Source organism: Hippichthys cyanospilos, chromosome 8 (genome assembly GCF_059441005.1).
Source record: "Hippichthys cyanospilos isolate Australia breed blue-spotted pipefish chromosome 8, RoL_Hcya_1.0, whole genome shotgun sequence".
In the NCBI taxonomy this organism is placed as follows: domain Eukaryota; kingdom Metazoa; phylum Chordata; class Actinopteri; order Syngnathiformes; family Syngnathidae; genus Hippichthys; species Hippichthys cyanospilos.
This window is the reverse complement of record NC_142376.1, coordinates 22,068,341-22,212,519: the sequence shown is the minus strand read 5'-3', so window position 1 is coordinate 22,212,519 and position 144,179 is coordinate 22,068,341. Positions and strand designations below refer to the sequence as shown.

General features: G+C 41.0%; 3 protein-coding genes and 2 pseudogenes across 3 annotated transcripts; all 5 read right to left on the bottom strand.

Annotated features, from left to right (window-relative positions):
* Nucleotides 1-36,502: 36,502 nt before the first annotated feature.
* On the bottom strand, nt 36,503-51,308 carry LOC148420538 (galactose-specific lectin nattectin-like). Its single transcript, XM_088422016.1, has 5 exons — nt 51,257-51,308; nt 43,721-43,806; nt 43,495-43,629; nt 41,400-41,508; nt 36,503-36,576 (listed from the first exon to the last, which is right to left on the bottom strand). Exons 1-5 carry the CDS (start codon nt 51,306-51,308, stop codon nt 36,503-36,505), a joined length of 456 nt encoding a protein of 151 aa, XP_088278142.1.
* A 13,665-nt stretch (nt 51,309-64,973) lies between these two features.
* On the bottom strand, nt 64,974-70,935 carry LOC148420537 (galactose-specific lectin nattectin-like). Its single transcript, XM_088421830.1, has 7 exons — nt 70,924-70,935; nt 70,706-70,768; nt 70,497-70,518; nt 69,939-70,024; nt 69,703-69,837; nt 65,331-65,439; nt 64,974-65,073 (listed from the first exon to the last, which is right to left on the bottom strand). Exons 2-7 carry the CDS (start codon nt 70,766-70,768, stop codon nt 65,003-65,005), a joined length of 486 nt encoding a protein of 161 aa, XP_088277956.1. The 5' UTR covers nt 70,924-70,935; the 3' UTR covers nt 64,974-65,002.
* Nucleotides 70,936-75,103: 4,168 nt separating this feature from the next.
* Nucleotides 75,104-76,619, bottom strand: LOC148420536 (uncharacterized; annotated as a pseudogene).
* Nucleotides 76,436-119,859, bottom strand: slc2a15a (solute carrier family 2 member 15a). The gene is made up of 12 exons (XM_088421829.1): nt 119,435-119,859; nt 118,601-118,699; nt 113,837-113,997; nt 113,057-113,181; nt 106,932-107,077; nt 105,127-105,259; nt 101,472-101,659; nt 95,196-95,306; nt 95,021-95,122; nt 93,458-93,533; nt 88,170-88,297; nt 76,436-77,378 (listed from the first exon to the last, which is right to left on the bottom strand). Exons 1-12 carry the CDS (start codon nt 119,477-119,479, stop codon nt 77,124-77,126), a joined length of 1,569 nt encoding a protein of 522 aa, XP_088277955.1. The 5' UTR covers nt 119,480-119,859; the 3' UTR covers nt 76,436-77,123.
* Nucleotides 119,860-142,880: 23,021 nt separating this feature from the next.
* On the bottom strand, nt 142,881-143,719 carry LOC148420534 (uncharacterized; annotated as a pseudogene).
* Between the last annotated feature and the right edge of the window lie 460 nt (nt 143,720-144,179).

The following is a 144,179-nucleotide window of genomic DNA, read 5'->3' as shown; positions in this document are numbered from 1 at the left end:
AGAAACTAGGTTTAAATACATTCACAAACTAATCAAACTAACACACGGCAGCTGGGCAGGGACAACAGGCAAAGGGAGCGGATTGGAGGACACGAGGGGCAGGTAACAGACAGGTGGACTAAATCAAAACTAACGCAGGGAGACACGAGAGGAGCAGGAGCAGAACCATATATGAAAACAGAAAAGAACATAACCCCTCAAAATAACCCCACAACCAAAAATCCAACAACCCATGACAGATATGCTCACTGCCAACTGATGTTAAATTAAAAAAAGATTCTGTATCATGTCTTTAAACATTTACAGTACAATACAGATCAAATGATTTGTACTGTGTTTAGGCCAGGGGTGTCAAACTAATTTTTACTATGGGCCACATTGTAGTTCTAGTTTCTGTCAGAGGGCTGGTATGACTGTGAAGTCAAATCTTTTTTAAATGCTTTTGTAAAACACGCACCAAGTTTTGAAATCAGAGGCCGGCAAAAGCTGATTGTGAATTAAAAAATGCTTGTATTTTCTCCACATATTTTTAAAAGTTAAAGACAACTTGCAAATTTGCTATTTTAGCCAGAAACTTGGAAGTCAAATCAGCATTTAGCGGGCCATAAAAAAATGATGTGGAGGGCCGGATCTGGCCCCCGGGCCTTGAGTTTGACACCTGTGGTTTAGGCTGAAGCCAACCTTCCACTGGATGTGTAATGAGCTATATTTTGGAAAGCCAATCCATATTTCCAGTTATGTGGGTGAGAGTAATACAAAATTAATGTAATAGTAGTGTAATGCATTACTTTTCAAATGCAGTAATATCGTAATTTACCTAATCACTTTGAAATGACTGTATTGAGTTGAAACTAAGGAGCTGGAATTCAAAATAGTGCCACTACCATAAAGCCTACGTCTCCCAGAATCCACCAACAAAATGGCTGCTCATTCGAGCACCTGGGCAGGAAAGGTGGCTCAACCTGCAGCAGCAAAATCGGCAAAAGAGTTACACCCAAGTGTCTCCTAGGAGTTTTGCCCAGAAGACACCAATGGTTGGTGAACGTTCTTCGTTTTATGTTGCTTAATTTAGTGAAGTTAGTCCCTGCACGGCTTTCTTTTGTTGAATTAGCACTATACTGAATTCTGAGTTTGGTAGGTTTAAAGGTTTGTTTAAAAAACCAAGAAAAAGGGCTGCTTTAGGCGACTGATTTGTTTGTTACATTTGTTATCTTGAAATATTTGATTTGTTTGATGCGGGCATTTCCTGTGAATGAGTCATTCTTTGATTTAATGATTGATTGAATTCATTTAATTTAAAATGGTTTATTCATTGATTTTATTCCTAGAAACTGTTTGAAATGTGAAATGTATTTGCTTCCTGTGCTTTAAAGGTTATCAGCCTAATGATGATCCATGTGAAGCCAACAAATTTGTAAATTGAAAATAAAAGTTGGAAAAGTGGACTCCCCCTGTATCTCTTCAGAGTGAAATTAGGGTGGAACTTCACAGACAGTAATATGTATGTCAGCATGTATATGCATTACCGTTTTGAAGCAACTTGCACAACAACTACCAATCATGCGCTCACATGTACGCATTACTGGGCTGCACAGGTTATTTTCCGGAGCACTTAAACCTCAATAAACCTGCATCAGCCATCAAAACTAGTCATTATGCTGTCAAAACGAAAAAATATTAATAATTTAAAATAAATATTGCTGAAATTTTATGACGTTCAAATGACAAGTCACTGTTTAATACAAGAACATCATTTTATTTCTTTTCTATTAATTGAATATGAACAAAATAAAATAACACAAACATATTAAAAATGAAATAATAAATTAAGAAAAGGCTTGCACTCACCAATATTTTCAATATCTCATGATTTTTCTTGACCTTTTCATGATCAACCTTTCTCTTTGCACTGAGATATATACAGTCGGTCCCCGGTTTACGAACACCCTCTTTTACGAACATTTCGACTTACAAGCGCGGACCGCGGAGTTTTTTGTCCCCCACTTACGAACTAACCTTTCGTCTTACGAACAATCCGACATGCCGATCATTGTGTATGTAAATATATTTTCGCTTAGCTGGGTCAATAAAATCAGTAGTTGACGCTTGACACGGCAACGTGAACGCTATTGCTCTTACAACGTCACAGTCACTGTCTCAGTCACGGTGTCAGTCACGGAGTCAGTCACGGAGATGCCAATATGCTATTGGTCGATTAAGGTCACCCGGTCTCACTCACGGAGATGCTATTGGCCAGCGTCACGTCAATCACAGAAATGCCGATATGCTATTGGCCGAACGCTTTTATCTAGCTTGATGGCACAGCTGGTCGGGATGGAAGGAAGGAGAGAAAATGAGTGAAAAACGGAAGGAAGGAATGTTGTGAAGACTTTGCAAACTTTATCTGTTAGACATAGTTTCTAAAATTGCTAGTAGCGGTAAAGGAAGAAGTAAGAGGATGATGACAATAGAAACGAAGCAGGAGATAATAAAAAAAAAAGAGGGAGGCACACGCATAGTTAACCTTGCTCGTGACTATGGACGGAACCGCTCGGCAATCTTCTAAGGGCAAGACTTTCCTTGCCGGGGGACGGACCTCGCTCGACAACAAAATGGAGAGGCTTCTTCTATTATGGATTAAAGAGAAGGAAATCGCCGGTGATATGTTTTAGTTTGAGAAAAGTTCTTGTTTAAGTAAATAAATAAATAAATTCTGCGGATTGGTCTCTGCTCACCTCCGTCTCCACTCAGCTCAAGTCACGTCGCCCCAGAGGAAAATGTCATTTATCCTTTGTATATCCATGTTAATTAATTTAACTGTACAGTTGAATATGGTATTAAGTTTTAATATGTGTGTAATTTCGTGATGGTTTTAACTGAGATTTCACGACGCCTTGCCAGTCGAAGTGTACGTACAATTGATCTAGCTTTGGTACATCAACAATACCATCTGCTCACGCATAACACAGTTACGCTGATATGCTATTGCTCTTACAATGTCACAGTCACTGTTTCAGTCACGGTGTCAGTCATGGAGATGCCGATATACTATTGGTTGAACGCCTTCATCTAGCTTGATGGCACAGCTGGTCGGGACGGAAGGAAGGAGAGAAAATGAGTCAAAAACGGAAGGAAGGAAGGAATGTTGTTAAGACTTTGCAAACTTTATCTGTTAGACATGGCTTCTAAAATTGCTCGTGGCGGTAAAGGAAGAAATAAGAGGATGATGACAATAGAAACGAAGCAGGAGATAATAAAAAAATACGAAGGAGGCGCATGCATGATTAACCTTGCTCGTGAGTATGGCCGTAACCGCTCGGCAATCTTCTAAGGGCAAGACTTTCCTTGCCGGGGGACGGACCTCGATCGACAACAAAATGGAGAGGCTTCTTCTATTATGGATTAAAGAGAAGGAAATCGCCGGTGATATGTTCTAGTTTGAGAAAAGTTCCCGTTTAAGAAAATAAATAAATAAATTCTGCGGGTTGGTCTCTGCTCCCCTCCACCTCCACCCAGCTCAAGTCACGTCGCCCCAAAGGTAAATGTCATTTTTCCTTAGTATATTTATGTTATTTAATTTAACTGTACAGTAGGTTATGTTCCTCATTTTTATTATGTGTATAAAGTCGTGATGTTTTTACCTAAGGTTTTTGCACGCGTTGCACGCATTCACTAATTAACATAGGTTTGGATTGCCCGTCGTACGAGCAGTTAGAGTTACGAGCGTAGCCGCTGAACGGATTAAGTTCGTAACTCGGGGGCCCACTGTATATACAGTGTTTCCACTTGGGTGGTCCCAAAAGCTTTTTATAAACACTGTAGCGCATAGAGAAGCTCTCTTTACCTTCGAACTGAGATGTACATTACGGCATATCCACTCGGGTGTCCCCATAAGATTTAAAAAAGCACAGTGTGCATGTCTAGTCGTGCTTTGGTTTATCATTGCTGTCATGGTTAAAAAATTGAAGTTTGCAAATCCAGTGTAGCTCCAAACACCAAATCGATCCTTTGCAAACAAAAGGCATTCCCAGCAGAACTATTTGCCAGAATTAGCTCATGCCCTTCTAGCCCAGTCAGAAATATGGCCAAGTCAGGACAGGTTAGCTAATAGCTATGCTACGCCTGTAAAGCAATCAGGCGAAGCCAACACCACGTAGCTTGCTAGTTGAGCATTGCACCGCCTTCCTGCAGTGAGCGTTCACTCACGTCACGTTCAACATGAAGCTGTCTACTAAGTTACAACTGTCTATTAAGTTATACGGGCTGCTCACATATCATCTGCGCTTGCATAGAAGCCCGCAACTGTTGACGCAAATGCCCTACCACCTCTGGGAGTAGGCAGTTAGCTGAATTCTAATTGTCTAAAAAGTCCAACTTAAAACTACAACACTAGCAGGAGTGTAACCAAATAGCTATAACATCAATCAATCAATCAATCAAATTTTATTTGTATATTCCGAAATCAACAAAGTCTCAAAGGGCTTCACAGATGAAAAGAGGTCATGTCGAGACTTCTTTCGAAAAAAGAAGTCATACAGAGACATCTTTTCAGTGTAAGGTACACAACAGCATCCCCTGTCAAAGCTGAGGAAAAACTCAAAAACCTCAATTTGGGGAAAATCAGAAACCTTCTGAAGGGACCACAGGTGGGAGGAGCCCCCTTCCAGGCTCACAGGTTGAAGTGGATGCTGCATGTACCAAATACAGACAAAGTACTTTGTGTAACTAGTTACACATAGTACTCCAAAGTACTCAATTTCCCATGAGACCATCGGGCGGCCATTTTGGACATTTGACTACACAGTCCGAAGACTCTAGTCCTCGAGGGCCGGTATCCTGCATGTTTTCCGATTTTCTGATCCCAACACATCTTATTCGAATGATTAGTTCATTAACAGGAGCTTGAAAATGATCCTGATCACTTGAATCAGGTGTGATTGCGAGAGAGAGGATTAAAAAAAACATGCAGGATACCGGCCCTCGAGGACTGGAGTTCGACACCTATGATTTAGTTACACAAAGTACTCCATTTCTCATGAGGCCATCGGGCGGCCATCTTGGACATTTGACTACACAGTCTGAACACTCCTGTCCTCGAACGCCGATATCCTGCATGTTTTTCAGTTTTCTCACCCCAACACACCTCATACAAATGATTTGTTTATTAACAGGAGCTTGAAAATGATCCTGATCACTTGAATAAAGTGTGTTTGAGAGAGAGGATTCAAAAACATGCAGGATACCGGCCCTCGAGGACTGGAGTTTGAACAAACATACTGATGGCAGAACAAGCATACTAAGTGATTGCATAACAAATATGGGATAACGAAAGTTATGTATGTATAACAGCGGTTCTATGAGCCTCGGATGACCACCAGAGGCGGTACTAAAAGCACGGAATAAGTCTTCGCGCAAGTGCAAGACGAGAATGCATACCATCAAAAATGTCATGTATAGTCTGTCCCTCAGAATCTACTTGTGGGAACAACGCAGAGACAAGGATTCCGAGTAACAAGTAATTCTGGCAGTCATCTGGGGCTCAAAGAACCGCTGTTACATACGTAACTGTTGTTCTATTTTACCCCTTCAGACCGCCAGAGGTGGTGCTAAAAGCACAGAATGACGAATAGCAGCGAGGTCATAAGGAGACCATGGTACTCACCTTAACCTAACATAGACACCCCCGAGGAGCATAGAACCACAGACAGCGAACAGGGCGCAGCAACATCCACACAGTAGAACCTTGCAAAAGTGCCAGGCAACAACCATGAAGCAGCAGCACAAACATCCTCCAAGAGAACCCCTTTCAGGACAGCCCAAGAAGTTGCGACATTCCTAGTAGAATGGACGCGGACTCCCGAAGGCAAGTGATGTTCCAAATCCACGCAAGTATGCGTTATTACGTTAGCAACCCAATGAGACAAACGTTGTTTGGAAAGTGGGGAGCCCTTGGAAGGACCCCCATACAAAACGGAAAGCTGAGATGACTTACGAAACGACGACGTAGCATCCACATAAAAATGCAGTGCCCGCACAGGGCACAAGAGGTCGGCAGAGGTCCCAGCGTCCCCAGGCGGGGGCACAATTTGAGCGATGCGCAAAGGTTTGTTGACATAGGAAGAGGATCGCACCTTCGGAATGAAAGTGGCATTCGGCCGCAGAGTGACCGCGCCTCCATCAGGGTGCCACTTGGTGCAGGAAGGGCTGACAGACAGGGCATATTCCCCAACTCGTTTGGCCGAGACAACGGCGAGCAAAAACGCAGTCTTCAGAGAAAACCACTTGAGAGACACCTCACACGAGTTCAAAAGGAGGCCGGCACAAGGAGTCAAGCACCACATGGAGGTCCCAGGCAGGGGTACATGGCGCACTGTAGGGTCTGAGAAGCCGGGCCCCTTTCATGAACGAAGAAACAAGTGGGTGGCGCCCTAACGAGTCGCCATTAAACGCCGCGTGGCGGGCCGCAATGGCAGTGACATCAACCTTCAGTGTGGAAAGAGACCCTTATCCAGGAGAGACTGCAGAAATTCCAAGACAACAGGAACAGGGCAAGCCACTGGGTCCAAGGCAAGCGTCGTGCACCATGACACAAACAACTTCCACCTTTTGTTATACAACAACGGCGTGGAAAGAGCCCTGACGTTGACAATAGTGCACCTGACTGAATCAGAGCAGCAGCTCAGCAATGGTTCGGGCCCCTCAGAGGCCATGCACACAGGCAAATCCGATGAGGGTGGGGATGCCACACGCTTCCCTCCTGCTGGGATAACAGATCCGACCGGGCTGGAAGATGCCAAGGGTCGGCAAAGAGGTCGACGTCTGACTGAAACGAGCCCATGTAGCAAGCACAATCTCCGGGTGCAGATGCCACACCCCTGGCACTGGAACCCAGAGACAACGATTCCGCTACCTAATTCAGGACACCCAGAAGGTAAGGTGCCCGCAGACTGGCTAGGTGGGTGGAAGCCCATTGAAGAAGGGCTTGAGCAACTTGAGCAGCCTAATCGATCAGGTACCCCTCCTGATGATTGATGTGGAAAACTGTTGAGGTATTGTCCGACCGCACAAGGATGTGCCAACCTCGAAGGAATGGCAGTAAGTGGATGAGTGTCAGATACACAGCCCAAAGTTCCAGGACATTGATGTGGTCTGCGGCGTTCGACGACGACCAATGCCCCTGAACGAACCTGTGCTGTCAAATGGCACCTCAGCTGGAGAGACTGCCATCTGTGGATACTACTTCCCGGCAAGACGGCACCACTCCCAGCCGAACGGCCCGCGGCCACAAAAGCACATCGGCGGCACTGGGCCAGTGCGAGAACAGAGCGACGAGACGCCCGTAGGCATCGGTGACGATGTCTCTTGGCATCCAAGTGTAAGCCGTTCAACCACATCTGTAGGGGACGAAGGTGTAGGAGCCACTGCGGTGAGAGAAGTCAACTTGCCCAGCAGGCATAAAACATTTCTGAAAGGGAGGTGCCTGTTTAGGTGAAAACTCCCCGCGACACGCAAAACGTCATCCACTCGCTGAACTGAAGGACGGGCCAGCATGGCAGTCCTGCGACACCCCAACAAAGGTGGTCTGTTGTGAAGGAACCAGAGACGACTTTGCCAAGTTCACCCTGATCCCCAACTGAGACACGTAACGAAGCAGCACGGTAGTATCCTTGACCACCTGAGCACTGAGACTGTGCGCAGATCTGCCAGTCATCCAGGTACAGGAGAACTCTCATGCCTCTCGCCTGAAGGGGAGCAAGGGCCGCCTTCACGAAATGCTTGAACACCCTTGGTGAGAGTAAGAGGCCGAACAGAAGCACCTGGAACTGGCAGTGGGCGCCTCTCTAAGCAAAGCTCAGAAAATGCTTGTGATGAGGAGCAATGGGGACATGAAAGTAAGCGTTAAGTCATTTCGACTGACATGACCCATTCGCAGAGACTGACTGACCACAATACGTCGGACAAGGAAATAAGGGGGATAAAAATCCCTGGTGAGGCTTGGAAGTGTAGCACTTGATATGCTGCAATATGAATAATAATTTTGGTATTGAATAATGACTAGGCTAGTGCAGAAGATCTTGATTCGGCTAGGAGGAAAGTGAGGTGCTCAATGATAAAAGCGAAATGCATATAGTTCAGAGATGTGTTATTGTGTTCAATGAAAACAAACAAAACAATGGAGTATATACAATATATATAACGTGCACAGGTCGGTAGTTGATTGGCTCACTCATTCAGTGAATCTAGAACAGTATGCAGTCCACAGTGTCCATATGATGTGCGACTGTGAACCGGCATAAGTGTGTGCGTGATTGGGTGCAGCATTCCTACCACACCGGCAGGTGAATGAACTCTGGTTTGTTAGCTCGTGGGGTTAGCTCGCCATCAACAGGAACCTGGCCTGTATAAAACAGGACCAGCATTATGAAATATAATAATCTAACATTGCACGTAAATCACTGTGTAAAATAGTATTTCATAATATCACTTTGATAAATCATTATCATCATCATTATCATCATGTACATTCCATAAAATCCTAGGGTTTTCAATAGCAGTGGTCACACAGTTGGCTGCGCTGCACAGGAGTACTCCATGTTAAATATTCAAGCTATTCGGATACATAGGACAGACACAATATCATTAGCACAATAGCATTAGCACAATTGCATTAGCACAATAGTGACAGACAGCATGTTGACTCACCAGTCCCTTTTTTGCAACAACTTATGGCATACACAATTGCTCATCAGAAAAGCGGAACATCTGCAATGGTGGCAGCACAACAGTTACCGTTGGTGCTTGAAAACGATCATCGCGGATTTAAATCGGCTAAGTGCGTACCTGTGTCTGATATGGTCCATCCCGCACCCAACTCACGAGGGAATGCTGGGCGCGGCCATGTTTAAAAAGACCTGCGCACGACGTCTCGCAGTCATTTCATGAACAATCTCGCGAGTTCAATTCGATGATGCAATTGAATGAAAACGATATCAAAGAAAATAGGCTAGATACCGAATGATAGCGAATAAAATAGGCTAGATAATAGCATTGTTCCAGAAGGAAAACAGGCTTGATGGCCCCTTTAGCCAGGAGCGTAGTAAGCTCCTGATCGAGGGCCAAGGCCTTTGCCGGGTCAGCGATGAAGGTCTCCTGGACCCAACTTTGTATGGGGGCTGGCGCCGGAACTGCAATCTGTACCCCTGGGACAGGGTGGAAAGCACCCAGAGGTCTGACCCCAAAGCAGGCCACAGCCTAGGCTTCTGAGGGGAAAAACACCAGACGGCCATCCCCAACACCTCAGTCCGGTGAGCCGTGGTGTTGCGGGGCCTTGGGGGACGAGGCAGAGGGGCAACCGCCCAGGATCTAGCGTTAGGCACCCAAAGACCAGAGCGAAATCCACCAGTGGGGTGAACGCTACTCACAGCAGGCACGCGCGCCGAAGACCAAATGTCCTTCTGGGGAGACGCAGGGAACTGGCGAGCCCATACATTTGGCTACACAATGGAACACGGTAACGAGGCACAGGGGCGGGAAACCAAGGAGGACCAGAAATTTCGTTTTTAGTTTTATTTATTAGTTTAGCACCACAAGGCAAAGTAGATCTAACATACTGCACAAGAATATAGTGTTTAGGATTGTCTTGTCTTGCGCACCTGCACTTTATTATTGTACATGTAAAACGCAGAGGATAGTGAGAAACGCAAGTTTGATTCCTTTGTATGTTAAGCACATGTGAAGAAATTGACAATAAACTTGACTTTGAAAAATGGCTGAAGCTCTGTCATGGTCGGAGAGCTGCACACGGGGCTCACAGACCCTGAGCGACCGTTCCAGTGTCTCCACTGCACCAGAACTGAAAAATGTCCCAGGGACAACAGGAAAGTCCCGCAGAGTACGCTTGAAGGACTCGGTCAAGGAGGATTGAGACAACCACAGGTGGTGCGAACGCACCAAGTAGGACATTGCCCGCGCGAGGACCCTTGTCATAAGGACAAAAGCATGTAGACATGCCTCGCCAAACGACAAAACCAACTCAGTATCTCCTTTCCACATCACAGCGAACAACAGGTGCGAGACAGAGTTGCAGAGCGCGCATAAGCATTATACTGTAGGCCCTTGTAATGAGGTCTTCCGCCATGCGACATTGTACTTTAGGACAACGCCGCGTTGGCCAAGCGAGCTCATCTGGGCAGGCAAAAGCACTCCTATCTATCCAACAGGACTGCAACAAATCTAAATAATGCCCACACTGTGGGACAATGAAGGCAGCAGATGGGCAGCCACGCCAGAAAAGGGGATTTCTCCGGCGAGACTGGGAAGAAGGAACGTCCACCTGAAGCTCCCGTAAAGCAGTAAAGCACCACGCAACAGTGCAGACATCCCTTCCAATATGGAACGCAAAAAGGCAACCTCATCCTCTAACCCAGAGGCCCATTGCTGGCCAGAATTGTAAACTAGATTGGCAGAGCGCGTTTCACACCTCGTCTGTGAATGGGCCGCAAGGAGTCTGATAACTCAACAGGACGAGAAACGGATTTAACCTTGTTGGACTCCAAATTGTTGGACTCCAAATAACCAGTCACATTATCCATGGCCACACTCACCTGCGGTAAAGAAGCCACGTGTCAGAGAAATCTCTTAAAGAAGACTAGGACAAGCCTAGCTGCTTAAACAGCAAAAAAAGTAATTCAGACCAGCCAAGATTGACTTTTCTATGCCGGGCATAGGGAAAAACCTTGGGCAAATGAACTCGTGGGTTTTCCAACGCTAATTCAACTGTCCAGCCGTCCCCTCCTGGCTTTTATTGAGCAGAAGCATAGCAGATTACAAGACACAACAAAAGAGCCAGCTGGGCGCCACCGGCAGCTGGGCCAAGGTCCCGGCTCACACTTTCGTGCGTCAACAGCTCTATCTAAGGACAGGGTCAAAATGAACATTTTGAGTATAAAAGGTGAATCCATATACAACTGATCATACATATTCCCCCCTGTTGACACATGGCAAAGCTCATGTGTCAACTTTGCTGCTCATTCAAATCAAAATTTTAGTAAACATGGTTTTCTAACTGGCAATCTAATTTCTTCTTCAACATCTTGTTATGCTCCTTTATTTAGCCATTTTTGCTGCTCCAGTTTAGGAGCTGATGTCTTTCTTAATATCAAGATGGTCTGTGTGTCTTGTTCATCATGTAGTGTGTCAACGCGGCTGTCTTGTGCTTTGGCAACTGTGGGCACACCTATGACTGTTTCTTTGGCTGCTTTGTTTGCCTAATCGGTTTCCTGCTGTAATTTGGTCATTTCTTTTCTTATTGTGGTTTTGAAGCCGCGGTTAGCCCAAAGTTGATAAAACACATGCCATACTCGCTGTCCGTCCATATTGTAACATCTTTGCTTTCAAAAATTTCACACGCTTTGATTAGCACGGCCAATTCATCTGCTTGCAATGAACATGTCAATTTTAATGTTCCTTGAAACAAAATTTTCATATATATATAGTAACTACATATCCCACCCTTTTGTGGCCGTCTTCCCCTTTGCCAGCTGAACCGTCAAAAAAAACAACTTCTCCAGTCGGGAGAGAGGTGTCATTCAGGTCAGGTCTTGGTTTGGTGGAAATTTGGGCGTGGCTTCCACAGTCGTGTGGGGTGCAGTCTACAGGTGTGGGCAAAGGTGTCGCTGGGTTTGATGCTCCATCTAACAATTATAATGTGTCCCTGTGATACAAGTAATAAAATTTGACTGGCCTCAGTTTTCCGTCATGCTTCTGAAACAAAACTGAAGTCATGAATTCCTGTTTAGCGGTCACTCTTTGCTCAAATGGTTTGCTGTAATCCGGTAGTGTCAATACGGATGAATTAATCAATTCCAATTTCACACTCAAATGCATCGTCAGCTTTTTTCATAACTGATATCAAACAGTGGCCTAGTCAATTCAAAACAATTTTTGGAATCCATGTTACAATAATTATTCAGCCTCAAAAATGACATCATTTGTCTTTTGGTCTGTGTTTTTGGGCTTTCGCAATGGCCTCCTTTTGACTGTCAATAACCATTCTGCCATCCTTATCTCATTAGTTCTGCCAACCTTCTTCCATTTGTTTCCACTTGCCCAAAATCTTTCTTGCCACAACTCCAAAATTCTTATGCATTCAATTTTTGTCTTTCAACTCTCGCTTACATCCTTCTTTTCCTCTACCACAATTCCTGTTTCCAACACAATGCACTTCCTCTTCTCCATCACACCAGAATGTCTGTTTTCTTCCCTACATTCTTCTACTTTTCTTCTACTGCTCCACTCTCAGCTGAATAGTCAATTTATCTAATCTCTGAGTGTTGGATGTCACTCACGTCTACATTTTTGTTTGTAGTATAATTCCATTTAGCCTTGCATTTTTCAGCTGCTGTCAATGTGTTCAGCCTGTTTATCAATTATCTACCATAATGCGATTTGTTTTTAGAAAACTCTTGCAAACTATACTATATCAAACAATTAACATATCAACTGGTTCATCCTCCTTTTGCACAGTTGAATCTATTTTACTATAAGATCTGATCCTATCATGCCAATCTCTCCAAACAGTTATTACATATAAGGCATCGATCTTCTACCTTTTAGATTCATATTTTGTAAGGTGCCAGGCTTTCCTCCGCTTTTGCGTACTTGTTTTTTGAGCAGGGCCAGTATACAAAAATAATTCTGCCCTTTCTGCCTCCTTTTGTCTTAACATGCAGGGTTTGCTACTTGGATCATGAAATATATCTCCCTATCACGGATCTATGCAATTTCTTATACAGGTGTGGTTGGCAGAGAAGGGTCACATTTCTGTTTTCAGAAAGTGGAGGATAAATTACAAAATAAGTCGCAGTTGCGGTAAAAAAAAAAAAAAAAAAAAAAAAAAAGGTAGGCAGAGGCCTCTGATTGCCACCCCTGCTCTCCGCGCCCCTGCTTTGTCCCCTTATCTGCAATTCTTGCAAGCAGCTTTGTTTGGTGTCTACTTGGCTGTTTTATTTTCTCTACAGGTCATTTAGTGGCTGCTGCTATTTCCAGATTGAACTTTTTCTCTTTTATCGATTTTGCTATTTGAAATTTTCCTTCAGCTGTATTCTACCAAATTCAGTGGTCTCTATCAATTTGCCAATTTCAAATATTTTCCACTTTGAAGAACAACAACAGCAACAACAACAAAATCAACTTTAGCAATAACGACAATTCTCACAACTATGACAACAACAATAACAGCAACACATGCAGCAAACAAATTTCAACAGAGCAAGCTTCACAGGCTTACCCTCACAATCACTTCTCATTTTCATACCACAGTCTTCTAAGCTGGCTATCATACAACAACATGCCTACATGTTATTAAGCTATGAAAACACAACATTTACAATTAATTAAACGTCATCTGGCTATCCACCCCTGGCATAGCCTCACATATAACACAACAACCTTGTGTATTTTATTTGTGTTTCAACCACTACTTATTCATTGCCAGTCAATCTAGCATTTGAAAACATCCTAATTCTTAATTTAGTCTCAACTGATCCCATAATACATTTTTCCATTTTTCTCATTTCACCTTTGTGCTGAGAATTAACCCTGTGAATGGACCAGTTTCTGCCCACAAACCTCAGGTTTGAAACCATCTAAAATTTGTCATTTTAACTTTTAACCATGCAGACTAGATCAAGCCTGATCTAACGATGTCTTTTAGCCAAATTTCAACAAATATCATTGTTTATTTCTAACATTCTAACATACGAACAGGTAACACACCAATAGTTACACACCAGCAAACTGACACACACGCAGATCCACATCACATAACATGCAGTTTACAACGTATATGCGGACTTTATTAAGCACGTACAAGACACATTTTTTGCACACACCATTTCAAATGGCATCACCCCTTTGGCTTCATGTCAACCCTCAGTACTCAGATGTGGAGCTGAGACCCAGTCCTGAAAAGGGTCTTACTGCCGTGGCCACGGTCTTGCCTGGTTGTCAACTCCGCCTCTGAAAACCTCAGGTGTCTGGGTTTAAGAATATGGTGGTAAACTCAGGTACAAATTGTTGGTGTCTGTTTTCCACTGTTAATTTGAGTTTCCTGTCTAGCTGTGTTAGTTGCCGACAGGTTAGTGGCAGCGGTCAAATCATCATCTGCTTTCCATTTTTTCTCAGCCACTTTCCATACTCGTTTCGGTTTGGCTCTATCAACTAAAGCCTTGCATTTAAACCACTGTTAATCATCACTGTTTTCACTCTTTTCTCTGTCCTTCAATGACAACTTTCGCAACACTTTCTCCGATCCACCACAATCATCTACATCTCCTGAAAAACCGTATTGGATTTTCCATTTTTCCACATACTTAGTACTTTCTACTTCTGCCAAACTTACATTTTCTTTCAATTCCTCTACAGTGTGACAACATTCCTTTTCCCATTCCGCCTCCTTGGGCAGAGTTGCGACCTCGGAGGACTTATTTTTGTTCCTCATGATTGACTATGTTTCCTTTGTTACGGGAAAAATGCTAATTGCCTGGTTTCGTGTCGGATACCGAGCTTCTACCTCGAAAGGCGGATATCCCCAGGTGTTTGTACTCACGACCGTTTCACCAGTTTTAGATTTCCCGTCACTCAGGGCATTCACTCCACATTCATTCCACACTCATACATCACAGAAATGATCAGTAACTGTGCACCGGATGTTCAACTTTCTCTTTTTTAAGTCAGGCCGTTTGTTTAAAGTCCAATTGACTGTACGTTTAAGGTCCAATGGACCATTCGTTTAAGGTCCGATGGACCGTGCCGTTTAAAGTCCAATCAACTGTTCAGACTGGACTTGCCAGACTCGTTAGGCTGACCACTACTGTACGTTTAAGGTCCAATGGACCGCACGTTTAAGGTCCAATGGACCGCTCGTTTAAGGTCCGATGAACCGCACGTTTAAGGTCCGATGGACCGCTCGTTTAAGGTCCAATGGACCGCACGTTTAAGGACCGATGGACCGCTCGTTTAAGGTCTGATGGACCACTCGTTTAAGGTCTGATGGACCGCTCGTTTAAGGTCCGATGGACCGCACGTTTAAGGTCCGATGGACCGCACATTTAAGGTCCGATGGACCGCTCGTTTAACGTCCGGTGGACCATTCAGACTCGTCAGACTGACCTTTGTTCTTGCAATCTCTCCGCTGGTCGAGTCACTCTGGTTCTTTGGATGGTGTTTGCGTTCCTCCGGTGAGCGGTGTCCGACGTCTGGCCTCGTGGAAAGGAAGGCTTCCAGAATCCAACGGATTCCGACGGTATACCGATTGGTTCAGCTGTCGTCGATCGTCCACCAAAGAGAAGGCTTCTTAACCATCCGGCTCGAACGGACCATGTTAGAATGTCAGAGAAATCTCTTAAAGAGGACTAGGACATGCATTGCTGCTTAAACAGCAAAAAGAGTAATTCAGCCCAGCCAAGACTGACTTTTCTATGCCGGGCATAGGGAAAAAGCTTGAGCAAATGAACTCGTGGGTTTTCCAACGCTAATTCAACTGTCCAGCCGTCCCCCCCTGGCTTTTATTGAGCAGAAGCATAGCAGATTACAAGACACAACAAAAGAGCCAGCCGGGCACCACCGGCAGCTGGGCCAAGGTCCTGGCTCACACTTTCGTGCGTCTACAGCTCTATCTAAGGACAGGGTCAAAATGAACTAGGATTGCATGAATGGGTAACAATGGAATGGGTAACAATGAAATAACCACATAATGATAACAACCTAATATATGATTCCCTTCACACCATGTCAATGTGCTCCGAGTCACAGCAACGCAAACAGCAGCCACCCCGTGAGCCTGCCAGCACAACACCACAACTGGAGCACAGCACAGAGCTCTCCATATGACCAAGCAAAGTGCAACAAAAACTGTCAAAGCAAGAGCTAGTGCGGGACGCAATCGCTGTGAGTCGGAGACAGGCAAGAGACATGTAGCTGAGAGCGGAAACTAAGCGCCGCCGATCGGCGAGAGGATCACGCCGCAAAAACCGAAACAAGTGTGTAACGCAGCCGGTACAGGGGAAAATGGACCAGCTGAGATCGAATGGCAACCAGCTGAGATCGAATGTGAAGCACAAGTGACGCGGCACAGGCGGGAATGGGGTGAGGACAGATAACAGACGCAGCCGCGACACCAAAAGCTGGCAGGTGAGCAGGCAACACAATTAACCGCGGAGACTTCACAGACTCAAGTCGCCGGGCTCAACTCTTCTGGCACTCCGGGCGCCCACCTGACTTGCCCCGCAGGGTTTGCCTCGTCTGGCGTCCCGGATGCCCTCCTGACCCGGCCCACGGGGCCGACCTGCTCAGGTGCTCCGGACAGCCATGTGTACCTGCTGTCTTGTCATTAGTTTGGAATGGCCTGTGTTCTCATTACCAGTAAGTAACCATTGTGTAATTAAGGACGTGTGAAGAAAGAAGCGATGGCCCTCCTCTTAATCTGCAAAGCGCTTTGAGTACCCAAGGTAGAAAAGCACTATATAAGTAAGTGAAAGTCGATTTACCAGTCTAAGAGGCTGAAACATTCCTGCAAACAAACACCCAGCACTGAGCTATTCAAAACCTTTGTCACGTCCACCACTTGCCTACTGATTTTTAGCCAGGATGTGACTTTATGCCAACCTGCATTGTATAAACAAACAAAACAAGGATCAAAATACATAACATGAAAAGGAAAAATAATTCAACGTTAAAATGTTCATTGCTAGGGTATAACCACTTATGTCATTGGTATTTGTCATTCGGTCCCATGTGGTGTATGTATCAAATAGCTTATATGGTCCATCAACAGCCTCCACTTTGCCTTGAACGTTTGCAGCCCACAACATTTTAACTGAAAAACAACAACAAACACATAATGCATATAACAGCAAACACATTAAATGTAAGAGAAACCATTTTACCATCCTTACCTCTCTGGGTGGTGCGAATTTAATTACTGTAGGCCACTCAGGGATCATATGTGATTCCTCAATGAGGACCGGGGAATCTGGGCCACAGGGAAAAAAAAACAATCACACCGAATGCAGGTTAAGTTCTCTCCTTTGTCTTGTTAAACCCAAATGTCTATGAATAATAATATGAAACTGGAACTAATGTGATGTCAGTGGTAAGGTACTTACAGTTTTCTGTGCTTGTTGTCATGTGGGGTTTGGTGCCCACCAAAAACTTGACCTTCATCAAGGAGACTCCTTTTACAAGGCTTGATGTGGTCTGCACTATATCTCATCTTTAAGGTGATGCCTTATAAAGTGGACAGTGTAACTTGCATAACATATATGTCCTGAATGACCTGTGTTTCCAGTAAAATCAGGCTCAATTATTCCTACTTTTCTTCCTCGCTGCCTCATGTTGAGCAGAAGTACCTCTTGCCCAACACAATAGACTGTGTTCTTGTACTTCTTTAAGACACACTTTTCATGGCCCGTCTGTTTTTCTTGAGACTTGGAGATGTTTTCCGTTGAAGTTTTTTTTACAGTCTCCAATTGACGTCTCCTTCTTCTCCAAGAAAGCACAGTAAGCGTTTTCCTTTGGAAGTAAGAGAGGCTCCTCAGTAGAAATCTTTAAATCCTGACTAAAAACACATTTATACTTGAAAGCATTTAGTTAATGGGCCTGTCTGCAGCTTTCTTCTTTTTCCTTCCCCCTTCTCCCGGCTCCTGGCTCGGAGAGGGGCTAGTTAGATGGTGAAGGATGACTTGACCGCCCCCATTTGGCTCTGTGCTGATCGACCATCGCTGCGGTCCACTTGTCTGGACTGTGGGAAGGTTCCTACCCAATGGCTTTGCCTGCTGTCAAGACATAATTGCACTATATAGCACAATATGTTTTCTGCATTTTATATTGTGTATCTATATTTGTCTGTATTGTGTACCTGTATTTGTCTGTATTTGGGACATGCAGCATTCACTTCAACCTGTGGGCTTGGAAAGGGGGCTCCTTCCATCTTTTGTCCCTTCTGAAGGTTTCTGATTTTCCCGAAATTGCGGTTTTTGAGTGCCAAATGCTGTTTTGGTTCTTAAAGGCAAGGGCCTCCACCCATTTTGAGAAATAGTCAGTGGCTGTGAGGATGTATTGAAAACCATCCTGAGTTTTTGGGAGCGGTCCCGTCAACTCCCAGATAGCAGACACCTACAAAAGTAAATCAATGGTCAGGAAGTGCAACTTCATAGGTATCCAGATGTGGTCATCTAAATTGTCTATTTTCCATCCCACCATCTCGTTAACTTGGACATTCATAAGGAATTTTACCAGAAACTACAGACTCATTCAGTATTCTACAACAGCACTCGATACATTTACCTTTATGCTTTGCAAGGGCTGTGCAGCAGCCGTAGAGCTTCCAGTCCTCTGGCCTTTAAGAAAGCAACTGTCATGATGAACAAATGAATCAAAAACAATTTAAGAAGGCCCTACTGTAGTTGGCTGAACTAAATGAGTCCATAACATAATACAAAAATAAATCATATCAAACACATACGTATTGAAGGGATTCATATCATCTTATGCTTGAAAATGAAGCATTTATTCATTTTCTCTGGAGCTATTATAGTGTAATATAGATTGGTAGCTTCTTCTTCACTCTTGACTTGTAATAAGATCAGTTGGACATTGTGGTCTAGTCACCCCCCAGGGGGCCCTCCTGCTGTTACAGACGCCATACCACCTAGAAGTGAAGGAAAGCATCTCCACTGTGTATTGTTCCATTCCAACTATTCTGATCTAACGTAGGTATTCTGCTGTAAATCTAACATGTACATGTCGTAACTTACATGTTTCTTTTGCAAATTTACACAGAAGTCATTGCTTACATGTTATCCGAATTATTACGATCGAAAGTAAATATTCTGCTGTAAATCTAACATGCGCATATCGTAGCCACGTGTTTAATAGGTCAAAATATACAATAGAATTAATAGTCTTTTAAACCATCTAACGTAGGTATTCTGCTGTAAATCTAACATGCACATTGTCACGTCGAGGCATTGTTAGGAAGGAGGAGGACCCAAAAATGCAGGAACAAAGGGAGGTATTCACAAATGTGTAGTTCAATCCACAAATGCGTAACCAAAGTTGTGACTTTGGTTACGCATTTCGATCGTAATAATTTGGATAACATGTAAGCAATGACTTCTGCGTACATTTGTACATTTAAGCTACAACATATGCATGTTAGATTTACAGCAGAAGTTTTGACTTTGGTTACGCATTTGTGGATTGAAATATGCATTTGTGACTTTGGTTACACATTTGTCAATTGAAATATGCATTTATGACTTTGGTTACGCATTTGTGACTTTGGTTACACATTTGTGGATTGAAATACGCATTTGTGAATACTTTTGCTACAATTCTGACCCCATAATTCCTCTTAATTGGCACAAACGTGTGCACAAAGAAGCGACTCTACAAATATCACTTATAAGTTAAAACGAAAGGTTTTATGTTCGCACCCATTGTAAATTAAGCACATGTAGCATATATTTATATATTGTTTTCATTTATTTACAGTTTTTTGTTTTGAATGAATATGTTAGGAGTTGTTTTATTGACGTGCACGCAAGAGAGTGAGAGAAAGAAAAAAAATATTATTTTTTTTACCACTTCCTGTGGTTTTGTGCTGTTGACGCCGGCATTCACTGCTTCACAGTGAATGGGGCCTGTGTAACAGTCACTTTCGGAGACCCCAGAAACCCTGAATGAAATGTTATGGAATCCTTGGGTAAAAAGTATTAAATAACTAATGTTGTCATTTTTACTAGGTCAGGTAAAGTCCCTAAAACCTTTCTTGAGGATTATTAGGGAGGATCTCAACACTTTTACCATTGTTACTAACGGAAATGCAAATTTTATAATGTTCATGTCCCGTTTCTGTTGTGGGTTTTACAGTATGTTTTTGGGGTGTCTTTGTGTTTTCAAGTTGTGGGTTTATTAGTGATCGTGTTCTGTCCCTGTTTGGTTTCCTTCGCGTCAGCCCCTTTTGTGTAATTTGTTCCACCTATCCTCTGCATGTTCCAGCCCCTGTCTCAGACAGTCCGTTTCCTCCCAGATGTTGCACGTCTCCTAATTATGTTGCGTGTACGCAAGCCCCAGTGTTTGTTCAGCCATTGTCGAGTCATTGTTGAGTCTCAGTCCCTGCGTTCATTCCAAGCGAGGGCTTTTGCAGGAGAAACCAGCATGGACATGCAAAGGTGGTGATAACGAAAGAGTACGGAAAAGACAATGACTCGACAATGGCTAAACAAACACTGGGGCTGTGTTGATATTGATTTTGAGTAATTGAGCTTGGATCCAGTGAAATGCTGATTTTAATAGGTGAATGTCTATAGAAAATGGATGGATGGATATCAAACGTACTTCAAATATTATTTTTAGATAGCACTTGCAGCATTTCCACTTTTATCCATCACCATTAACCAGTATATTTGAAGTGTTTTGGTTAAGAGAGAACAGTTTTTTTCTAATTCAGTCATAATGTACTTTAACAAGGTTCATCATGTACTTCAACAAGATCATTGTAATTTATGATGGGCAAACAAGTTTTTGTTTAGGGGTATTTTTGTTGTACCCCTAAACAGGTGTTCAGGTGTTTACAGGGCAAGGAGAGGCTAAAGGCCAAAGAATGACTTAAGACGGGTGATTCTTCCATGTTGGAAGACTCTGAGACAATGGCTACTATTTGGACAAATGCATAAAATACTGGGCAGGAGAAAAACTGATACCTTTTTGTCTTATCTGCTTAGTGATTGAGAAATGCCGGGTTCGTGTTTTAAGAGACAAACCGGCACAGTATTTTGATCTACATGGTATATAAGGACAAACTAAATTGGTACTTCTGGTACTGGTACTGTGTGAGTTTTTATTGGCAATCCTTTGGAAAACAATCCTTTAAAAACAACACATTTCTTCTATAAGTGCATAACTGGTCATTCATTTGGGATTGGTCTCTAGTAACATTGGAGACACAATGCACAATTTTTCACAATTTCTACCCAGCTTCATTACATCATCATTACATACTGCCATCCCCTTCACCACATCCTCCCTTCCCAGTTCCTAAATATACTCGTCTTGAGATATGTTGTAATTGTCTTTTAATTTAGCTATCTACGCATATGAAAAGTTTTTTTTTATAGGCTCAAACTATACTTCTCTTCAAGGAGATTTGCCTTCTTTTCTCCAGTGTTTTCTTTCACTTTCCCTTGCGTTGTCTTTCAAATCTAAGTTGTTGGGGTGCTTAACAGTGAACCACCAGGCTTTCCTTTTCTTCACTCTCTGTTAGTCATTATTTGTTTATTTCTCTTGGGACTGGATTTAACTGAGAAGACAAATTCCTTGCTTCTTTTTTTACATACACATTACGTTGCCTATAAAGATGATTCTAATTCTGGCACAGCGGAACTAATTATCTGCACCACAAAATAACTGTAATCAAAATCTTTCCCTACATATTGGGATGTCCAACAAATATTTAATTTAGACAAAGAATTCAGATTTAGTGCGCGTAAAAATAGATGTTGACATAGCATTGAGATTGGAAAGAATAAGAGATAGCTTTGAAATGTTATCTCTGCTATTGTGATGTTTTATGATGAGCAAGGAACTCTAAAATAAACATACCAGTGCTTGGATGATGTCCTATAATTACAATTTTGTCATAAAATGCTCACGTCAGCAAACATCTGATGAGACAAACCACACTCTTAATGATGCATCCTAAAAGCAGTTCCTATCAACACCAGCTGCTCAGCCTCAACCAACATCCTCAAATTACAAGTTTGGCTGAATGTAGTTATGTGAGTTTATTCGTTTAACCAGCTGGAATGACACACCTTTTACACAAGCAAAAAAGTTATTACTTGTTTGTCAAAACCTGAATACCAATCAGTAACACCGTTCCTCAATGGCATTCTTGCACACCATTGTTCTGTGATTAATGGCTGGAAAAGTTAGCACATGAACCATCTCTACACCACCTAATTTGTTTATTATTCTCATTAAAATACATTCATGTTAACATGCACACATTTCTAAAATAAAATAAATAATAAATCAAGTGGCTTACAAACTTGTCTTTGAAAGAAGTTGAAGCTTAGCCACGAGGCGAAGCTCTCAATTTACCTGTTGAACTACATTCCTACCCTCATCTAAAGTCAGAAACTGTGGGTCGGAACTGAAAGTACAGATACAAGCTTCTTCAAAAAGTTTTCTCTTTCCTTTGGGGCCTTGGCAAAATATAATTGAGAAGTGCTGGACTACACAAATGTAGCCCCATTTTGGCCCGACAATCATGTCACATACAAACATAATGCTATGGCTGATTTTCAGTTGCCTGACTGGCTCCTGTTGTAAATGGGAGGGCAAATCCATAATAAACTATAATAACCATAAATGAAAGTAAATTTTATTTCAAATTCATTTTGAATTTGAAATAAATTTACTTATATATATATATATATATATATATATATATATATATATATATATATATATATATATATATATATATATATATATATATATATATATATAAAATGAAAAAAAATATTTTTTTCATTTATAAAATTATTCTCCATATTCTGTTCTTTGCGTGTCATAGCCATTTGACTACACTCCTTGTCATGTTTTAGTTTTAAGTTGGAGTTGAATTAGAATTCAACTAACTTGTGTCGCCAGGCTATATGTAATCTGCCTTAGCCAGAAGCCAGGGCAATCGCATCAACACGGTTCGGGCTTCTGTGCAAGCGCAGTTGGATATGTGAGTGTTCCGTATAACCGAATACTTCTAGACAGCTGTAATAGCCAACAGAGTCATAAGATTGCCTTCTAGAGGCCTCACGTTGAACATGACGTGAGTGGATGCTCACTGCAGAAAGGCAATGCAATGCTCAACAAGGAAGCTACGCGGTGTTGGCTTTGGCTAGAGGCATAGCGTAGCTATTAGCTAACCTGTCCTGACTTGGCCATATTTCTGACTGGGTTACCAGGGGTGTGAGCTCACCCTGGCAAATAGTTCTGCTGAGAGTGCCTTTTGTTTGCAAAGGATCGATTTGGTGTTTGGAGCTACATTGGATTTGCAAACTTCAATTGTTTAACCAAGGCAGCAACGAGACATCAAAGCACGGCTGGACACACGTACTGCTTTTGAAAACTTATGGGGACACCTGAGTGGATGTACAGTATTGTACATCTCAGTTCGAAGGTAAAGAGAGCTCCTCAATGCGCCACGGTGCTTTTAAAAACATTTGAAACACATGAGTGGATACACTGTACATCTCAGTGCCAAGAGAAAAAAGACCTCCATAAGGAAAAGGTGAAGAAAAATCGGGAGATATTGTAAAGACTGATTGATTGTGACAGCCGTTTGCTTTGGTGAGTGCATGCCTTTCCTTTATTAATTGTTTCATTTTTAACATGTTTTTGTTATTGTATTTCGTTCATATACAATTAAGAGTAAAGAAATAAAATTATTTTCTTACTATATTAAACTGCGATTTGTAATTGGGACTTGGGGGGCTATTTATTCGAGAGTCTGACATCACAGAAGGCCTACATGTGAAAGTCATGGCCCGCCACTGTACCGTATTTTTCAGACTATAAGCGGGAACTTTTTTCTCATGATTTGAGCCCTGCGGCTTATATTCTAGTGCGGCTTATCTGTTGTTGTCGTTGTTTTTTTTTTTTTTTTGCGAGCCACCAGTAAGCAAATGTGTGTTTATTCGTGGTTTCAATTTCTGGAACAACTATGAAATAGAAATGAAAAGATGTGAATCAATGGCTGTGGTCAAAGAGAGTTTTAAATATATTATTAAAAAAATATGTCTAAATTGGGACTGTGAAGGGTTGTTCGTCTCTGTGTGCCCTGAGATTGGCTGGGAACCAGTTCAGGGTGTCCCTCACCTACTGCCCAAAGCCAGCTGAGATAGGCGCCAGCAAGCCTGCGACCCCTATGAGGATAAGCAGCTCTAGAAAATGGATGAATGAAAAAGGGAATGTAAAAAATTTGGGATAAATTTGTGATGTGTTTATATACTTATTTAGCCAAACATCTGCACTTTCATACTCCTGTCCGAGCACTTCGGTCCGCTGACCAGCTGCTGCTGGTTCTGCCTAGGACTACACTAAAGACTCGTGGTGATCGAGCCTTTGCAGCAGCCGCCCCAAGGCTCTGGAAAAACCTGTCACTGTCCATTAAGATCCGCCCAGACCCTTGTCGCTTTTAAATCTCTCTTAAAAGCCTACCTCTTTTCACTTGCTACACCTAGAAACTTGACATCCCTGAAGTGCTTTTATTTACTGTATGTCTTAGTCTGTTTGTGTGTTTTATGTGTTTTTCTTCAGGTGCCTATTTTGCAATTTTTTATGTACAGCACTTTGGTTGACGATGGTCTTTTTAAATGTGCTCTACAAATAAAATTGACTTGACTCCATTAAACACCAACTATGTTAAAAAAAAAAAAAGCAAAAGAAAACCTAAACAATTTTACCTCAATCCGGTCATGAAGTCCAATACAAGAACGCTGAAAAGATCCAGCCCCTGCCAGAATCACATCAAACTACTTAATTTTCAAGAGCATTGTGAATTGATACCAGATTTCCACCAAACATGTTGCAGACAGTCTAATGGGGGAAAACCAGTGGTGAAATATTAAACCGTGAAATCAGTGATATATTTTTTTGATTTTTTTTTTTTAATGCAAAATGTGGTGGGTCACTGTCAGAGAAATCTCAGAAAAGAAGACTAGGACAAGCCTAGCTGCTTAAACAGCAAAAAGAGTAACTCAGACCAGCCAAGATTGACTTTTCTATTCCGGGCATAGGGAAAAAAGCTTGGGCAAATGAACTCGTGGGTCTTCCAACGATAATTTCAACTCGCCCAGCCGTCCCCCCCTGGCTTTTATTGAGCAAAAGCATAGCAGATTAAAAGAGACAACAAAAGAGCCAGCCGGGCGCCACCGGCAGCTGGGCCAAGGTCCCGGCTCACACTTTCGTGCGTCAACAGCTCTATCTAAGGACAGGGTCAATATGAACTAGGATTGCATAAATGGGTAACAATGAAATAAGCACATAATGATAACAACCTAATATATATTCCCTTCACATATCCCCCCTGATTATCATTATTAAAACACATCAAACGATGTCAAAAGCTATTGCTTGAGTGGGAAGAAAACTACCCAAAAACCCAGTGGGAAAAAGGTAGAAACCCTTCCCAAGCAAGAGCTTGTTACATGACAAAAAAGAAAAAGAAAAAACAAAAGCTAAAGCTCTTCTTGGTCCAATAAATGTATATACACATCACAAACCATATCAACATCCTATGTCTTAAATCCTTTCCGTAGGTGCATCTTAAATGGTTCAGACAGTTGTTGAATCGTCGTCAGAGTCGTTATCGGAGTCGGAGCCAGAGTTAGAGTCAGAGTCAGAGTCAGCAGGTTGATAGCCAGTCATGGCCACGGTCACTTGCGCTGCTAACCCCAACAGCATCCATGATTTTGGTGGCACAGATCTTACACAAGGGCACACCGCAGGTTATGCGGAGACATGACAGCAAGAGAATGCAGATGATGACAGAAGCAATGGCTACAGCCACGCCCTTTCAATTGCCAAAGAAGTCCTGCAACCACTGCAGGAAGGGGTTGAGCTTCAACTCCCTCCATACTTAGTGTCCTCAGTCTGCACTCCCTGATGGCAAAAGCTTGCACAAACCACCCTTTTCTGCCAAAGTCATGTCGAGTGCCTGTCTGTTTTGAATAGTCATAAGTGAAGTAGCATGTAGTTGTGAGGCTGTGTGCGTAGAAGGTGCCTCCGTGATATCAGTCGACGAGTACACTTTATGATTGACATCATTGAAAAAAATTGGTGCGTTTGTACACAGTTACTGGAAATAGAGCACCAAATATGGCAAATGCGGACCCGCTGCATTTGCTTTGTCAATCAATTTGTCTTTGTCAGGAATGCTCCAAGGCATGCCAATCGCATCAAAAATAGACTGAAGTTTGTCTGTTGATTGGGACTGGTGGTTTGTCAGTGTTCTCAACACTGAAACAAAAGTAGCGTTTATCGCTGTTCCCGTGATGTCCGTCAGGAGCTGGAGGTTGCCCATGACGCTGGTGGGCAACCGCTGTCTGTGAGAGGTAGGCGTTGTTGGTCGTCCGGACACAAGGGTGCCGCCCAGCACCAAGCAGCATGCTGCTCGGAGGAGTGCTGGCGGACAGGCCATTCTCCTGAGAGGGGTGTGTTTACCACAAAAACCCTTTCTCCCACTGTGGTCTTTCGTTGGTGCACCGTCCGTGCACTCGGGGGTGCTGATCCTCACGTCGAGGGACTGGCGTCGCTAGGCCCGTCAACAGGGGGTCGAAGAATCTTGCACTGCGACTGGTGGATCCACCCGTCGCGTCCTTCAACTTTCACCGCAGTTGGTGTCGCTGCGATCATCTGGAATGGGCCATCCCAGCGTTCACTGTCCCAACGAGGTCATCAGCACCATGAGGAACACATGGTCTCTGATCTGGACCCGGGTTTTCTGTGGGATAGAACACACTGGCCAGTCATTGTGCTTATGCATCTCCCTTGTGCCAAACAGTCTTTTCATGTGAACTGGAAAAGAGCATCCACTAAGTGGCTGGTCATGGGTTAAGTCTGCGAGTCCGTATGGTCCTCCATATACTATTTCAAATGGTGATAAAGTTTTTCCTTCAGCGGAACAATTCTCATTCCTGTGGCCACAATAGGAATGCAATCTGGTCGCTGTCACCTTATCGCTTGCATTGTTTTTATGCGCATGGCCTTGACTGTCCCATTTGTTCTTTCAACAAGCCCTTCTGATATTCAACAGTTCTCCAACTTTTGTAACAGCTTTTCTCACAAAATGTAATCAATTGTCGCTTCTAATTACTCTCGGAATGCCAAATGTCAATATAATTCGATCACACAATGCTTTGACAACTGTTTTTGCATCACAATGCGCTGTTAGGAATAAGTTAACCCACTTTAAAAATGCATCTAATATGACGAAACGATATTGCTTTCCTCATGCCTTATTTGATTCAATGTCATCCATATATACCATACGAAATGCTTCAGGTGGTTCTGGAAATTTGCCTCTATGTGGTCACAAATAAACTTGTGCATCATTGCAAAAACAGATATCACAACATTTGCAAAAAAACACAAACATTTTGAGTATAAAAGGTGAATCCATATACAACTGATCATACATATTCCCCCCCTGTTGACACATGGCGAAGCTCATGTGTCAACTTTGCTGCTCATTCAAATCAAAATTTTAGTAACCCTGGTTTTCTAACCGCCAATCTACTTTTTTCTTCAACATCTTGTTATGCTCCTGTATTTAGCCATTTCTGCTGCTCCAGTTTTGGAGCTGAAGTTTTCCTTGATATGAAGATGGTCTGTACGTCTTGTTCATCATGTAGTATGTCAACGCGGCTGTCTTGTGCTTTGGCAACTGTGGGCACACCTATGACTGTTTCTTTGGCTGCTTTGTTTGCCTAATCGGTTTCCTGCTGTAATTTGGTCATTTCTTTTCTTATTGTGGTTTTGAAGCCGCGGTTAGCCCAAAGTTGATAAAACACATGCCATACTCGCTGTCTGTCCGTATTGTAACATCTTTGCTTTCAAAAATTTCACACGCTTTGATTAGCGCAGCCAATTCATCTGCTTGCAATGAACATGTCAATTTTAATGTTCCTTGAAACAAAATTTTCATATATATATATATATATATATATATATATATATATATATATATATATATATATATATATATATATATATATATATATATATAGTAACTACATATCCCACCCTTTTGCGGCCGTCTTCCCCTTTGCCAGCTGAACCGTCAAAAAAAAACAACTTCTCCAGTCGGGAGAGAGGTGTCATTCAGGTCAGGTCTTGGTTTGGTGGAAATTTGGGCGTGGCTTCCACAGTCGTGTGGGGTGCCGTCTACAGGTGTGGGCAAAGGTGTCGCTGGGTTTGATGCTCCACATCTAATAATTATAATGTGTCCCTGTGATACAAGTAACGCGGTGCAATATAAATGTCATGCAGGCGATAAGAGTGTCATTTTTTGGAGGGGGCGGGGGGGGGGGGGGGGTTTCCAGCAACAAAACAATTACATAGGGAACCCTCAACGTGAGGGGGTTAAACAACACAACTTCCACTGAAGCCTCCACTGCCAACGCTGCGGCCAGCACCACCTGAACTTCTTCAGGGGTTGGCCCAGCAACTGCATCCAATTCCTCCGAATAAAATTTGACTGGCCTCAGTTTCCTGTCATGCTTCTGCAACAAAACTGAAGTCATGAATCCCTGTTTAGCGGTCACTCTTTGCTCAAATGGTTTGCTGTAATCCGGTAGTGTGAATGCGGATTAATTAATCAATTCCAATTTCACACTGTCAAATGCATCGTCAGCTTTTTTCATAACTGATATCAAACAGTGGCCTAGTCAATCCAAAACAATTTTTTGGAATCCATATGCTACAATAATTCATTCAGGTCCAAAATGACATCATTTGTCTTTTGGTCTGAGTTTTAGGGCTTTCGCAATGGCCTCCTTTTGACTGTCAATAACCATTCTGCCATCCTTATCTCATTAGTTCTGCCAACCTTCTTCCATTTGTTTCCACTTGCCCAAAATCTTTCTTGCCACAACTCCAAAATTCTTATGCATTCAATTTTTGTCTTTCAACTCTCGCTTACATCCTTCTTTTCCTCTACCACAATTCCTGTTTCCAACACAATGCACTTCCTCTTCTCCATCACACCAGAATGTCTGTTTTCTTCCCTACATTCTTCTACTTTTCTTCTACTGCTCCACTCTCAGCTGAATAGTCAATTTATCTAATCTCTGAGTGTTGGATGTCACTCACGTCTACATTTTTGTTTGTAGTATAATTCCATTTAGGCTTGCATTTTTTCAGCTGCTGTCAATATGTTCAGGCTGTTTATCAATTATCTACCATAATGCGATTTGTTTTTAGAAAACGCTTGCAAACTACACTATATCAAACAATTAACATATCAACTGGTTCATCCTCCTTTTGCACAGTTGAATCTATTTTACCGTAAGATCTGATCCTATCATGCCAATCTCTCCAAACAGTTATTACATATAAGGCATCGATCTTCTACTTTTTAGATTCATATTTTGTAAGGTGCCAGGCTTTCCTCCGCTTTTGCGTACTTGTTTTTTGAGCAGGGCCAGTATACAAAAATAATTCTGCCCTTTCTGCCTCCTTTTGTCTTAACATGCAGGGTTTGCTACTTGGATCATGAAATACAACTCCCCATCACGTATCTATGCAAATTTCTTATACAGGTTTGGTTAGCAGAGAAGGGTCACATTTCTGTTTTTAGAAAGTGGAGGATAAATTACAAAATAAGTCGCAGTTGCTGTAAAAAAAAAAAAAAAAGAAGGGAGGCAGAGGCCTCTGATTGCAACCCCTGCTCTCCGCGCCCCTGCTCTGTCCCGTTATCTGCAATTCTCACAAGCAGGTTTGTTTGGTGTCTACTTGGCTGTTTTATTTTCTCTACAGGTCATTTAGTGGTTGTTGCCATTTCCAGATTGAACTTTTTCTCTTTTATCGATTTTGCTATTTGAATTTTTTCTTCAGCTTTTGTTCTACCAAATTCAGTGGTCTCTATCAATTTGCCAATTTCAAATATTTTCCCCTTTGAAGAACAACAACAGCAACAACAACAAAATCAACTTTAGCAATAACGACAATTCTCACAACTATGGCAACAACAATAACAGCAACACATGCAGCAAACTGTGTGAAAATTTCAACAGAGCAAGCTTCACAGGCTTACACTCACAATCCCTTCTCATTTTTATACCACAGTCTCCCAAGCTGGCTATCATACGACAACATGCCTACATGTTATTAAGCTATGAAAACACAACATTTACAATCAATTCAACATCATCTGTCTATCCACCCCTGGCATAGCCTCACATATAACACATCAACTTTGTGTATTTTATTTGTGTTTCAACCACTAATTATTCATTTCCAGTTAATCTAGCATTTGAAAACGTCCTAATTCATAATTTAGTCTCAACTGATCCCATAATACATTTTTCCATTTTTCTCATTTCACCTCTGTGCTGAGAATTAACCCTGTGAATGGACCAGTTTCTGCCCACAAACCTCAGGTTTGAAACCATCTCAAATTTGTCATTTTGACTTTTAACCATGCAGACTAGATAAAGCATGATCTAACAATGTCTTTTAGCCAAATTTCAACCAATATCATTGTTAATTTCTAACAATCTAACATACGAACATGTAACACACCAATAGTTACATACCAGCAAACTGACAGATACACACGCAGATCCACATTACACAGCATGCAGTTTACAACGTATATGCGGACTTTATTAAGCACGTACAAGACACATTTTTGCCCACACCATTTCAAATGGCATCACTCCTTTGGCTTCATGTCAACCCTCAGTACTCAGATGTGGAGCTGAGACCCAGTCCCGAAAAGGGTCTTGCTGCCGTGGCCACGGTCTTGCCTGGTTGTCAACTCCGCCTCTGAAAACCTCAGGTGTCTGGGTTTAAGAATATGGTGGTAAACTCAGGTACAAATTGTTGGTGTCTGTTTTCCACTGTTAATTTGGGTTTCCTGTCTAGCTGTGTTAGTTGCCGACAGGTTAGTGGCTGCGGTCAAATCATCATCTGCTTTCCCCCTTTTTTTTTTTTCTCAGCCACTTTCCATACTCATTTCGGTTTGGCTCTATCAACTAAAGCCTTGCATTTAAACCACTGTTAAACATCACTGTTTTCACTCTTTTCTCTGTCCTTCAATGACAACTTTTGCAACACTTTCTCCAATCCACCACAGTCATCTACATCTCCTTAAAAACCGTATTGGATTTTCCATTTTTGCACATACTTCGTACTTTCTACTTTTGCTAAACGTACATTTTCTTTCAATTCCTCTACAGTGTGACAACATTCCTTTTCCCATTCTGCCTCCTTGGGCCGAGTTGCGACCTCGGAGGACTTATTTTTGTACCTCATGATTGACTATGTTTCCTTCGTCAAAGAAATGCTACGTGCCTGGTGTCGTGTCGGATACCGAGCTTCTACCTCGAAAGGTGGATATCCCCAGGTGTTTATACTCACGACCGTTTCACCAGTTTTAGATTTCCCGTCACTCAGGACAATCACTCCACATTCATTCCACACTCATACATCACAGAAATGATCAGTAACTGTGCACTGGATGTTAAACTTTCTCTTTTTTAAGTCAGGCCGTTTGTTTGAAGTCCAATTGAATGTACGTTTAAGGTCCGATGGACCGCCCGTTTAAGGTCCGATGGACCGCACGTTTAAGGTCCGATGGACCGCTCGTTTAAGGTCCGATGGACCGCTCGTTTAAGGTCCGATGGACCGCACATTTAAGGTCCGATGGACCGCACGTTTAAGGTCCGATGGACCGCAGGTTTAAGGTCCGATGGACCGCTCGTTTAACATCCGGTGGACCATTCAGACTCGTCTGACTGACCTTTGTTCTTGCAATCTCTCCGCTGGTCGAGTCACTCTGGTTCGTTGGATGGTGTTTGCGTTCCTCCGGTGAGCGGTGTCCGACGTCTGGCCTGGTGGAAAAGAGGGCTTCCAGAATCCAAGGGATTCCGACGGTATACCGATTGGTTCAGCTGTCGTCGATCGTCCACTGAAGAGACGGCTTCTTAACCATCCGGCTCGAACGGACGAAGTTAGAATGTCAGAGAAATCTCAGAAAAGAAGACTAGGACAAGCCTAGCTGCTTAAACAGCAAAAAGAGTAACTCAGACCAGCCAAGATTGACTTTTCTATGCCGGGCATAGGGAAAAAAGTTTGGGCAAATGAACGCGTGGGTCTTCCAACGCTAATTTCAACTCGCCCAGCCGTCCCCCCTGGCTTTTATTGAGCAAAAGCATAGCAGATTACAAGACACAACAAAAGAGCCAGCCGGGCGCCACCGGCAGCTGGGCTAAGGTCCCGGCTCACACTTTCGTGCGTCAACAGCTCTATCTAAGGACAGGGTCAAGATGAACTAGGATTGCATAAATGGGTAACAATGAAATAAGCACATAATGATAACAACCTAATACAGTCGGCCCCCGGCTTACGAGCACCCTGATTTACGAACAATTCGCCTTACGAGCGTGGATCAGGGAGATTTTTGTCCTCCGCTTACGAACAAACCTCTCGCCTTACGAGCAAATCGACATGCCGGCCATTGGGTATGTAGAAATGTTCTCGTTTAATTGCGTCAATAAAATCAACAGTAGCGACATCATCAATCATCAGTAGATACTTGTGGCAATAACGCTATTGGTCTTACAACGTCACACTGACTGTCTCACTCACGGTGTCTAAATATATTACCATTTAAGTGTAGTGTTTGTACAGCTAAAGGGAAAAACAGCTGACATGAAATTAAATGTGCCGATTGCAGGACAAAGAATTGTCATTGGTTTAAATGTGTGTTTTTTTTTTTTAATTAATTGTCAATACATTCCAACCGTTTAAAAAAAAAAGTGCGAATAATTATCAGTCAGTCACGGAGATGCGAATATGCTATTGGTCGATTAAGGTCACCCGGTCTCACTCACGGAGATGCTATTGGCCGGCGTCACACGTCAATCACAGAAATGCCGATATGCTATTGGCCGAACGCCTTTATCTAGCTTGATGGGACAGGATGGAAGGAAGGAGAGAAAATTAGTGAAAAACGGAATGTTGTGAAGACTTTGCAAACTTTATCTGTTAGACATAGCTTCTAAAATTACTAGCAGCGGTAAAGAAAGAAATAAGAGGATGATGTTTTAGTATCTGCGTGATTTGCACCCTGACTGAAAGAGTTACTGTAACACTGTAAGACCAATAGCATATCTATCGCCGTGTTAACGTTGAGCGTTGGACTCTGCCCCCCTCTGCTTACACCCAGCTCAAGTCTCGTCGTTTCAAAGGTAAAAGCTATTTATCTATTGTATTTATTATATAATGCAAGTGTACAGCAGATTATGTCACTCAATTTTAATACATGTATACAGTGTGTCGTTTTTACCTAAGGCTTCGGCGCGCGTTGCACGCATTCACGAATTAACATGGGTTTGGATTGCCCGCTATACGAGCAAATCGAGATACGAGCGTAGCCGCTGAACGGATTAAGTTCGTAACCCGGGGGCCCACTGTATATGATTCCCTTCACAGTCACCAAATCTTGTACCTCCTGCAAGAAGAAAATTCATGTTCTTATTTTGAAAGCTCAAACAGCGGTCCAGCTGAGTCCAGCCAATGGGGCAGTGTTGGTCTACAACACATAGGATTGTGCATGTTACTTCTAAAATGTATATTAAATATTAGTTGTTACTACGCATGGGATGAGATACAAATTCCATGAGACGAGACATCTCACGAGATTGAGGTCGCGAGAACAAGATATGAGATTTTTGCAAAATTTTCAAAATAAATAATTGCTTATATAAACTTTCCAATTTCAAAATGATATATTTTTTTGTGCAGGTTGCAATAGTTTTTCCAAATGCTGCTGCAATAACAAATGATGCAGCTGAGTTGAACATGAACAAAATAAAACACAGTGGGTCCCTGTGTTACGAGATTAATCCGTTCCACGGTTGGGGTCGTAAGGCCAATTCGCCCTATGACGGGCAATCCAAACCTTTGTTAAATAGCTAATGCGTTTAGAACCCCAGGTAAAAACATAAAAAATGTACATACATATTATAAATTGGTACCAAAATTGTATAGTAAGTGCTACGTCTATATTACATACATATATACAATCAGAAAACATCATAAATAAAAAATATTGAAAGGATTTATTTACCTTTGAGTTATCTCCAGCATCGTTTTCATATAAATCATCTTCTTACTTCTCTCTTTAACATCATTAGGAACCTTGGGACCCATGGCTAACCCTTTCAACTTTGAATTAAGCTGTAAAATGCATTATAAATACGGTTTTGTAACCACTCACAATCGAACAAAGGTTTACCGTTCCGCCATTTTGAAACAAGTGAGGCCGATCAATAGCAGACCACCTTCTCTGTGAGGAGGCACCGACAAATAGCAGACCAGAATTGTAGTGACGCTTTGCAGGGATGGAAACAGAAAATAATTGTAACTACCTAAAAACACCTGCGGATGAAGACGAAACACAGCTTGGTATTCCAGGTCGCAACATGAAAATAACTTAGGATAATTGTAGATATAGTGATTATACATTTTCTACAAAATATAAACGCTTGCAATGAAGAAATGCTTTGCAATGTGAATGATTGTGGTTTGAATTCTAATTATTATAGTGACTATGAATTTACTATAAAATATAAACTGCTGTGGTATGTTGGTGCACTGCTTGTGGGGAAAAAAACTGCCTTGGTATTGTTTTGTCTCAAGCAGAAGGTAGGTCGCTCAAGCCTGCCAGTTGGAGCGGTCCCGCAGCTGTGACTCTTATCAATGTCTCGCAATGCATGCAATATTTCATCAGAAACCCTCGCAACGCGCAATAGTTCATCAGAATGTCTCGCTACGTATTTTATCGTACATGCATTAGTTTCTCACCGACATGCTCACACATAGAAGGACAAGTACACAAGGTCCCAGCCATAGACTTGCATTTTTTCCTGCCCCTTGAGGGCCGGGACCTTCATGTAGTTAGGGATTTCTCGATCAAATAAAAGTGAGAGGGGTCGGAGAGACTGGCAGAGCACAGTGGAATTGTCCTTGGCCAGTTCCTCTTCGCTCCCCTCATGCATGAGTTGGGAAGATTGCCTTGTCTCCTTTTTTGAGTACAGTTTCTTACAAACGTCTGACGTTGAAGGCAGGGGGTTGTGCATGTATAACATCTGTGGATGTGTGTGCGTAAGAGTGTCCTTTAACTGTCATTCCAGTCCAACCAACAGACTTAAGGCCACCTGAGAGAAGGGAAGAGGAAAGATTTTTGTATCCCCAGAACTTGTTGTCCTCTGAAGAAAAGAGTAGAGATGGCGGTTGTTTTGGGGGCATGCTGATAAAAGTGTGATCAAACATAAGTCCGAAGCATGAGACTCAGAATGAGCTTCCATTAGCCATATTAGCTATACATTTTTGATGTGAGACTCCAACTTCTCAATGATGACAATTGTTTTGCTCAAGGATTCAAGAACCACATCCATTTTGCGGATCAGGTCATGCGAGCATGAGCCTGAGTGTTGATCGTTCACCCAACGGCATCCTTTCTCACACACCTTCGATTTACTACACCCTATGTTTTAAATACTGTAGGTGCATAATATACATTCTTCCTCGAATGCAATGATGCCATTACTGTTGCTCTTGTCGACCGCCACACACACATGGAAATACACATACTGTATACAGGATTCACTTCAGCTTTATCCAACTTCTTTCCACAGCGGCTCTGTGGCTTTGCTTGTAGATTCTCTTTGTAACACTGCATGAGAATGGAGCCTTATTAGTGTTTTCTTTATTTATATGCAGCTCTGTTAGCGTGATACCAATGAATTGATAAACATTATTTGAGCTGTGCAAATTATCAACAAAGCTACAAGTCACTGGTGAAGCAAGCACTTTCTCACTTCCAGCGAGTGCTTTGTGACGGGAAGCCTGCTAAAAGTACACGGTGAAAAGGACCATCTGCACTGACAATAATCGGCAGGTGTGGGTCTGCTGCAACTTGTGCTTGGTCTGTGTTTTTTTTGTGGACTTGCATCACGGAGAGCTTACCGGAGGAAATGAAAGCGCTCGCCTAATGCAAGCTAAGTCAGGTGCCAGCAAGCCCTTCCGTGTGCTACACTACATATGCTTTGAGATGCGGAGTTTTTAAGGGAGTGCACACCACAGACTGGATGCCAGCTGTGGCGGGTTTCTGACCCCAGACATAAGTCTGCGTCAGTCGATGTGGCCCGCTGCAGTTAGTAACCTGTGTGTTCATTTTAGTGCTAACTCATCACGAAGAAGGGCATGTCGAGAGCCTGCACCGAAGCGCTTGCTGAAGGCGGGTGGCAGTAGGCGCTTCCATTCGTGACTCAGCTCTTGTCGCAACTAGGTGCTTAGAAGGTTCCTGGTAGACTCTTATGGGGACCCCTCCCTACGTTTTTTGGTGTGAACAGAAAGGGGAACTCAAGCTACCAGCAGAAGAGTTCCTGCTGTGTAAAAGGGGCTAATGAGTGATGTAACTAAGTAAGGACATTGTCATTTTCTCATTACAGGAGGTGATAGTACTGAGAGTGCAGCAATGAGCATGAATATTTGGAGATGTGTGATTGAAACAAAACACCACATTGGTTGTTGTTTTTTGTTGAGGAAGTAGCATTTTAATGTGGTTAAGGCTTGAAAATGTTGAATACAGGCCATTTAAAACAGTAAAATATTACTCCAAAATGTGATTGGAAGTCTGTTTGTGCTAGTAATGTTTCAAATCAACAGCACAAACAAAAGATCTTGAAACACCACATGCTATATCGTTCCAGAATTCACCTGCAAGTAAAAGAAATTGACACAACGTTTTGAGTATTATACAACAACAATTTTCAAAATGAAACTTACTTGACAGAGGTGGACATTATTTGAAGGTTTTGAAGCGATTAGTAAGTAATGGTTTTTTGTCAAATGAGTGGCTCCCATGTCGAACGGGGAGCCCTTGGTCATTTTGAAGACCCAATTTTGAAATAAGATGTGAATTGTATCAGAGCTGCATTGTTGATGTTTGGAAGAACCAATTGTCAAATCGTCAAAAAGACGCTTAAAAATTCCTTTGTTATAATCATTTTGGAGCAAATACAATTAAGATTGCAATGATATGCACATCATAAGCCCACCAAGGCTTGCTCTAGCTAATTTATCTATGATCTCTGGAGCTAGAAAACTACTATTTTCTAAAACCATTTGCAACAGTGGCGCTATTAGGTCTATTGATTTGGTTAGATTTCAGTGTATTTTTATTTAATTGTGTGAAGGTGAAACCTTCACACATGTTTTCCTGCACCTTTGTTACTATTATTATTATTATTATTATTATTATTATTATTATTATTATTATTATTGTGTGAAGGTTAAACCTTCACACTTATGTTTTCCTGCACCTTTATTGTGTGAAGGTGAAACCTTCACACTTATGTTTTCCTGCCCCATTATGATTGTTATTATTATTTTTATTCCGCCAGTTTTTTAGGTTCGTTTGTCGTAGTTGTCGTATTCCCACTGGAAGTTCGTTGGTTCGATCCCAGGTTCCGTCTTTTCACACATTCACATTGTTTTTTTCAGTTTATCTGTTTTTTTTTCGTTCGTTTCTACTCCTTCCCAGTTCATCCAATTCATGCTGTTCAAACTCCATATCATTCCACGTATTCATGTGAAGTGCATTTCTATTTTTGAAGTTTCAACTATTCATCGTTTTCCTACAATTCAAGTTTTTTGTATTATTCACATTTACATTATTTGGCCTATTCAAACTGTTCTTACTTTCATTTCATCTTACTTTTCATTCCACTGATCAACTCTTTCGTTTTTTAACTTTGTATCATACATAATTCTTCGCAGATTCACGTTCAAACATTCTTCACACTTCATTTAAATTTTTCACACTTTCATTGTGTGTCGTGGTGCCGTGGCTCAGTGTAGTGTTGTCGTCTTCCAGTTAATTGTGCATTGTTTCGATCCCCGCTTCTGGCATCCTTGTTTCACCCTTTCATTTTTTATTTTTTCAGTTTTCCCTTGTATTTTCTGCATTATTTGGCCTATTCAAGCTGTTCTTACTTTGTATTATTCACAGTTTTTATGATTCACATCATTCCACAGTTGAACTTTTTTTCAGTTTTTCAACTTTGTATTATTCACATTTCTTCACATTTTCACATCATTCCACAGTTCAACTTCAGTTTTTCAACTTTGTATTATTCATATTACTTCACGGATTCACATCATTCCACAGTTCAACTTTTTTCAGTTTTTCATTCATCTTCACATTCCACAGTTCAACTTTTTTCAGTTTTTCAACTTTGTATTATTCACACATCATTCCACTTTTCAACACCCCAACCTTCAGCGGTTTCACTTTCACACGTAATTTCTTCAGGAATTGCACATTTTCTATATATATAATTTGCCGTTTTTTGGCTCGCTTCTTCTTCTTCCAAGTTTGTCCTGTTCTCGCCGTTCCAATTTCATCTTATTCCACTTATTCCCATTCGGTGCGGATGTGTATTTTTTTTATTTAAACTTTTCACAGATTTCCCACAATTCCCTGTTCTCCACGCCAAAAATCCCATTGACTTAACGTTTTCATTTCATTATTACATCTTTCATATTTTCAAAATTTAACTCATTCATCTTGCTTTAGGGATCTTTCCCATCATTCCAGTAATTCATAGGTTCCAATAATTTCCCATAATTCCATATTTTTCCCACCTTCAAAAATTCATTATTCATTTCCATTGGGAGGGCTTCCCATTCATACCCAATGGGACATTTAACATTTCACATTTTGATGTTTCCCATTTCATATTCATAAAATTTAACTCATTCATTCCGCCTTATGGCTCTTTTCCATCATTCTAATAATTTACAATTATTCATATGTTCCCATAATTCCATATTTTTCACCTTATAACAATTTGTAATTCATTCCCAATGGCAGATTTAACATTTCTTATTTGAAGCTTTCCCATTTCACATTCAAAATCATTCAGCTAATTCATTTCACATTGTCATCATGACACATATTCACACATTCCAGTAATTCATAAAAATTCTAATATTTTACCCATAATTCCTCTTTCCCATTTTCCTCACCAAAACTTTGTAACCTTCTATCTTTGCCATTCCTGCTCCAATTCCCACCGTTCCAACTTTATTAGATTCCCCCAATTCCCGCCATTCCATTGGTTTCTCCATTTTCCTCTTCCCATAATTAGAAAAATACCCACAATTCCACTTTTTCAGTTTTTCCCTTCTATCTTTGCCATTCTTCATCCAATTCTGAACGTTCCAATTTAGATTCCCCCAATTCCCGCCATTCCATTGATCTCTCCATTTTTCTCTTCCCATGATTCAAAAATTACCCACAATTCCACTTTTTCCCTTCTATCTTTGCCATTCTTCATCCGATTCCGACCGTTCCAACTTTAATCGGTTCCCCCAAGTCCCTCAATTCCATAGTGGTATCCATTTCTTCTTCCCAGAATTGAAATTTTACCCACAACTCCACTTTTTCAGAATTTCCCTTCTGTCTTTGCCATTCTTCATCCAATTTCGACCGTTCCAACTTTAATCGTTTCCCCCAATTCCTGCCATTCCGTGGTGGTATTCATTTTCCTATGTCCACAATTCAAAATTTACCCACACAATGTTTCAACTTTAATTGATTCACCCAATTCACACCATTCCATGGTGGTATCCATTTTCCTCATCCCACAATTCAAAATTTACCCACAATTCCACTTTTTTAGTTTTTCCACTCTATCTTTGCCATTCTTCATCCGATTCCAACCGTTCCAACTTTAATCAATTCCGCCAATTCCCGCAAATCCATTTTTACCCACAATTCAAAATTTACCCAAAATTCCACTTTTTCAGTTTTTCCCTTCTATCTTTGTGATTCTTCATCCAATTCCGACCGTTCCAACTTTAATCGATTCCCCTAATTCCCCCCATTCCATTTCCTCTTCCCATAATTCAAAAGTTACCCACGATTCCACTTTTTCAGTTTTTCCCTTCTATCTTTGCCATTCCAATTCCGACCGTTCCAACTTTAATCAATTCCCCCGATGCCTGCCATTCCATGAATTTCATTTTCCTCTTCCAACAATTCAAAATTTACTCACAATTCCACTATTTTCAGTTTTTCCCTTGTATCTTCCACATCATTTGACCTATTCATACCATTCCAAATTTATATTCACATTTCTTCACAGATTCCAACCATTCAAATTTCACATCATTCCACCATTCAACACCTCACCCTTCAGCTGTTAAGCCTTCAAACGCAATTTCTTCAGGAATTGCACATATTCTAGTTGAATATTTGTTTTATGTTTTGTATTATTTTACAAGAAGGTCAAATGTACAATACAAAATGGCCCAAATTTATATGTATATAAGTAATAAGTCATTTTTAATTCTCATTTCTCTTTTTTTCCAGAACGCCCCTTGCTATGTATCCTTATCCTATGTATCCATTCCACTTATTCAAATAAAGAATGTCCTTATCCACAAGAAATCCGGTCCACAATTTCCTTGTGATCTGACATTTATGGGCATATTGATGGAAAAATGCAAGTAATCTAATTGTAAGGCATATAACCCATCCATCCATTATCTACTGCTCATCCCGGGCCATGTTGCGGGGGGAGCGGCTTTAGCTGAAAAACCCAGACCCACCTTTACCCAGCCATGTCGTCCAACTCCTCCGAGGTCATCACTAGGCCAGCTGAGAGACATAGTTTCTCCAGCTTGTCCTGGGCCTTTCCTGGGGCCTCCTCCCGGTGGGAAATCAAAATCGTGACAAGCCAAGGTACAATTAAGAAATGTCCGGAAGACCTCACCAAGAATACTCCTTACCAGATGCCTGAAACACCCCAAATGGCTCCGCTCAAAACGGAGGAGCAGCGGTTCAACTCCCTGAGCCCTTCCCACATGACCGAGCTTGTCACCCAATCTCTATAGCCTGAACACCATGCATGGGAAATCCTTTTTGGCTACCTGTATCCAGAATGTTGTTCTTTCTGGCACTACTCACAGCTTGTGACCAAAGGTGACGGTAGGAACTTAGACCCACAGGTAAATAGAGGGCCGACCCTAAAGGCTCAGCTCCTTCTTTACCACGAAAAAAATGGTACAAAGTTTGCATCATAGCAGAAGATGCATTAAGCTGCCTTTGGATCTCCCACTCCACCTGCCCTCATTAAAATCATTAAATTCCTCCATTTGAGGCAGGATCTCATCCCTGGGCAAAGGGCACTCTCACCGGGGATAAAAAAGAGGGTCAAAGGGAAAAGCTAATATGTGTAATCGGCGTTTTAAAGAGATTTTAAGTGAAAAATGCGCCACCTTGCCGAGTAGCTCCTTTTCCTCCAGTTAGGCACTTATTTGTTATGGCACTATTTGCTACAATTTTAAGTGTTAATCTGTAACTGCATTGAAATACATTTTCAAAGAGCCACTATAAACACATCAAAAAATGATTTACAGAACTTCACTCCAATAACAATTTTAAATTCAAAGTTAATAAATATATGCTTAATAGTTATCTTTGTTTATCATGTGTGGATAATAAAGCATGGTGAATTGCATGAATACTGAACCTTGGAAGTTTATCTCTGCGCAGTCTTGATTTGTATCCATTCTTGGACGGTTATTAGCCCAGTTTTCAAAATCAAACAGTGAACCATCTGTCCATAGAAAATCCCCATCCTGTTAGACAAAGTCAAATGTTAGTAATATAAATGGGACGAGATCTAGCGTGGAGATCACAAGATTTCTTGTCTCTGATTTCTTGTCTCTATAAGATTGTTTTTCTTTTGGCTGTTTTCTGGCTTGTTGTTGGACAAGTGTAATGAAGTACACAGGAGAATGTGCTGCTTGTGAATGCTTCAACATAAATCCAACCCATCCAACCATTATATGAAGCCGCTTCTCCTGACTAAGGTCGCTGGCTTGCTGGCGCCTATCTCAGTAGTCTTCGGGCAGTAGGCAGGGGACCCCCTGGACTGGTTGCCAGCCAGTCGCAAGGCAATAAATCCCATTCACCACATTTGGCAGCATGTTTTACTGACAGAGCAGTAACAAGCAGTGCATTATCCTTTGTACTCCATTGCTAATAAATAACAATCAAAAGCAAAAAGATCTGCTGCACAGGGAAGAGATGTTCTGAGGCAGTTTAATCTCAAAAGCTTTCTTCGCATGAGCTGTTGTTCCATGCCCATTAAGGATAAATTCTTCTCTTGTCCAATAACACAACTATTCTTCAAGGATGCTCATCTTTAGAGCCCTCTTACAATCCCATCACCTTTTATCAAGAGGTCAAATAACATTCGAACATTCTTCTTCAAAAAAAGTACATTGATTGAAGTAGAATTTTAAATAAAATAAAATCTCATTGTTCTGACTTGTAAATTAATACTGAATTGAACGTAGATATGGTGGCCCCAAAGTGCAAATCATACAAACAAACAACTAGGTAAAGAAAAAAGGTAATAGCAAATAAAAACACCTTACAAGAGGGACGCACACAAAAAAAGGAAAAAAAGACAAGAAAAAAAGAGCACCCAAGAACAAAAGTGCATGCATGAAAATAAGAAGACGTGAGAAAAAAAGCGCACACAAGAAAAAAAAGGCACATAATCAAGAGTACACAAGAAAAAGGAAGACACAGGAAAAAAGGAGCATGCAAAAGAAAGTAAGCATGCAAAAATGAGTGTGTATGAAAAACACATGACAGAAAAAGAAGCACTCAAGAAAAAAAGAGCATGCAAGAAAGGAACACACAAGAAACATTCTACCATACTTTTTCTCTACCAGAAGTGATTGGTGTGGGTGGGGGAGAGGGGTGTCAACTCACTGGTGATTGGATGACAGGGGGCAACTTGATAGGATGTACAAAATGTTTGTCTTTGAGCAGGAGGTTTATCCAGTGACACGTTTTTTTGTTTTTTTTTGGTCATTTTAAAAATGAGCGCTACCAGTGATTCAAAAGGTGTTTCCTCTTACAAAGAATCATAGCCCTGACAAATTCCTTCTCGGGAGCCTGTCAAAATGAACGCATACAATTTAAGCATCATATTAACTTGTCCGATTAGTGTACATGACAATTGGAACGTTGCCAAATGGTATTGTCGATTAAACATCTTCGTTTAGGTTCAAATTTGACATTTCAGTGTTGTGGTTTCAATCCCTGCTGCTGGCCTCTTTTTATTCTTTTTACTGTTTTATTGTCTATGTTAATAATTTATTGCAGACTATCAGTGATGGAGAAACAGCCAGTTTGTTTCATGTATTTATCAATTAACAGAACAGTTCGGCTCTAACTTATTGATGAACAGAACGGTTAAGGGCACTGACGAAAGTCTGCACTCTACTGCTCTAATGTCTGTTATTGATGAGCAGATCATTTAGCGACTGCTTCTCAACTACTGATTGTCTGCAGGAAATTGCAAACAACCGGGAAAAGAAACTATACCCGTGACACAGAGATGAAAAAAATTCACGCTCGAATGCGCAGGTGCTTTAATGCTTAGTTTTTTGTTTATCTGATTTGAACTCCAGGGCCATTGCACATAGACCCAAAATTCAGAATCAAATCCTCTGACAGTGAACGAGTCCTACCCCTACTATCTACACTGACTGATGAACTGAGATTCTGGATGATATAAATGATGAATGATGATATAAATATTTTACCTTGACCCTGTCATGGAGGCCAATCCAAGAGCGCTTAAAAGATCCAGCTCCTGCTAGAATCACTTGCCGAACTATTTCATTTTCTAGGTCATTGTGGATTGAAACAAGATTTCCACCAAGAATGTTGCACACAGTCTAATTGGAGGTATAAAGAGGTTAAAAAAATTCAATAGGAATAAATACCCGTAAGTTGTCACCATGTGCAAAAGACTACTTAACAGTTCACCTCAGCAAGAGAAAAACGTAATTCCTCATTTTGAAAGATAAGACAGCGGTCATTCAAATGAGTCCAGCCCGTCGGGCAATCAAGACCTGCAACATATTATAGAACAGACATGCTGAGAACATCGGGAAAAAGGTTAGGAGTTGCAGCCTTCAAGCAAAATTAAGTGATTAAGTAATTAATTGAGTTTTTGCTGCTTTTTCAGTATATGGTGAGTGGGTTCTGCAGCTTGGCTCATAGAAGTTAAGATTTAGCTGCGGAAATGCATATACAGTGGGCCCCCGGGTTACGAACTTAATCCGTTCAGCGGCTACGCTCGTATCTCGAATTGCTCGTATAGCGGGCAATCCAAACCCATGTTAATTCGTGAATGCGTGCAACGCGCGCAGCATCACGCTGTATACATATATTAATATTGAGTGACATAATCTACTGTACAGTTGCATTAAATAACAAATACAAAGGAAGAATTACCTTTGAAAAGACGTGACTTGGGCTGAGATAAGCAGAGATGAACGCTCGAAGTCAATACGGTAGAGCAGATAGGCTATTGGTCTTACAGTGTCACAGTAACTTTTTCAGTCAGGGTTTTCTCTACTTCCTTCCATCCCAACCAGCTGTGCCATCAAGCTAGATAAAGGCGTTCGGCCAATAGCATATCGGCACTTCTGTGATTGACGTGTGACGCCGGCCAATAGCATCTCCGTGAGTGAGACCGGGTGACCTTAATCAACCAATAGCATATTGGCGTCTCCTTGACTGACTGATACTTATTGGCACGTTTTTTTGAAACGGTTGAAATGTATTGACATCTTATTGATTAAAACACATTTAAACCTGTGACGATTCTTTGTCCTGCAATCGGCACATTTAATTTCATGTCAGCTGTTTTTCCCGACGTGAATTGAGCTGGGTGGAGGCGGAGGGGAGGGTATGTGAGTGTTGTATTAACTAGGCACCACACTTATAGCTTGTTCGAGCATCAATTCACTGATGGTTTCAACTCACAGATTTGCAACAATGGCGCTGTCCCAAAGCATGTCGGGAGGTTGCCGACTAACATGACATTCAGTTGTGTCGAACAACCATTAGATAGCACTGTAATACCACCCGTAACAGGGTGCAGAGATTAACGCCCAGAAATAACACGGCAACGCAGATAGGCTATTGGTTTTACAGTGTTTCAGTAACTCTTTCAGTCAGGGTGCAAATCACGGAGATACTAAAACATCATCCTCTTATTTCTTCCTTTACCGCTGCTAGTAATTTTAGAAGCTATGTCTAACAGATAAAGTTTGCAAAGTCTTCAAAACATTCCGTTTTTCACTCATTTTCTCTACTTCCTTCCATCCTGTCCCATCAAGCTAGATAAAGGCGTTCGGCCAATAGCATATCGGCATTTCTGTGATTGACGTGTGACGCCGGCCAATAGGATCTCCGTGATTGAGACCGGGTGACCTTAATCGACCAATAGCATATTGGCGTCTCCTTGACTGACTGATAATTATTCGCACTTTTTTTTTAAACGGTTGGAATGTATTGACAATTAATTTAAAAAAAAACACACATTTAAACCAATGACAATTCTTTGTCCTGCAATCGGCACATTTAATTTCATGTCAGCTGTTTTTCCCTTTAGCTGTACAAACACTACACTTAAATGGTAATATATTTAGACACCGTGAGTGAGACAGTCAGTGTGACGGTATAAGACCAATAGCGTTCACGTTACCGCAGACGACGCAACTGCTGAATTTGTTGACGCAGTTACGCGAGAATATTTCTACATATTCAATGGCTGGATTATCGGAATGCTCGTAAGGCGAGAGGTTTGTTCGTAAGAGGAGGACAAAAATCTCCCTGATCCACGCTCGTAAGGCGAATTGTTCGTAAATCAGGGTGCTCGTAAGCCGGGGGCTGACTGTATATATATATCTATCTATCTATCTATCTATCTATCTATCTATCTATCTATCTATCTATATATATATATATATATATATATATATATATATATATATATATATATATATATATATATATATTTTTTTTTTTTTTTTTTTTTTTGGACCTGAATTAGAAGAGTGTGCTCCAATAATCTAACCTGCAAAAAATTAGATTTCGGTATAACTTTTCATCGTCAGATTTGTTTTTAAGCTACAATCTGTGTGGTTATACTATAGGACTTCATTGATGCAGGCTCTGAAGGGGGAAAAAAAAAAGACCCTCAAATTCTGGCTCTATGTAATGATGTCTCTAACAATGTAGCATATCAAGGTAGCATATCATGACATGGAGTTTTGCATGTTGAACAGAATACATTCATGGGTCTAGCCAACAGTGTTTGTGTGTTTCATGAGTGACACGGCACGTCCAGGTCTCTATCACAAGCGGGAGGAGATTATAACTCCTGCCCTCTTTGGTTATGGTCGCGCCAGGAACCAATTGCGTATCTTATAGAAGTGCCAATCTCCCTCTTTAAATCAAGTTTGCAGTGTCCTGCAAGACACTCAAAATTGATTTCAAGAGGAGTGCTTTTGACACAGACCTAAACATCATAGTAAAACACACAGGCTGTTGCTCTGGCTGGAACCAAGACGGAGGAGTAAATACGTTCAGCGGACCGTTGGAAATCTTTTCCCTAGATTTCTTTTATAATAAAATGGTATTTCAAGTGTAACCTCATAATGTTATCATGTGTGATTATGTACATATTTAACTTTAATTCGACCTCCAGGCGTCGCAAAAATGACTGCGACCGCCCCGAGATTTCAAAGAATGGAAAGGAGTACAGTCTTATACAGTAACTCTGTATAAGATTTAATGATTTAGGATTTAAGTAAATATATATACTGCAGTACCTCTACATCAGTGGCAAGTGCATTTATAGTTACTTCGTCTGTCTGTCTCTCGCAAAATAGTTTGTTTTTTTCCCCAGAAAAAAATCTGCGATGCGTTGAGGGCATGATCGATAGGCGAGGCGCGAAGTAACAAGGGATCACTGTATATCAATTTGTGGGTGACACCCAATGTCGAGAATGAGACAGTACAGCACCATTTTATTCTGTTCCAATCTTTGCTGTTCACAAAGTTGGACAACAGATTTTGATTGGAGCATTTTCCTTTGGATTTGTCTTTCATTATTTTTAATTGTTTATTTATTACGCACTGTATACAAAATAAGTATTTTTTGAACAAATGGAAAAAGATAATCTTAACTTTTCCATTTGTTTCATGCAACCTAAGGAAAAATGCTATTTGTGATACAAAAGTATGAAAGGAAGTTAACGATATTTTACTGTGATCATTTTTATTGTTTTAATTTACTTTTCAACAGTGTATTTATAGTTAACCGCCGCTATTTGGATCCGGGCCTGTGGGCAGAGCAAGAATCTACCTATAATTAACACAAATTCTTTTTGAGATACATATAGCATGATTTTACCTGCTTGAGGATAGATTTTCCTCCATGCAGCGCCTGAACCAAAAAGAGTTTGAAACCCCTGTTCTAAATTGTCCCAATGAGTGAACGTGATTATGACAGCTTTTCTTTTCTTACATACATTAGAAATGCAGCTATTATACAAGCTGAATGTGCCATTTTATAATCAGAACTTTAAGACCATTGCAGGATTTTTTCCACACAACTTATAATGTTTGAAGGTTTGAAGCCCCCTCGTGTCCCTATCATTTTAAGCATCTGGCTAACAGGCCTAATAGCCCAGATATTAAGACATAGGTCCTCACACAGGTGTCTGTACTTTGAAGGCTTAATTACTACTAAGTCTGTTTTATAGCATTTAGCATGAGAAAATTATGACATATCCAACAGTTAATGTGGCATCCACAATTATCTACATTTTGTTTTTGGGAAGGGTCATTTGACTGTCGTGGCATGTAAAGCACGGAGTCAACCTTTGATATTGGATGAATGGAATTAAAAACCATAGACCATAAATCATCCATGTGTTCCCCCAGATCTACTGGAGATATTTTAGATGTCATATGTCTCCAAATTCTTTATTTTAAAATGTAGTGGTGTAAATAGTTACTAACCTCTGTAAATGGTGAAAGTCCACTGTGAAAGAAAGGAACACATTATAAATTAGATTGCAAAGAATTTGTCATATCTTTAACAAGATGGCGAGATGGGACTTTCGATTCTTCAAAGGGAACAGGTCTGCCAGGAAGCATTCACTCAGAAGCGCCGTTCAAAAGACTGTTCATATATACAGTATATATATACAGTATGCAGTAGCTGCGAAAATGCATATATATATATATATATATATATATATATATATATATATATATATATATATATATATATATATATATATATATATATACACACACACAGTGGAACCTCGGTTTACGAACTCCCTCTTTTACGAACTTTTCATCTTACGAACGTGGACCGCGGCATTTTTTTGTCCCCCTCTTACGCACAAACCTTTCGTCTTATGAACAATTCAACATGCCGGTCATTGTGTCTGTACAATATTTTTCGCTTTGCTACATCAACGAAATCAACTGCTCACACATGTCACGGTAATGCCGATGTGCTGTTGCTCTTACAATGTCACAGTCGCTGCTTCAGTCACAGTGTCAGTCACGGAGATGCCGATATGCTATTGGTCGATTAAGTTCACAGTCCCGGTCTCACTCACAGAGATGCGGATATGCTGTTGGCCGGCGTCACGTCAATCACAGAAATGCCGATATGCTACTGGCCAAACGCCTTCATCTAGCTTGATGGCAAAACTGGTCGGGATGGAAGGAAGGAGAGAAAATGAGACAAAAACGGAAGGAAGGAATGTTATGAAGACTGCAAACTTTATCTGTTAGACATGGCTTCTAAAATTGCTAGTGGCGGTAAAGGAAGAAGTAAGAGGATGATGACAATAGAAACGAAGCAGGAGATAATAAAAAAAAAAAATACGAAGGAGGCGCACGCATAGTTAACCTTGCTCATGAGTATGGCCGTAACCGCTTGGCAATCTTCTAAGGGCAAGACTTTCCTTGCCGGGGGACGGCCCTCGGTCAACAACAAAATGGAGAGGCTTCTTCTATTATGGATTAAAGAGAAGGAAATCGCCGGTGATATGTTCTCGTTTAAGAGAATAAATAAATAAATTCTGCGGGTTGGTCTCTGCTCCCCTCAGCCTCCACCCAGCTCAAGTCACGTTGCCCCAAAGGTAAATGTCATTTTTCCTTTGTATATTTATGTTATTTAATTTAACTGTACAGTGGATTATGTTACTCATTTTTAATATGTGTATAAAGTCGTGATGTTTTTACCTAAGGTTTTTGCACGCGTTGCACGCATTCACTAATTAACATAGCTTTGGATTGCCCGTCATACGAGCAGTTCGAGTTACGAGCGTAGCCGCTGAACGGATTAAGTTCGTAACACGGGTGCCCACTGTATGCATATATATATATATATATATATATATATATATATATATATATATATGTTAAAGGAAATTGAGAGCAGACTAGAGAGTGGAGGGAAACTGGCCTTCAGACCCAACCTCTTGACAGCGGCTCAATAGACTGGGACAGAGGGCAGCCTTGTAGACCTTTAGTAAAGACAGCAGCCACAGGGCTAGTATAAAGCAATACATATATATATATATATATATATATATATATATATATATATATATATATATATATATATATATATATATATATATATACACAGTGTGTGTGCGTGCGTGTGTGTGTGTGCCTACTAAGATATTCTAAACATTCTAAAATATTGTCTGACTCTTAAAATAATCACTCGGATTAGTGATGCACTGAAAGTCATGTCATACTTAAAGTGTTATGCGTTGTGACATTAAATATTGTTTTCTGCTAGTTGGTACGCGGTTTGTTTGCCAACGTCACACACATACACCCCACCCTTGACACACACACACAGTTTCCTAAATGGAATCACTGTGACACTTATACTGTAACTACTGTAACTCCTTTGAAATAAAAGGAAGAGGAGAGACTGAGAACACTGGAAGATATTGGTGCTCATTCTTCACTCTTTTTCAAATGATTATTAATTAATTTATTAATTTATTAATTTTTATTGATAAATGCTTTTTATTGATACATTTTTATTGATAAATGCGACAGACTGTTTGGGACATTTGTTTAAAAAAAGCACTTACAAATTATTTATTTACAACTTATTTCAATCCACTAATATAAAACCACCATTAATATATAACCACAGTCACAAAAGTGTAATGAAAAGCCCAACATGTGTGGCTGAAGGCACAAGTGTAATGTGAATTCACGCATGCATTCATGTTTTTTTTTTTTTTTTTCCATCGTCTGCTTGGTCAACAAGACTGCAACTAGTTTGACAATATTTCGTGATACTTCTTCCATTCCCTGATGGTTCAAGATTTAAAATTCAAGAGATTTATTGTCATATGCATAGTTGGACCACACAATGAAATTCTCATTCCGTTCACTTCCCGAGCAGCGGACGACATTCCATAATCAAACAATAAATAAATACCAATAAATAAATAGCAATACAAACAGAGACCATGGTGCTAATAGCATAGTGCATAAGACCATGTCGTGCAAGATTTTAATGCAAGATATTGTTTATGCATTCAGTGGTCAATAGGAGGCAGATTAGATCATGAGGGATTTGTTTAGAATCCGGATGGCTTGTGGGTAGAAGCTGTTTGCCAATCTGGCAGTCCTGGCCCCCAGGCTCCTGTAGCGTCTGCCCGATGGCATGATTTTAAACAGATCGTTTTGTGGGTGTGTCCTGTCCATTATGATGTTTCGTGTCGCCGCAAAACCTTGGTGTGGTAAATGTCCTGCAGTGAAGGTAATGCTGCTCCACAGATGCGCTGTGAGGACTTGATCACATGCTGGAGAGTTTTCCTGTCTTGTGCCGTGCAGTTACCGTACCAGACAGTGATGGAGGTGGAGAGGACACTTTGGATTGTGTATCTGTAGAAGTTGTCAAGAGTCTTTACTGACATGCCAAATTTCTTGAGTCTCCGCAAGAAGTACAGTCTCTGTTGGGACTTCATGATATGTCGAGTGTTGCTGGACCAGGTGAGATCCTCACTGATATAGGTACTGAAAAATTTGAAGGCTTTCACCCTCTCCACCACCTCAGTCCCATCAATGAACAGTGGTTTGTGCGGCTCCACCTGCCACCATGGGTCTATGATCAGTTCTTTGGTTTTGTCTGTGTTGAGTAGGAGATTGTTGCTGTGACACCAGGCCACAAGGTCTGCCACCTCTTTTCTGTATGTTGTCACAGCCCCGTCAGTGATCAGCCCGATGACTGTGGTATGGTCCGCATACTTAATTATGCTGGTGGTGGTGTGGGAGACAACACAGTCATAGGTGAAGAGTGTGTAAAGCAGAGGGCTCAGGGCACAGCCCTGGGGTGTCGCTGTCCTTAAAGTCCTGGTGCTGGGTGTGCAGTGGTGGACTCTGACTGATTGAGGTCTGCCGGTGAGGAAGTTCAACACCACTCTTACATACAGTATGTGTCCCTACCCTCCAAGTGCGTGAGCACTGTGCGAATAGCAGTGTTGACTGCATCATCCATGGACCGTTTGTCAGTATGCAAATTGTAGAAGGTCCACGGTGTCTGACAATCCTCTCAAAGCACTTCGTTGTGATTGGAGTGAGCACTATTGGATGGTAGTCATTCAGGCAGGTGTGTTGTTTGGGGACAGGCCCTATGGTGGTGGCCTTGAAGAAGGTGGGGACAGAGGCCCATGCAAGGGACAGGTTAAAGATGTCCGCAAACACATCAGCTAGCTCTTATGAGCAAATCCTTGGTGCACGACCAGGAATGTTGTCTGCGCCGGCTGCTTTCCATGGGTTTGTTCTGCTCAGAACCTTGCGCACCTCTGCTGATGTCACCGTGGGAAGAGGGTCCCGTGCACACTCCACGCTCAGCATCCTCTCTACTGATTAGGATTCTTGGTGTCAAAGTGGGCGTAGAACTCGTTTAGCTCATCTGACAGTGTGGCTTGGCTGGATGTGACTGCGCTGCTCCTCTGTCGATAGTTCGTGATGTGCTGAAGTCATTCCTACATGCGTTGAGGTTCAGCAGTGGAGGAATAGCCCTTCAGTTTCTGCCTGTACTGTCTTTTGGCCTCTCTGATGGCTCTGCTCTAGTCATATCTGGCCTTTTTGTAGTCCTCAGTGGTGCCCCAAACAAAAGCAGATGCACATGTACGTACAGTAATTTGGGCCTCACATCACAGTTTATCCAGGGCTTTTCGTTGGGATATATTCTGAGATTTTTGGTACTTGTAGCTGTCTCCATGCATGTGCTAACGTAGGTGATGACTGCGGAAGCACACTCGTTCAGATCTACGGTGTCAGCGGCTTCACACACAGCTGCGTTTTTAAACACGTCCCAGTTTTTGCAGTCATAACAGTACTGAAGCACTAAATCAGTTTCTGAGTTTCTACAAAGACACACACAAGTCTCCAGACATGCATCTGCGACTGACGTATGGAAGGACTGTTGCAAAAGTCAGTATCAGTATCAGAAAACAGTCAATCAGCAACCCCAGTGTTTTCGGATCACACAATTACAGATCAGTGTCTGCATTCAACTGTGTGTTTATGCATACAATCAATCTACACATTTGCAGATTTATGTCTGTCACGTTCTGCCTGGGTTTCCTCCTGCTATGGGTTTAGTTGTAGAGATTTTGGGTTGTTTGGATGTTTAGTTTGAATAGTTTCTCCCCCGCGTTTGCCTCACCTCCCTGTCCATTAGTTGATTTTGTCCACCTGTCGCCTGTGTGTTCCTGCCCTTGCGTGCCACCCAATCAGCTTCCTCTGCCTCTTGTTCTGTCCCAGCTGTTTCACGTTGTTTTTTTAATTAGAGTCTTGTGTATTTAAGTTGTAGGGTTGTCACTGTTAGTCGTCGGATTATTGTAATGGTCACCCCTCGTCTTCGTTCCCTCGCTGTCTCGTCCGTAGCAAAAAAAAAAATACATTATACAGTACTCTTTTCATCAAATAACTAAGTAATATTAGTTAATAACTATGTTAAGAATTCTTCAAGCATTAGAGTTCGTGACTTTTTTATCTTATTTTGAAATGCATGCTTTTTATTTGTCGGGTCGCGTTGCATTTCCGTTTCCTATTTTACGTTCTCTGTGCGTCATTCGGCTCGTTATGGTGACGTATTGAATAACAACGTAAGCTCATATTTATAGTTTATTATCATTTATGTTGATAACGCACGCTACTGCCTATGTTTAGTAAGCGATGAGTGTTTATTCTGTTTATGTGTTCGTGTGTGTAGAGGTTGCACTTTATAGTTAGTAGTTGTTGTTAGTTGTTGCTAACCCGCTATTGTCGGCTAAAAATACAGTAAATTCCTAGATTAAAATTCGGCAAGTGTTTATATGTTAGTTGACTGACTTTAACTTTGTTGTTGATTTATTAGTCAACAGATACTACATGATACAACATACATGAGCCAAAACAAATGTGAAGTTCAACGTGATGACTTGCGTACTCTCACCGGAGTCTTGGTGCAGATAACCAGTCCTGAGTAATATTAGTAATAATAGTAATATTAGGTATTTAATGAATATACAATAATGTGAATAATGCTAACAAGGATAATGTAATGTTAATTATTTGGAGAAAGGAAATAAAATACGCAAAAAAATACATTAAAAAAAGAATTGTTTATAGTTACTGCGCATATATTGGGGCGTACAAAGAAATCTAGGAACTGATACCCTACTTTGCGGGTTTCAGACTTCGCGGGGGGTTGACACCCCCCCATTAACTGCGAAGTAGGGGGGATCACTGTATTGAAAACTTTGATTCTTGATCACAAGAAAATAATTCAAACCTTCACAATTTTGATGTAACGTCACAAAAACATTTAAAACACTTTAATTATTACTATTTCTGATGTCAATCGTTAATTACGCATACATTTTTTGACTGACCTTAACAGGGTCGATTTGATTGAATAGCTTGGCACCAATTAAATGACTGTGTTCCTCTTCAATAATGAACAGGACGCAGCTGAAGCTGTCCAATATTTTGAAAATGGCTGGTGTGGAAATGGTCGAGCAAGACGGACTCAGGGAGTCGTGTCGCTACGCTCATTCGCGGGGCTTTCTTTCACTGTTGTACTTTTTGTCCACTTTTTTGTTGCGAGAGGGGAGGGGAGTGGAGCGAGCTTTACGGTAGATCCGGAAAGAAGAGCATTGATTTGAAGGGGGCTGGGGGCTAACAAGGTTTCGGGGGCGTGGGGTAGGTGGGGAGGGCTTGTCATCCCTGCTTCTCTATTTATGGATTGTTGTTGAAAAAGTCGATTCTTCACCATTCTGTTTTATATCAACTGTGAATTAAGGAGCTGAAGGCAAATTGTGTTTGTAGAACATGAATGGGCAGCTAGCAGGCACATGCAGGGGAGCAAATGCAGTTCCCAAAAATGTCTATTAGATCCTGTTATATGCTCATATTTGCTGCTCACTAGTCCGCTATTCATGGTTTCTGTCCTCTCTTTGAAACACCTTGTACAAATGGCAATCGGTGTCATCCATATTCTAGCTGATTATGGTGTGTCTATGCGAGATATCAATCAGGCAACTAAATGACAGAAATGTTTCTGTAAGTCTCTCCTGCAATGATCAAAGTGCACTAGTAATTGTTTTTTGGCTTATTGAAGGGATTTCTCTGTATATTTGATATGCCCAAAAAACATCTCAATGAGCAAGAGTGAGTATCACTTTGAAGTGTGTTCATCATGTCTTTAAACAAAATCAAGAGTTTTTAATGTTGCATTGTGTTCACTTGATGCATGCATGTTCCTGTTGTAGGGGATGTAATTTTATGAGGGCTTTATCAAGTGTTTTTAATGTCACATTGCGTTTCCTCGATGCATGCATGTTCCTATCGCTGGGGATGTCATTTTATCAGGGAGTAACTATGAAGCTGCAGCTGTGTGCGAGATATCTTAGGCAGAAAAGTAATCTTAAACGGGCAAGTCTGGAAATGAGCAAGGAGAGTAAGGAGTGCTTATATTCATCGGATATGTCCCAGACAAATAACAAATCTGACACACCAAACTTTTGGAGTATCAGCTTCTGTATTTTTCCAGGTTGTAGCCGTAAAATATCATTCCCTGTTGACAGTTCAATGAGGCATGGTTGGAGACAATTTTGAAGGCTCATTTAATATATTTCACAATCAGCGAAAAATAATCATTGTAATTCACCTTGTATGCGCTATACATAATTCTCTATTCAAAACAAAGAGCAAATTAAATGTTTACATAATTTTACTTACAGTTCTGGTGAACAGTCCACTGAGGCCACACAAGAGCACCAGAAAATAATCACCAAATGCCATCTGTAGAATAAGAACATATAAATAAGTGTTGGATATGGTGTTTTTATGTTGAACACCAAAGGCAACAAATTTGACAATAACAAAGGTTCATTACAATTTAGACTACAACTGAAATCAAAACATATGCTATAAATCTGTGAAATCTTACCATCGTGTTGCAACACTTCAGCTCAGGAAATGAGCCGCAGAGAGGAAAGGCCAGCATTTTGACATTCCAGCAAGTGATGACGTTGTACTATAATTTTAACTGCCACACAAAATTATACCTTTTCAAGTAGTGATGCATGCCCCAATGTACACAATGTACAAACGCATACCTTACCTTCCATATACTATGTGCTTACACCTTCACAATAACTTCAAAACAAAGGTGTGTCTAAATGTTATCATGTTCTCCTCTGGCACAGTACCAGAAACTTTTAAGACTGCTGTCATTCAACTACTACTTAAGCGACTTCACCTTGATCCTGAGAATCTCTCTAATTACAGGCAAGTGTCACAACTTCCATTTACTGCGAACATTCTTGAGAAAGTTGTAGCACAGCAGTGTTGGAATTTTATTTCTAAATTAACATGAACTCAAGTTAGTAATCTGACTCCAATTTGTGACCTTACCTAACTGCCACTCATCCAACAATTTGTGCGCTCGTTCTGCAATAGAAAGGTATCAGGAAGCCGGCATTTTCACACACGAGTGGATTTATTCCTAACACGCAGATCTAATACAAGCACCTGGGTCTCGGGTCCCTCTCAAGACAGCCCTGTACGCCGCTGTTGCCACCAGCAGATGTACTCTCATCCGAGTTGCCCAGCAATGAGTTATACTACACAATATGCAAATGGATCATCAACAAAGGCATCCTGGCATTATTTTATTGGCTATGTGTATACTGCAGTTAACTTTAGCTTGCTTTCATTGGTCTTTCTTCCCCTGCAGAATCGCTTGCTTACTCCTCCTGGTTGTAGTTTTCCTCAAAGTTGTTTCCCACCAGGTGCCAAGGTCATCTCGTCCCCGCGACTAGCACCGTTTGCTCTGAAACATTCCATTCTTACACTCCCTTGCACCCCATATTGTTTTGTTCACTTTACAGTCTCACACTCTCATACACAGAATGTAGCAACATCTAATGAACTACTTTAAGCTCAAACTCTTATATTCCTTTAGCAGCTTAGTGGTTACATGGCTGAGAACAGTAGATTTGACCTCAGTTCGAATTAGTTTGAACCGCACAAGAAGCATACAATAGAATTGACTGACAGGGGCAGACAGACAGCAAGGTCTGTCAAGATGCGCTATGCTGAGCTCTCCCAGATCCTAGGAGAGATAAGGTTACTTGAGGGGGTGATGGAGGAGAAAAAAAAAACGAGTCTTTGGCCATGCCCCTAAACAGAGGGGCGTGGCTTGAGTCTGAAAAAAATCCAGGCACATGCGTCAACAAAAAGACACTACAACATATCTCACAGAACTAGGTTAGGGTTAGGGTTAGGGTCTGGATCACTGTGGAGGGGCAGTAGGGGAAGTGGAGCCATCACATGGGGCCCCACTGGAAGTGACCAAGTGCGCTTCCTCAAGCAGCAGTCACATCACGCAGGTTGGATTCAGGAACATCAGAGGTGTTGAGTTTTGATGGTTGATGTGGTGACTGTGTAAGTGTTTGTGTAAGAGTGTCATTCAGCTGATACACTGAGAATACTGTCCCAGTTGGAAATGGTGCAGTCTGTTTATCAGTCAGCGGCCTGTGGAAATAGCCTATGCAGGAGAGAGAGTCAAATAACAGTTGTTTTGGGAGCAGGCCAACATACAATGTGGTCAGCCCACAGACCATAGCATGAGACTGAATGGGAATTTAATGAGCTGAATTAGTAATCAGTTAGGTGGAGGCAAACATGTCTTTATAATTAACAAATCCGCACGAATGTACCCTTTATGTAAAAAAATTGTAAAAATATGCTTATACAAAAGTACACTGTATATTTGTTGAATTGAAATTGATTGATTACATTTAATTATATTGATTATGTCATAATTAGAATATTGTGACTTTTGAAAACTTCTGCATTATGGGAGTCCAGGCTAAGCCAATCATCAATGTCATTGAAGGCTTGCAAATGTCATAAATTGGCTGTTAGCGCCACACGGGGATTTTTTTGGTGTCAACACAAACATTTCTATTGCATCCAGTTTGTGAGAGGCCATTCAAAGGATTAATGCAAAAATCGAGGGAAATGCATGATAAAACATCAGGTTTTCAATATGTCGAAAATTGACAATACAGTCATTTAAATTTAGAATGGCAGTAAATGAGCCCGACATGGGCTAAATTTGACTCCTATAAGTGTAGCTCTTGACCTCCTGTTGGCAAGCATTTAGAACAGATTGTAGCGTGGCATATTGAAAGTCGTCATGTTTTGACAATCAATTTGTAACTTTCGAGTGTTATTTTTTACATGCTTTTCCAGCACCAGGACTTTAAGCACAGGGACACCTCAAGCTCCTTGCACTTGGTCTGGCACCCCGCCTCTGCCACTGGGTGCAGAACTTCCTCACTGGCAGACTGTCAGAGTTGTCAATAATGAGAGACTGGAGAAAAGCCAAAACTCTGAGTCAAACACGATCTTTTGCAAAAGAGGGAGAGCACCAGGGTCTTCCGGTGTTCTGGGGCTCTCCTCCTTGTTTTATTCCAAAGATTACAAAGAAGGCGCTTACAAGTTTCAAAATAATACCATATAAGGAGTTGTTTATGTCTGTAGTGTGAGTGTGTGTGTATGTGTATATTTGTGTGTTCGTGTGTGTGTGAGTGAGTAGGTTAAGAGGTGTGCGAGCAAAGTGTTTTTATATGATAACATATATACATATATACAATTATTCCATCAGACCTCAATCAGTCAATAAGTCAGAGTTCTTGCGGAGACTCAAGAAATTTGGCATGTCAGCAAAGACTCTCGACAACTTCTACAGATACACAATCCAAACTGTCCTCTCCACCTCCATCACAGTCTGGTACGGCAACTCCACGACACAAGAGCATGTGATCAAGACCTCACAGCGCATCTGTGGAGCAGCCTTCCCTTCACTGCAGGATGTTTACCACACCAGGGTTCTGCAGAGAACAAGCATCAAGGACAGGACACACCCACAAAACGATCTGTTTGAAATGTTGCCATCAGGCAGACGCTACAGGAGCTTGAGGGCAGGGACTGCCAGACTCGCAAACAGCTTCTTTCCACAAGCCATCTGGATTCTCAACAAATCCCTCCTGTTGCATGCATTAACAATATCTTGCACTAAAGACTTTGCACAACATGGTATTCTGCACCACATTATTAGCACTGTTGTCTCTGTTTCTTGTTTATTGCTATTTATTTATTGCTCGATTGTGGAATGTCCCAGAGGCTGCTGCTCGGGTAAGTAAACAAAATAGGAATTTCATTGTGTGGTACAACTATACATTTGACAATAAATCTCTTGAATCTTTGATATCACACTTCAAAAACATCAAAAAGCAGGGGTTGGCTCAAAATTTCCTCCAGGGGTTAAAAATGAAGACGTCCAAAGTGCAAGAGGACACGCTGGTCAGTGCCTGACATTAGTATGCGTTCATACAGGTAGGATCTCATCTTGTGGCTGATGTAGTTGACTGCATGTGACATGTGCAATTGGAGACCGCCTTGTGACCAAGACCATGAACAAAACAGCACATAACAACAACTACTGCAACTGAACAAACCCTAGCTTGAACAAACCCTAGCTTGCGCACTTAGCACCACCCTGATTAAGCCAATGATGAACATGAGTTGGGCTATGGTTTGGGTTTGCGATGTGGATAAATCTGCCTTTAAAATTAAGCATTTTAGTCAATTTTCTTCCATTTTATTCACCATAGGTTCTTGTTCATGACAACAGAAGCACTAGATTTCATTCTTTTGTTTGACGTAATTCCCATATCTGCACCAAGCAGCAGCCGTTAGATCACTGACTGATGGGACATTTTCCCTCTGATGGCACAGTAGTGATGGGTTAGGCTTAGAAAAACACCTTTGCAACCATACACATTGAATACTTTACACTTCGAATACAGCTATTAACTTTTGTCTGCTGGGAAACTAAAATAGACACCTTAAGGAAGGTGTTTTTGGAGAATCTCAAAATTAATATTTTGTGCAAGTTATCTATATTTGCAATTGAAGTGTAACTTTATCTAATGACATGGGGACCATTTTCTTAGAGTGAGTCACATATGAATATGTGCAGCTGCAGATATTTTGTATGAGCGCTGGATGGCATGGAGCCATGGAGTGCTCCATGCTGGACTTTATTTCTGTTAGCGGTCCAAAGTATGCAGAACTACAAGCACAGACGAAGAAAGAGCTTAGTTGCCTACAACAGGTCTTTCAGAATGGATGGCCAGAGCGCAGGTGCGAAGTGCCTGTTTCCGTTCAGCTGTTTTGGGACTCCAGAAGCCAGCTCGCACTGTCTGTAGGAATCATCTACAAAGGCCTGCGGATAGTAGTACCCCCCCACTATGCGTGAGCACATGCTGTGAGTTATCCACCAGTCACACATGGGAATAGTTAAAAGTACACAGCGAGCTAGGGAGGGCCTCTACTCACCTGGTATGAATGCACAGATCAAAGAAATCATCAGAAACTGCAGCCTATGTGTCAGAACCAACTTCCAAGAGAGCCGCTCAAGCCAACTGCCACACCAGAACTGCCCTTTTGAAGTGGTAGCATCTGATCTCTTTGAATTTGAGGGTAAGCAGTACATGTTAGTAGTGGACTACTACTCCAAATCCATTGAAGTTGCCAAGCTAAAAGACACATGCAGTTGCACGGTCATGGAGACACTGAAAGCCCAATTCTGCAGGCACGGCATCCCTGAAACCATGCGCGCTGACAATGGTCCCCAGTACTCCTCCGTGGAATACAAAAAATTCTGCAAGAGCTACAGTGCAACAGCTACAGCACGTCACGGCATCATCATACACACCGCACTCGAATGGAGAAGCAACGCGTGCTGTGCAGACTGTCAAGAAGCTCTGGCGCAAAGCACCAGACAAATACTTAGCACTGCTGGATTACAGGATAACTCCCATTGAGTCAGTAGGCCTTTCACCAGCCCAACTCCTCATGAGGAGACCATGCAACAAATTGCCAACAGCTCGTCAACTCCTAGCTCCCACAGCCTGAAAAGGCATTCAAAAGTACCACCATGACCGCAGTAGAGCAGGTAAACCTCACGTTGCGCTCAAGCCAGGTGATGAAGTCAGGATGCAGCCTTTTCCTGTTAGTCACACCTGGACGCCAGCTGTGGTGGTCCAACAGCACAGTGCTTCCCGGTCCTATGTAGTGAGTAGTGGAGACAAGCAGTACCCTCGTACCAGCCAACATCTCAGAAACAGCACCCCAGCTGCCAACTCTTCCAGGCACGGAACACAGGAAGAGCCATGGACTGACTCAACAGATCAATCTGCACATGAGAAGTTGTTTCCTATTCCATCCGAGCAGCCTCACTCCCCTTTCAGGCAACAAATGAGCGATGGCCAGAAGCGACCTGGTGAACTGTACGCCACCTAACAGACTGGCTTCGTTGGTCATGTAGGTTAGGAATAGGTGTGGTAAAGACACCTAGGGAAGTGAAGTACTGGTAACCTCTGCTTCCTAGCTATAGTGGCTGAAATGTTCAGTGTTTATTTTTCTTTGTTTGTTTGCACAAATCATTTTAATAACTGAATGTGGTTTGGTACAGTAGCAAATATGTAAACCTAAAGTCTTTGGCTGTTGATAGAATTGTTTAGAATTATACTATATGTAACCCTGGTTAAGATGGACCTTCCAAAGTAAAAGTCATAAAACAGTCATAAATTACTTTCCCAGTAAACACAAAATAGATTAGCATGACTGAAAAGCATGTTAAAAGATTAAAACATTCCAAATATAATTTGGTATTATTATTTTCATGGTCAATTTAAATGATTAAATGACCCTTCTGAATTTTTATTTTGAAAGTCACGTAGCAGGATGGGCACGTGACCGTGACTGCGCACTTGATTTTTCTTTTCTTCGTCCTGACTGTTGCAGAAGTCGCGTGTGTATTTGTATCACAGCGAGAAGTTTTTTTGAGAAACCACAGTGAAAAGTCAATGGAACTCTTTTGTTAATTCTCTTTGCCATGACAAAGGATTTTTGTACCGTTCACAACTTGTGTTCCACATCTTTAAATCGGTTCAGAACCCACTGAACGATATATTCTTTGACGGCGGACTTCCAAGTTGTGCGATTCAAGATGGCGAGCTACCCTTGAGCTCCGCGGATTGTGCCTCGTGCGGGAGCAACAGAACACGAGGACAAAACTACAAAACTGAACTTTTCTACGAACCTGGTAGGATCTATCCAATTTTTTCCTTCATCGCTGTGGATTTCAGTCATAAGGATTGAACATTCAGGACGCCAGAAGAACTATAAATCGGGATTTAATCTTGGAACTATAGACTGAACATTTGAAGTTACGTATTTGCGAATTGTTGGACTTGAACGTTGTCACTTGTATTTCCCATTGTAATGCTGTGAAGTACAGTGGGCCCCCGTGTTACGAACTTAATCCGTTCAGCGGCTACGCTCGTAACTTGAACTGCTCGTATGACGGGCAATCCAAACCTATGTTAATTAGTGAATGCGTGCAACCCGCGCAAAAACCTTAGATAAAACCATCACAACTTTAGATTATGTTACTAATTTGATCATGTTTATAAAGTTAAATAACATAAATATACAAAGGAAAAATGACATTTACCATTGGGGTGACGTGACTTGAGCTGGGTGGAGGCGGAGGGGAGCAGAGACCAACCCGCAGAATTTATTTATTTTCTTAAACGGAAACTTTTCTCAAACTAGAAAATATCACCGGCGATTTCCTTCTCTTTAATCCATAATAGAAGAAACCTCTCCATTTTGTTGTCGATCGAGGTCCGTCCCCCGGGAAGGAAAGTCTTGCCCTTAGAAGATTGCCGAGCGGTTACGGCCATACTCACGAGCAAGGTTAACCATGCGTGAGCCTCCTTCGTATTTTTTTTTTCTTTTAATCTCCTGCTTCGTTTCTATTCAATTCAATTCTATTCAAACCTTTTCCATCAAAAACACCTGATTCAAATGTTTGGGATCATTTTGGAGCTCCTGCAGAGCTTGCTAATGAACTAATCATTTGAATCAGGTGTGTTTGGGAAAGAAAACCGGAAAACATGCTGGATACCGGCCCTCGAGGACTGGAGTTCGACACCTATGTTTTAAGGAGTTCATTGGTGTGCAGCTCATACTATTTTTTTATTTTTTTTATTTTAATGATTCCCCAGAATTTGTCAGTGCACTTTGTGGGAAGTGTGTAAAGCATTTATGCGTGGTCAGATTATTTCACATGTTGTTTACACCAGGAGGTCAGAGAAGATCCTGGCCCAATGTCTCCAACGGGTTCTGCCAAGCATCCCCAATCAAATCGGATCTTACAAAACAAGGAGGCTGTTAAATATAGTCTTCTCCCAGAGTTTGAATCCACCAGAGCTGATTGTTACATTAGATGCAGTAAGAGCTTTTGACAGTGGCACTTTTTTCTTTTTCTTTTTTTGTTCTGGAGAAATTTGCATTTAATTCAAACTTTATATCTTGGATTGTATTGCTTTATACTAGCCCTGTGGCTGCTGTCTTTACTAAAGGTCTACAAGGCTGCCCTCTGTCCCAGTCTATTGAGCCGCTGTCAAGAGGTTGGGTCTGAAGGCCAGTTTCCCTCCACTCTCTAGTCTGCTCTCAATTTCCTTTAATATATATATATATATATATATATATATATATATATATATATATATATATATATATATATATATATTTACACAGTGGGCACCCGTGTTACGAACTTAAATCCGTTCAGCGGCTACGCTCGTAACTCGAACTGCTCGTATGACGGGCAATCCAAACCTATGTTAATTCGTGAATGCGTGCAACGCGTGCAAAAACCTTAGGTAAAAACATCACGACTTTATACACATATTAAAAATGAGGAACATAACCTACTGTAAAGTTAAATTAAATAACATAAATATACAAAGGAAAAATGACATTTACCTTTGGGGCGACGTGACTTGAGCTGGGTGGAGGCGGAGGGGAGCAGAGACCAACCCGCAGAATTTATTTATTTATTTTCTTAAATGGGAACTTTTCTCAAACTAGAACATATCACCGGCGATTTCCTTCTCTTTAATCCATAATAGAAGAAGCCTCTCCATTTTGTTGTCGATCGAGGTCCGTCCCCCGGCAAGGAAAGTCTTGCCCTTAGAAGATTGCCGAGCGGTTACGGCCATACTCACGAGCAAGGTTAACCATGCGTGAGCCTCCTTCGTATTTTTTTTTTTTTATTATCTCCTGCTTGGTTTCTATTGTCATCATCCTCTTACTTCTTCCTTTACCGCCACTAGCAATTTTAGAAGCCGTGTCTAACAGATAAAGTTTGCAAAGTCTTAACAACATTCCTTCCTTCCGTTTTTGACTCATTTTCTCTCCTTCCTTCCGTCCCGACCAGCTGTGCCATCAAGCTAGATAAAGGCGTTCAGCCAATAGCATATCAGCATTTCTGTGATTGACGTGACGCCGACCAATAACATCCCCGTGAGTGAGACCGTGAGACATTGTAAGACCAATAGCGTTCAACGTTGCCGTGATGAGCGTCAACTTCTGATTTAGTTGACGTAGCAAAGCGAAAACGAATACAACGGCTGGCATGTCGTAATGTTCGTAAGACGGAAGGTTTGTGCGTAAATGGGGGACAAAAAACTCTGCGGTCCACGCTCGTAAGTCGAAATGTTCGTAAAAGAGGGTATTCGTAATCCGGGGGCCGACTGTATTATTCTTTTGTAAAACAATAATAATACTAAATGGTTGAAATTAGAGTGTACTCAAAATAGATTAAAGACATAAAATTCGAATTTAAAATGATAACAACCCGGGTTGAGAAAGAAGTCAATTTAAACTAAATAAGTTAAAAGAAACAAGATAGATAACCAAAATCAACAGAAGAGGGAAATAGTTCTGTATTTTCTCATACTCTTGTTGAATTCTATGTTTATCTGTGTGTATGTTGCTGTATGTTAATTGTGTTTTTTCTATTCAACTAAAATAAGCCGGCTGTTCAACTTATTTTCCCTGGTCCGTGATCATTTATTTGGTTTTTATTTAATCACTTCTCTAGTAGACGAACTTAGCACTAGTCCAATTATCAGAAATTACTGTAAGCACTTGGAGAGTGTTACATATATGTCTTCTCATTTGCTAAAAAGGGAGATGTATGTATGCTCGTTTCACTACGTGTTTATATGACAAATGTGCCCGTGCGGCTTCCGTAGAGGCTTCCCAGACAGTGTGCCGAAAGTGCACAACAAGAATAAACACGGGTTATTGGAAAACACTCAATCTGTGTGCATCTCATCTCTCGACTTGACAAAAGCAATACATTACAGTCTACACCTGTGAAACCTCATGAAACTTGTACACAGATCCCGTTTACGGGGTTTATGTGCCATTTTTAAAAGATTTCAATCTGATTGTGTAAGTACCCTAACGTGCCACTACCTTAAAGTAGAATTCAATGAGATGGCTCTGTTCAGCTGCTCGCAACTCCAGTTTCTAGCTGCTGTACATTTTTTATTCTAAATAAATGAAGACAAAATTCAACACACACAATCACATATTCAAAAACTGTAGATTGAGTTATTGGATATCCTTTGAGTGGTCAAGTTTTTATTTGAACACTTGCTATTACTTGTATAATTCTGAACAAGCAATTGTTTCCCACAGACTCATCACAACAGTGAAAAGTATAAGGCAAGAGAGCAATGAGGCTGGGGTTTGTGTCTCTTAGTACTTCAAATATTTAGCACACACAAAAGATCTTCTGCGGTTGCATGGCTGATCATTCCAGGATTCATCTGTAAGAATGCAGCAATGAACACAAACCATTTAGTATGATATTTGTAGTTCCTTGTACATTAGATTTGTGCTATATTATATATTTATACAAAGTGCAATTCAAGTTAACATGAGAAATCAATTTATATCTTCCAAATATGTACATACTGTAACTATTCTTCATGTTTAATATACAAAGACAAAAAAGTGATTGAATGCATATTATACTTAACTCGTGACATGAGCATAATTAAGGATGATAAAACAGCATCCATACCCCTAAAGTTGATTTCTGCGCAGTCTTGATTTGTATTCATTCTTGGTCGGCCATTTGCCCAGTCTTCAAAATCAAAGTCTGTGCCATCTGTCCATAAAAATTGTCCATCCTGAAAGACAAAATCACGGGGTGTCCAAACACAATCCCAAAGGCCCGCCATTCTGCAGGGTTTTGATATTTCTGTCCTCCAAGACAACTGATTCAAATGATCAGCATCATCATCAGGCTGCTGCTGAGCCTTTGAAGCAGGTGTGTTGGGAAAGAAACCAGGAAAATATGCAGGATACTGGCCCTTAAGGACCGAGGGGGTACACATGCTCCAAGACAGTGGTTCACAAATGCAGGTATCAGTACTCCTGTAGGCACTTGAAGGAACTTCAGGGGGTACTCGAGATTTGGACTAAAACAAGCAATCACACATTAAAAAATCCTTTGAAAATAAATATTGAATGAAATAATTGTTTTGAGAAAGTATAAGTTCATAAAACAAATTTTATGTTTCGTAGTTATTCAATTTAATTATTTTAAAAACTCAGATTCTCCCCCATACTAGAACAGTTCGACACAACTTCTCATGTGCCACCTCGTTACCTGTCAAGGTAGTGATTTATTTTTGTGAACATATCTCTACTATAATCCCAAAAGAGGACACTTTAAGTTGACCATTTTTATGTGTATTATTTTGTATGATTTCTTTTTGAGAAGAAGTCTGACAGTTAATGTTGATTATGTTTTTGGGGACACATGTTTACGACATTTTATGTTTAATATTTTTCTGTGAACAAATGTTTATTTATAATTATGACTTTTTGAGAACAGGTCTTGTGCTTTATCTTGATTCATTTTGGTGACAAATATTTATTAAAAATTAAGTTGATGATTTATTTTTGTGAACTGATCTCTACTGTAACTCCAAAACAGGACGCTTTATATTTAATATTTTTTTTTTAATAATTATTTTTTTACAGCAGGTTTGTCAAAATGTATTAATTATTTCTCTTTGATAACAGATTTCTTCTATACATTAATAACAGATATAACAGATTTTCTTCAATACAAATGAAGTTTGAAAGGTTCTAAAGCTAAGTAAATCAGACACATCAAAATGTTTTGGCTGAAAAGATATTTCACTGGGAGTTCATCACTGAAAAAAGTTTGAGAACCACTGCTCTAAGATAAAAATATGGGCATTTCACCAAATTACCGTTCACATCTCTCTAAAACATTTTCAGCATCATATAATACCCCCTATCTTTTTTGGTGATGTTTTATTTTATTTAGAAGGCATCTATGGATGTTGGAATTTGAACCATATCTGAATGGGACTGGAAAATTGAATTACTCTTTCTGTTGCTACTTGTCAACGGACACTACAGCTGCTTGTTCACTTTCAAAATTGCTAGTAACAGAGGTCTGTGGTGCCATGTATGGTGTGATCATTACATCCCTGATCACTTGGTGAGAGAACACTTTATATCTCCTCTTTCCTCGATAACTGCTTCAGACAATAAGGCTTATGTAAGACTTGTGATTATATTACTGTCATTGTTAAATGTTGTGTTCTAATTCATCATGGGTAATGTTTTGATGTTATATGTCATGCAAAGGACTTTGTGACGGCTTTGGCTGTTGTGGAAGTACTATATCAATAAAGACGTAGTGTTGTTTTTTACTCAACTGAAATCTAAGGGCGGAGAAAATCTGAGAAATAAAGAGAGATTTAAAGTGACTCAGAATAAAATACTGAATCATTTACCAACTTTATGTCCAGCCTATAAACATTTACTGAATGTTAGGCACTAGGTAGAATGAGAACTGAGGTGCAGCAAACCGACATATTGGCGAGGGCCCAAATAGATCAGTCAATCTGTCAATCAATCAATCAATCAATCAAAAGTTTATTAAAACTGTAGCTGTCAAATATAATAAATTGTATATGCTGTTGGACTGGAAAATTGACCCAAGGTTGATGGTTGTTACCTAACTGGAAAAAAAATGCAGACGTGCATATATGAGCATTGATTTAACTTCTCCTTGAAGTTCAGTATTGCATGCTGTTAATCAACGATTCACAACCAGTGTGCCTGGGCTTTATTTGTGTGGAATGCAACCTATAAAGGTGTACCATAGGAAAACAAATTACATTTCAGGCTTGTTGGTGCCTATCCCAGCTGACTTTGTGCAGTAGGCGGGGCAAGCCCTGAACAGGTTGCCAGGCAATTGCAGGGCACACAGAGACAAACAAGCTTTCAGGCACCCAATCATACCTAAGGACAATTAAGTATGTCCAATACACCTGCCATGCATGTTTTTGGAGTGTGGGAGGAAGCCTAAGCGCCCAGACTGACTCCATGCGGACTTGGGGAGAAGATGAAAACTACAAACAGGAAGGCCAGAGTGAGCTGGATTTGAAATCAAGTCCCTGTCATAGTTGTAGTGATAAAGAGAAGAAATGATCTTTTCTTGAATGGTAGAAAATACAGTATAGACGTAATTGATTTGTGCATCCACTTTTTTTGATAGTGTTTGGTGGTGTTCCCTTTTCTACACATAATTTACAACAGTGTTGCACCGATACTGATACGAGCGTTGGGAGTGACCCTGGCATGGCATTAAAATGCTAATATCGGTATCGACAAATACTAACAAATAATTTGCCGATGCCATTTACCAGGACTTGTCTGAGACTTTTAATGCAGAGCCCTACAGGGCTCTTAATGTAGTCTGAACTTTTTGTGTTGATTACATTTAAGACTTGATTTGGCATTTGGCTCTGCTTGTCTCAGTCTTTGAATCAAGTTGTCTGAGTCCATTTTGACAAAAAGACCAAAATACACACAGTATTACCTGCACTGATATTGTCCCATTTTGTGCAATAAAAATGTCCTAACTGGGATAGAGAGGTATTTTATTTGAGGTGTTCCAAATATTTGAGTTTCTAGCTTTAGTTTACTTTTGTGATAACTCGGCTGATTGCTTGCTTGAAATGAGCTGCATTGATTAACAGTGACAGGCATGAAAATCAGTAATTTTTCAGCAAAATAAGCAGTTTCGAACCCAAAATGTGACATACCTGATTTATGTACATCAGATGATAAAATGAGAATCTTCCCTCCTGGTCCCTGAGGGCTTGTCTCCTGGAAGTTTTGTACGTATATCTGCTGCAAGACACCTGATTCAAACAATCAGGATTGTTATCCTAGTTTTGCAAACCTGTTTGTCTGAGTATTTGAATCAAGTGTATTGCAACAGGGAGAGGTACAAATCATCCAGGATGCTGGCCCTCAAGAACCAGAAGTGAAGAACCATGTGATGAAGGAATTCATTATCATCATAGTTTCAAAATAAGGTGTGTGGGTGTGTGTGTCAATTTATGAAACAACTATAAAATACAACTTAAAAAAAATGTAAATCAATGGCTGTGCTCATAAGGAGTTTTAAAGGTGTAATATTAAACATATAAAAACTATGTACAAATTCAATAATTCATACACACACACACACCTAGATGCCGCTTAGCCTCACAAGGGTCTATACCAGCTGATTTGTCCGCCAGCCAATCACTTCATCTCACTGACCATAACCTACATGGTGAGAGTTGTCGCAAGTCTCACAGTTTATGTTTAACATAAAATAACAACTTTTTTTGGGCTTTCATAATCAAATGGAAATATGTTAGTTGCCCACTGTATTTCTATTTGTTTTTCCACAGCCCCAAAATTATTCAATTTAAATATTACCAAAAGACTCCATATCTGGAGTACCACATAAGAAAGATTCAAGAGTTTTATTGTCATATGCATATTCCTACTACACAATGAAATTACTATAGTAAATGCTATAATATGAATACTATAATAAAAACTATTCAGTAAGGGCAAATATCTCAGTTGCAGTTCAAAAAGGAACCTTTGCATGCTGGACTACTAATTTTGTTGTCGTCTGCTTAGTAAAACAAAAATGTTTTGAAAATTGGGAAGACCCATTGTGTCAAGTTATTTCAATGAATCAAGTGTCGGCATCTTAGTAATATGAATGCAATTTTTAGATTCACTGACTGAAAATAAAGGTATACTGAGTGTTAAACTGAACTCTCCTGCCTCCTTCACACTCTCTCTCGACCATTCTCTCACTCTCCATTCACACACAACACTGTTGTGACATTAAATGAAGTGTTTTTGAAGCACTTGGAATAATTTATATGTAAAACATAATTCATAATGTAACAAAAATCATGATACAAAAGCCATTCCAAAGTGGATTGCAATATTACAAAAATAAGGTATATATATATATATATATATATATATATATATATATATATATATATATATATATATATACACACACACACACACATTTTTTTTTTTACCTCAACCCTGTCATGGAGTCCAATCCAAGACCGCTGAAAAGATCCAGCCCCTGCCAGAATTAGATGTCGGACTACTTCATTTTCGAGAGCGTTGTGGATTGAAACTAAATTTCCACCAAGAATGTTGCAGACAGTCTAATGTGAGCAAAATAGACGAAATAAATAAATACATAAATCACAAAATCAACTAATTTGGAAGAGACTGCTGATGTTCAGTGGGTAAACATATATTGTACCTCAGCAAGAGCAAAGTTTAATTCCTCATTTTGAAAGATCAAACAGCGGGTGTCCAACTGAGTCCAGCCTTGAGGACAATATTGGTCTGCAAAATAATTTACAAGAACGACATGTTGAGGCCAGCAGAACTCTGGTAATGAGTTGCTACCTAAAAGCAAGAGGGTTCAGTTCCAATTTAAACTGTGTTGTTTCAGTGGTCAAGTGGCTTTCCCTGGGTACACCGGATTCCTCCCTAAAATTGTACATGGTAGCCTACCTACCTGAATCTTACATAATGCTGTGACATACTGAACTGTCAGAGGCATCATGGTACAGCCTGCATCCGGGATCCTCTCTAGTGTGGCAGACTCCGGATTTCATTGCCTCTTCAATAATGAATGCATCATTGCTGTCTTTTATGAACCCTAATTTTTCTGAATTACATACTAAATTTTATATTTGCGTGAATGTAAATGGGAATGATCATCTGTCCTGATGATTGACTGATTGTCATCGGTCAAGAGTGAATCCCACCTTTTGAATCGTAAAATGTATTGTGGTATACAAAAGTCACTAACCTCTCCTTATGGCAAAAGCCCACTGTGAGAAAGGAAGTAAGAAAGAAAAAAAGATAGCCGATCTTTAATCACATTCAACTCAATGGAATTTAATGCCAAGAAGGATTAAAACATTTAAGTATTCATTCCTTTTCTGGAACAAACAACATATAACATTAAGTAAAAAAATTCCACTCAAACCATCACGTGTTTAAAATGGTTTTACTTACAGTTTCAGTTAACAGTTGATTGATGCCACAAAAAAGTAACACGACGTGAAGCGTAAACACCATCTGTGGAATGAGAAAAGAAACAAATATTTTAATATTAGATGTACATTTAACTTTACATTTAAGTTTCCGTTCAACTGAATTGGAACATCCATTCAAGAGTTTCTATAAACATAATAAAAAGGTTTACATGCCAGTGACAAGCATGCTGATGTTACCTTTGCTGTTGTGATGGCCACTGTGCTCTGAAAGAATGAGCTGAGAACAACAGAGAGCAGCTTTTCCACATACCAGCCCTTGCCTGACATTTTCCTAATTATCTTTTCAATGATGATACAAAGTTAGTAATTAACTAATAATTATCACTTGCCTGATGACGCATGCTGAAACCCAAATGGCATCACCAAACACTAATAAAACAATTGCATATCTATAACAAGTCTTTGTTTTGTTTGTGTAACTAAATGAACAGATACTATTTTCGTGCATACCAAAGTCAACATGTCAGCCAGGTAAAGGTGTGCATTCATCACAACCTGAATGACACCATTTGCCTGATGTCAACCCACACACTTAAACATAATGAATGAGACTGAGTTTATGCAGCATGAAATAGTTACTGCATCATTTGATTTAAACCACAAATGACAAGAATGGCTGAGAAAAATGTAAAGTATCTATAGGAGTAATGTTTTTTTTCGGAGTCTTAACTATTGTGATCTGACTTCAAAGGTCATTACAACTATAACCCCCAGGCATGTAAAGGAATTCTGTCTGATTTTTATTAATTTTAATAATTTAATTATGATAATTTAATAATAAATCATTTTAATTTAATTAACTTGTCAACCTTTTTTTTTTTTTTTTTTTTTAGCCCTTAATCACAAAAGCGTCTTGATGGGTTTCACAAATCCACAACAGCAGCCCGTGGAGCAAGCTCCCAGAAGGCCAAGGAAAAACTCAAAAACCCCATCTGGATAAAAAATTGAAACTTTGAGGAGTAACCGCAGGAGAACTAATAAGCTGATGTAATTCACAGCACATAGCTTCAGCAAGCAGGTGCTCTTTTAATGTCATTATCTTACAGAACCAATACAGCCAGAAATTTTTAAAGTGTACTTAGTGGTCAGAAGAAAAAATATGATTTATTAGAAAAAACTGCTTCCAAACATGTTTTTGCTTACACTTGGTGGTAATAAACGAAACTTTATATTGCTCGCAGAATCGAACCAGTGTCAGGAAGTTACCGCTTTAGTCACTTCTACAACACCTCCACTAGAGATTTGTCATTAGCACTTGCTGTGATTTGTCATTGACACACGCTACTACTGGCAGAACTTGAACAAAACAGGAATGGGGCAAACAAATGGCAAAACAAACAAAGCAAAGTAAACACTTGTTATATACTTTGTAGTTTTGCTTCCACTTTGTTTCTGTGAATGCAGCATTTAAAACTTGCTTCGTTTTACTTTTAATGTGTTTGTATATTTTTGTTTGCAGATGTTTTCTTTTGGTTTGCCTATTTCCTGTTTTATTCGAGTTCTGCTGGTTGCAGTGCCTTTGCTTTAGTGCATAATGCTGCATATTTACTGTATAAACAATGAATAAGAGAAATATTATAGAATGAAAAGCATAGTTTCTCAAAGTGCAATTCTTAGGTGTGTCTGTGACAATGTTACTCACTCTTCTCAGGTAGCAAGAGCTGTTAAGGTCATCCACGGTGGTAAAGACAACATCCTGCAATTTTCTGGGCAGTGTTGATCATCCTCTGCATCGCTTTCTTGTTGGCTGCAGCGCACCCCACAACAGTGATGCAGTGATACACTAGTATACTCTGAATAGTGGTATGGTAGAAGGTCATCAGCAGCTGCTCCTGAAGGTCTTTTTTTCCGAAGCTTGGAGATTGACCGATTATCAGCCGGGCTGATTATCAGTGTGAATATTGGCATTGGCCTTCTTTTATATGCATCTTAGTACTGATAAACTCCTTCATTATGACACTTGCACCTCTCTGATTTCCAGTTAAGGAGCGTTGCTCCACCACTGTCCTACCCATGGCAGCATCTGATTGGTTAGCCATAGCCAGTCGTGAAGCAATATATGGTTGACACGGGTCCCACACGCACAGACCACAGAAGCACCAGGGAGATACCTGTATGCTTCATAGTTGGAAGGTAAGTTTAACTGATGTACTGTTTCGCTTATAATTTTTGGGCTTCGTATGTTTTTTTGTGTTTCATCGAAAATAAAGCATTGGAAAAAAAAAACACTACAGAGCTGAAATTTCTCTAAGAATGTCAAATGAGGCTAAAAGTCCAAAGGGAACCAAGATCTAGTCTCTGTTTCAGATTGGCACTCAGAAAACTATACCCTGGAACTTGATTTAAATCCAATTTTTGTCCCATTGACGGCCATTATAAATAGCCATTTTCCATAAACAGGGGGTCATCAACTTACGACATTGATCCGTTCTTAAGATGCGGTGTAACCCAAATTTCAGTGTAAGTCGGAACACCATACAAAATAGATTACTCTATATGTACTGTACTGTAAAGGATTGTACTAGTATACAATTTATCACATTACATAAAAACAGTATTGGAAAAAGAGAAAACATTTTCTTACCACATTAAAGTAAAGTAAAAAAAAAGAAGTATTGTTTAATTACCCAGTGCTCTTTATCCTTAAGAATAGTAACAGTCGAATGACTCAGGCCAAGTGATCGACCAATGTTCGTTGGTGTTTCGCCGATTTTAGACCGCTTAATTATATCTAATTTCACTTCCATGGTGATGGCTTTTCTTTTCTTCTCTTTTCTTTCAAAAAGTTCATGGTAAATGGACTTTCACTTGTATAGCACTCTTTTACCATCGGTATTCAAAGCGCTTTACACTAAGTAGTCATTTACCTACTGATGACGCAACACCAGGAGCAACAGGGGGTTCAGTGTTTAGCTCAAGGACACATTGTCTTGTTGGTGGGGCAATTGAACCCACAGCCTCTCAGCTTGGAGATGACCACTTTACCACCAAGCCATGTCGCATGCGAGAGAGAGAACAGGCAAACATAACCTGAGAGACGCCGTCTTCCTCGCCCACAACCACCACAAAGCGTCTTCATCCTAGTTCGCAATTGTTTACGTCATTCACGACGCTAATGCTGCATTCACATCAAACGCGAACGAGGCAAAAAAGCGGACAGTTTTGTATTGTAGTCAATGTAGTTCGCGCGATGGGGCGTCTGGTGACGTGAACGATGCATCGCGAGCAAAGTGAACTCGAATTTAAATTAAATTTAAATCAATTAAATTAAAAAAAAAATGTAACTTTGGTTGTTGCGGCGCGACGCGCGACCAATCAGCTTTGAGCACGTTTAACGTCATGAATCATGGTGGACAGTTTGCAGTCACACAGAGCTATCCAATACGACCAGCTGAGCTTTCAATACAAGAACGGAGCCAACCAAGACCACTCACCTGGCTTGCAGAGTGGCGGAGGGGGGAATTTTGGATCATTGGTATGTGCAACATTTACTTCCTTTTGTTGAACTGTAGTTACTGTGCCAAAACAGCGACAGTACAACATTGACAGCACAGTACTTAGCACTGTATCCACCACTTGATTGCAACATTGAAACTTTTTTTTGTCAGACGAGGACTGCCACAAAGCAAGGGACACTCAATGTAAAAAGAAGAAGAATATAGGTGATGTTGGAGAAAACATTGGCCCTTGTACATCCCAGAAAATTGATTCTCAGCGGGGCTCTCCTTACACTGTAAATACATGATACACTGTAAAGTGCACAGCGAACTCACGCCCCACCCCTCGCGCGAACCTATGAACAGGCTAAATGCCAGTAGTTAACACCCGGCGACCGAAAGCCCTCCGAATGAGTGTTTTACAAGTCATTTACAAGAAAGCTGTTTGAGGAGAGTAACCTAATATTCATAAAGCCGAATCTAAACCGATAAAGTTTTCCCGATCTTTTTGCAGTCATAAAGTTAGTAGTACTGAACAAATACTAAGATTGTGATGCCTGGGTCACAGTTTGTATTTTGAGTAATTAAAACCTCATTGCGATGTTAATAATGTAGGAATCAGGTTGTTAATGGCTACCACACACGTACTAATATTCCGACTAGGAACTACGTCACTAATCAGACTGATTGTGGAAGCATGATTACATTCCTCATTTAGCACCACCTTAACAGAAATCTTGTCGCAAGGGGATTCAGCATTAAGTAATGTAACAGTGAGTGGATTGCAGTGGCCTAAACTAAGTAAGCTATGTGTGTTATAACAATCCAGCCTAGTGCCAGTTAACTCTAGTCTTAACGACCACACCCATTCTCGCAGGCTCTCTACTCATCTGCGACTCAACATGCTCTAATCTGAGAAGTCATGGAAAACTCAAACAGTAATCTTTGTTTCCAGAACGAGTGATGGCACCTTCCCAGTTAGGGTGAAGGCCGTCCATCTTCAGCAGGTCGGGCCGGCCCCTGAAAGAGGCACAATTAACTAAAAACCTGAAGCCTTGCTCTGTACAAAAACTAGCCATCTACCCATCTACTGATTAAACGAGAATAATCTGCTAAACCTCTCATCATTGCCTCTCGCAGGCAGAGGGCCAGAGACAATTACTCGATGCCGTCTCATCTCCATAGCGCGATTACAAGTCCTAGTTATGTTCTTTGTATTCTCAGACTGCCTCATTCTCGTATCATTGGAGTCAACATGTATTACTATATCTGAGTAGGTAGTGCTGTTTGCATTATGATGGTGTCTAGGCCTTTGGCGTGCCAGCTCTTTAAGACTAGCTTCAATGTCGGGTGCTCCGGCCCCAGTAATACATGTTACTGTGGCTGGCATTTTAAGCTTAATGATATGGGTGATGGAGTCCCCTATAACTAATGTATGGGAGCCAGTAGATTGAGACGGAGTGTGCCTAACAAGTGGGCTGAAAAGAATTTTGAACAGGCTCACCGCGGCAAGCAGGCCGCTCAGGGTTAATGCTTACTGGACTAGTGGGTAGGCTACAGCCCGTACTAGCCAACGCTAGCATCTTAGGGAAAATGTTAACTGGCCTAGCGGGAAGGCCACGGCCCGCACTGTCAGATGTGTCCTTCTGATCGCCACTTATCAAACTACTCTGCTATAGCTGGTGGACACGTCCCTCCTGGAGAAAAAGCCGCTCCATGAGAATGGTCCAGGTGTTGCAATTGATTGGTGTGAGTGAATACTTACGCTAGCAGAGAAAAGGAGGATGAATGGAGCTAGGAGCTGTGAAGAGAATTGTGGAATCACCAGCTAATGAAGAATAGAAAGTCCTCAAAGGTAGCGAAAAGAAAAAAAAGAAAAACACCGGACACAAGTCGAACGGGTGTTTAAAAAAAAAAAAGAGAGAAAAAAAAATAGAGCTCGTATCTCCCGCTCGTGCTAAACAGCAGCCAGTACCAAACAACTTACACTAGTTTCCACCTACAAAAGGCAAGAGGAGTCCAAAGCTTTCTTTCCTCTTTCATGATCTCTCAGCCGCCTGTATGCTCAAAGCACGTCCTGGAATCCTCTTGCCTTTTGTAATAAATTAAAATTTAAAGTGTGAATTCTGCTTTTTGATCATGTTTGGTAAGCTCCTTGTTACTTGCTCTTAGTTGGTCATCCAAGAAACTGTTCACTGTGATCCCAACTCTGTACAGCCAAGACACGGAAAAAGAAGGCATATCAGTACATTTGTTGTATAAGGTTTAATATTTTAACATGGAAAAAGAAGGCATATCAGTACATTTGCAGTATAAGATTGAATAATTTAACATTTAATTCATCATGTGTATCCCTAACCATTCAACTTCCAAGGGGTGCCAGTGGCAAGTGCATTTATAGATGACTCACCTAACTGGCATGCAGGAAACCTTCATGGAAACCTTCAAAAAACAAATCCGCAATGCACTGAAGGCGCGATAGGCGAGGCGCAAAGTAGCAAGGGACCACTGTACTTTAAATTGACAAAGGAATTGGCAAGGAAAGAGTTAATGTGCTATCAACAAACTCATGTTTCCTTAATATGTTCATAAGAATATATACAGTTTGGCTGCATAAAAAAAAAAAAAAAAACATGACAAATCACACATTCACATTCAATACAGGAATTCCACAAACACTAGTTTATGTGTAGCATATACAGTATTTAATAACATGATTAATTGGTGTTTGTGCATTTAGATTGCACAAACCTGTTCTCACACAAGCAGATATCTTTGCGTAAAACTATTGAGTGAAATCCTATGCATATATAGTATACACTTTAAAGTACATGCACAAAAAGCATCTTTGCTCTCTCCACATTTTCTGGACAAACAAATCGTTCTGAGGAGCTCTTCTGTAATTTAGATCTTGAATCAAAGTAAAAAATGTAACATTTGTTACGGTACAGAGGAAGAGCTCTCAAACTCCAACGAATGATGTTCTAGGCCTCCATAGCCATTCATTTTCTTCAATTTCAGGTGATCCACCAAGAAAAGGCACTGAGGTTCCAGGACAGGCTGCTTCTTGGAAAACAGCTGGCTTATCTCCATGAATGTCTTATTTTTGGTCTCAGGTATGACTGTGTAGACATAGACGGCCACAGACAGACAAATGCTGGCAAAAACCAAATAGCAGTAAGATCCAGTGGAAATCTAGTGGTTGGATAAAATGGAAAACTGTGTGAGGACTTGCAATAGTTACAAAATTCCAAACATGGTATTGTAATTATTAGTGTTGTTCCGATACAATTTTATGGCCCTGATACCGATTCTGAAACACGGGTGTGCAGTATTGCTGATGCGAAACCATATCCATAACACCCCAGTGGTCCGAAGCTTAAATCGAATGTTGTACAGGGCTGCCTGGTAACTGTGCTAGCAAATTATTCAAAATGGCTACTAGTAGCTCCGAAGTTAATGACACTCCTGCCGTACCGGATGCTCTATCAGTGAACCTACTAATTGCCGAACTGGATAAACAACGAGTTTCACTTAAGGAGGACTTTTCAGTTTTAATCCACGATTCTGTAAAACCTTTGCAAGTATAATTGGCCGCTTAGCGAGAGACGGTGAGCAGCTTTGAGCTTTGAGCGCATCTCCAGAGCAGAGACTAAAGTGGTGCGACTGGAGTCCCTCAATAAAGTGCATCATGACCGCCAGGAGGACTTGGAGAATCAGTCCCGAAGAGTCACCCTCCGAATAATCAATGTACCCGAAGGGAGCGAGAAGGGCCGAAACTCGACCGAGTTCATTTCGGAGTTGCTCCCTGACCCACCAGAGCTCAAGAGAGCTCATTGCTCAATGGAACCTAAACCTGGACTGGGCAGAAGACCCAAGCCTTTCGTGGTCTGTTTTCACTGGTTTCAAATACGGGAGAAGGTGTTTCACTGGACTGGGTAGCACGAGCTGAAATTCGGTGAGACCGTCCTTTGAGAATGGAATGTCAGCGCTGCCATGGCAAGGAGGCGAGCTGCGTATAATACGATCAAACAAGCTCTTCATCAAAGAGGAGTTAACTTAAGGCTCCTTTTTCTTGCTCGTCTGCAAATGACACTCGGGAATGAAACCTTACAGTTTGACACTCCCGAAGAAGCGCAGGTTTTTTACAAGGAGCAAGTGATGACTGCTAATTAAGTTGCAGTTTGAACCGAAGCTTGCGTTACGAGAACACCTTGTTTTGTTTTTCTTCCTGCCTGCTGGAGAGTACTACCAGCCATACCGAGTATTTTTTTATTTTTGTCTTTTTATTTGATTATTATTGTTATTATTTTGTTTTTCGCTACAGCGCAATGTTTGACAATCACCACATGAACAGAAGGCGTAGTGCTCTTCGTCTAGTTTTTTTAACTTCGCGGGATTGGCTACATGAATTGACATTCTGACTCCTCGTTTAAGATGAACTGCCTTTCTTTTCTCTTTGCCTCCCTTCTAATTTCAAACTATTTCACTCTAAGGACACTGGAGATGTGGATTCTATACCACCCTTTTTTGAGTATGATGATAATAATGATAGTAATTATTATTGCACTTGTTCTTATTCTTATTATTGTTATTGTGATTATTATTATTATTATGATTATTATCTTTATTTTTTTATTTTTAACTTTGTCTACCTCACTGTGTATGATACATGGATGAATAGTTACATACCTTCATCATAATGCTGTAGCGAATAGTTATTTCTTCATGTTAAATTTAGGTAACTTTTGAAAAGAGATGATTGGTGTCTCTAGCCTAACAAAATTTAGACCAAATCAGCTTGTTTGCTTCTTTATATTTTGCCTCAATTTCTTAAACTTTTCATGTACAAGATCAGTTGGATAACAAACAACAGCAGACTGACAAACTGCAATGTAATGATTTTTACGTCGACTTGGCTACACAGTGGTGTACCCGACAATGCTATCGGGCTAGCGGGTCACTACCGCTACGTGCGGATAGAACAGTGGAGGATTCCGGGAAGACAAGAGGTGGAGGTTTGTGTGTTTATGTTCACAAAGCTTGGTGCACGGACTCTGTCATTGTTGAACGGAACTGCTCTGCTAATCTCGAGTTTATCATGGTTAAGTGTAGACCATTCTATTTGCCTCTGGAGTTTACTGAGTTCATTGACTCCTACACCCACACAGTACTGGAGTACATCAACAGCACAACTGACAGCGTCACTACGGAGAAACAGATCACCACGTACCCTAATCAGAAGCCAAAGATGAACGGAAGTGCGTCTGATGCTGCGCATTCAGATCGCGTGATGCTCAGGCCTACAGCTTGTCCAGAGTCAATTTAAAGAGGGGCATCAAAAAGGCCAATCACAAACACAAGCTGAAAGTGGAGAAGCACCTTGCTTATTCTGACCCGCGACGCATGTGGCAGGGCATCCAGGCCATCACAGATTGTAAGACCAGCGACTCCTCCCTGACTGTGGTGACTGCATCCTTCATTGATGAGCTAAAAGCCTTCTATGCTCGTTTTGACAAAGACAATTTGCAAAACACTGCAAAAACGGAATACACTGTTGACCAACAAACCATCACACTCACGCCTACAGATGTTGAAAATGCACTGAGCAGAATCAACCCATGCAAGGCTGCTGGCCAAGACGGCATTCCTGGATGTGTGCTCAGAGTGTGTGATGTGTAGCTCGCTCGTGTCTTCACTGACATCTTCAACCTGTTGTACCAGCATGCTTTAAAACCACCTCCATAGTATCAGTACCAAAACACTCCTCTCCATCATGCCTAAATGACGACCGCCCTGTAGCACTGACACCCATTGTCATGAAGTGCTTTGAGCAGCTGGTCCTGACACACCTCAAAAGCGGTCTGCCCCCCACACTGGACCCACATCAATTTGCCTACTGAAGCAATAGGAGCACAGAGGATGCTGTATCAACAGCACTGCACTTGGTGCTCTCCCACCTGGACAATAAGAACACATATGCACGGATGCTGTTTGTTGATTTCAGTTCAGCATTCAACACTGTTGTCCCCGCTAAGTTAATCACCAAACTTGAGGATCTCGGAATTAGTACACCCCTCTGTAACTGGATTATGAACTTTCTGACCAGCAGACGCCAGCATGTCAAATCTGGCCACAACCTCGCCACCACCATCACACTAAATATCGGCGTGCCACAGGGCCGCATGCTGAGTTCGTTCCTGTACTCCCTCTTCACCCATGACTGCAAGCCTGTGTATGGATCCAACTCCATCGTCAAGTTTGCAGATGACACCACAGTGATCGGACTCATCACAAACAGCGATGAGTTAGACTACACAGAGCGGAGATTCAGCACCTAGCCGCATGGTGCGCTGACAACAAAACCAATGAGCTCATTGTGGACTTCAGGAAGAAGAGGAATGACACACACATACCCATCCACATCAATGGCATAGCAGTTGAACGTGTCTCCAGTTTTAAATTCCTGGGGTTTCACATCGCCTAGAATCTCTTCTGGACTATTAACACCTCCAGCTTGGTCAAGAAGGCTCACCAACGGCTCTTCTTCCTGAGGACACTTAAAAAGAACCCCCGGTCTGCCGACATTTTGAACAACTTCTACTGGTGTGGGATTGAAAGCATCCTAACTAACTGTATCTTGTTTTTTCCTGTTTTCCCCCTTTTATGTTGGCTCATGAATCAAATCAGCAGGCGAGCTGATGCCCCATTGGCCTTCATACGACGCCTCACGTCAGAAGCCTGAGATTTGTCTCCTGGAACCTGGAAGGTGTGAACCATCCTCTCAAATGGAACAAAGTATTGAACCATCTAAACCAACTTGGAGGTCATGTTGTCTTTGTACAGGAGTCTCATCTTTGTCCTCAACAGGTTAATCATATAAAACGGCCTTGGTTTAGTAATGTTTTTCATTCAAAGTTCCCAGTCAAAGCAAGGGGTGCTGTCATTCTTATCAATAAGAGAGTGTCTTCTGAATTATGGAACTCTATAGAGGACATCGATGGCTGATTTGTGATTGTTACTAATACACTGTGTGGCATGCCTCTGATAATGGCCTGTGTCTATGTGCCAATGTGGGATGATGACTGCTTTGTAACTGCATTTTTTTCCTCACTTCCCTAAGTGGATTATCATTACTTGATCATAGGAGGGGATTTCAATTTAAATCAAGATCCCTCCTTGGACACGTCCTCTTCTAATCTCCAGAAGCAATCAAAGTCTGCTAAGAAGTTGCAAATTCATAATGTTTGTTTGGGCATGTTTGACCCTTGGCGATCCAAATTTCCCTTGGATTAAGCCTTTGCTAAAAAGTTGCAAATGTATAATAGCTGTTTGGGCATGTTTGACCCTTGGAGATCCAAATTTCCCTTGGATTAAGCCTTTCCTTTTTTCTAACCATGTCCATCACTCATACTCTCAAATTGACTTTTCCCTTTCTAGATGATTTGTTCTACCGGAAATTCGAATGGAGGCTCCTTGCTTGCCCATGCACCTTTTAAGGCACAGCTGTCGAACTCCAGTCCTCAAGGGCCGGTATCCTACATGTTTTCAAACCTTTTCCATCAAAAACACCTGATTCAAATGTTTGGGATCATTTTGGAGCTCCTGCAGAGCTTGCTAATGAACTAATCATTTGAATCAGGTGTGTTTGGGAAAGAAAACCGGAAAACATGCTGGATACCGGCCCTCGAGGACTGGAGTTCGACACCTATGTTTTAAGGAGTTCATTGGTGTGCAGCTCATACTATTTTTTTATTTTTTTTATTTTAATGATTCCCCAGAATTTGTCAGTGCACTTTGTGGGAAGTGTGTAAAGCATTTATGCGTGGTCAGATTATTTCACATGTTGTTTACACCAGGAGGTCAGAGAAGATCCTGGCCCAATGTCTCCAACGGGTTCTGCCAAGCATCCCCAATCAAATCGGATCTTACAAAACAAGGAGGCTGTTAAATATAGTCTTCTCCCAGAGTTTGAATCCACCAGAGCTGATTGTTACATTAGATGCAGTAAGAGCTTTTGACAGTGGCACTTTTTTTTTTTTCTTTTTTTGTTCTGGAGAAATTTGCATTTAATTCAAACTTTATATCTTGGATTGTATTGCTTTATACTAGCCCTGTGGCTGCTGTCTTTACTAAAGGTCTACAAGGCTGCCCTCTGTCCCAGTCTATTGAGCCGCTGTCAAGAGGTTGGGTCTGAAGGCCAGTTTCCCTCCACTCTCTAGTCTGCTCTCAATTTCCTTTAATATATATATATATATATATATATATATATATATATATATATATATATATATATATATATATATATATATATATATATATTTACACAGTGGGCACCCGTGTTACGAACTTAAATCCGTTCAGCGGCTACGCTCGTAACTCGAACTGCTCGTATGACGGGCAATCCAAACCTATGTTAATTCGTGAATGCGTGCAACGCGTGCAAAAACCTTAGGTAAAAACATCACGACTTTATACACATATTAAAAATGAGGAACATAACCTACTGTAAAGTTAAATTAAATAACATAAATATACAAAGGAAAAATGACATTTACCTTTGGGGCGACGTGACTTGAGCTGGGTGGAGGCGGAGGGGAGCAGAGACCAACCCGCAGAATTTATTTATTTATTTTCTTAAATGGGAACTTTTCTCAAACTAGAACATATCACCGGCGATTTCCTTCTCTTTAATCCATAATAGAAGAAGCCTCTCCATTTTGTTGTCGATCGAGGTCCGTCCCCCGGCAAGGAAAGTCTTGCCCTTAGAAGATTGCCGAGCGGTTACGGCCATACTCACGAGCAAGGTTAACCATGCGTGAGCCTCCTTCGTATTTTTTTTTTTTTATTATCTCCTGCTTGGTTTCTATTGTCATCATCCTCTTACTTCTTCCTTTACCGACACTAGCAATTTTAGAAGCCGTGTCTAACAGATAAAGTTTGCAAAGTCTTAACAACATTCCTTCCTTCCGTTTTTGACTCATTTTCTCTCCTTCCTTCCGTCCCGACCAGCTGTGCCATCAAGCTAGATAAAGGCGTTCAGCCAATAGCATATCAGCATTTCTGTGATTGACGTGACGCCGACCAATAACATCCCCGTGAGTGAGACCGTGACTGACACCGTGACTGAAACAGTGACTGTGACATTGTAAGAGCAATAGCATATCAGCGTTACCATGTCATGCATAAGCAGATGCTTTCGTTTATGTAGCAAAGCGAGGTCAATTGTACGTACACATTGACTGGCAACGCGTGGCGAATTCATAGTTAAAATCATCAGTAATTTACACACATATTAAAATTTAGTACCATATTCACTGTACAGTTAATATAACAAGCATGGATAAACAAAGGATAAATGACGTTTTCCTCTGGGACGACGTTACTTGAGTGAGTGGAGACGGAGGTGAGCAGAGACCAACCCGCAGAATTTATTTATTTTTTTAAACAAGAACTTTTCTCAAACTAAAACATATCACCGGCGATCTCCTTCTCTTTAATCCATTATAGAAGAAGCCTCTCCATTTTGTTGTCGAGCTAGGTCCGTCCCCCGGCAAGGAAAGTCTTGCCCTTAGAAGATTGCCGAGCGGTTACGGCCATACTCATGAGCAAGGTTAACTATGCACGCGCCTCCTTCGTATTTTTTTATTATCTCCTGCTTGGTTTCTATTGTCATCATCCTCTTACTTCTTCCTTTACCGCCACTTACAATTTTAGAAGCCATGTCTAACATATAAAGTTTGCAAAGTCTTCACGACATTCTTTCCTTCTGTTTTTGACTGATTTTCTCTCCTTCCTTCCGTCCCGACCAGCTGTGCCATCAAGCTAGATAAAGGCGTTCGGCCAATAGCATATCGGCATTTCTGTGATTGACGTGACGCCGGCCAATAGCATCTCCGTGACTGACTCCGTGACTGACACCGTGACTGAGACAGTGACATTGTAAGAGTAATATGGGTCTTCGTTGCCGTGACAAGTTTTAACTTCTGATTTTGATGACGTGGCAAGGCGAAAATATATGAACAAATACAATGGCCGGCATGTCAGATTGCTCATAACAAGCTTTAACTACTGATTTTGATGACATGGCAAGGCGAAATATATGAACAAATACAATGGCCGATTGCTCGTAAGGCGAATGGTCTGTGCGTAAGCGGGGGACAAAAAACTCCGCGGACCACGCTCGTAAGTCGAAATGTTCGTAAAAGAGGGTGTTCGTAAACCGGGTGTGTATATATATATATATATATATATATATATATATATATATATAGTTTTAAATATATTTTTTTAGGTTCGGCACTTTATTCAGACACAGAACTCCAAATTTGCAGAGCCGGCCAACTGAAACACTGATTGACTCTCTCCTAGTTCTCTGTCTGGGTGAGAAGCGACACATTTCTCGTATTTATCGTCTCAGAAATACAGTGGCAGTTAGAGAGCCCACTGCTGCAAAGGAATCCTGGGAGGGAGAACTGGGTACCACAATACCAGAGGCAGCAAGTGTTATAATTTGTACACTCATCTTCGGTATGTGCATGGCACGGTGTTTTGCAGTGTAAAGTGGTGCGCAACGCTCCCTACACAAATGCGAAACTGTCTCGGATTTACCCCAACTTGACCGATGCATGCAATAAATGAAAATTATCCCCGGCGGACCATTTACACGTTTTGGTCATGTCCCAGGCTTGCCACATATTGGTCAGAAATGTTTAACACGCTCAGCATGGCATACTGTATGGTTTTAGTATTCACTCTGACCCATTTCTGGCTCTTTTTGGAACCCCTTTTCACGTTTGCAAACTGTTCTTGCATTCTCCACACTGTTAGCTTGACGACTTATACTCCTTAAATGAAAAATTTTCCAATCCCCTTTCCACAACAGATGGAGAGTTGCTCTAGTCCAGGGGTCTCCAAACTCGGTCATCGAGGGCCACTGCCCTGCATGTTTTCCAGGTTTCTTCCCAACACACCTGATTCAAATGATCAGGATCATCATCAGGCTTCTGCTGAGCTTGCTGATGACCTGATCAAAAAAGGAAAAACTCTGGGAGCATGACTTGATTGTTTGATCTTTGACCTTGTGGTGTTTTTGTATTAAGTGTTCCAAATAAAAAGAGTTATAAAAATATAATATGAAATAGGAAAAATAATAATAAAGTCCATAGTATAGTCTAGTAGAACAATTTTATTGCAATTATTATTATTTTATCTCAAACAGTGGGGCACAATCGGGGGGGGGGGGGGGGGGGGGGTGACGACCCCAGGGTAATGGCTTTGTTTTTCTCATTCATCCGTTTTGTATTGTTGATGTGATTGGCTTGAAATATATTTTCTGGCATATGCAGAAAAAATATGCCTCCAGCCTTTTTTTTTTTTAGTTTAGTTTAGTTTTTTTAACGAAGGTACACCAATTACAAGAGGACTAGTTTAAGCACTCGAGTTTTTATTTTGCGTGCGCTACAAAAAGTTGATATCTCATATTGTTCACAAAAGAGAGAGACAATTTGTAGACAGACATTCAGGTGGGTACTTCCACCATTTTTCCAGTTGCTTCAGTTTTCTCATCCCACTGGTATCTCCTTTGAAATTAGCTCTCCTGCAGTTCACCCATATTTCTCCTGCTTGTAGCCCCTGCTGCAAACTCTTGTTCATCCACATGTTTTGTTCTCTGATATTTTGTCATGTTTGAGGTGTTGACGTGTCCATTTTAACTTCACCTCTCACAACTTTCATGCTGCAAATCTTACATACTGCTATTGTTACTCAACATGAAAAATCTGCCCCGCCTTTGGTTAAAAGGGCTCCATTCCGGGCCAACAGAATATTTTTGTCACACAAACATACAGATGGTATGTGATGATGGCCATTTATTTGTTAGTACTCACTGATACCACCATTTTAATTCCATCTCAGTACCCCTCCCAATATCAATATCTGTATCGGAACAACACTAGTAAATATATGCTTTGGTAGGTAACACACGTATCACACCAACTGCATGTGGCGAAGGCCAACTTTAAAATAAACATACGAAAGAAAATGTAATTTTTGTACATGTACATTTTTATTTTTATGTTGGCCTTCAGAGTTGATATTGCAGAATCACTAGCTTTTCACTTAAAACAGTGTCAGTTATGTTGTCACTGTATGATACAGCACACGTGAAATTACTTTGATATTAAACTTAGTTATAAATGTTACAATTAGACACTTATGTTGACAATAGCTAATCAAATAACTAGGCTTCTGTTTCCTTTCTAGTGGTTGATATATGAATGAACTCAAAATAAATAACCTGCTTTTGGTATATATTATTTTTGTAACATTTACTACTCTCTCAAAACAGGTTTTAAATCACTGTACAAGAACAATTTTCAGGGACATGGTGTGCAGTTTTGTTTTATTTGTATTAGTCATCCCCATTTTAATGTTTCTGCATATCCCCTGTAATGTGATATGGTTGCACATGAAGGTTTGCTGAAAACTGCATGTGAGGACCTCATCGCACGGTTGCCCTACGAGTCGGCAATTTTCCCGATCTCTTGCAGCCACTCCTGTGTGAAGATGCAAGACGCGGGCACCCAAGAGGAGTAGATTTTAACTTCTTAGCGGGAGTGGGTTACAAATGCACTCACTGGTAGATTGCCGTGTCGGTAGCCAATTACCTGTTTTATAGGAGTGCCGGCATCTTCCAGGAAAGCCCCTTGAACTGACTGGCACATTGCCTGGCCAGTCAGGTGAAAACAGTACTAACTTTTTATCTTTTTTTTTTTTTTGTCATAGAGGAGGAAGTTCTCTGAGTGACAAGAGGCTGCAAGAGATCCAGAGGCCGATGATATGAACAGGGACAGGCAGGTCATTTAACTGGGGTAGCATAGATTAGAGTAGTTATAGATAGGCAAGGTCAGAAGCAAGGCAGCCAGATCAGTAAGAAGGCATTGGTATTGTTAGGGGCAGGAAGGTTCGGAAGAAAGACAGGCAGAACAGGACAGCAGGCTTTCAGGTAGTCAAGAGCAGAATCCAGGTGAGCAGAACAACAGGAAACATGAGAAGGTTTCGAATGGCAAAGACAATCTTCCAGGGACTGGCAGGAAGAGGCGGGCTTTAAATAATGGGCAGGTAATTAGTTGCATCTGGTGGTGATTTCACTGATTGAATGGAATGTGGTCAAACTGGTTGGTGAGGGAGAATGAGTTGGCTCGACAAGCAGGTTTTGCCAAAGTTTAAGAAACAGGTGCAAGTCTTGCCCTCTAACAAGGACAAGAAAACAAGCACTATTTTGTCATTGAAGAACATATAATTGACAAATTTCTTGTAGATGTGATCTGAAGCATTGTTTATTCTAAGAGAAAAGGTCTGTAGAGCTCTCCCCCAAAATACAAAATTTCAGCAACAAGGCTTCATTGCTCCCAGGGTGTGCACTTGTGGGTGTGTGAGAATATTGTGTGGAGATGTACATGTGGGGGAGGGGTGTGTGTGAGCAGATGCATGTGGAAATGAAAACACATACTGAATTGGCCCTTTATGAAAAGTTGGCATTGCATTGTGAGGAGGGGGTGGCTCGTTGCTGCAAAGAGAGTTAGCGGCGCTCACCACACTTTGATCCACTGTATTGTGCAGGCGGGGAACACCCTGGACTGGTTGACAGCCAATCACAGTGCATGCAGACACAATGGTTTACGCTCACAATCACACCTGAGGGCAATTTGGAGTGTCCAATACACCTATCATAATAGTTTTTGGAATGTGGGAGAAAGCCTGAGTGCCCAGAGATAACCCACAAGGGCTTGGGGAGAGCATGAAACTACCACACAGGAAGACCGGAGCCAGCTGGATTCGAACTCGGGGCTGTGCACTGTGAAGCAGATGTGCTAACCACTCTTCCACCGAGCTGCCCTCTGTAACGACCTGTTTTTAACTTTTTTTTATGACTATTTTTATTTGGATTGTTTTTTTATTCTATAATTAATTCAATGTTTTCACCTGTAAGAAGGGAAAGACAAATCCCACAGTGAAATTGGAAAGCCAGTTGAGAGATCCTCCCACAATGTATGCTGCTGGGCGGTGGGACTGTTTAAACAGCTCTGCTGTGACCAAGAAAGGAACCCCCGCTGCAAGAGGCAAACACATGCATAAGCAATTGAATTTCTCATCCTTAGGATCAATAAAACACCTGCAAGATCAGCAGCAAAACAAAACAGAAAAGATTCAAACAGCCAAACCTCTACAATTACTAAGCAACCCACTTTACCACCTGAACCAAAGCCACCAAAGTAAGACCAACATGCTCTTTTTGCCCTGCGCTATGAGGTAAAAAGACTCCAACTTGTCATAAAAGATCACCATCCTGGCAGGGCCACAGCAACAGGCTGGCCCTGCTAAGGGTTATAAGCTCAATGCAAGGAGGGGGTTGTCCAGTAATTGAAGGTTCAGCTGTTAGAATCTGTTTAATTTTCTGCCTGTGTCACCAGCAAGATCAGCCAGAATTGGCGGTCTTTGTGTGCATGCTGCAGTGGTAGAAATGGGCCAGGTTATTATTACTAAGTAATTACAGCAGATAACCATAGTGCTATTAAAGCGGTAGAGGGGCAACTCATGCCAGGGGCCCAAGTGCAAAACTGGGCCTCAAATCAGCAATTCCCCAAAAATCAGGAGTTGAAAATTAGTTTAACACTATCGTTAAAATTTCTGAATGAAACAGTCCTATCGTTGCACATTTTCAGAATTTATCGTCAAAAACTTTAATGGACAGTAAATTCCTGCATTTAGTGCAGCAGATAACTGCAAATTTTCACAAAAAAATTATTCAGTTGGTGAAACAAACATCAAATTTGGCACAGACAGTCCTGTCTTTCTAAAAGGGAAATTGGCCATGTGAATAATTAAAAATTAGACATTTTTGAAGATGGGCATTGGTGAATGACACACACACACACACACACACACACACACACACACACACACACACTATATATATATATATATATATATATATATATATATATATATACACAGTGGGCCCCCGGGTTACGAACTTAATCCGTTCAGCGGCTACGCTCGTAACTCGAACTGCTCGTATGACAGGCAATCCAAACCTATGTTAATTCGTGAATGCGTGCAACGCGTGCAAAAACCTTTGGTAAAAACATCACGACTTTATACACATATTAAAAATGAGGAACATAACCTACTGTACAGTTAAATTAAATAACATAAATATACAAAGGAAAAATGACATTTACCTTTGGGGCGACGTGACTTGAGCTGGGTGGAGGCGGAGGGGAGCAGAGACCAACCCGCAAAGTTGACACAGTTACGCTGTTATGCTATTGCTCTTACAATGTCACAGTCACTGTTTCAGTCACGGTGTCAGTCACGGAGATGCTAAAACATATCACCGGCAATTTCCTTCTCTTTAATCCATAATAGAAGAAGCCTCTCCATTTTGTTGTCGAGCGAGGTCCGTACCCCGGCAAGGAAAGTCATGCCCTTAGAAGATTGCCGAGCGGTTCCGTCCATAGTCACGAGCAAGGTTAACTATGCGTGTGCCTCCCTCTTTTTTTTATTATCTCCTGCTTGGTTTCTATTGTCATCATCCTCTTACTTCTTCCTTTACCGCTACTAGCAATTTTAGAAGCTACAGTATGTCTGACAGATAAAGTTTGCAAAGTCTTCACAACATTCCTTCCTTCCGTTTTTCACTCATTTTCTCTCCGTTCCTTCCATCCCGACCAGCTGTGCCATCAAGCTAGATAAAGGCGTTCGGCCAATAGCATATCGGCATTTCTGTGATTGACGTGACGCCGGCCAATAGCATCTCCGTGAGTGAGACCGGGTGACCTTAATCGACCAATAGCATATTGGCATCTCCGTGACTGACTCCGTGACTGACACCGTGACTGGGACAGTGACTGTGATGTTGTCACAAGCGTCAACTGCTGATTTTGTTGACGCAGCTAAGCAAAAATATATTTGCATACACAATTGCCGGCATGTCGGATTGTTCGTAATATGAAAGGTTTGCTCGTGGGGGACAAAAATCTCCATGCTCGTCCATGCTCGTAAGTCGAATTGTTTGTAAAACAGGGTGTTCGTAAACGGGGGGCCGACTATATATATATATATATATATATATATATATATATATATATATATATATATATATATATATATATATATATATATACACACACACACACACATACTATATTTTCCGCACTATAAGGCGCACCGGATTATAAGGCACACCTTCAGTTAATGACATATTTTAAAACTTTTTCCATGTACAAGGCGCACAGGATTTTCAGTCACACCCTCAATTAATGACATATTTTTAAACTTTTTCAATCACAATATAGTAATACTCAAAGTAATAACAATAATAACTCAAATAATAAACTAAACTTTCAATAGCTTAATAACTCAATGTCAATGTGACCAACCTTGTTCTACTGTAAACACACAAAAGAAACAGGTAAAACTTATTTTATCAGTACATTTCCCATCTACAATTCCCAATCTCAATATTGATCCATATAGAAGGTGCACCATCAGCTTTGTAAAAAAAATTAAGGCTTTTAGGCGCGCCTTACAGTGCAGAAAATGTGGTATTCTTTATATATATATATATATATATATATATATATATATATATATATATATATATATATATATATATATATATATATATATATATTGTCACAGTTCACCAGTTCAGCCACCTCACTTCCAGCTTCACCACACCCGCTCAGCCCTCCTGCTAATCAGCCTCGAACACTAACACCTGCAACCACTTACCCGCTCAGTATAAAGCCCGGTCACTTCCCTCCACAACCCGCCAGTTCGTCTCTATGCGCTACGCCGAGCTTTCCAGCAATTCCTCTTGCCAGCTTTGCCTGTTGCCCGACCCTGTTTGTCCTTGACCACCCGATTGCCTGCCGAATTGACGGGATCCTTGGTATTTCGACCCAGCCTGCCTCTGACCACCCGCTAGCCTGCCGTCTTAACCTGTCTGCCCGAGCCCCCCACCTGTCTCTCTCACCTTTGCCCGACCACCAGCCAAACCCCGGCCCTCCTGACTCCGGAACCCCCCAGACCTCTGTGCCACGCTCCTGTCAGCCCCCACACGCTCCCGTCAGCCCCCACGACTACCTGCACCTTCTCTTCAATAAACGTTCTGCCATTGCCTTTACCAGTGTGTGCGTGCTCTTGGGTCCTCTCTCCTCCCGCCGTAACATATATATATATATATATATATATATATATATATATATATATATATATATATATATTACCCCGGAAAATGGTATTTAAAGTTTAAACTCTCCAGTGTCATCATGTTTGATAATGAAGGAAGGGGAAGGGGGGACTGTTCACTTACTCTACAGTGTATAAGGCTTAATCATTTAAGATTTATGTGTACAGCAGTAGTTCCAGTTTGTTTTTTTGGGCTTTTCTCCCATCATGGAAGGCTTTTGTTGCTACTTTTCTCCCAGTGCGTCGTTCCCCTGGACTCGGACCCTGAACCCTCTCCATCACTATCTATCTAGCTATCTAGCTATCTATCTATATGTGTATGTTTTTGAATAGATCAAAGTGCTATCGCCACTTTGTATGTTATTGAATTGGTCAAAGTGCTAGCGCCACCTAGTGGCAGCAAAAAAAAAAAAATATATATATATATATATATATATATATATATATTTTTTTTTTTTTTTTTTTTTTTCAAGTACTGTGTTGAGCCTGTTAAATTAATATACCTTAAAATTTGTTTGGAATGCCTTGAGACATGGCTCAACACCCAATATTTTTCATTTTTCAAAAATCGAGGCTGCACCACAATGTCCAATAATTCAATATAACAGTAAAAACTGCTGTAACTCGATCCTGGTTAAACCTATCTTTTCCAAATTTCATATATTTCATAGAAGTCTAGTCCTGAAGACATCTATGAACTTGGTTTTCACTATAGTGCTCGCGTCACCTTGTGGAAGAAAAAATAAACACTGTTGTTTTTATGTACTTTGTTGTGCCTGATGAACTAATTTAACTGAAATTTTGTCTGAACAGCCTTGGAAAATAATTAATGGTCTACACCAACTATTTTGGCATTTTGATAATGGGTGTGGCCTATATGGCACCTCATATTGGGGGGCAGCAAGACTCGGTGGTAGAGTGGTCGTGTCCCAGCCGAAAGGCCGTGGGTTCGATCCCCCGACCATCAAGACCATGTCTAAATGTCCTTGAGCAAGACATTGAACCCCCAGTTGCTCCTGATGCTGCGTCATCAGTAGGTAAATGACTAATTAGTGTAAAGCGCTTTGAGTACCTAAGGTAGTAAAGCGCTATATAAGTGAAAGTCCATATTCCGGTTATTCACCGTGACGGTAAAAGCTTTGTTAAATAAACACAGATGATTCAATCTCAATCTCATCCATTCTGTGTTGAGCCAATCATTTTTACCCAAATTGGGCTCACCAGATCTAGCTCATATACAGTATGCTCAAAAGGGTGGTAGGGCCACAATTATTTTAAAACATGGTCAGGAGTTCTTGTAAAACGCCATTGGTATCGCAAAAACATGTTTGCAAAAAAAAAAAAAAAAACTGAAAAAAAATCCTAAAATGTGTCATTATCGAGTAGAGGGTTCTAATGTTAAACATAGAGTTCTAATTTACCCCATCATGCCACCACCCCAAGTCCGCAATTGATTGCATTTTTGAGTCTAAACCTGCATGAAAACTCACCAAATTCTGCATACTCATCCGGCCTGGCAAAAAAAATTGATATTTTACAATTGCCATAAACAATGACATAAAAGTGGCTCTACAAGTGCCACCTAAAGAAGCCAATCTTGGTATGTTTGTCTTATCCATCCATCCATTCATTTTGTAGAGCTCACTAGGGTCACGGGATTGCTTGTGCCAATCCCAGCTAACTTCGGCAGAAGGCAGGGGATTAACTGGTTGTAAATACTGCCACTTCAAATTTGGCCTGTACCATCATAAGACTTAGGAAAACAACCGGAGCAAAAATCTTGATGATTCGAAAAACTATGATGGGGCAGGGCATCAAATTATTTGTTTGCATTTATATCACAATACAAGCTTTGAGGTTGATTAAATGACAGTTTTAAGCTTACGGGAGAAAACGCACAACGCACAGCCATTGTATGCAAATAAAAGAAACTTGGCACTAAATGAACAAAGTGATATTTTTGTTTGCTGCTGAAAACTTAAATGTCAATCAATATTTAATGAAGAGCAACTTGCCTGGGCCAATGCAGAATCCAGCGATGATGCCAACGACACAGCAGACACTCACATAACGCATTAAAGATAAACGAGTCTGGAGGAAGATAAAACAAGATGTCAAATGACAGTTTTGTACATAAATGTGTGCATAGCAGTTCATTTTCATTCAAGAGCGCTGTGTTTTCTTTCGTTAAGCAACAAACAAAGTACAAACAAAATCTATCTTTATCAAATCTAAGATCATAGGGTTGTTCAAAATACAAAAAAAATATAATGATTAATCGAAGTTGAAAACAAGCAAAAATTTGGCTACTTTTGCTAATACTGGGAAAAAAATTGTGTTGGCGCAATCGGGGAGATAGTCAAAAGACTGATCGATTGTGACCACCGTTTGTTTTGGTGAGTACAAGATTTTATTTATTGTTTCATTTTTAATGTAATTAATAGTAAAGATTTAAATAGTTGCTTTTCTTATATTAGACTGCGATTTATAATTTGGACTTCATAAAAATTCGTAGCTATTATAAATTATGATCATTTTTTTTAAAGTTTTGACAGCATCACATATAATGTTTTAATGGCTGATTGGGGGTTATTAACGTTTAAAAGCTCCGGAAAATAGCCTGTGTAGCTCAGTAACGCGTTCGTGTGCGTATGGTATTTATTTGAGAGTCTGACATCACAGAAGGCATACTTGTGAAAGTTACGGAACGCCATTGCGCCCCATTGCTCCCCACAAAGGATGAAGAATTCACCTCTTATCAGGTGGCCTTAACATTGTTGTTTGCACTGGACTGGCAGCTTAAAGACACTCTTAGAAACACACATCCACAGATATTGTACATGCAAAATCCTTATCTACAATGCCACTCCTGGTCTTGAAGTCCTATCCACATGAGATGACCTGCTAGGGAATCTGGCTGCTCACAGCAGGCCTGCGCCATGATCCTGCACCCTATCCCAGCCATTTATACAGTATGTTGTATCAGATGTGTTGTATTGTCCAGGCTTATACCGTGCCCTCCTTGGGACAAGGCCGAAGACTCTTTTTTTTTTTTTTGCTCTCATCCCTTCTCCCTGTGGGTTTTTTTCCCCCCCTCGTCTAAGGTCTGGGAGAACTACTCAATGTCAACTTTCAATGTCTGTATATGTTTCATGGACGGTTTGAGCCACTTAAGTAAATTTTGTTGCCCTGTACTTGTGGAATTCTAATGATAATGAAGTAGAGCTTTAATCTTGGTTTGGCTTGAAATAGAAATAGACCAGGGGTGGCCAAGTCCGATCCTTGATCCTCCAATCTAGCCTATTTTCGATGTTTCCCTTTGACCAACACATGCCTCAAATCAGGGTTGTTATCAGAATTCCGTGAAGCAAGCCGATGAGGTCGTTAATTGAATCAGGTGTTTTGGTTGTAGGGAAAGATTGAAAACAGGCTGGACTGTGGCTCTCGAGGACAGGACCTGGCCGTGCCGATGGATAATGATGAACCATGGACTGTCAAAATTCACTGATGAACAAAATCTGTCAAAGCACACTTTTTCAATTCATATTGGATGAGATGCAACTAATAAACACACTCACCTGTAAAATTAGGGAAAAGGTTATACCAGCACTGCAGATGCCCATCATGGTAAAACCTCCGATCATGAGAGGCCTCCTCCCCACCTTTTCTATGGTGAAACACTACAGGAAAACACATCATTAATGAAAACAAGCCCTGTCAGTTGTTTTCTATTGCTCTCATATATAAGTATACCCCAATGAGTCCAGCAATGATCTCTATCACTCCTGTGCCTGCTGTTGTGTATGGAATCTCTGGTAAGGGGATCCCAGCATTCTCAAATATATTATTGGTGTAGAACCAGATCTATGAGAAAAAAGAAAATAATATATATATATATATATATATATATATATATATATATATATATATATATATATATATATATATATATATATATATACATGGCTAAAGGCATACATTTCTGACAACTCTGCCGTTTCTATAAGCATATGTTGTAGAAACAGAAAAAGATTAGAGAAAATTGCTATTTATTTTGTGTAATCCTCAAGGAAAATGCTGTAATGAAAATGAGCACTCTTACTGGTATCCATCTAATAAGTGATATCAAAAATCACTAAAAATAGCCATTAAAATCGGAACTAGAGCACAAGCCCTCTTGTCATCGGAAATGCTATCATCATCATATAATAAGTAGATTATGAATAAAAGATAGATAATAGAATAGATAACAAATAAGTAATATAAAATTGCCATCAATTCTGTGAAATCTTCAAAGGTAAAAGTGTATATACTGTAGATGTTTTTTTTTTTAAATTTGGATTATTAGGGGAATTTTGATGCGCCAGAAATTCAAGGCATTTAGTATCAGTATCAGTGACAACTTAAGAGTTGAGTTCTATCCCTGGATTCAGTCTTAAACAAGTGATATCAAAATGTCCCTAAAAATATCCATAACAATGGAACTGGATCACATCTTCACATAATAAATAGGTAATACATAATGTTCTCCTCGGAAATGTAACAAGACTCCTAGCAAGCTGTTGTTCAAATCCGGAGTGGTAAGAAGTGCATTATTCAACGAGACGCCATGGTATATAGAATCAAAGACAATTCTTATCTGAGTTGGCTGATGGGTGGTGTACACCGAAAATGGTTAAATACGATACTTCTTTTCCTGAAAATGTGGGAGCTAATTCTGCCCAGTCGTAATCAAATATTTTGTGCATGAAATCCAGGAAATTAGTTTTGTTTTGGGCTTCCTTGCCAGAATGCATTGAAGAGATGCAGGGCCTGCTCTCAGTTGTCTGGGAGCCATGGGCGTGGAGACCGAGATCGGAGTGTTGCTGCTTAACTGTTGGTGTTGTCCATGAACATCACTACAAAGACTCCGTGAGAGAGTACACAAGACATTACGTCGAACTCCACATTTTGTCATTCACTACGTCACCGTAACGAGCCGAATGACGCACGGAGAATGTAAAACAGGAAACGGAAATGCAACACGACCCGACAAATTAAAAGCATGCATTTCAAAATAAGATAACAAACCATCACAAACTCTAACGCTTGAAGAATTCTTAACAGTCATCTCCACATTTGCATGGCGAATGTGATGAAAACACAAAAGATCTGACATGTCCATCCTAAATTGCGACTGTCTTGACCACTCTCCCAACAGGCCAATAGGATGAATCTCTCCTACACTCGGGTCTCGTACTCTCCTCAGTCGTCCACCAATATGAATAAGTAAAGTGGCTGCATCCCATTCTGGAGAGAGGCAACCCAATCGACTGTGATTGTGCACTGATTTCTGTGATTTCAACACAGCAACCTCTTCTGGGAAGCTCTTCACCTGGCACCTTCTCAACAGCAAAATCTCTGCATTTCGATGGCTGATAGGCTCTGAGTCCACTGCTGTCCCATGCACTCGTTGCGCTGCATCCACTAACTCTTTCCAAGAGTTGAAATGGGTGGCGTCGGGAATGTTCTAATTCGGTTCAACCGAAACTAACCAGCAGAAGGTGATAGGTTTCAATTCAGATGGACTTTCCTTCACGGCTTGTACGGGTCTCTTTGGCCAGTACTCTACCTTCTGTGTGAGGAACTGAGGTTCTTGTTTCCAGCGACTGGATTCTGTCAGATCCAACAACGATTTTCCTTTAGTGATGTCATCAGCAGGGTTGTTCTGTCAACATACCGCCAGGCCTGATGGCCTGTTAACTCCTGAATCTCTGACACATGGGTTCCGACGAACACCTTAAATCGACAGGAGTCCGATTGCAGCCACTCCAGAACAGTGGTGGAATCAGACCAGAGGATTGTTTGCTGAAGAGTCATCTCAGTCTCAAGGAGCTTGGCTAGTTGCGCTCCAGAGAGAGCCGCGCACAGTTCAAGGCGAGGTATGGGCTGTTGTCTTTTGGGGGCAACTCTGGACTTGGCCATTACAAGTGAAGTGTGTATGAGGTCCTTTCCCTGGACTGTGAGGTATGCAACTGCTCCATATGCTCGTTCTGAAGCATTGCAAAAAACGTGGAGGGTGTAGTTCAGTTTGCCATCGTCTGTGGAAACTGGACAGTAACATCAGGGAATGTGCACACTGTTGAGATGTTTCAGCTCCTCCTCCCAGGTTTCCCAGGCTCGTTGAAGGTGAATGGGTAACTCAGGGTCATCCCAAGCCCTTTGTTTTGACCACAGCTGTTGAATTATGACCTCTGCACGGGTGGTATACAGCACCATAAACCCCAAAGGGTCATTCTGACTCGCCAACACTTGATAGGCTGTCCTCATCGTCAATGTCGAGTGTTCAAGGATTCGGATCTGGTAACAGAGAGTATCAGCTGCACAGTTCCATCGCAAGCCTAGAGTGGGTTCAAATGGCTCAGTGTGCCTCTGACTAAGCCATTGTTCTGTAATAGGTGCTCTGGCTACAACCCCTGTTGTAGATGAATGTTTCCACCGTCACTACAGGGTTTCTTTAAGTTGCAGGATTCTGGAGAGTGATAACGTGCACACTTCCAGCAGCGTTTTCCTTCTGCAATCCGCTTGTTTATGTCTGTGGCAGCTTGTTCCTTTATTTTAGAGCATTGACTGATGTCATGTTCTTTGCTGTCACAGAAGAGGCATTGTACTGGAACTTGTGTTACCACGAGACGACTTGGACGAATTGGAGGCGCTTGGTCGATGCGGCTCCGTGCCGTGGTACACAGCTGTGCTGCAGCGATTACCCTTCATTGAGGTCTTATCCTTCCTGTTGTTCACTGATTTCTCCATCTGATAGCGTTCAACCAATCGACTGGAAAGACGCTGTTGTTGCGCTTTGCCTTGAAGCCACCCGTTTAAGTCTTGTAGGTTGTAAGGATTGAGACTTGTCGTGTTGAGCTTCCCGTTCTGCTGGAGGAAATTAATGAACCCATCTCTGTGGTACTTTGGTAGCTTACTCAGCAAGCGATCGACATGCGAACAACAGTTCAATTCCATCCCTTTTGGTCTCTCCAAAGAGAGTAAACTTTGAAACGTTTGTGCATCACCGGGCTTCACGTTTGGCATAGTCAGAATAGCAGCTATTTCACACTGAGCTAGCTGGTGGGGCTGACCATATTGGAGCTGTAGTGCGTGCATGGTTGTGGAGTACGGCGAGGGATCATGACGGCATGGCTGGCCAATCATCTGAGCTTCTGGGAGTAATAGATGCTCGAGTAGCACATGGTATTTCTACTTTTCAGTCAGCTCTGGATAAGGCTCGTGTAGATTGTCGAGCTAACTTGAGGTTGGCAAACTCCTTTTCACTATCTGTAGTGAAATCAGGAATTTTGGGTTTTGGCCAAATAATGAGCGTTGTTGCAGATCAAAATTTCGTGGAGTTATAATCTGGTTTATTGCTTGTTGTGGCTGGGCCAGTAAAGGGTTGTGACTCACTGTTGGAATTGATAGTGCTGATTCGTGGGTGCAGGTGCATTATGAGGCATATTGTACTCTGAAAAAACATGAGGTGGATGATAACTTAATCTCGATGGATAGCTGGGGTAGCAAGCCATGGGTTGAGAATGTTGCGGTAACTGATGTGTGGGGAGAAATTCCACGTTGCTGTGAAGTTGCTCTGTCACCAGTGGCTGTGATTGGACTGGCCTGAACTGCTGTTGCTGGACCAGTACTGGTGTCACCATACCAGATGACATGGTTGAGGAAGGAGAAGTGGGAGCCACTGGAACAGCTGGCTGCTTTGTGGCCGGTTGTGTATGAGCTGTCGGGTGAACAAATGCTGGGAAATGAAGAGATGACTGTATTTGTGGCTGTTGAAGCATCATGCTTGTCACGGAAAGGTCATCAACTTCTGCTTCTCCCTCGAGGTACGCTGTAATGTGTTCCAGCAGCTCTTGGCGGCGAACTTGTTTTGCCTCATATTGCTCAAGTCGGTTAGTGAGCTGATTAATTTCCATCCTATCTTCTCTTTCGCTCTTGGATATTGATTCGATGAGTTGCCTTAATGCTGTGGTGGACGGAGGACGGATGAAGTTCTGCTGCTGCCAGAGTGAAGACTCACATCTGCTTTTCCTCCATCTGCTGAGGTCGCTGCTTCTCTCTACTCCTCATGACCCCTCTGGTCGGGGTGGGAGGAAAGGGCAGACCTTTGTGGATGGCAGGAAAGAATGTAAGCTTCCAGATGCTTAGGTGTGTGCAGCTGTCTCCAATGTCGCTGTGGGACATCAGGATTGGGCTGGGATGAGGTGTCCTTCAGTGAAGACTTATTTAGTGGCAATCAATTGATCCGGCTCGAAGGACCCTTATGTTGAGAATTTGTCCTCTGGACTGGTTATTTGCCTTTATTGACCACCACCAAGACTCCGGCGAGAGAGTACACAAGTCGTCACATTGAACACATTTATTTTGGCTCATGTATGGTGTATCATGTAGTATGTTGTCATTCACTACGTCACCGACAACGAGCCGAATGACGCACGGAGAGCGTAAAACAGGAAAAGGAAATGCAGCGTGACCCGACAAATCAAAAGCATGCATTTCAAAATAAGATAATGAAATGTCACAAACTCTAACGCTTGAAGAATTCTTAATAATCATCTTTATCCATGAGTTGAAAAAAGAGATTGTCTTCAATGGTGAGGCCCACTTTATCATCTTTTTATTTATTTTTTTTATTTTTTTTAGATTAAGCAGCCAAACTGCTAACATCATAGACTCATTGTCCAAATGTTTCTTTTACTTGAAGGTGCTTGAGGCAGGGAGACAGGAGGCATGTATGCCATATTTCAAGCATATTTGTGAGGAAAAAATTAACAGACTTTTGTGTGCAGATCCCAAGCAGACATTGTTGATGAGAACCAAGCCAAGGTCCAGCCTTTAAGCATAGAGAGCAATGGGTGGACCATAGCAATGCTCTCTTACCTTATGGACCTGTAGGATGGGTTATGGGTAATATCTGAGCCTCAGGATCAAGGCATGGGATCTTATGGGCTATGGACCTCAGATCAGTGTGATGGTGTGCAGCTGTAGGTGTCGGGATGTCTCATCAATCAACTGGCATGTGGTTACGCTCAATGAGTGAGGGAAGCGCCACTCTTATATTTCCATCTAACGACTCCACAAGGAACCCTGTAGCTCCTCTTCCTGTGGTTTCAGTAGTACCTCCACATGAGCACAGTCGGTGTGATGAGTCTAACGCCTCAATTTCAAAGAGGCTGAACAATTCTGATCGAATTAATAACTTCAATCTTCTAAAAAAACGTAAACCCTAATGGCCTTGTCTTTCTGTGCTTTGTGGTAGACCTTTACGAGATAGATTTTGATCTTGGTTCCTTCCCTTAGTCGCAGACCTCTGTGCAACTGGATGTGACTGCTGGTTCTCCTTCATCCTCCCCGCCATGCTCAAGAGAGGGTTTCCTCCTATTCCAACAAGTAACTCCAGGGTGTAATGTGACAATTTGATCACCGCTTTCACATTCCATACATTTCAAGATATACGCGTTCAGCCATGGGGCTTGGTGGTAGAGCGGTCGTTTCCCAGCTGAGAGGCTGCGGGTTCGATCCCCCGACCATCAAGACCATGTCCTTGAGTCCTTGAGCAAGATACTGAACCCCCAATTGCCCCTGATGCTGCGTCATCAGTAGGTAAATGACTTGTTTGTGTAAAGCGCTTTGAGTACCCAAGGTAGAAAAGTGAGAGTCCTTTCACACTTTTTTTTGTGCCAGGTATTTCCCTTGAAATTATTTGCTTTTGTAATTCAATTTTAGGATTGACTTAATGTCATTTGCATACAGTGCATTTTTGTAAATTTTGAGCCCCCTGCAGTAAAAATCTCAAGTGTTGACCGGTCCGTGGTGATAAAAAGGTCCATTTAAAATTTTAATCGAATGATTTATGTTGGACTATAAAAGTGCAAAAGATACTAAACCATTCAACCATCAACACAAATAGCAAACTGAATATTAATGTGTTTTCATGCACACAAGCACATGGACACACACAAACACTCACACACACAAACTCCTTACCGCATCAATGCCAGAGAGCTGCATGCCTATATTGATGACCACCACACTGAAAACCTGCCAGCGGACTGTTTCATCAAGCAACAGATTCCACACTGACAATGTCTCCACTGATGACAAGGAACGCTGCTCTTCCTGCATCTCCTCGATCTCAGCTTGGATGTTACAATTGGCTCTGTATGACTTCAGAGCTAGGGAAAGACAAATCACCATAAAGCAAAACCACAAATTCTTGCTTAAGTACAGTCCATATCACAAAATGAAATCTAAACTTTACAGGTTATATGAGATCTGCAAACAGTGACAGTCATGACACATAAGTTTATCATAGTATAGGTGATTAACAGATTTGAGTCATGATATGGACTCATCGCTAATGGAATGCTTCTCCACTATTAGCGCAGTATTTAAAGTGTGAAACCTTGAAAAAAATACAGAGACTGAGCACTGATCGACATGTCGATTGGAGTCAGTAGAGGCGGTCCTTTTCGGTTTGTGTATTTTCACATGTGTTTGTGTGTTTTGTATTTGCATTTACTGTAGCCGATGTTCTTGATGTCTTACAACGTGCATGAGCTCAGTAGCCGGTCAAGATGGAGGACGCTAGTGTTTTCATACTTCCTGATTTTACGGTGCGGACAGCTAAGACCTGGTATCCCATTGTTCTCGGTTGGAGTAATAGTATGTACTGTGGGTGGTGTGTGTGCATGTGTGTGTGTATGTGTGTGTGTGTGTGTCTGTGCGTGTGCGTGTATGTGTGAAATGCGCATATGTGAATTGAAATACGCATTTGTCACTTTCTTTACACGTTTGTGAATTGAAATACTTATTTGTGAATATCTTTGCTACAAGTCTGACCCCATAGGTTGCTTCTATTTTTGATTTATGTTCTCTTTGTCTAATTATACAAGTTCAAGCATAAAATTTGCCAATTGTAATATTAGGGGGCTCCCATCCAAGACGTTTGAAGCCTGATATTGTTTTGTTGCAGGAAACTCATGAGGATGGAAGACCAGGTCAGATTGAAATGTTCCTGGATTACCCATGTTTTTTACTCCATCTTAAACTCTAAATCCCGGGGGTCACAATTTTGGTATGGTTTGATGCCTGATACTTGATAATTTTGGATGCTGCGATGAGACTCCTGATGGAAAAATATATAAATTATTTAATTTAACATGTTTTAACAATCATCACTATTTTGATAAAGCACAGCTAAATGCTAATGCAATGGGTGGTAGGCGGTTGATATGAATATTACGGACAGTTGTGGACAACACTTTGTTGGCTCAAAGGTCAATAAAGTTTTTTGAGCTATTGGTAAACTTCCTGAAGGTAAACACCATAGTCATTTTGTAAACCACTCCCTGCTTTAGAAAGGAATAAAAAAATTCAGAAAAGCCAAGCAGTGGTAAGAATGGTTAAATTTGACCAGGCAAACTATGCTCTTTTTATAAGAACACATGATGTCTCAATTTGTCCTGTCTAATATCTCTCATATGTCATCTATTACTCTGAAATAGCAATTTTTGTTTGTAGTTGTCACTTGAAATTGAAATCACAGTTGTTCAGAACTCAAGCAACAACCAATCACAACGCCCCTGCTTTCTGAGTTAGGGCTGAATTACTGTAGCAACTTCTTCTTTTCCATCTTATACTGGTACAATTGATGAACTCATAAATGATTTTAAGAGTGTCTGATTAAATGCCCCTAACTCCGTAGCACCATTAATAATTAAAAATATTTTGCAATATTTGCAATATTGCTAAGGCCTTGTCTGCATGTAAAACAGGGCTATTTATAACCGGATAATTCTTCCCTTTTCATGTGTGAAAAAATCAATTCATATAGCTTTTTTTATTTTAAAAAATGCTGCTACATGAATTTGCATAATGCATGTACAATCATGCCAAGCCACTAGGTGTCAGTAATTTCACCAACACCTGTCCAATCAGACAAAAGTTCAGTCTCAACGTCACCAACATCGTTGCATCTTTGGTAGAAAATATGCCTTGGAGGTACTGTTGTTCTTCACCAACAAACAGCCAACTTTACAGCCATCCTTTGCTTGAGCACTTCGAAGTGGCACCATCGTTGGGCTTGCAAAAAAAAAGGACAAAGCTAACACCTTGAGAATTGTTACAACCAACACAGATTTGAGGGGATGGGAATTCACTTTGATTCTCAAACAGAAGCCGCGCATCTGTGGTCTACCCTAGGGTAGACCCTAACCCTAACCTCTATCTAACCCTAACCCATGTTTGGCACATAGTGATGACGTAAAACTGTTTTATGATTGACAATGACTGATTAACAATATGGTAAATCTCCACTTTAGTCAATGTTTTTGAGACCTTCATTGTCAATGAAAAAAAAAACGTAGGTATGTATAGAAGAGGGAAAACTGAGAGACGTTTACTGCCTGTCTGCAAGAACATCTAGACAATTCCCAAGATTGACCCTATTTTATCTCCTACTCATGCAGATTTATTAATATATGCGTTTGTTACATCCCACCTTGACTACTGTAATGTACTGCTCACTGGTCATCCCACAGCCTGCAGTACAAAATGCTGCAATGAGACTCCTGACGGGACGAGAAAGGTCAATCACATTACCTTGATACAAGCCTTGCATTGGTACATTAGGATTTCAACATTTTGTTGATTGCTTATAAAATGCTACAACGCTACATGGCACCTTCCTATGCCGTTGACTAAGTATTACTATATGTCATGTCTCAAGATCCCGAAGCGTTGGTAAATGGCAGGAATACAAGGCTAGACAGGTATAATATATGTACATATATATTCATCCTGTCTAGAGATCTTTGCTCATGAGATGCCAGTTGGTGATCCCGAGAGCTGAAAAGAAGTCCGCAAGATTACAGGCTTTTTTCATTCAGCCGCCAATTTTCTGGAAGGCCCTCCCCGTAGAAGTTTGAGCAGCCACCTCAATAGAAATGTTTGGAACCCAGCTAAAGACTGGGGGCTGCAGCTTCCTTCCTTTGTTTTCTATCCAACCGACTTTTCTCAGCTTGGAGAGGGGCCTAGATGATGATTAACTCCCTGATCGCTGCCCTGCAGACTTGCACTGACTGGTGGGAGGGAGTTCTGAGGTGTGCCATGTCCGCAGAGGGCGTACTCTGGAGATGGACCAACCAGGCTTGACTGTGAGAAGGACCTTCATTGAGGGCGTCTCCCAGCATCATGTCATCTTTATAATGGTTGTTTAATTTGGCACAATATGTTATTTTAACATTCAGCATCCACTGCAGCCCGTTGAGCTCTGTTACTAAGTGCTGTATAAATACATTTGATTTGAGGTCATATGACATTAGCAAGCTGAGCCCTGATCGGTTGTTACCTGAGCTCTGAGCACTGTCATTTTCAGTTGACAGGTGGATTTTGATTCTCGACTCATATTTCTCTAAAGCAATATTAATCAAAGATAACTGCAGGAGATCAACTTGTAGTCGGGCTATATAGAACATATTGTAAAGAAAATGTTTGGTTTGACATCCATTTTAATATAAGTATATGTTTTCATTTAAGTTGCATTTCTCCAAGATTTTGAAAGGTGAAGCCCTTGGTCGCTCCAATATCAGCCTTCAGCATGTCTTTTTTTTTTTTTTGCAAAAGTATGTATCCCACTGACCTGTGATGGTGGCATGGACATTGTGTTTCTCAATCAGCAAGTACCTGGGGCTCTCTGGAAACCATGGCAACAGCATCAACTGGACAAATGTAGGTACAACCACCACAGCAAGAAACAGAGGCCAATGCTCCTCCTACAATATTATATTCATAGTACACACAAAAACAATTTATAATTTATTTATTCAAGTTATAGGAATCGATACAGGTATATTGCTCCATCACAAAAACAAGAATCTCAATCATCATGGTAAATTGACTTTCACTTATATAGCGCTTTTCTACCTTAAGTACTCAAAGCGCTTTACACTAACTAGTCATTTACCTACTGATGACGCAGCATCAGGAACAACCGGGGGTTCAGTGTCTTTCTCAAGGACACTTAGACATGGTCTTGATGGTCAGGGGATCGAACTCACGGCCTTTCGGCTGGGAGACGACCACTCTACCACCAAGCCATGCCACCCCATCAGATACAAAGAGTACTGTCTATCCTAGCTTGCATGGCTAGATCTAGTTAGATGCCCCCCCCCCCCCTTCCTTAACACACCCAAAAATCAATAGAAAACACTGAAATTGAACTTTTTTTTTTTTTTGGGTAATTTTTTTCCCCCCTTTAAACCAGGGTGTTAAACATATGACGAGCTGGATCTGGCTCACGAGGTTTAAAATGGGTCTCAAGAGGATTCTGTGATGCACTGAAAAAAATCAAATAAAATAAAGACATTTGGACCTAACCCAATACTGTAATGCCCTTGTGTGTGTTAAAGGATTCATCCGGTTTTGGTTATGTCTGATCAGTTATTTTTTTGAAAAAAAAAAAAAACTGTTAAAAGTATGTTGTGCCAAGCTGCTGTTAGTGGCAACTCAACCTGTGCTCAATAATACATGGCTCAGTCCTCACCCACTGACTTCCTTGTGACTTTCAACAAACGTAACAATACGCAAAATGTCTCACTTTTGCAAGTGAAGTAAAGACCAGCACTGCAACTTACCAAATAGAAAATGTGGTTAACAGACTCATCAAGTCGAGCTTCTGTCGGCCACAACTAAGGTTAGCGCTCTATAGTCCTCCTCTTCAGGCTTCCATGTCTAACAACAAATTTTATGATGCACAATTTTTTATTTATTTATTTATTTTAAAAAAAAAATATTTTTTTACTTTTATAAGTAATGCAAAGATCAGTACTGCAACTTACAAAATAGAAAAAAAAACAATGAACAAAAGTGTCATCTAAGATGCTGTCAGCTGCAACTCGCGCTAGTCTTCAATAATGGCTCATTCCTCCTTCGCAGGCTTGCTTGTGCTTAACCACAAACTTAACAGTATGCAAAAATTCTTCTTCTTACGAGCAATGCTAAGATGAGTACTGCAACTAACAAGCTGAAGTGAACAGTTGCCATGCTTGCGCCAAACAGCTTACTCAGATAAGTTTGACACCCATAGCTTGAAGATGGATAAGCATGGAGGTTGGCGTAGCTGGTTAGGTTGTTTAATTCCCTGAAGTGGGAAACAAGCTGGCTCACGCATCACTAGAAAAACACTTTGTGGTTGCTTGTTAGGTAGACAGCTTAGCAGAGCAGATTAAACCTCTTTTCTATTGTGGCGTGGCACAAGAGCAAATTCCTCTGGAGTACCCAGGGAACAAAGAACAGTAGCCGAAGAGTTGTGTTGTGATATTTCATTGTTTCAATATAGCATAACAGATCATGGCTTTATTCTGTGGAAAACCATATCTGGTAGCAATTTTTTGATCGTATTGAACATGCCACAATCCACCACTGACCAGGATTTTTAAAGCATACCTTTCCTAGCAGTTCATGTAGTCCAAGTATTTGGGCAGCAAAGACTCCCGTGCCAATAAAAATACTTGGCACCAGACCCAAAAAGCCCCTGAGGCTCTTTGGTGCAATCTCACCAAGGTACATTGGAATTACACTTAAGGAGATTCCTGTGGTAAAAAGAAACACATACAGTATGACTAAATTAAAAACCCATTTGAAATTACATGAAAAATGACAGCTCATTAGTAAACACAATTAAAAAGAAACTTTAACTAAAAGACCTGTTGAAACATTTAGAGGGTATCTGATTGCAGGTGTAGTTTTTAGGCATGCTGCTTTGATTATTGCCTTTTCTGATGAATGCAGCATAAAACACCTATAGTCAGCTACTTCAACAATGGAGTTGCAAGACATGATCCACTCAGACTCAATGTCCTGCCTGAAGTTTTGCAAGAGGTGGGAGTCTACTGCTTCGTACAGAGGAACATGTGTTACCAGCAGACCCCTACAATAGGTTTTGGTCTGCCAGATTGAAGAACTGATTTCATCCCTCACCAACAGAACCAACACAGAATAGGGTGGTGATTTATTGCATCCTCCGATCCTCTCTTCACCAAAATGTCCAAGACAGCAGCCGTACATCCAATGAGTTGACACAGTTGATCATCGACCTGCAGTCCAGTGTATCAGCTCAGCCTTCAACCTTACTCCACTTCAACACAGACAAGACCAAAGAACGGCTCGTAGACCCAAGGCGACAGATGGAGCGGCACAAACCACCACTATTCAACAATGGGACAGAGGTGGAGAGGGTGAATGCCTTCAAATTCCTCGGCACCTACATCATTCTCACCTAGTCCCACAACACTTAACAGATCATCAAGACGTTTCAACAGACTTTAATTTCTGTGGAGACTAAAGAAATTTGGCATGCTAGCAAAGATTCTCAACAACTTCGACAGATCAAAGTCAAAAGTCAAAGTTTGCTTTATTGTCAATTCTACTACATGTGCAAGGACAGGCAGAGAATTGAAATTACGTGACTCTCTAACCTTAATGGCAAGTAAAAATGAGCTAAAAAAAAAGTAAATATATATGAAAATAGACAACTATAAAATCTGACAATATCTATGAACAAAACACAAAATAAAAACAGGTGTGCGTGGTTGTGCAAAAAGGGATGGTTATATAAAATGACTAGATGACTATTTATAAATGACTGTTATAAGTGACTATAAAGTACCTGTTATAAAGTGCCTATTGTAAAGTGACTGTGAGTAAAGTGACTGTTGCTTATGAAATGGAGTGGGACTGGGAAGTCAGAGTCCAGGTGGAGTGGATGTGAGGAGCGAGGGCAGAGCAGGGAGAGAGTTGAGCATCCTGACAGCCTGGTGGATGAAGCTGTCCCTTAGTCTGCTTGTTCTGGCTCGCAGACTCCGCAGTCTCCTGCCTGATGGCAGCAGGCTGAAGAGGCTGTGTGACGGATGGGTGGAGTCTCTCGCGATGCAGAGGGCTTTGCGGGTGAGGTGAGAGGTGTACAGCTCTCCGAGAGAAGGGAGAGAGGTACCAATGGTCTTTTCAGCGGCTCTCACCATGCGTTGGAGGACTTTCTTACAGGAGCTGGAGCAGGCTCCGTACCACACGGTGATGCCGCTTGTCAGGATGCTCTCAATGGTGCCTCTGTAGAAGGTCCGCATGATGTGGGCCGGGGTCCTGGCTCTCCTCAATTTGTGGAGGAAGTAGAGGCGCTGGTTGGCTTTCTTTGCCAGTGATGCGGTGTTGGTGGTCCAGGAGAGGTCCTCAGTGACATGCACCCCCAGAAACTTGGTGCTGCTCACCCTCTCGACCACAGCACCGTTGATGGTCAGGGGCGCATGCTGAGGGCGTGTTCTCCTGAAGTCCACAACAATCTCTTTCGTCTTCTCTACGTTTAGAGAGAGATTGTTGCGGTCACACCACAGGGCCAGGCGGCTCACCTCGCTCCGATAGATGGTCTCGTCATCGTTGCTGATGAGGCCCGCCACAGTTGTGTCATCAGCGAACTTGACGAGGAGATTGGAGCTGTGCAGTGCTGTGCAGTCGTGGGTCAGCAGAGTGAAGAGGAGGGGGCTTAACACACATCCTTGGGGTGCCCCAGTGTTCAATATGGTCGTACTGGATGTGTTTTTGCCGACCCGGACTGCCTGAGGTCTCCCAGTCAGGAAGTCCAGCAGCCAGTTGCAGAGTGATGTGTTGATCCCCAGCTGGTCCAGTTTAATGATGAGCTGTTGGGGGATGATTGTGTTGAAGGCTGAACTGAAGTCGATGAACAGCATTCTGACGTAGGAATTCTTATTGTCCAGATGGGTGAGGGCTGAGTGGAGGGTGGTGGTGATGGCGTCGTCAGTCGAGCGATTCGACCGATACGCGAACTGGAAGGGGTCCATGGAGGGTGGGAGGACAGTTTTGATGTGTTTCAGCACTAGCCGTTCAAAGCACTTCATGAGGATGGGAGTGAGTGCTACCGGACGGTAGTCGTTGAAACTTGAGGGTGATGACTTCTTCGGGACCGGGATGATAGTGGTGGTCTTGAAGCAGGTGGGAACAACAGCTTGGCTCAGGGAGATGTTAAAAATGTCTGTGAAGACATCTGTGAGCTCTCCAGCACAGTCCTTCAGAACACGTCCCGGGATGTTATCAGGACCAGAGGCTTTGCGGGCGTTGACTCTGCTAAATTTCCTTCTCACGGCGTCAGGGGACAGTGTTAACACCTGTTCGCCAGGAGGAGGTGATGTTTTCTGTGCCGACGTGTTGTTTAGTGCCTCAAAGCGAGCGAAGAAGTCATTTAGAAGATTCAGCAGAGAAGTGGAGCTGTCACAACTCTGTGATGGGGGCTTGTAGTCCGTGATCATCTGTATCCCTCGCCACAGGCTCCGTGCATCCCTGCTTTCGCTGAAGTGATGAGCTATCCTCCTGGAGTAGTTTCTTGGCCTCTCTGATTCCACGTGACAGGTTAGCCCTAGCTCTCCTCAGGCCTTCCTCGTCCCCTCCCCTGAAGGCAGCATTACGAGCCTTCAGCAGCCTGTGGACCTCTCCTGTCAGCCATGGTTTCTGATTGGCCCGAACAGAGATGGTCTTTGTCACTGTCACATCGTCAATACATTTTGTGATGTAAGCAGTGACAACGTCAGTGTACTCCTGGAGGTCTGTGGTGTTGTTGTAAGTGGCCCCCTGTTTAAACACATCCCAGTCTGTGGTGTTAAAACAGTCCTGGAGTGCCTCCACTGCCCCCTCTGGCCAGACACGCACCTCTTTCCGGACTGGTTTGGTGACTTTAACCAGTGGTCTGTATGCTGGAATTAGCATCACGGTTATGTGGTCAGAGGCTCCGAGGTGGGGGAGGGGGAGGGCCTTGTAAGCTCCTTTCTGGGTGGTGTAAACCTGGTCCAAGATGTTATTGCCACGAGTTGGAAAGTCTATGTTTTTGTGTATTTTCGGAAATACACTCTTGGGGTTCACGTGGTTGAAATCCCCGGCCAGGATGAGGAAGGCATCTGGGTGTGCTGTCTGCTGCTCACTGATGTGATGGTACAGTTCATTCAATGCCTCGCTCCTGATGTTCTCGCTCGAGCTGGGAGGGATATAAACAGCCACAAGCAGTATGGCTGTTATCTCTCTTGGCAGGTAAAAGGGCCGGCATTTAATGATCATAAACTCCACAGACAGTGAGCAGTGTTTGCAGACCACAGCAACGTCACGACACCAGTTCTTATTGATGTAAACACAGAGACCGCCGCCACGCGTCTTCCCCTCCGCAGCGAGGGCTCTGTCTGCTCGATAGCATGCTAGCCCCTCGAGCTGAATGCCGTGGTCCGCTACGCCGCTGTTTAGCCAGGTCTCGGTAAACACGAACGTGCAGCACTCACCAGCGGTCTTACGTGTAGTCCGGAGAAGGCGTATATAGTCCAGTTTGTTGTCTAGAGAGCGTACGTTGGCCAGCAAGATGGTGGGGATAGCCGGCTTGTGCGGGCTAGCTGTTAGCCTAGCTCGGATACCTCCGCGCTTCCCCCGCCTTTGTTTACGCAGGCGGCGCTTGTGTCGCTTCCACTGTGGGCGAGCAGCAGTACTGGGGGGCGGTGATTGAACGGGCCTCCGTAGCAGACCGCAGCCTCGTAGCTCTTCTTGGTGCACGGGATTTAAGTGATGAAAATGTGTCCTGGCGACACTCAGTAAAAACTCCCGACTGTACTTGCATTTAGAGACGGGAAAACGCAAGGAAGTCATACACAAACACTGTGACAAACATGACGAAAGGCACGAGAACGTAGCCACACTCGGAGAGAGAGAAGCCGCAGCGTGTGCACGCGCCGCCATATTGAGTAAAAAAAAAAAAAAAAAAAAAAAGTACAATCCAAAGTGTCCTCTCCACCTTCATCAACTGTACAGCACAAGACAGGAAGGCTCTCCAGCATGTGATCAAGACCTCACAGCGCATCTGTGGAGAAGCCTTCCCCTCACTGCAGGACATTTACCACACCAGGGTTCTGTGGAGGACACACAACCTCATCAGGGACAATACTCAACCACAACACTATCTGTTAAATTGAACAACTGCCATCAAGCAGGCGCCACAGGAGCCTGAGGGCCAGCACTGCCAGGCTGGCATACAGTTTCTACCCACAGGCCATCCAGATTATAAACACATCCCACATGCACTAATCTGCCTCATCATCAGTCACTTTACCACATGCACACATGCACTTTACAACTGCTGCACAGTGCACATTGCATGAATGCTGCTACATAACTATATAATAGTTTGCACTATGATCCATATTCTAAACAAATTCTGATGGTGAACATACTACAAGGGGGGACCCACATTGCCTTTTTGGGCTGCAGCTGGCCACAATCCATGGGTGCAGACCCGGCTACCAGGTGTTCACCATCAAACACAATCTCAACATCTGACCCAAGGGGGGCCTGGTGACCCATGTCTGGTTGAGAATTTGTGTGGCCCTGTATCACCGTTGTCAGAGATTGGTCTGCATTGCTGGAAGTAAGTCCAATCCATTTCCAGTGGGTGTTGGACTCTACCAAGGTTGCCCTTTTCCACTGATTCTGTTCATTACCTTTACGGACAGAATCTCCAGGCATGTCCAAAGCATTGAGGGGGTCCGGTTTGGGAGTGATGTGGTGCTGTTGGCTTCTTTAGGGTGTGACTTCTAACTTTCACTGGAGTGATTGCAGCCGAGTGTGAAGCGGCTGGAATGAAGCTATAGTTCAAGTATTTTGGGGTCTTGTTCACGAGCGACGGTAGAATGGAACAGAAGATCGACAGGCAGCTCAGTGCAAGCGTCTGTAATGCAGACTTTTTACCAGACTGACATGGTAAAGAAAACGCTAAGCCGAAAAGTGAAGCTCTCAATATACCAATCGATCTAAGGTCCTACCCTCACCTATGCTCACAAGTTGTGGATCGTGACCAAAAGATCAAGAATCTGGATACAATCGGCTGAAATGTGTTTCCTCCACAGGGTGTTTGGTCTCGCCCTTAGAGATTAGAAGCTCGGTCATCCGGGAGGGACTCAGTGTCAAGTCACTGCTTCTCCGCGTTGAGAGGATCCAGTTGAGATGGTTCGGAAATCTGGTTAGGATGCCTCCCAGATGTCTCCCTGGTGGGGTGTTCTGAGCTTTTCCCACCGAGAGGAGGCCCCAGGGAATGCCCAGAACATGCTGGAGAGACCATGCCTCTTGGCTTGCCTGGGGATCCTCCCGGGGAAAGGGAAGTCTGGGCTTCCCTGCTGAGGTTGCGACCTGACCCCAAATAAAGCAGAAGATAATGGATAGCTGGATGGATGGATAAATGCCATGTGGCAGCTGTTAAGGGATATAATAAATATAAATATCAGATACCAAATCTTTAATTAAGGTAATTTGTGGTGACCATGGCCACCCGTAGGCACCATTTAGCTTCGACTCTGATCCACCCCTTGGATCACGAGGACACACAAATCCCTCCACTACGATAATATGACGACTCAGACATGAAGATATGCAATTATTTATAATGGTATAATAATTTTAAGATGATGGCTCAGACATCAAGATATGCTATTATTTTTAATGGTATAAACATTTTTATGTTGTGCGTTTTATGACATTACCTGAATGAATGCCTGTGATGAAACGTCCCAAAATGACCATCTCAGGTGAACCACAGCTTCTACTGAGGCCCATTAATGAACCAGCAATAAACACCAGAATTGTAGTTTTTACCACTGTGCCTTTTCTGAAATTACACCATCAACATACAATACAACAAGCAATATGGAAGAGTATAATTTAAGCATGCGACATTTAGAATCGGCACACTTCTCCTCTGAAGGCATTTTGAAAATGTGAAAATGATTTTAATGAGATCATGACTTATTTTCTTTGAATTATTCTGTCAGCTATCTAAATGTAGTGTTTACAGGAGTAAACTTATGTAACTACACTTGTGAGAAGAATGAACAAATATTGGTCAAAAGAATTATGCAAAACTGCCACTCAAGACTGTCAAAATAGAAGGTAAAGTGTAGGTAAAGAATGTAAAGTGAGCTTTAGTTCATGTACTGCCACATGAGGCTAGATACACTTGCAACCCCACACATAACTCTCAATCAAGGTCACGCAAACTAGGTATAACCAGTGTCATCCTGGGACAAAAAAAAAAAAATGTTGGGCAGTGATGGGTGGGGTGCAATTTTTAAGAAAGAATGAGATTTACATAACATATTGTTGCACAGCACAAACTGTCATTACATACATGCACTTGCATGGGGCATTGGATAAAAGCTGTATGCCATAACTTCTTAGGGAAAAAACATAAACTGATTGTCTGAATATGATGAGGTTATCTGAATATGATGAGTTTGATGAAGTATATAATTATAAAATCTTACCTGCCAAAGCGAGTTACCAGCATACCCACAATTAAAGAACCCAGAAGACCACCAATCGCGAATACAGACACAGTGAGTGAATACATAAGTGTCAGTGTCTCCCCGGTGAGTCCAGTTCCATTGCGGCTCAATGATGTTTTGTTGTAGAAGTCTTTTATATACTGAGGAGAGAAAAAATGAAAGATTAGCTGAAGATACTCACAATGAGGAACAGAGGGTCATAACAGTATGACAGTTTGAAAGATTTGGAAGAGTGCAAAGAAAATGGATTTTCGTGATCAAAACAATTGATTTATTACACGTACCACATTTTTCCAACTATAAGTTGTGCCGGTATATAAGCCGGCAAAAACTGAGCAAAAAAAAAAAAAAAAACATTTATTTTTGTCATGGATAAACCGCACTGGACTATAAGCCTCAGGTCATAACATCAGATATTTACAAAGAAAGATAGTGCATGGAAGTTGTAATTTTTTTCTTTTTTTTCTTTATTAATTTGAAACTTTTTTTTAATTGCCTGTTACAGCAAGATCCTTTTTCAACAGACTGAACATGCCTGCATATTTTGCACCAACATATTTAGAGAACATTGATGGCTGGAAAGATATTTTCAAAATAATACAGACAAAATACTGCCGAGTGAAATAACAGTTCAGACTCAAAATCAATACTTTGACAGTGTGTTCTTTTGCCTCCCTTTAATTATTTTAGTGAACATACAAACACTATAAGCACATAATTCATATATCGAATTATACAGTCATCCCTCACTACTTAGCTTTTATCCTTTTATTTGTGAAGCTATATTGCAGAGACACACTGTGAAGGTTCCCTATATGCCAGATGGACAAGTTATCTGTAAATACAGATGCCACAGGCACTTCTCGGACATTGAAGTACTGCAGTAAATATATTTACTTAAATCTTAAATTGACTTTATACAGCAGTGGTGGGCCGTCAGGGCCAGCAAGGCCTTATATAGTGGCCTAAAGTACCTGACAATCATAACAATAATAAACTATAATAAATATAGCTATAATTAAAGTCAATTTCATTTTACATGTATTTTAAACATATATATATATATATATATATATATATATATATATATATATATATATATATATATATATATATATAACTATTTTCCATTTGGTTAACCAGCTTGCAGTAATGTAGTTTTATGTTAGAGTTTTTAGCAAATTAAAATTCAGCTTACTTGTGTTGCCAGGCTGTATGAAATCTGCCTAGGCAGAAGCCAGGGCATTCGCATCAACAAGGCGCGGGCTTCTGTGCATGCTCAGATGGATATGTGAGCGGCCCGTATACTTAATATACCACTTTAAGAGCCAATCGAGTCATGAGATAGCCATCTAGAGGCCTCATTTTGAACGAGACGTGAGTGGATGCTCACTGCAGGAAGGCGGTGCTATATTGAGCCACCATGTGTAATGTTGAAAGTAGTTAAATAAAGTAATTTAAAAAAAAGAAAAGAAAAAAAGCATGTTGCTCAACCATGAGCTAACTAGCTCATGGTTAACCAACTATTGAATGTACATAGAAGCCAGACCCGCGGACATTTAGCAGAAAATTCAAATCTACTTGCTTTTGCTGAAGAAGAGCAAAACGGAAATTGGACCGATGCGACTTCCAGCATTGGCATCCATGTCAATACAAAAGGATTTATTTTTGGAAATGAAACACAGAAAATCTACAAGCAAATCATTCTGAGGAAAGAGAAGAATGGATTTAGTATTGAAATAAGTGCTGGACAACTGTTTGGGTGAGTCAAGCATTTGATTTATTTTTTTCAATTTTATTGTGGTTTTGTCATTTTGTTCATATTCAATTATTGGTAAAGAAAAAAAATAGTGTCCTCATATTAATGTGTGATTCGCAATTTAGCGTACAATTATGTTAAAGCTTGTCTGCTTTTGGTGTCATGTTCTGTCTGGGTTTTTGCTGTTGTGGCTTTATTTTGTTGAGTTATTTTGCTTTTGAGTTCATGTTGTTTTTCCCTGGCTTCTGTCGTTAGTGTGATTTGTGTCACCTGTCATTAGTGTGTTCCAGCTGTCATGTCGCCTCCACGCTTGCCTCTCGTCCAACTGTTAAGTGTTTGCATAATTTTTGTCCTTTAAAGTGCCAGTTTAGCTACAGTATTTAGTTGTCTAGTTGTTTTTGCCAACTGCAGCACTTGTGCCAGTTCCGCGAATTCCCTGTCTTGCTGTCGTTTTTCCGCCCCGTGAGTTTGGTTTTGGTTTTCGCCCAGCTTCTGCGACTAATATTTTTGTTGAGCTCATCTCATATCCTGCCTCTCTGCATTTTGGATCCAGCTTCCCACACCCATCACCAACATGCTGTGTCAAGATGACACTTGGTGGACTTCTTGAAACTTTGTGGACAAATAATTGTGTGAAGGCCGCCTTCACACATAGATATTGTTCCTAAACTTTATTATTATTTTATTATTATTTTATTCCAACTGCTTTTTTGATGGGTTTTAACTCTATTCCCGTTTATACTGATTCACACCGTTCCAATTTCATATTATTCCAAATAATCGTGCGACACCTGCTTCCATTTTTGATCATTCCAAATATTTATCGTTTTCCCACAATTCCCTGTTTTCTACCCCAAAAATCACCCAATGTTAAATCAATGGGGTGGTTTTACATTTCATATTTTTCAACTTTCACATTTTCAATATTTAGCTCATTCATCTTGCCTTAGAAATTATTCCCATCATTCCAGTGATTCATTAATTCCAACATTTTCTCCTAATTCCAGATTTTTCCACCTTTAATATTTCATAATTCATTGACAATGGGAGGATTCCCCATTCATTCCAAATTGGAGATTAAGCATATCACATTTTTAGCTTTCCCATTTCATATTTACAATATTTAACTCATTTTAACCATTCCAATAATTCATAAATGTTAATATATTCCTATAATTTCATGTCTTCCACCTCAATTTTCCAATATTCATATCAAATCGGACATTTAACAATTCATATTCTGAGCTTTCTCATGACACATTTACAACATTTTACTCATTCATTTCAATTTATGGATTATCCCCATCATTCCAATAATTCATCAATTTTAATATTCTCCCATAATTCCACATTTTTCACCTATACAAATTCATAATGCATTCCCAATGGCAGATTTAACATTCCTTATTTGAAGTGTTTCCATTTCACATTCACATCATTCAGTTAATTCTCCACATTGTCATCATTACTTATATCCATTCATTCCAGTAATTCATGACTATTTAAATCATTTTACCCATGATTCCTCATTCCCATTGATCTCACCAAAATTTTGTACCCTTCTCTTTCCATCATTCCTCATCCGATTCAGACCGTTCCAACATTAATTAATTCCCCCAATTCCCACCATTTTATGGGTGTATCCATTTTCCTCTTCCCACAATTCAAAATTTTCCCACAATTCCACATTCTGTATCCACAAAGGACCCATTCATTTTCAATTAGGTCATTCATTGTGTGGCCGTGTGGCCTTCTTCAACTACTGGCCCTATTAGGCGGCCATCTTGGAAATTTGACTACATACACCGATACTTACCATTTCTTATCAACCCACTGGGGTGGCCATCTTGGATATTTGATCAGACATCTCAGCTCTCAGCCCCACTTCCACTCAGGATGCTCAGGTACACACAGTACTCATTTCCCATGTACCCCTCATTAGGCGGCCATCTTGCACATTTGACTACATACAAGATACACCATTCCCCATCAGCCCTTAGAGCTGTTCATTAACTGTTTAACTTGACCCTGCCTATGACCTCAGAGTGTCATTTACCCATAATTCATCACTTTTGCATAAGTAATACCCCCCTCAAACTGGGAAAAAAAATCTGATTTACTGTTTCCTCTTGCGGTTTCTCCTTTTCTGTCTGACCAATACATATATAATAAGTGTTCCAAATTTAGGTGCTTCCCATAATTGGTAAGATTGCCAAGAACACCCTCGCACCAAAAATGTCCAGTTTTTTGCCATGAAAAGACCCACAAAAACCCCTGCAAAAAATCCACAATTTTGACGGTTTCCACTTTTTCTGCACATTCTACATTGTGGCCTATTCAAGTCGTTCCAACTTTATATGTTAAAGCGTGTACATGCCCATGCCAAAAACTCACTTGAACCAATTTTTTGACGTTTTTGCATTCAAAATATCCGCACAAGTTCAACTTTTTTCCGTTTTTTTCCCTTGTATCTTCCATATTATTAGCTCTATTTAAGCGGTTCCAACTTTATTTGTCATAGATTGTTCTTTGCACTTCAACTTTTTATTTGTTTTTGCAATTCAAATACCCGCACAATTTCCACTTTCTTCTGCTTTCCCCTTGTATTTTCTACATAATTTGACCTATTCAAACTGTTCCAACTTTGTAGTATTCACATTTCTTCACAGATTAAAGCCATTGAAACATTCAACATCATTTCAGCATTCAACGCCGCCACCTTCAACCCTTACGCCTTCACAAGGAATTTCGTCAGGAATTGCACATTTTCCAATTTAAAATGAATGTTAATTATTTTCAATTTTGGCAGTATCACATATGATGCAATAGCTGATGCAGGTTTATTGAAGTTTAAATGCTCCGGAAAATAGCCTGTGCAGCCCAGTAATGCGTAGCTGTGCACATGAAGGGTCGAATCACTGAAGGCCTAAGTGTGAAATGCACGGACAGCCACTGGTTTTAAGACAGCACCGTAGCTTGCTTACCACAGCTGGAGAGTTCACCACAGCTAAATTGTATCCATAGAGCATAGAGCTCCCAAAGGAAGTCAGAAAAGCCACAGCCAACAGTGAACCTGTAAGATTCTTTGTTAGCAAGAAAGAAAATAAGAGCAAATTAGTCATGTCACAGAGTATATATTAGTCCTGATATGCATATGCAGTACAGAATCATATTTCTGATTTTTACGTATTCCTGTCGTGAAAGATTGTTGCTCTTGGACATTTGCTTCACTTTGGCTCATTTTCTGCAGACAGTGTAGGTATTATTTTATAGTGAAACAGTATTTTGTTCTGAGATTGTCTTGGCATTGTTCACATTCCTCCAGGCTAACAAACAAGGTCATAGTTTTACTGCCAAATCAGAGGCAGAGTTTCTGCATTGTAAAATCTAATCTATTGTTTAAGAACATTAACTATGTATACATTATACAATGAATAAAAAATATATATTTCTCAAGGTTATTATGGGGGCATACATTATGAGATGATATTCAAAAAAGCAAGATTATTACAATGAAATAACATTTTTTAAAAGATTATATGTTTATGCAGTAAGGAACGCCTCATATTATACTTCATTCAAATGTCTTAAAATTAAAAAAAAAAAAAAAAATCTACCACAAACTAACTACTGTACATAAAAATAGCTAAAGTGCATGAAGTTAGTGAGTTCTATTCGATACATAAAGAAGCAAGTTGGCCTAATTATAAAAAGTCAAACACATGACACATAATTCACATGAAATCAAAAGCGACTTGTCAGTTGTTTCTTTTAAACCACCCCAAACTTTGGCCCACAGTATTTGAAGTTTGACTTACCGGGATTATTTTGTCAGATGCTGGGATTAAAGCCTCCTCAGCCATTTAAGATATTTGTCATGAAGTTCCACAAAGTAAATATCGGTTTCATTCTACACTACGAGCAACAGCATTGCTGAAGAAGTCACGTTGGGCTTGAACTGCAAAGCTACTGGATCGGCTTATTAGCAACAGGCCGGGTCTCTCCTCCACTGAGTAAAAGCACAAGCTCCCATAGACAAGCCCGCACAGTGTCATCACATGACAAACTGCAGCGTGACGGAGCAAGAGAAAGACCTGCGGGAAGCAATTAAGTGTAAGTGAATTTCAACAAGGAAAAGAAAGAAACCAGAAGAGGGGGTCAAAAAGGGGGACGCAAGAATAGCACAGTGGAAGACAATACATTGCAAAGTAATTAAAAATAAATTTTGAAAAATGAAGCAAAGTGTCCCATTGCAAACAAATAAAATGGTGCTCGAAATAAAGCAGCATCAATAAGAGCGTGTGGGGGTGTAAGATTAGGTTGGGAGTAATGCTGAACAGGAAGGTTAAGCTTTGTGGGCCACACAAATACAATGTCAGCAAAAACAAAACAGAGAACACAAAACTTACTCCCAAAACAAGAACACACGTTTTATCTTGTATTCATGTCTTCTTACATAAATATGTCTGCATCTGATAACTGGGATGGACAGTTACCATTCAAAGTCATTCTTTGTTGCGCCATCACTTTGAAGTTTCTACATCGGTGGGGGGTGAGAACATTATCCATAGGACTTTCCTCTTGATATGATCAACTTAGGAAGCCTATTATTACATTTTTTCTACAACTAAATAACTTTGAATAATTATGAATACTCACATGCAGCATTGGATTCACTCCATCAATGTGTGTCACAGAGGAGTCATGAGAAAATAGTTTTTGAATTGGAATGAAAGAGGGCAGTGTGATCTTATCAGAGAGAGAGAGTCCTAATTGCCCAGCTTGGATTACACAGTTGCTTGACTTTACCTCTACTCCTTCAGAATGAAAGAACGTTTTGTTCAGAAACTCATTTCCAAATGCACAACACTCTTCCAATCAATCTTTAATAAATCTGTTATCAATGCAGCACCAACAAATCTGACTTGAATGATCATCTGGTCCAGGATCCTCAAGAGATCTCAAAGTGCTAAGTGAAAAAAAAAGCTGTCCTTGTTGAGTCCTATGACACATTTATATGATGAGGTAAGAATGTGCTAAGAATATACCTCCAACAGCATTCAGTCACCATTTCATATACAGTACAGTGTCCTCATTATGAGTCCAGGTAACTGGAACATATTCCAGAATAGGATACGAGAGTCATTTCACAGAGGAGTTCTTGTGAGTTGGTCTTTAATTTCTATTTTTATTCATGGACTGAGTAGGAGGTATCACTTCAGTGGGTGGTGGTAATGTGCCAAAAGTTTTTTGCCAACTGCCAAAAGACACAAAGTGGACAAGAGGAACAGGAAGTCAATGCTGAGCATAATTTTGGTTAAAGTAATCTTTTTTAAACTTCGAAACATGTTGGTGATTTGGTAAATAAAACAGCAGCGATGATGTGTCTGTTCAACGGCTCTTTACTGTCAATTATCCATCCATTTTCGAGAGTTGCGGACATGCTGACAACTGTGCCATCAAGCCATCCCACTGTCAATTATGAGAAAGAATATTTTAGAGGAAAAGTATATTTAATGTCCCAACACACAAAGTATGAATTGCAATGTATGAATACCCTAGTATCTATTTTATGAGGGGTAGAGAAACAAAACAAAATAATAAAAAAAACATAGATCCAGTCTTGTTAATGCCTTTTTTTAGTGAACAGGTTATGAAAGTCCCATCACTTTAACAGAACTGTAATTAGTAGGTTAAGGATTGAATGAACACTATTTAACTTTAAAACCAGATTTAATCATATTTGAAATACAAATCTTGTTTTAAATTCAAATAATGTTACACCAAACTTCAAACACAGTTTAAAATTACTACTGATTAAATTAAACCTGTCTGTAATCCTCATATTTTGCAAACTTTGTAGTAAGTTTAATGTTGTGCTTAAACTTTACACTCCATTTTAAACCATGATTGAGAACACAAAACTGATGGTTGGAAACTTAAACTTTAGCCGTTGTTAAAGTTTAATGTTATGTTTATGTCAATGTTTAGCTGCTAAACCCTAACCTTTTCGAAAAATTTAACCCTTCATTTTAGGTGGCAGATTTTTTTTCACGTCACTGTTTCAAAAGCCTGTCGCTCAAATAAAGTTTAGAAAATAAAGGGGAATTGTGAAAGTTGCTTTCTGCAGTTTTGTTAATTTGGCAAATAGGGTAGAAGAGCTTTTTTGAAATGATGAAACGAAACCAAATAAGGTTAGGTTCTGCACAATATTGAAAGCATTCTTCTATATGTCTTTTAGTAAAACCAAAACATGCTATATATGTCAATCAGTCTTAGCCCCAATAGCCTACTATGCCTAAGTTGGCAACAGTAAGAGCCTTCATGCATGAATGTTTGATTTCCCTGCAGTACATCCACCAGAGAATGACACGTTTCATGACTACTCTGCTGTACTATGGTGTTTAAGTTTGACTTAAATGTACTGAATATATTAATGTATTGTGTTTCATTGCAATGCTGAAATTATAGAAATACAATAAAGAAATTCAATTTTTGTTTTAATTCTTGTTTTGAGGATTAGAAAATACAACAACAAAACAGAATGCTTTTTGCTGGCCTTGAGGAGCAGAACACAATAATTTTTCTAACTCCCTGCAGGCCCAACAAACACAAGTGATTTTCTTTTATGGGTTTAATTAAGCTTCACAGTCTTCATCACACCTGTAAAAGTAAACCACTTGTGTTTGTCGTCCCTGCGGGGGAATTACAGTAAAAACTCATTGGCTCCTGCCATATTTAAAAGAATGAAAGTGGCTTGCAAGCGTCTGACACCTGGTACATTCTGGAACATACATATATATATATATATATATATATATATATATATATATATATATATACACACACACACACACACACACACACACAATTAACCCTCTGGCTTACATTTTTTTCATGTTGCGTTGTGAAATACTGAGTTTTTCGTCCCCTAATCAAGGTATTTTCACCCTTTTGCGACAAAAACAACTGTCATGACCCTAGGGGTTTGGCTGTATTTGTGTTGTATTGCCTCCATCTCCTGGCGTTATTCGGTAATTGCACTTATTAACTATTGCCGTCTCACTGTTTCCATGCATGAGTTTGTCTCGGCGTTTCATTTCCAATAATAAATCCTTTTGTATGTTTTGACATGGACGCCAATGCTGAAAGTCGCGTTGGTCCAATTTCCGTTTGGGTCTTCTTCAGCCATTGTGGTTTAAAAAAAAAAAAAAAAAGCGTTCGCGGGTCTGGCTTCGATTTATGCTAACGCTACCGTTAGCTGGTTGAGCAACATGTTTTTGTTTTTTTTATTAATAAGTTTATTTTACTATTAACATGTTGAAGTTTTGTGTTGTTTTGGTCACAAACCATTCGCTTTCTGTTTTGGACAAATGTTTCATCTTAACGCATTTAATTCACAATCATATGAGAGAGAGAAAAGTAGAACGAGGGAACTGGTGGGGACTGACCCACTGACTGAGGTGGCAGAAACATTCGTATGAAATGTTGCACTCACATTAGTGCATCAAACAAGTTTACAGAATGTGACAATCCTACATTAAATTAGGACAGGGTGGTCGAATTTCCTCCATTGCTTGTTATTGTGCATAGTGCCGCCATGCATGACTTTCCAAAACAGGCTGCATGGTGACATCATTGCACAGACAATGCACAGACATAGTCCAGAAGCAGACAGGAAGTGTTCAGATTTTTTTTTTCTATTTCAATATCGTTACAGTGACGTTTTAAATGGTAGTAAGTGCAAATCCCTATTATTACGCGAAACAATTTTTTAGCGTACCATGTACACACACCGCAGGTCGCCTGAACCTTCGGCAAGCCCGGTAGGCGCTATTCCTCACGCACTTCAATTATGTTATCACCTTCCGACCAGGTTCGAAAAATTGCAAATCGGACGCTCTGTATTGCGTACATGAGAACACCGCCTGCCAAAACCCACCTGAGACCATCATCCCGGGAGATCGGGTCATCGGAGCTCTTTAGTGGTAGCTGGAGGAACGTCGACTGCCCAGAGGATAACCTGTTTGTGGTGCCAGAACTAGAATGCAGTACTGCAGTACTAGAATGGGGGCACAGCGCCAAGCTGGCGTGCCATCAGGGTACCAGCTGGACTATATACCTAGTCACTCGGCGGTTCAGGTGGCCAGGCTGGTGGAAGGACGTTGGAAATTATGTGGTAGCTTGCATCACATGTGCCCGAGGTCTAGACTTTGTAACGGGTCTGCCGGTCTCCCAGGGCAAGTCCACGATCATGACGGTGGTGGATCACTTTTCCAAGAAGGTCCACTTCGTCGCTCTCAGGGGCCTTCCCATCGCCCTGGTGACAGCACAGCTTTTAATTCAACACGTGCTCTGTCTGCGTGACATACCCTCAGACATTGTCTTTCACAGACGGCCCCAGTATATGTATATGGCGGCTCGGTGGCGCAGTAAATAGCATGTCCGCCTCACAGTTCAAATCCACCTGGCTCCGGCCTTCCTGTGTGGAGGAGGCAGGTGTATTGGGTATACAAAATTGTCCTTAGATGTGATTGGGCGCGTGATTGGTCGTTCGTCTCTGTGTGTCCTGGGATTGGAAATGGATATTTATATATAGAAAGATACACACTAGGGCAGTCCCCATCAAATATTTTTCTTATCGATTATAATATGAATTATTTCAAAGATTAATCAAATAATCACATACATTTTAGTTTGCGTTGGTGTATTTTAAAACATTGTTTTTCTCATTTAGAGATTATATACAAATTTTTGTCATTTATTTAGTTTTGTTTTGTTTTGTTTATGATCACAAAAACATTTTCACAAAATAACAGAAGAGGAATGGATGTTGCTCTCACCAACCTTTTTGAAAATGCTTCAGGCACTGGTATGGCTTTCCCAAAATCAAATCAAATCAAATCAAATGTCATGTTTTGATGAAAAAACATTTTTTTTTCAGAGTAATTACTCCTGAGAAGCAAGAATAAAATTTTAGGATTTTGACCATGTGAAATTAAACAATGGCTCAGAACGATTACTTGATTATTAAAATACGTGTCCATTGTCATAGTTTTACCATCAGTCGTAGATTGATCAATTCAATTTGACACTTTAACAAGCACACATGAACACACACTTAATTAATTTGTGTGAGTTGTTGATTTTAAGCCGTATATTCAGTCACTCACACACCACCCACTATTTACTCACAATAAATACATAAATGTATGAAAGAATAAAATATTTTTAGATGGCCATTAAGATTGTTATGCTGTGTTTATCCATTAGTTACAAAACTCAAGTGAGAGTAAAGTGTTTCCTTATCCTTGAATCCCATTTGAAATGTTAATTACTGTTGTCATTTCCTATGGCAACAGACATGAATCAAAGATGCAAGAATTATTTTGTAGAGGGTCAATAAGCGGTTGTTGTTTACACAGCTGTATTTCTTTAAGCTTCACATTTATCCACCCACATCATTAAAGTTTTTTTTTTTTTTCATTGGTCCTTCATGGGAAGGGCATTTTTCACTAGGGCGTTGATGTCATTGAGCAATGTGGTGTCCAAATGAAAGTAAAAATGTAAGTTAGTTTTGAAGGCCATTTGTTAATTGATAACCTAACAATAGTGCTTTAACCCTTTCACTACCAATTTTTTTTTTAACTTTAACAGAACATGACACATTTTGAATCGAAAATTGCATGGTTTAAGAATTGCAGTACTGAAATACACTTTTTTTGACGAGCACTTGTAGTTTATCTTGAGCCTCAACAACCCACTTCTTCATCTGCACGTAACAAGAACAGCCACTAGATGCCACTAATGATGCATTCAATCACATTTAGAGACGCTTTCAATCAGTCTGTATTAGAGTACCGCATAAAATTCCAGTCTGGGGTTAGGTTTTGAATGGAGAAGATGGCTTTATGATACCTTATTTAAGATGCGGCTTTCATAGTGTTTCAGACATCCAGGCTGGTTCCCAGCTTCTTTCTGTTTGATCACCACGTTATTGCTCCACCATCTCATCCGAGCCCTTATCTATGGACTCTTTTACTAGAGAAAATGACACAGACTTGTTATTGCTCATGCTATTTACGATTCTTGAAACCCAGAAACCACAAAAGCCAATACACAGCTCAATACACAAGGTAGCCTAGAGAGTCTGTGCCTTGATGAGCTTGGGCCTTTTGTATGGTACATGGGGAGTTTACCTTGAAACGTTTCTGAAGTCATTGTAACTTATGGTGGTTCATTGTGTACTGGACCTTCATTGTAAGTAGCAGCAGTTCGCAACTACCCGAAATGGTGGATCCGACCCAGCACTCAAAAGAGAAACATGAGTGTCTGCCCTATGAATAACAATACAACTACTTCCCAGTTGTAGCCGATGTGTTTGCACCTTGTCCTCCTGCTGTTGTTTTTGTCAACCCCGTGAATGGCCTTTACAGCCATTAATACACAAAACCCCGCAATAGCTGGTTTACTAGGTGCCACTTGCAATGACAAAACTCATTTAACCAGGCCACATTAGTACTTAGTATGCAATACATCCACACGTGTGTCAAGAAAAACAAAATAGTCATCATTTTTTTAATTTGAATATAACGGCTTAAAATCAACAACTCACACAAACTAATTAAGTAGGTATCTAAGCAAGTATGTCCTGCAGACAGTGTATGAAAATTGTGAAGTTAACTTTGATTTCACCCACCATGGAATGACAAATATGAACGATTCCTGGACATCTTAAAACTCACAGTTGAGATTATAGTAATCTATGTATAGCAACCTACTTCAGCAGGAGAAGGTGAGAGTTTTTTTTTTTTTTTTTAATCTGTGGCACTTCACAGAATAGAAAATCTACAGATTACAAAATTACAAAGGAGAATAATTTACACGTGTATTCAATAAATTTGGGGGGTGCAGTCATGGGAGCAATGGGTACATTTCCGGATAGTATGGTATTAAGCATTCAAGGAAGAATTAACACTTTTACTATTGGCATCATTCGTTTGGTTGCTTCAGAAAAATAAAATATCCCTATGTAGGGATGAAGCAATGACTTGTATACTACAAAAACCAAGGCCAGACATGAGCAACGCACAAGCCATAGACCTACAATATGTCACTATTACAGTGTAAATGTAGATTTAAAAAATGCATACATCTATCACAGGTTTAACAAATCAGTCAGGATTAATGAAAATTGACAAGCACAGATGTATGATACATCAAGTTCAAATGTTTAAACAAGGAACCTGTTAATAAGTGTAGATGCAGCCTGTTGTGATTCCTTAAATTGGAAGTTTTTATGCGAAATACTGGAAAAAATTGGTAGATTTGTGCAGTCTATTAGAATTCTAAGCCATCAGCCCAAAGATAGAAGTAATATGATTGGTAACTGACACAATATTCCTTCAAAGATCGGTGAAATAGAGTTTCCTTCTCCCACTTTCAATGTCCTCTTCATCAAGCCTCAAGTAACTCGACAGATTGAGAAATATGAGAAATGAGAAATAATGAAAATATTCAAGAGATAAGGCAACTTTTCAGGATATAAGATTAATGTATCAAAAAGCAGGTGCTGAGATTATACTACTCTCTACTGAGGTCTGTACAAGAATTATTCAATTTCAACTGGAAACAACAAACGATTAAAAAGGCGAACTATGATGTCAATCAGGGCATTCAAAAGAACATAAGGAGGGAGTCTATTCTAATGGATTTAAGTTTGTGAATTAAGGGAATGAAAATGAACGTATTGCCTGGGATTGTGTCCTTTTCTCAATCCCTAACCAGTCAAGGTCCGACAAACACAGTACTGTATGTGAATTTGGTTACAACCTTATCAAGATTCAATAAAGGAGACAAACAATGAGCAAGATACATGACTTTACAATCACTAAAAGGATAAGCAAAAATTGGCTCTCCGAAATGTAAATGTATGATACCAGGCTGTACAATTCAGATATACAATTTACAGATGAAAGACAAGTACACAGCCAAAAGTAAAGGTTTGGAAAGAGAGTTAATAGTTATCTGATTCAATGTTTTGTTGAAAAGAAAGTCATACATGAGAAGTTGAGGGAAAAGCACAAGCCCGTTACCTCATTCATGAGGATAAAAATAAATGAAAATGGACGGCATTTGGTAAAAAAAATCGAAACAAACAAAAAGGGCAGGGTGGGGATTTAAATAGTGGATATAAAAGGTAATAACTGCATTGCACACATTTTGTTCAAGATCGAGGAAATGAAAAGATTTTGTTTTTTTTTTGTAAAAAGTAGAAGATCGCGATGGAGTTCACTACAGAAATATGGGGGGGGTATTTTATCCTGAATTATTGTAACTCTTAGGTGGGCTCTCCTATCTCTGGGGCTAAAAAGCTCCTCGTTGGAAGGGTCCCTGAGGTGCATGATTTCCACAAGGAGTTCCTAAAGGCTCTGGATTTTTTGGAGTTGTCCTGGTTGACATGCCTCTACAACATTGCATGGACATTGGGGACTATGCCTCTTGATTGGCTGACTGGGATGGTGGTCCCCCAAAATATAAATGATTCTAAAAATGAATTCTGCAAAGTAGGGTTTGCCCCCTGATGGACATTGTATGTACATAAATAAAGTGTATGAAATGTATTTAATAAAACTATGCCTACCTTTACCTATCTTCATATGTTGTGATCTCCTAACCATATTAAGCATATTAACCATATTAAATTATTTAACCAGAAAACAACATTCAGTGTTTAGTCTCTGAAGCCCCGAGCCCCACAACCTGCCTCCATAATGAAACATAACACCCTGTTTGCCGCAATGGAAGGTTCTCTGAAAAAGCCCAGGCTTAGCCTGTTTGTCTTTCCTGTTCATGGAACCTAACCCGTGACTGTAGTAGTTGGGAGACACAGGGACATTCTCTCTCTCTCTGAAGAGAGCTGAAGTTGCCCTTGGTGTAGCGGCCATCGCATGTTGACCAAACTAGAGCCAGGGGATGACAGGGAGGCAGAATTCACAATGCAGCAGAAAATAAACTCTTCCAGAGTTGGGATCATAAGGCGAAATCATCTTCTGGCAGGAAATAGAAACCTATGGTAATTGGTAAATGGGTATGAAACCCCAGGAAAAAGCATAAAAATTTACATACATATTGAAAATCATTAACAAAATAGTATAGTAAGTGCTACTTATATATGATATTAATGTATACAATTAAACATCATAAATAAATATATATAAAGGAAAAATGAAATTGTATTTACCTTTTGAGTAATGTGACTTGAGCTAGTTACAGCCATATTCCCTGGCGAGGGTAGCCTAGCCTTCTTCGTATTTCTTGATCATCTCCAGCTTTGTTTCCGCTTTTCCCTTTAACATCACTTGCAATCTTGGGACCCATGGCTAACCGATTCAAGTTTGAATTAATCACTAAAATGCACTATAAATATGATATTGTAAGCACTCACACGAAATCAAGATTTATTAGCATATTAGCGTCTTAATGACACCATGATACCGATGAATAGAAGACCAGAATCTTAGGGATGCCATGACGCCGACCAATAGCAGACCAGCATTTTAATGACCTATGCAGTGATGCATGTAGGGACGTAGGAGCGTGGCGCGACTCACAGCGTCATATGCATGCGCACTGACCACCAAGTTTGAATTTTATAATTGTTGATGCCATAAAGTGGGAAAAATGCCATGTCATTGCGTAAAAAAACGTAAACCAGGAAAGCCAAAACCCAGGGGTCAACTAGATTCCTTTTTTAAATTTAATTTTATTTTTTCACAACACATGCACTTATTATCTTGATACGCCAACATGGACGCTATGCACCCTCACCCCTCCCTCCATGCATGTCCACACACACACACAGATGCACGCACACACACGCGCACACACACACACACACACACACACACACACACACACACACACACACAACTCATCCCTAAAAATTGTGAAGAGGATAAAGTTGTTGCCTGAACTGGCCATACAGTGATTTTAAGCGAAATTGCCTTCATTTACAGCTGGAAAAGATACCATTTTAGAAGGCTCCTAGACTGGTTCAGACTCTCAGAGCCTGGGAGTGTGCTTACAGGTAGGCGCTAATGTAAAACAGTGGGAAAAATACCATGTCATTGCGTAAAAAAACGTAAACCAGGGAAGCCAAAACCCAGGGGTCAACTAGATTCCTTTTTTAAGTTTAATTTTATTTTTTCACAACACATGCACTTATTATCTTGATACGCCAACACGGACGCTATGCACCCTCACCCCTCCCTCCATGCATGTCCACACACACACACAGACGCGCGCACACACACGCGCACACACACACACACAACTCATCCCTAAAAATTGTAAAGAGGATAAAGTTGTTGCCTGAACTGGCCATACAGTGATTTTAAGCGAAAGTGCCTTCATTTACAGCTGGAAAGGATACCATTTTAGAAGGCTCCTAGACTGGTTCAGACTCTCAGAGCCTGGGAGTGTGCTTACAGGTAGGCGCTAATGTAAAACAGTGGGAAAAATACCATGTCATTGCGTAAAAAAACGTAAACCAGGGAAGCCAAAACCCAGGGGTCAACTAGATTCCTTTTTTAAGTTTAATTTTATTTTTTCACAACACATGCACTTATTATCTTGATACGCCAACACGGACGCTATGCACCCTCACCCCTCCCTCCATGCATGTCCACACACACACACACACAGACGCGCGCACGCACACACACACGCGCACACACACACACACACAACTCATCCCTAAAAATTGTGAAGAGGATAAAGTTGTTGCCTGAACTGGCCATCCAGTGATTTTAAGCGAAAGTGCCTTCATTTACAGCTGGAAAAGATACCATTTTAGAAGGCTCCTAGACTGGTTCAGACTCTCAGAGCCTGGGAGTGTGCTTACAGGTAGGCGCTAATGTAAAACAGTGGTGGTAAATGTTGTAAACGCTGCATCTATGGTATTATCAATATATAACAGTCAACATCTATTAAACAAACAAACAAAAAAAAACATGAAAGCACTGAAGCTGCAAAAAGTAAAGCACAACATAGCAGCGGAATACTGTATATATAGGCAGCACCAAGGTGAAGAACAATCAATCCGAGATCCATACTGACAAATTGGTGATAGGCAGCCAACCTGATTAAGAAGTGGTAGATAAACAAAAGAAGTCTGTTTTTGTGATAGACGTATACAACTGGGTAACACAAGCGTCCAGTTGTCAATCCAAATAAGGATAGTAGTTCTGCAGGGCTGAGTTCCGTCATTCTTTTGGGATGTCTTGTTTGTACATTGCTACAAAAAACAAAGGGATTTAGCAACATGTTCCGAAATAAACGATGGTTCTTCTGATTAATCAGCACTGCATGCTTCAAACCATTCATACACATTTTTGTGAGAGAGAGAGAGAGAGAGAGGGGGGGGGAGAGAGAGAGAGAGAGAGAGAGAGAGAGAGAGAGAGAGACAGAAATGCCATTAGTAATAGACGGATTGGTCTGTTGTGAATCTCATCCTGCAGGTGATTGATCAGTTAACAACTATTTCCCTTACAGACCCTTGATTGAGTGCTGTGTCTTTTTCCTGAAAGATCCAGTGTCTGCGATTGCTTTTGTGTTAGTGTGTCTGCTTGTGAGTGCCTGTGTGCATGTGTGAGAGGGTGACTGAGATTGTGGTAAGAGGCAAAGCAAAAGCTGCCCCAGCTTGGGGTCTTTCAGCTCTCTTTTGTGAGATTGTCTTTACATATTCATTCCTCTACTGCAAAACAAAGGCAATGCATTTCACCCTCTGTGGCACGGATTTCGGTGCTGAAAGGGCTGGAACAGGTATCTTTTTTGACAGATCTTCTGTTGTCCCTTTTCTGCAGGTAAAGGCCCTGGGTTTCATTCTTGACGGCTCACTTTCTTCCAGTGCTCATATCACAAACATAACCTTCAAATTGGCATCTTCAATCCCTTAATCGCCTCTCTCATCCCTCACATCACTGCCATTCTGGTCACATTCTTATTACCTAACGTCTTGATTACTGTAACTCACTTCTTTTTGATGTGCCTCACAAAATCCCCCATAAACTTCAACTGGTACAGAACTCAGCATCACAAACATAACCTTCAAATTGGCATCTTCAATCCCTTAATCGCCTCTCTCATCCCTCACACCACTGCCATTCTGGTCACATTCTTATTACCTAACGTCTTGATTACTGTAACTCACTTCTTTTTGATGTGCCTCACAAAACCCCCCATAAACTTCAACTGGTACAGAACTCAGCAGACCATATTATCCAGAAGACCTTACTTTCACTACATTTAGCAGCTCCACCATCCAAAATTTAGATCAATCTTCAAAATCCTGCTCCTGTAAAAGCCATCCACAACTTCATATCTCTAATCGGGTCAATATTACTACTTCTTTTGAGTCTCTTTAGGTCCCCCTGCTACTCCCTTAACCTAATTGTTCCTTCTACCCGTCTCACCACAAAGGGAAGCATAGCTTTCAGTCACTCTGCTCCTAAACTCTGGAACTCTCATCCACCTGTCATCCGCAACATTAATTTACAATAAATCCAGACTCAAAATTTATTCCAAATTGTTTGCAACCTTTGACCATGTCTTTAGTTTTTATTGCATTTGTGTTTTTATCCTTCTATAAAGTATTCACTGGTGTCTGGAAAGGTGCTGCTAAATCAAATGTATTATTCTTATTCTTGTTCTTGCTCTTGTGGTCTTTTTCTTGTTCTTATTATTCTGATTCTTATTAGTAGTAGTAGCAGTAGTAGTAGTAGTATGAAGTTAAAACACAATTAGGTAAGATAATGATACTACCATAATGAAAAAAATAGAATTCCTCTATTTTATTTCGATATTTTAAAAAAGCTGGGCGGCTATAGTAGCATGAAGAAGGAGATAGCATACTGAGATAGCATACATCAGACTAGAAAATAATTAAAAAAAAAAAACATTGTGGAATAACAGCGGGGTTAATCAGGTTTTGGTGGCTCACCACACTTGAAAAAAAAGTAAAAGAAAAATGGTGCCCTCACCTTCACATGACATTGCACTTACTGTCGATCACGTGTCCATCATTCAAACAGCATGCAATTTTAATTTTCGGGGGGGGAGGCACCTACCATGAGCATATAAATTATTAAATTATTAACTAAATCACCCTCACGTGGTTCTTACATACTGCTTTACACTATACAGTAAATATCTATGTGATAGTCACAATATGCTGTAAAACGGTATTCTTCGAAGGACATATATTGAAAATTAACCACACATGATATCATCAAGAGTGTCGATATACTGAATTACAGTCTTTCAAACCTTGCAAATAGGTCTTTTTCAGTCATGTCAACCACATTGTGGAAGGTTTTCTTAAAAACATCCGTCTGTCTCTCTATCCATCCATCCATCCATCCATCCATCCAATATTAGCGGCAGCTAATATTAAGATCGCGATTAAAATTAAATCCCTACACTCCAGCATATCCTGGGTTGTCCCTACCAGTTTGATATGCCAGGAACTACTCACCAAGGAGGCGTCCAGGAGGCATCCTAACCAGATGTCCAGGCCATCTCACCTGGATCCTCTCAACGTGGAGGAGCAACGCCTCAACACTGAGTCCCTCCCTGATGACCAAGCTTTTCACCCAATCTCTAAGGCAGAGTCCGAACACCCTGATGCGTCTATCACAAAACTCAAACTTTGGCTGCTTGAATCCAGGATCTTGTTCTTCCAGTCACGACCCACAGCTCGTGACCTTAAGTGAGTGTAGGACCATAGCGTTGTCTTTCGGCTCTGCTCCTTCTTTGGCACGACAGACTGACACAGAGTCTGATAAAGATGCCAATGCTGCATCGATCAGCTTGTCCATCCCCCATTCACTCGTGAACAAGACCCCAAGATACTTGAACTCCTCCACTTGGGACAGGACCTCATCCACAACCTGGAATGAGCATTCCACCCTTTACCAAATGAGGACCTTGGTCACAGATTTGGAGATGCTGATTTTTATCCCAGTTTCTTCACAATCGATTGTGAACCACTTCAGTGAGAGTTGGAGATCATGGCCTGAATACACCCACAGCACCACATCATCCGGGAAGAGCTGAGATGCAATGTTGAGACCCCAAACCAGACCCTCTCAACACATCAGCGGTGCCTAGAAATTCTCTCCATAGAGGTAATGAACAGAATCTGTGACAAAGGGCAGCTGTTGTATGAACTTATTATAAACTTAGATAATAAATAAATAATAAATTCATCACAGCACTCTGAGAGAACTTAGAAGTATAATGTGGCCCACTGACTGAAAAAAAATTAGATTACACTTTAATGGCTAGTATTTTAAAAAATCCAATCTGTACGCATAATACAATATTAGCCAAAGTGGAATGAATAGTGTGACCTCAATGCAAATTTAAGATAGATTTCAGATTTCAACATTTGCTCCATTTCGCTGAAATGACTTTATGACCTATTCTATGGCCAAGAAAGAGCAATTAGATTGCCATTTTGGTTGCAGACACAGATTCAGTCAAAGAGCAATGTGACAGCTGTTCAGATTACAAGCCTGGGTTACTGTAGTTAGGAGATTTGACTGGCAGTCCAGGGGGCGATTGATAAGAACCCCCCTGCTATTTCAGTGACAGCTCCTGTCAGACAGCCACCTCATGTGACATCAGATGAATCAACTGGTACAGCCTGCTCCCACCCCAACATATAAACGCACCCCCCACCACCCCCACTACCACACATACACACACGCACACACACACACACGCACACACCCACGCACGCACACATACACAGGTACACACCAAGTGAAAAAAAAAACGCATTGGCTTCAGGAATAGGGAAATAAATACAGTTCATCATGCTGTAGAGATGATACTAGATCATTTTAGAACAATTATGTTATCAATTACATCCTCATGGTGTTAGATAGTCCACAAAAACCTCTATTAATCTCCCATTCAACACAATTCAAGAAAGATTATCCAATATTTTAATATATGGTAATAATTTCTGCTTGGTAGTCAATTGTATCAGACAAAGGTGGTGATTTGTATTGCTCACAATAGTAAATAAAGGGTGAACTCTGCCGTTTTACCTATGAGTAAAACGTCCATATTTCTGAAGTGTTTTTAGCAGTCTGCATATATTTTTTTGTCTTTCTCACTCAGGAACCTGCTCAAACAACTGTTAATATGATCAATTATACTTAATATTGCATACCTTATCAGGTTCATTTTGGATATTTTATGGTCACTAGGGTTGTTGGCTTCCTGGTGCCCAACCCAACAATCTCTGGATAGTAGGGGGATATTGGTTGCCAACCAATTGCTGGACACATAGATGACCAACCATTCACACTCACAATCACACCTACGGGCAGTTTGGAGTGCTCATTACACCAACCATGCATGTTTTTGGAACGTGGGAGGAGACTGGAGTGCTCAGAGAAGACCCACGCAAGCATGAGAGGACATGCAAATTCCATAAGGAAGATGGGGGCAAACCAGATTATAACCATGCCACTCTCATTTTAGTCAGTATAATATATTTACATTATTGATTAATAGTTTCATTTGTGTGGTTTTTGTCTGTTTTGAAGTGTATGGGACACTAAAAGCTAAAAGTTTTCTTCAAGAGAGAGTACAAGTATAAATGATGTGATTCTAACAAAGTGAAATCGCAGTAAAAAGGCCTTAAAATGCAAAGTAGGAAGTTGGAAACACAAAAGTCTGCAAATAATTGTAAACTCACTGCCAGTGCTTCCAGATTTGAGCCTGTGCATGCGTGATACTCGCACCAAGGGGTTTTCTGAGCCACAGACTATGAAGAAGGTTTTGAGCAAGCAAAAGCCAGATACGCAACATATTGACAAACTCTAAATGGGACAAACAAGGAAATGAATCAGAAGAAAAGCTACCAGTGCACTATACAGCTAGCAAAACTAGTGCAATGCTTATACAGAATGTCTACTTAGATTCTCATTTACCCAGGTTGTGTTTATCGTAAAAAGTTGAAAACATGCTTCCTGCTACTGCATGTTTATTTTGGGGGATCTGTTGCTATAGCTGAAAATTAGCTCAAGTTCAAACAAACCCTGAAAAGAACACTGGCTAAACAATGAATGGTTGACTATTATATAGTGATTACAAGGGTAGCTATTAGCCATTATACTTTTGAATAGAACTGTCAGGAAATAGTACTGTGTTCCTTGGCTTTTTCATTTATTTTCAAAACACCATTCCAAACAGAAATCTAGGCTCTTTTTAAAGACAACTTACTGGCAAAAAAACACTGATTTTGAGTAGAAAAAAGCAATGAATAGTAAATAGAGTCCAATAAAAAAAAAACAATAAGAATAAATATAACAATATTTAGACAGTTTTATTTTATCAAAAGTGATTTTAAATTGAATAAAGGCTTCAAATCCATTGAAATCTGTAATTTGTGTCATCTTGCAGTGAATGATAGCTGTTGTCTTTGGATGACGCATTGGGTAGTTTTTTTTTGCCAAAATTGTAGAAGTTTTTCAAACGTGGTTCTTAGCCTTTTTTCAATGTTTTTTTTTTTTTTTTTTTTCCAGGCAGGTAACCAGTGTCCAATGCAAAGAATTTTGGGAGTGTGTGTGTGTTTGTCTGTGTGTGTGTTTGTGTGTGTGATTTTGTTTTGTAAATTATGACGAATAACACGCGCACACACACACACGCCTACACAAGCGCACAATAACACTGACAAAATTTCCAACTGTCAATTGAATACTGTTGCAATGAACCAAGTGTTTTTGCATTTAATGAGACAATTTTGTGAGACATTGTAGTAAAACATTTGTGCTTCACAGACAATCTTTTGTCATCTTTGGTGAGAGGCAACTGCTGTCATCAAGCTGTTTTATTTTATTTAATTTATTCCATTTAGAAACAGTAATGTTTAGAGAACCACTGTTCCTACAGTAGTATTACTAAATAATCGTGATGTTTCACAATACATCTAATACACAGATAGATAGTATTACTAAATAATTGTGATGTTTCACAATACATCTAATACACAGATAGATACATGAAGAGGTGTACAAGTGGGAGTGAATGTGCTGTCAGTCCATCTAGCTGAACAGTGAATGTCCCCATGACTTCTCAGGGTCATCAGCTACTGTCAGATATTTGTAACTAACTCTGTCGCCACCCATCGTGATCAACCCCTGTCAGGGTGGAGCAGAGATAAGAGCCTTGTCTTTCTCCACTAAAATGTCACATAACCCCGCTAACCTCCCAGACCATCTCAAATGCACTTGCTGAAGAGCATTCCTCTGGCTGGCTGTGTGCATTCTGGACTGGAGGGACTCCGAAATAATCTCAATGTGACGAATCCATCCATCCAGCCAGCCAGCCAGCCAGCCAGCCATCCATCCATCCATCCATCCATCCATCCATCCAGCCAGCCATCCATTTTCTATAGCCGCTAATCCCCATTGGGTTTGCTGGGTTGCAGGTGCCCAGCCCAGCTGCCTTTGGGCAGTAGGCAGTGGACATTAGGAGCAACTTGCTCAAGGACACTTTGACATGGTCAAGATGGTCGGGAGATGAAACCCACAGCTTCTCGGCTGGAAAAGCACCACTTTACCAACAAGACATGATGCCCCTGAACTAGTTTCCAGCCAAATGCATGGCACACAAGGATAAACAACCAGTCACGCACCCAATTCCACCTAAGGACAATTTTAGAGTGTCTAAAACATCTTCCATGAACGTTTGTGAAGTGTGGAAGGAAGCTAGAATGCCCTGAGAGAACCCTAGAAGACAGTAGCGAGCTGGAATTGAACTCAGGACTCTGAACTGTGAGGCAGACGTGCTAACCCCTCTTCCACCGTGCCGCTAATCTGATTCAAAGTATTTATGAACCCCATTATTGGACTTTTTATAAAATTATTTTGATATCTGAACAAACTAATTTGTATTTGAAAAACAAAACAAAAAAAAATATTGTGCACTTAATATTTAGTTGTGAAGTTTTGGCACTTGTGAAACACTTATATCTAAATCAATAACAATATGAAAAAGAAAAATCATTCATGAAATGTACAACCGTATCCATCCATTCATCCATTATACACGTCTTCATCCGAGGTCAGGTCGCGGGGGCAGCACCTACAACAGGGAAGCCCAGACTTCGGTCTCCCCAGCCACTTCGCTCATCCCCTTCGGGTGGATCCCTAGGCGTTCTCAGGCCAGTTAAGACACATAGTGTTTCCGGTCCTGGGGACAACCCAGGACACCCTCTCTGTGAGAGATAACCGGAACACCTCACCATGGACGCATTCAGGTGGCATCCTTACTAGATGGCCAAACCCCATCAACTGACTCCTCTTAAAGTGGAGGAGCAGCGGCTTGACACTGAGCCCCTCCTACCATTGACAAGGGTAGAGACATAAATCGACCGATAAATAGACAGCTGATGCTGCATTGAACGGCTTGGGAAGCCCCCATTCCATCCTACCCTCGCTTGTGAACAAGACCCCAAGAAACTTGAACTCCTCCACTTGGGCCACGACCTCATCCACAACCTGGAATGAGCACTCCACCCTTTACCAAATGAGGACCTTGGTCACAGATTTGGAGATGCTGATTTTTATCCCAGTTTCTTCACAATCGATTGTGAACCACTTCAGTGAGAGTTGGAGATCATGGCCTGAATACACCCACAGCACCACATCATCCGGGAAGAGCTGAGATGCAATTTTGAGACCCCAAACCAGACCCTCTCAACACATCAGCGGTGCCTAGAAATTCTCTCCATAGAGGTAATGAACAGAATCTGTGACAAAGGGCAGCTGTTGTATAAACTTATTATAAACTTAGATAATAAATAAATAATACATTCATCACAGCACTCTGAGAGAACTTAGAAGTATAGTGTGGCCTACTGACTGAAAAAAAATTAGATTACATTTTAATGGCTAGTATTTTAAAAAATCCAATCTGTACGCATAATACATTATTAGTCAAAGTGGATTGAATAGTGTGACCTCAATGCAAATTTAAGATAGATTTCAGATTTCAACATTTGCTCCATTTTGCTGAAATGACTTTATGACCTATTCTATGGGAAAGAACAAATGAACAAGACCCCAAGATACTTGAACTCCTCCACTTGGGCCACGACCTCATCCTTGACCTGGAATGGGGACTCCACCCTTTATCAACTGAGGACCATGGTCACAGATGTGGGAACCGCTTTACTAAGAGTGAGAGTTAGAAATCACTGCTCGAAGAAGCCAACAGCACAACATCATCTGCAAATAATAGAGATGCAATGCTGAGACTCCCAAACCCCCTCAATGCTTTGGCTCCACCTAGAGATACATAAATGTACTGAACGGAATCGGTGACAAAGGGGCACCCTTGGCAGAGTCCAACTCTCATGGAAATGAATTGAACTTACTACCTGCATTATGGACGAAACTCTGACAACAGTGGTACAGGGTCCAAACAACCTGCATCAGCACCCCCCCCCCCCCCCCCACACACACACACACACACACATAACTCACCTAGGGACATGGTCGAACACCTTCTCCAAGTCCACAAACACATGTAGACCGTCTGGGTCTTACCGGGGAGGCTAAGGAGTATAAGCCCTCTGTATTTGGAATACACCCCTCTTAAAAAGGAGAACCACCACCTCGGTCTGCCAATCCAGGGTCACTGTTTCCTGTGTCACTAGGACAGCCCCACAACATCCAGAGCCTTTAGAAACTCTGAGCAGATCTCATCCACCCCTAGGGTCTTGCCACCAAAGGGTATTTTGACCACATCAGTGACTTCTGGCACAAGAGATAAGAGTCCACCTCAGAGTTTCCAGACTCCGCTTATTCAAAGAAGACATACTGGTGGATTTGAGGTCTTTGAAGTATTTTGCCCACTGACTCACAGTGTCCTGAGTTTAGGTCAGCAGCAAACCATCTCCACTGTACACAGTGTTGAGTGCTGTCATGTCTGGGCTCTGTGTCTCCCCCTTGGGGTCGTTTCTGTGGTTGTAGGAAATCATGTTTCCTTCACTGGGGAGTGGAACCACCAGCTGCGCACCTGAATATTATTTGTCATTTACTGGCTATTTAAGTGCTGCCATAGCACAGTGATGATATTGCATTATTCTCTGCATTTGCTAATGTTACTCTCTCCTTAATCTCTCCTTGTTCTGAGCATTGTTTCTATATCCTTCTTCATAGTATAAGTATAATATTTAAGTTCTTCATAAATATTTTATTTCTACGCTTATTCTTAGTTAACGCATCTGCGTTTTTGATCCCCACATCTACTACTGATTTTTAGCTGTTCCTTTTTCTCTAGAGTCTAGTCATGATTTCTGTTTTTCTATGAGTTCAATCAATCAATCAATCAATCAATCAAATTTTATTTGTATAGCCCTAAATCACCGAAGTCGCAAAAGGGCTTCAAAAATGAAAAGAGGTCATGTCGAGACTTCTTTCAAAAACAGAAGTCATACAGAGACATCTTTTCGGTGTAAGGTACACAACAACATCCCCTGTCAAAGCTCCCAGAAGGAGAAGGAAAATCTCAAAAACCCCAATTAGGGGAAAATAAGAAACCTCCAGAAAGGGACCACAGGTGGGAGGAGTCCCCTTCCAGGCCCACAGGTTGGAGTGGATGCTGCATGCACCAAATACATACAAATAGATACACATTTCAGACAGGTACAGGTGAACAATATAGATTACAGAAAACATATTGTGTTATATAGTGCAATGATGACTTGACAGCAGGCAAAGCCATTGGGCAGGAACCTTAATACAGTCAAACCAAGTGGACCGCCCACGGTCGATCTCTTAACCCGCGATGGTCGATCAGCGCAGGGCCAAATGGGGGTGGTCAAGTCAACCTTCACCATCTAGCTAGCCCCCTCTCCGAGCCGGGAGAAGGGGGCAGAAAAAAAAAAAAGAAGAAAGCTGCAGACAGGCCCAATTGACTAAATGCTTTTGAGTATAAATGTGTTTTTGGTTGGGATTTAAAGATTTCTACTGAGGTGGCTGTGCAAACCTCCATAGGTAGGGCATTCCATAGTACTGGCGCACAAATGGAAAATGCCCTTGATCCTGTGGACTTCTTTTTAGCTCGTGGGGTCGACAGCAAACCGGCATTTTGTGACCAACGTTGTCGGGACGGAATATATAGTGATGGTAAGTCGACAAGATAGGAAGGAGCTAAACCGTGTAAAATTTTATAAAATCACATTCTTAAAATCACATCTCATGTGTATTGGAAGCCAATGCAGGTCAGCTAGAATCGGAGTAATATGATTAAACTTTTTCGTCCTTGTCAATAGTCTCTTTGCTGCATTCTGTACAGACTGCAGGCTTTTGACGCAGGACATGGGAAGCCCAGAAAGCAAAACGTTACAATAGTCTAGGCACGACGTAACAAATGCATGAATTAATGTTTCAGCATCGCTAGGAGAAAGTATAGGGCAAATTTTAGCTATATTGCAGAGGTGAAAAAAAACACTGTTCTTGTCATGTTATTAATAAATGTCCGAAAAGAGCTGAGTCAAATATCACGCCGAGGTTTTTTACAAAACTACTTTGGGAAATAGTAGTTATCCAGGTTCAAGGTGGTATTCTTAATCAAGTGCTGATGATGAGCAGGGCCAATACTTAACATCTCTGTTTTACTAGGGTTAAGAAGCAGAAAATTGGAAGACATCCATTGTTTAATCTCGGCAAGGCAGGCCTCCAGTTTACTGCACTTGCACGGATCTGTTATTTCTAAATACATGTACAGTTGGGTATCATCAGCATAGCAATGAAAACTAATAGCATGTTTACGTATAATATCGCTAAGAGGAATCATCTAGACGTTGAACAGTGAGGGACCAAGTACTGACCCCTGCAGGACACCACATGAGATAGAGAAAGATTCAGAGATCTCATTGCCAGGAGAGACACTTTGCGTCCTTCCCAGGATGTAAGATCTGAACCAAGAAAGTGCTGATCCCGAGATACCAACACATGATTTAAGACGTTCTATAAGATTGTGATGATCAATAGTGTCAAATGTGGCAATAAGATCAAGCAATAATAATATTGATGAGATGTTGGAATCCATGGCTAAGAGAAGATCATTCGTCACTTTTACAAGGGCTGTCTCAGTTGAGTGGTCGGCCCTAAATCTTGACTGAAGGAGTTCAAATCTATTTTTATCAATCATGAAATCGCTAAGCTGTTGTGCTTAAACTTTCTCAAGAATTTTTGCAATAAACTGAATATATGACACTGATCGATAATTAGAGAGATCTAGGTGAAGTTTCTTAAGTAATGGTTGAATGACAGCTGTGTTAAAAGCTTCAGGTACAATGCCAGAGGAGAGCGACAGATGGATAATATTCAAGACAGATCATCGTAAAATCAGAAATAAGTCTTGAACAAGTTTGCCTGGAAGCGGGTCGAGCATGCAGGATGTTGACTTTGCTGCATGAACCAGGTGTGTAAGACACTCCAGGGATACTAAATCAAACTGGGACAGGGTTACCAGACTTTCATTAATCTGATTGTCCAAACTAGCATCAGCAATCACAGAACCAGAGAGGGTTAGTGCCGCTGCCTTTTTTATTTTGTCCCTTATTAACTGAATCTGCTGAACACAGAATTGCATGAAATCGTGTGCTGAATGGAGGGAACTATGATTAATCTGCTGCTGTTGCGTTAGCTTTGCTACCGTATCAAATAAATATTTGGGGTTGTATTTATTAGAACCAATCATTTTGGAAAAGTAATTTGTTTCAGCTAAGCTAAGAGCCTCTTTATATTTCACTAAGCTATCGTAACAGACCTCGAGTTTGGTTGTTTACCATTTACAGTCATGTTTTCTACTTTACAATTTAAGCGTGCACGTTTCACCCGTAAACCACGGAGTGTGCTGCTTCGGACAAGTTTTAAGTCCTAACGGTGCTATAGAGTTTAGGGAATTTAAAAAGAACCATATTAAAATCATTTGTGAGTTTATCGACTGAACTAATGAAAGACGGAAAGGCAGCTGTTGCGGAAGGCAGTAGTTCAAAAAGTGCAGCTGTGGTTGATGAGTTAATATTTCGGCTCTTAAAGCCTTGGTTGTGGTCAATAAGATAACACTGAGCTAGGACTTTGAATGTTATAAGATAATGATCAGACAAAGCGTTAGTATACGGCAAAATTGGGACACTCGAGGCAGTTAGGCCACGGGTTAACATTAAATCTAAAATATTGCTCTAATGCGAGAAGTCATGGAAGGCTCAAACAGTATTTTTTTGTTTCTAGAAAGAGTGATGGCGCCTTCCCAGTTAGGGTGAAGGCCATACATCTTTAGCAGGTCGGGCCGTCCCCAGAAAGACGGCCATTTATCTAGAAACTGGAAACCCTGCTCTCTACAGAAACTAGCCATCCACCGGTTAAGCGAGAATAATCTGCTAAACCTCTCATCATTGCCTCTCGTAGTCAGAGGGCCAGAGACAATAACTTGATGCCAACTCATCTTTCTAGCGAAATTACAAGTCCTAGCTATGTTCTTCTTTGTAATCTCAGACTGCCACATTCTAGTATCGTTGGAGCCAAGATGTATCACTATGTCCGAGTAACTAGTGTTCTTTGCACTTAGCCGGTGTCCAGGCCTCTTGCGTTTCAGCTCCCTAAGATTAGATTCAATGTCGAGTGCTCTGGCCCCAGGATTACACATGATTGTGGCTTACGTTTTAAGATTACTGCTATGGGTGATGGAGTTCCCTATAACTAATGTGGGGGAGCCAGTAGACTGAGATGGAGTGTGCCTAGCAAAGGGGCTAAAACGATAATGCGTCTGAACTGGCTCACCACGGCTAGTGGGCTTGTTAGGGCTAATGCTAGCCAGACTAGCAGGTAGGCTAGCGGCATAGCGGGAGAGCTACGGCCCGCACTGTCACTATCATATCTGTCCGTCTGATCTACGATTAGCAAACTCTGCTCTCGCTCACGGACATGGCCCTCTTGGAGAGAAAGCCTCTCCATGAGAATAATGCAGGTGTTGCAAGTGACTGATCCGGTGGAGGTACATGAAGCCATGCTTACCTTCGTACACCCGGGCGAATACTTGCGCTAGCAGAGCTGCACGAAAACGAGGACGAACGAAGCTAGGAGTTGTTCAGAGAATCGGCAAATCACTAGCTGACGAAGAATGAAAACAGTCCTCAAAAATAAAGAGAAACACCGGACACAGGCCCGACGGGTGGTGGTAAAATAGAAAAATAGAAAAAGAAAAAATATCATTCATCTCTCCAGCTAAGGCTAAAACAGTGACAGCAGCAAACGCCAGGAGTCCAAGTTAGAATTACTATTCAGGTGTTTTCTCATGTTGATATCCTAGTCGATTCTTTGTTGATACTTTTCATTCATGTTTTTGTCCGCACGTAAATGCTCTGCATGTAAATGCTCTTTCTGTTCATCAACAATCTTTGATTGAATACTTTGTGTTCAGTCTCTGTTTGGTCTGCCTTTTTTGCACACCACATCTGTCATAGATGCA

Bases quoted from the DNA above. Each gene is read 5' to 3' on its own strand.
- LOC148420538 (XM_088422016.1), bottom strand. From the start codon at position 51,308: ATGGATGATGCAGTCAACACTGCTATTCGCACAGTGCTCACGCACTTG. The intron at 41,509-43,494 runs GTAAAATATTTA...TTTGTCTAACAG, and splicing joins GCCTCCATGACAGGGTCAAG to GATGGGGATTTTCTATGGAC. The intron at 36,577-41,399 runs GTTCAGTATTCA...TTTTACTTGCAG, and splicing joins CGCAGAGATAAACTTCCAAG to GTGAATTCTGGAACGATATA.
- LOC148420537 (XM_088421830.1), bottom strand. From the start codon at position 70,768: ATGGTGTTTACGCTTCACGTCGTGTTACTTTTTTGTGGCATCAATCAA. The intron at 69,838-69,938 runs GTACAATATATG...TGCTCACATTAG, and splicing joins TAAACTTTGCTCTTGCTGAG to ACTGTCTGCAACATTCTTGG. The intron at 65,440-69,702 runs GTAAAAAAAAAA...TTTGTCTTTCAG, and splicing joins GACTCCATGACAGGGTTGAG to GATGGACAATTTTTATGGAC.
- slc2a15a (XM_088421829.1), bottom strand. From the start codon at position 119,479: ATGGCTGAGGAGGCTTTAATCCCAGCATCTGACAAAATAATCCCG. The intron at 118,700-119,434 runs GTAAGTCAAACT...TTGCTAACAAAG, and splicing joins CATCTGACAAAATAATCCCG to AATCTTACAGGTTCACTGTT. The intron at 105,260-106,931 runs GTATGCTTTAAA...ATAATATTGTAG, and splicing joins TACATGAACTGCTAGGAAAG to GAGGAGCATTGGCCTCTGTT.